Source organism: Nerophis lumbriciformis, linkage group LG26 (genome assembly GCF_033978685.3).
Source record: "Nerophis lumbriciformis linkage group LG26, RoL_Nlum_v2.1, whole genome shotgun sequence".
Lineage (NCBI taxonomy): Eukaryota > Metazoa > Chordata > Actinopteri > Syngnathiformes > Syngnathidae > Nerophis > Nerophis lumbriciformis.
The window spans coordinates 236,600-380,778 of NC_084573.2; the positions used below are offsets into that span (position 1 = coordinate 236,600).

At 40.7% G+C, this 144,179-nt stretch overlaps 5 protein-coding genes across 7 annotated transcripts in view; 1 reads left to right on the forward strand and 4 right to left on the reverse strand.

Annotated features, from left to right (window-relative positions):
* Positions 1–10,571, forward strand: part of LOC133624099 (neurexin-3a-like) — a 180,868-nt gene extending 170,297 nt beyond the window's left edge. For both annotated transcript variants that reach the window (XM_061987717.1, XM_072916154.1), the window contains one exon: positions 9,867–10,571. In XM_061987717.1, coding sequence (XP_061843701.1) covers positions 9,867–10,165 — 299 coding nt within the window. In that variant the 3' untranslated portion in view covers positions 10,166–10,571. The remainder of the gene's footprint in view (positions 1–9,866) is intronic.
* A 24,334-nt stretch (positions 10,572–34,905) lies between these two features.
* dio2 (iodothyronine deiodinase 2) lies at positions 34,906–42,042 on the reverse strand. The gene is made up of 2 exons (XM_072916130.1): positions 41,765–42,042; positions 34,906–37,155 (listed from the first exon to the last, which is right to left on the reverse strand). The coding sequence occupies exons 1-2, from the start codon at positions 42,026–42,028 to the stop codon at positions 36,514–36,516; spliced, it is 906 nt and encodes a 301-aa protein (XP_072772231.1). The 5' UTR covers positions 42,029–42,042; the 3' UTR covers positions 34,906–36,513.
* Positions 42,043–46,104: 4,062 nt separating this feature from the next.
* Positions 46,105–71,417, reverse strand: ldah (lipid droplet associated hydrolase). The gene is given in 8 exon segments (XM_061987716.1): positions 46,105–53,273; positions 58,243–58,268; positions 58,271–58,324; positions 63,641–63,881; positions 64,257–64,417; positions 65,246–65,380; positions 70,604–70,738; positions 71,164–71,417. Coding segments are annotated over 8 exon segments (1,008 nt in total). The 5' UTR covers positions 71,231–71,417; the 3' UTR covers positions 46,105–53,084.
* A 2,120-nt stretch (positions 71,418–73,537) lies between these two features.
* On the reverse strand, positions 73,538–113,746 carry LOC133623615 (serine/threonine-protein kinase VRK1-like). 2 transcript variants are annotated; one of them, XM_061986840.2, is made up of 13 exons: positions 113,471–113,746; positions 104,542–104,701; positions 102,092–102,147; positions 100,995–101,064; positions 98,026–98,113; positions 97,194–97,302; positions 92,980–93,072; positions 89,773–89,905; positions 88,707–88,827; positions 88,569–88,627; positions 80,902–81,062; positions 75,197–75,284; positions 73,538–73,851 (listed from the first exon to the last, which is right to left on the reverse strand). In XM_061986840.2, the coding sequence occupies exons 2-13, from the start codon at positions 104,699–104,701 to the stop codon at positions 73,709–73,711; spliced, it is 1,281 nt and encodes a 426-aa protein (XP_061842824.1). In that variant the 5' UTR covers positions 113,471–113,746; the 3' UTR covers positions 73,538–73,708. The 2 variants fall into 2 exon arrangements, with proteins under 2 accessions (XP_061842824.1, XP_061842825.1); XM_061986841.1 differs by lacking the exon at positions 113,471–113,746 and adding an exon at positions 107,465–107,582.
* Positions 113,747–118,785: 5,039 nt separating this feature from the next.
* Positions 118,786–144,179, reverse strand: part of LOC133624097 (adenylate kinase 7-like) — a 34,073-nt gene continuing 8,679 nt past the window's right edge. The window contains exons 5-18 of the mRNA XM_061987715.2: positions 137,476–137,586; positions 136,529–136,612; positions 136,335–136,423; positions 136,077–136,167; positions 133,878–133,955; positions 127,565–127,714; positions 126,790–126,918; positions 126,552–126,663; positions 125,675–125,803; positions 124,144–124,206; positions 123,751–123,948; positions 120,106–120,308; positions 119,205–119,366; positions 118,786–119,136 (exon numbers count right to left, since the gene is read on the reverse strand). Coding sequence (XP_061843699.1) covers positions 119,107–119,136; positions 119,205–119,366; positions 120,106–120,308; positions 123,751–123,948; positions 124,144–124,206; positions 125,675–125,803; positions 126,552–126,663; positions 126,790–126,918; positions 127,565–127,714; positions 133,878–133,955; positions 136,077–136,167; positions 136,335–136,423; positions 136,529–136,612; positions 137,476–137,586 — 1,629 coding nt within the window. The 3' untranslated portion in view covers positions 118,786–119,106. The remainder of the gene's footprint in view (positions 119,137–119,204; positions 119,367–120,105; positions 120,309–123,750; positions 123,949–124,143; positions 124,207–125,674; positions 125,804–126,551; positions 126,664–126,789; positions 126,919–127,564; positions 127,715–133,877; positions 133,956–136,076; positions 136,168–136,334; positions 136,424–136,528; positions 136,613–137,475; positions 137,587–144,179) is intronic.

Consider the following 144,179-nt stretch of genomic DNA (forward strand, 5'->3'; position numbering starts at 1 on the left):
CGCGTCCCGTCGAGGGAAATCTGAGTCCTTGTTGTTGCATTCTCATAGAAGTCTTCGAGCTGCTCTTTGTCTGATCCCTCACCTAGGACCTGTTTGTCTTGGGAGACCCTAACAGGGGGCATAGAAGCCCCCGGACAACATAGCTCCTAGGATCATTGGGACACGCAAACTCCTCTACCACGATAAGGTGGCAGCTCAGAAAACCCATTCCTCTCAAATATTGTTGACAATTCTGTGTTAGTGAGCATTTCTTCTTTGCCAAGATAATCCATCTCACCTCACAGGTGTGGCACATCAAGATGCATGATTATTGCACAGGTGTGCCTCAGGCTGCCACGATAAAATGTGCAGTTTTATCACGCAGCACAAAAAGCACAGACTGTGGCAAGTTTTGAGGAAGCGTTCAGTTGGCATGCTGACTGCAGGAATGTCCACCAGAGCTGTAGAATGTTCTTTTCTCTACCGTAAGCTCTCTCCAAAGGCATTATAGAGAATTTGGCAGCCTCACAACCGCAGACCACGTGTAACCACACCGACCCAGGACCTCCACGATCGTCTGAGACCAGCCACCCGGACAGCTGCTGCGACTATCGGTTCGCATAACCAAATCATTTCTGCGCAAACTGCGAGGAACCCTCGGAGGCTCGTCGTCTTCATCGGGGTCTCGAGCGGACTGCAGTTCATCTTCGTGGTCCACTCCAGTGGATTATCTTGGCAGAGAAGAAATGCTCACTAACACAGATTTAGCCAGAACAATATTTGAGAGGAATGGGTCTTTTGTGTTGAGTTCAACTCCTGAAAAATGGGAGCGAAAACAAAAGTGTTGCATTTCTATTTGTGTTCAGTGTAGTGAAGTATTGAGCGAAGGCTGAGAGTATTTACATACTTGGGATTTTTTGTCATTTGTTTTGTACTTTATTTGTTTTAATACATTTACAAAATAGAAAAAGAAATAAAACTTCACATTGTCATGATGGGGTATTGTGTGTAGAATTTTGAGGACAAAATGAATGTATTCCATTTTGGAATAAGTCTCCAACATAACAGAATGTGGAAAAAGTGTGACTATTTTTTTGTAGTTTTTAAGTTGGTAGCGAGTGGATTTTCCAAGTTGTACTTCCTGTACAGGTAAGATGCGAGATGTAGCACCTGTGAGCAAGGCTACTACTTCCTCTATGTTATTCTGCACGGCACGGCATGTAAACCATGTTTTTTTTTACTTGCATCGTTATGATGATAGTATATATGATAGTATATATCTGTATCATGAATCAATTTAAGTGGACCCCGACTTAAACAAGTGGAAAAACGTACTGAGGTGTTACCATTTAGTCTACTAATAAAAGTCTCAATCAATCGATCAATCAATCAGCCGCCTGGTACTAGCAGTTTTTGAATGTTTAGAAGGCACATAGAAGAGCAAGAGGTATGTTCTTGTCTCACAGAAGGATTGTGAATGACGGGCGAAATAAAACGCAATAAAAAAGTGCAGTTCCCTTGTAAGTAGATGCTCTTCCTGCTCATGTTGACATTTGCAAAGGTCCGTCCAATGAACTCATGCATATTTCCTGAAGAAAACCCCAAGAATTGCATGGCTAAAAAGTTGCAGTTTAGGGTTTGTCAGAGCTGTCAGTGTTAGACTTCTTTCTGTAGATGGGCATGTATATGCTCATTGTTTGTATATCATGGGCATGTATATGCTCATTGTTTGTATATCCCATCCCTTCCTTACAGCCAAAAGCTCTAGTGCCGCCCGACCGCCTCGTTCTGCCTTTACATGGACATGGCAACTGACTTACACACTCACCCTCATCAGCACCATTTCCTATGTAACATCTTCATAGGCCCCGCCCCTTCTTCACCTGCTCCCTCGTCTTAGAAGTCATTCTGCTCCACGGGAGTCTAGTAATAATAACACTGGAACGGGAATAGATTTGAGCTATGTCCATTTTTTCTTTTTCTTTTGTAAAAACAAGACAGAAATGATTTATCCAGAGAAATCTAAGAAGAGAAGGATGGTGTTTATTTTTCTGTTGTGTGGCGTGGATGTGTGTGCTGTTGCCTCCTGTACTGTCATGTTGATACAAGTGGATATCCATTATACAACTTTTATTTTCTATATCCTTTTCTTTCCTGACAAATTCATGCGGGCAAAATGTCGATGTAAGTTGACGACTCACCTCTCCTTCGATTGTTTGCCACTGATGCAGTTTCAAGCTCAGCCTGCGACGCTACAGGGTCTCCCTAAAGTCTTCTCCTACTAAACAATACAGCATTCTATCACATCCTCCTACTAAATAATACTGCATTCTTTCAGGGATGCAGAAATAAATGCATTCAATCAAAAAAATGTTCAAAACTTCCCTGTCTGACAGTCTGACTAGAAAATTGCATTTTTGTTCAAATATTGGCCATTTTTTTCTACTTAATTATGATTAATCCAAATTTGAAAGTGTATTCACCGATTTTCTGGACGATAAGCCACTACTTTTTTCCCACACTTTGCACCCTGCGGCTTATACAAAGGTGCAGCTTATCTGTTTATTGTTCTTCGCTAACGGCTAAATTATGAACTGAGCCGCTACTTTTTTCCCAAACTTTGAACCCTGCGGCTTATACAGAGGTGCAGCTTATCTATAAATTTTTGGGATGGAATGGATGAGGCAAAGAAATCAAACAAGTGCTAAAATGATCCACTTTCAGAGACTGTTCAACCAAGTGTTGACAAAGTAAAAGGAATAAATACTACAACATGAATACATCATTTTTCAGGGATGCAGAAATAAATGCATTCAATCAAAAACATTTGTAAAAACTTCCCTGTTTGACATTCTGACTACAAAATTGCATTTTTCTTAAAATATTGACCTTTTTTTAGCTTTATTTTTAAATTATGCAAATAAGTAATTACCTCTACTTAATTATGATTAATCCAAATTTGAAAGTGTATTTACCCATTTTCTGGACGATAAGCCGCTACTGTTTTCCCAAGCTTTGAACCCTGCGGCTTATACAGAGGTGCAGCTTATCTATGGATTTTTCTTCGCTAACGGCTAAATTATGAACTGGATGAGGCAAAGAAATCAAACAAGTGCTTAAATGATCCACTTTAAGAGACTGTTCAACCAAGTGTTGACAAAGTGCAAGGAAAAAGAGTCCTGGTAAACATCTTGAACCCAGCCGTGTTGCAGGCACCGTTTGAAAATAAATACGTAAATAAACATTTACAAAATTGCATTTCACAAATATACGATTTATATCTGCGGCTTAGAGTCCGGTGCAGGTAATATATGAATTTATTTTATTTGACTTTTGCAAAAACTTGTGGGTGCGGTCGTAGTACCGGTGCGGTTTATAGTCCGGAAAGTAGAATAATGTGATGCCATGTTCTGGTTGTATTGGATGTGACTTTTGGGACGCCCTGTACACAGAAACTTAACATGTAGAGAGGAAGTACACAGAAACTTAACATGTAGAGAGGAAGTACACAGAAACTTAACATGTAGAGAGGATGTACACAAAAAGAAAACATGTAGAGAGGATGAGTGAAACAAAGTTTTCATGTAAAACTTCCAAATGAAATGCAGAACTTGAAAAGATGTTTGGACTGAGACCTACTTAACATTTTGCTATGGTTTGCCTGCGCAAGTTTAAAGTTTATAAACTGCATCATTGACAAGTTTGTTGACATTTTCAATTGAATGATTCTTCAACAATGTTTCATTATTTGAAATGGAATAAAGTGTGACTTATAGCGTTGTGTACTTGTGAATGTATATGTGGGTGTGACCAGCACGTCTTGCAATGTCAATGGCAGTTTCAACGCTCACTTTACCCAAACCTGCTGGACAAGACCAGGCTTTGCTACACTTCCCCATTTTACGCCCATATTTGTTTGAATACGTTACAAATGTTCAGTTCCATTTCCAATGTCGCGCTTCATACTCTTGCTTTCCATGCGTCTAAACAAGAAAATTGTTTTATTTGGCCCTCTGTTTATCTTTTTTTAATGACAAAGTAAAGCCAATTCATTTTTCATATTTTAAGAGGCTCATTGACACTAATGTCCAAATGTGTCATAGCACACAAGAATACTCATCAATGAGTATTCTTTGGTCATCCAACTACGTCTAACATGCTGATTTTAACCTTCAAAAAAGACAATTTACTGGTAACGTTGACATTTGTGGGGCCATGTGGCCATGTTTACCCTTTGTGGAGACATTTGTGGGGACATGTGGCCATGTTTACCCTTTTATGAGGCCATATTTACCCTTTGATGCATTGATCAAAGTGGGGGAAACAATTGAAGACGTTTTTCTACGTACAAAGTCTGAAGTACTTTTATCAACAACAGTGAAAAACATCAATTCATGTGGGGATGCTAAATCTTGTCACATATATACAGTATAGATATACGCACTGTAGTCCAAGCCATGACAAAAAAAATTTAACTTTGAAAGTTTACATTTGCATGAATACGTTTGATAAAAAGCTGAACCCTTGGAAATGAGGACAAAGTCCAATGTTTTCATGTCCATAACTTTTTGACAACTGATTGTGAAGAGCGTGGAAAATGGTCGTCGGCACACGTGCTAACTGGTTGTCCAGGACTTGGCAAGTAAATGTTGCATTATATTAGTATGACCCGGGAGAAAATACGATTACAATGGTACCTCGGTTATAGTTGGTAGTCCGTTCAAAAAGGTGTAATTGTACAAAAAAACAAACCAATTTTCCCCATAAGAAATCATGTCAATCCAATTCATGTAAAAAGGTATAAATGAACATTAACATTTAACATCTCTTTTATTTGTATTTAAGACTTGCATTGGCGAAGACGGCAATTAGCAGAAAGGACACTTTTTGTACTACCTTTTTTTATTAAGGTGCTGGTACTTCTTTGGCCCCTATGGTGGCTTATTTTGCAGTCCTACTCAATAATAATATTTAAAAAAGCACAGAGACTGAATCAATCAATTATTTGTTTGGGTAATTAATTCCACAATTCAAAGTTACTTTTAAATTTAAAAGAAAATCATATGGCCTTTTTTTCTTGTTTTCTTCCAGCATTTATTGTTGTTTTTAACTTGCTGCTCAGTGGCCTAGTGGTTAGAGTTAGGTCGTGAGTTCAAACCCCGGCCGAGTCATACCAAAGACTCTAAAAATGGGAGCCATTACCTCCCTGCTTGGCACTCAGCATCAAGGCTTGGAATTAGGGGTTAAATCACCAAAAATGATTCCCAGGTGCGGCCACTGCTGCTGCTCACTGCTCCCCTCACCTGCTGCTCCCCTTTTTAACTTTGTTACCTCGTATAAGCAAGTTTATCTTTTAGCCAATTCCTAGAAGCTCGAACACTTTGAGATTTCTCTGGAATGTAAGTGTATTACAAAAAAAAAATATTATTATTATTATTATTATAAGCAAACAGAATGTACGATAAAAGAGATGAAATCGAGGTTTGGAAAAGTGTGGTGTCTAAAAAGCAAAGTCCCAAAGCTGACTCCCGCAAACATAAATGTTATTATCGCTCAATGCTCGGGTTAATTTGATTCATTTTGCGTATTCTAAGTGATGTTTAATGAGGAATCTGGTCTGGTGTCCTTCTGGTGAGGAATTGTTAAAAGGTGAGCTTTAAAGTGACTTTGTTCTGCCATTGACATGGTATCAACCGTTTCTTTGTTACAGAGCTGCTCTAGTCACCGTCTAGCTCATTTGGATTTGGCCACTGATTTGTTCCTCAAGCAAAAGATGACTTAGTATTTGGTGGCCAACCCCTTCTTTCTCAAAATCCCATGTCAGACCATTTTTCGTAGTTGGTCGCCAGGATTACACAAATCTTAGGAGAGATTTTGGTCCACTCATCTTTACGGAGACTCTCCAAATTCTGACACTTTTAAAGCTTTCACTTACATAAAGTTTCAGCTCCAGCCCTAGAATTTCTATGGAATGAAGTTCTGGAGACAAGGCAGGCCACTCCAGGATTCTGCAGGGATTCTTCTTGAGCCACTCCTTTGTTGCTTTGGTTCATAAAAAGCTCCTTCGGGCCAGGATGGTGTCTTTCCATCCTGCCTAAAAGTCTTCAACAAGCCTCTGGAAATGTGTGAAGTCCCATGCTGCTGTAAATGCTAATATCCCAGTCTCCATGAGATGTGACATCTCAGGACACAGTTACTCGGACATTTACGGTCATTAAGTTTTAGAAACCACCTGTTGGACCTGCAAACAAGACAAACAGGTTTCAGTGTATAATGGGGAACATGGAGAACACAAGGATCATGTTTGTGGACTTAAGCTTTCCGTTCTTCTCCTCTGAACTCCTTCAGCTCAAGTGGGTCTACAGCTTCCTAACTGAGAGTGACAAACAGGTGAGACTTGGAGAAACAACTTCACACAGTTAGCACCCAAGGATGTGTGTCGTCTCTCAAATCCTCTCCTCCTACACAAACGACTGTATCCTAGCCCAACCGGTTGTCAAGCCACTAAAGTTTATACATAAAACAACAGTCATGGTTCTCATCAAAGATGGCTAAACACGTCCCAGACAGTGGAGATGACGATGGATTCCAGGAAACATCCTCACCACTCCTACCCTTTATTGTGACCAACCACATTGTGCCAAAGGTCAAATCATTCAAGTTTCCTGGGAACTACTATTACTCAGGACCTGAAGTGGACAACAAACATCCACTCCTTGCCCTACAAGTCCCTGCAGAGGGTACACTTTCTGCGGCTTCTCCGGAAGCACAAAGAAAGGCCAATGCCGTGCTAATCTGTCATCCAACACACGTCAATGGTTTGGTGCTCCAAGAAAAAGGAGCAAACAAAGACTGTAATGTACAGTAAGGGCTGCAGATAGGATTATCAGTGCCCCCCTACTCAGGACTTGGATGGTTGAAGAACCAAGACAGGGGCAGGCAAGATCCTCTTCCAGTGTGGTGGGCGATACAGAATACTGCACTGCAACAAAAACATTACAAAAAGCTAATTTGCTCATAAACAAGCCCATGAACAGGTAACCAACATATTGTCAGCAATTTTTAGCATATAGCACACATCTCCACATTTTTCTCGGCACTCGTCAATGTAGCATTCTGGCCCCTCCGATATATAAGTTTAGCATACATAATTTTTTTATAATCATTTTCCTCACTTTTCTCAGAATCATCCATAGCTCAAGGGTGAAATCTGGTACAGCGCTCCGGAGCAGTGGTCCCCAACCATCGATCCATGATGCATTTGCTACTGGGTCGCACAGAAACATAAACAACTCAGAAACAACCACATTTTCTCCGACTTAACTTTTGTCTTTACCACTAGACACACCGATAAGCTTGTTCAACGGTACATGTGACAATAATATCAAATATAGAATGTAAATGTGCAAGATTGCAGTCAAAGGCTAATTTCCATCTGCAGTCCCCGGCAGATTGATGGTACTCTATATACCATCACATCGCAAAGCAACGAGTCCAGGGATCCCGCTAATTCAGTGTTAAGGTGAGTTATATTTTACATGCGCTTATTTTTGCTGTATTCATCTGCCACACGTGGACGGCCAGTCCGTTAAACCGGTCCCTGGTCCAAAAAAGGTAAGGGACCCCTGCTCTTGAGCGAAGCCAATGAAATGTCTTACGTTTCTTCCAAAATAGCAAGCATTCTGACCCTAACATATATTAGCCCTAACCCTTCATCAAGAAGCTTGGTGAGACTACTCTTGGAAGCATAATTACAAGATGGAAAAAATACAAGATCTCACTATTACTTAGAGGCCCAAGCTTGATTTCAGTTGTGTGGGTTAAACTTGAGTCCGGGAGAGGTGAGGGACCATCCCAGAATTACAAAGAAGAAGCTTGTTAATTTATCAATTTCAAGGGAGCTTGGACCACAGTCACCAATAAAAAATAATGATTACATACTTGTAGTCAGTGTTTGGAGGCGGAAACATTGTACTTTGGGATTGTTTCCTTGCTAAGGGCACAGGAAGACTTCCCCGCATTGAACCAGGCCATTGACTGTAGAATCTTGGACAAGATCCTGCTGGCCTCAGCCAAAACACTGATGATGGCTCTTCCAGCATGACAATGACCCAAACCATAAAGCCAAGGCTACAAAGGAGTGGCTCAAGAACAAGCACGTTGAAATCCTGGAGTGCTCTCACCAGTCTCTGGACCTTCATCCTAAAACTTTCTATATTCTATATTTGATATTATTACGAAGCAACCACGTCAAAACATGTTTCGGGAAAGAGAAGTGGCCCAAAATCCTTCTGATGTGCAACCTTTGGCAACAAGAAACCTCTGTGCCTGCCAACAAGGGTTTCTCCATCAAGAACTAGTAATGTTTTGCCTGGGGATCAAGTACTTATCTCAAATTCTCTCCGATATTCTCTCCTGTTTAAGTCAATCAAAAACGGTTTGTCTTTGCAGAGGTCATTCATTACATGCCCACACTCAAGGTTATTATTCCTGAAAACTCACACAAATGTGATCTACCAGGTCTGACAGTTCTCAGTGTTTAGAATTCATAATGTATGGAGTATTGTTAGAATACCATTCCTATAATTGTACTGTACTACTTTGTAAGTGTAGTGGTAGTATTAGGTTGATTTGGGACAATCGCACCTTCAATTCACATCCAGATACACCATGAATGAATGCAAGAATGAAATAGGCTTCAGCCTCCCTACGACCCCGGGAGGAACAAGCGCTAGAAAATGGATGGATGAATGGATGGATGGAAGTTGGACATTGACTACTCCATGTGGCCAGGTTGAGCACTGAGCAGCTTTGCTACGTTGGCATTAGGCCCGTTAATCACCAAATGACCCCTCAGCTCTGTATCAGAGAAATAGTTGTGTAACTATCTCTGTTGTATGGTGAGAAACCAGCAAGAGGTTTAAGGTCTTTGGAGAGCCATTGGATGATAAATCTGCCATGATTCATGTCTGGATCGTTTGCAGTTATTTACAATTTAATTGGAACATTTCCTACGAGACTACTTGCTGAGATTGCTAGAGCTGATTGGACATTTCACTTCTCTGGCTCGTCCTAACATTTTCTTAAGCCTTTTGAAAATTGCACCAAACTGTGGATTGAAATCTGCGGCTTGATAACATTTTGATTTGGCAGTTTTTTCAACGTGCTGTGCCAAGTTTTTTGTTTTTTTTTAGTTAGCGATTATAAGGCATCACGATAGACATGCCTCCACCTAACATTCTGGATGTCTGTGTTGAACCCAGGAGCTGACTTAGTCACCCCAGTTCTAGAGGATCCAATAGTACACCCCTTTGTCGATCCTCGTGCTCCCTTCATTCCCACTCCCTCAACCCACCAACCACTCCTCACCATTACTGAGACCACCAAAGAGGCCCTGTCCAAGGCCACTGAGGCGGGGGCACCGTGCTTGTTGGACCGAGGCAGCGATGATTGTGATGATGATGATGGCTTGGCGATGTCGGGGTATGGCTCTGGGGAAGAGTTCAAGTCTAACCAGCGCTCTACCACTGATGAAGATTTTTACAACACCTTCTCCTTGGTAACACTAAGACCTTGTCCACGTCTGGCTTTGAAGGTGGCTACTCACCCAGGACTTTTAGACATACACTTCAGTCTCCAGACGCAGTAGGACTATCACTACCGCCATACCGCAAAAAACGCCAGAGCCGCACCACCGCCACCTCTGCCTTTACCACCACCCTCCACAATGCACCCGCCGAATATCCGAATGGGAAAATGAATAATCGCTAGCTAAAACATCTGCCAGACCTAGAGTTGCTTCCATTGTCCACATCGTTTGAGGTAGACGGCACCCAGCTGAGGGGCCCATGATTAACCTCCAACCGTGTTCCGTAATATACCCACAGCACTTCCCACAGAACCAGGCGTCAGGCCGGGGCCTTCAGAAGTGGTCCGGGAATCAAGCAGCACCACCGGGATGGTCATCGGAATTGTGGCGGCCGCTGCCCTGTGCATCCTCATCCTTCTTTATGCCATGTATAAGTACAGGAACAGGGACGAAGGCTCCTACCAGGTGGACGAGAGCAGGAACTACATAACCAACTCAGCTGTACAGAGCAACGGTGCTGTCATGAAGGACAAACAGCACAGCTTGAAAGGCAGCAATAAGAAGCAGAAGAACAAGGATAAGGAGTATTACGTCTGAGAGAGAGGGAGAACTGACCAATGATGGTATTATTTGGATCCTTGGCTGTGCTGACAAGAGGAACTGATGACATGTACTATAATATTAAAGCACACTTACATACTGAGGAGGCAACTTTAGAGACCTTACTCTTCTATCTGGTCAGAGACATTAGAGGTATGTCCCTGCTCCATCTAAGAGACTTTTAGAGATCCTTGACATTCAAACACAAACCTTCTTTTGTACGGTGACAAGAAGCCTCACGAGCTCAGCATGTAAGCAAGGCGTACGTAGTGCTTATCAAGATGGGCTCAGGCATACAATAAAAAAAAAACGAATATGTATGGTTTATAAATACTAGATGTGGTGTCTTCTCTATTTTTGCTTTGAGCAAAATCAAAAGTGAGGTGAGAAAAAGAAGAAGAAAACATGCAAATGGACAGAAGTTGCAGTGAAATTTTATTCCGTACAATTATTCTGATTGTCAATCACACTTTGTCTCAAAAAGTGTTCTCTTGAGGAAAAAAAAGCAAATGATTGTAAAATGCATGTCATCCTAACTTACAGTACAACAGTGTTTCAAATGATGCCCAACGGGTCTTCGTCGGAGAACCCAGGCCCTCCCCGGTCTTTGGACGAGCCCAAATGGGATCTCTCAAATAGGTTCTAATCTTTTTGCAAAACTCTACCTTAGATCAGTGTTCTCTTTTTCTACCAAGGAGTGGGGAGGAACACAAATGCAGTACTAAAACATTGTTCACACAAGTAATGGTGAAAGTGTCAATATGTATCTATGGTCACAGTCAACTGTGTCAAAAAAAAACAAAAACAAATTTGTTTACATATTTTATTACATACTAACTGTTGTACTTTGTAGGTAGGAAATTGTACATATATCATGACAGTTTTAGTACCTCTATTGTACAGACTGAACATATTCATGACAAAGTCTATTTACTGTTAATTTACTCAGAGAAAAAGAATGTGGAGAAATGCAAATGTATGGTTAGCCTAGCGACCTCAGCAGAGATGTTTCTAAAGTTGCATGAATATTTATCTACTTGCAGTGGTTGAAGAAAAGAAGTTGCCCTTCCTTCTGTGTCACTGCTAGCCTTTCAATGCTCTCCTTCCTTTCCAAAGAAAAGTCAGGACAATGACCAATCTCATGACAATTTGAAAGAATGGAGGCTCCGTGTCGTTGTTTGTTTAATAAAATATTTGAAAAAATCCACAATTTTCTTCTCTTTTTCTCTCAGTGTGGAGTGGCTGCATTGTCTGATGGATGTCATCTTCTTACGCTTCTTTCCCCCTACGTTGAATCAGCAAGGTCAACAATGGCTTGCATGTCTGTGACGGCAAAAGTCTTATATTGAAATTGGCCACTAATTTCAGGAAAAAGTGGATATGCATGTCCTTCTACCTTTTTGGAGCGTGTGTTGTATGCATGTGGGTCATGTGGTTGTTTGTCAATGTAGCCTTCCAGCGAGCCTTTAGCGGTTACAGGAGACCACAAAGTCTGCCTCTGTTGTGTATTATTCAAGCATGTCTGTTGTGCACGTGAGAGGTTGTTATCTACTGGGGGAGGGCATTTGGTTATGTCAACAAAATGGTCTGGCGTGTAAAGTGAGGAGTTTGGCGTTGACTCATGTATTATCTGCTGTCTACTTAGGTTAGGCATATTAAGGAGGTTTTCCGCTGGGAGGCTGTCATTTTGAGGCGTAGGCACCAGAGGTGATTTACACTCAGGAGACAGCGTTAGTATTGGAGGAGGATTCAATGTTAGAGGGGCTGTCAATGTTAGAGGGGCTTTGTGAGCACCGCCCTCTCTTGGCACCGGAGAAGAGGGTGGACCAGAGAGCTTAGTTTCTGTTTCGACCACCAGGGCTCCTCCTGTGACTGTCAAAAGTGGGTATAAGGACGCTTCCGGCTTTACGTCATAGGGCGGTGGCTTAGTCAAAGTCTGGGTGGGTCGTTTGAATAGTCTCGCACATGCGCGACATGCTCGAGTCATGTCCTTATCTAATTCGCCTTGTTCCCCCCCTCCGTCTCTCCCCGCGGACTCCACCATCACCAATAGCAACACACACACACACAAGCGAGCGCACACACACACACAAGCACGCGTATGCTCTCAGCACACACACACACACACACACACACACACACACACACACACACACACAACCAGCAGCACACACACACACCCACAAGCACGTGTATGCTCTCAGCAGACACACACACAAGGAAAAAACTGCACAAAAGCTCTTTCTCTGCATTTCACTTTACCATAAAACTTCCAGTTACTTTTCTTAATTTACCAAACGTTTGAGTTCAGGACTTTTCTTTTCGAGTATTGTAAACTCCCTCTTAACCCTTTCAAGAAACGTTCTCTTTTTTTTATTTTTTTTTATTTTTTATTTTTATTTTTTTTTATTTTTAAACTCTACCTGCTAATTTCATTGTTGACATCAGTACATTCATCACACTTTCTCCCCAACCGCCATCACATTCTTATCTGTCACACTCCGTGGCCGTTTGTCTTTGTCTCAGAATTTATCGTCCCAGACGAAGGGCCTCGAACCCGTTACTTCAGAATTTATCGTACCGTACGAAGGGCCTCGAACCCGTTACTCGTTTAGGCGACGACCAATGACCCAGGGTGAGCTACACCCAACTATTAGTTTATTCGTCAATGAAACTGCCCGTCACGGTAGTCGAGACACAATGACACGAGTTGACCACTTATTTACAACTTTTTATGTAATGGCGGACAAGGCAAAAATGCAACCATTCCATCAAAATGTCCACTCTGTGTCTGGGGTACAAACAGTGTTTGACTTAAATACTTCAAGACAGACTCCTAAAGCAGATTTTAGAAAAAGGCTCTGCTTACCTTGTTTATGTTTGGCCACTAGTGAGTCTGTCCAGAAGAAAGCAAGAGGTGTCCAATTCTCAGCGTGTCGCACCGGACGAAGCCCCCAAATTGTTGCGTTTGGACCAGTTGTTCCTCCCAGGGAATTCAAGTCACAAGTCGCTCCCAAGCTCTTTACGACACTTAAAGCTGAGTTGAAAAACCACCAGAGACAGAATAGGTATTTTGTAATATATTTGCAAAGCTTTGCATATACATTCAGACCAGTCCAGCATAGAACATTCTATTGCTCCGCCAAGATGGTCTGCCCTCCCGACAAAACCCTCTCCCCTCTTAAGTCTCTCTAGTCAAAACACATGCACATTATCTCTCTTTCTTACATTCCAAAGCTTCAAGGTTAACACACACAGTTTACTTGCAGACAAACAGAAAGAGAACAAATGGAAAAACACCAGCTGTTTTCAAATATGACTATGAAATAAAAGAAGTAACACTTAAATTCGGATATATGTAAATATCTGCCTCCGACACCACCAAACACAACCAGTTACGGACGCCCCTCCCAACATTACTACATGACATATATACTTACATCATGTATATATTACATGTTATTATGAATGTTACTACATGACATATATACTTAAATCATGTACATATTACATGTTATTATGAATGTTACTACATGACATATATACTTACATCATGTATATATTACATGTTATTATGAATGTTACTACATGACATATATACTTACATCATGTATATATTACATGTTATTATGAATGTTACTACATGACATATATACTTACATCATGTATATATTACATGTTATTATGAATGTTACTACATGACATATATACTTACATCATGTATATATTACATGTTATTATGAATGTTACTACATGACATATATACTTACATCATGTATATATTACATGTTATTATGAATGTTACTACATGACATATATACTTACATCGTGTATATATTACATGTTATTATGAATGTTACTACATGACATATATACTTACATCATGTATATATTACATGTTATTATGAATGTTACTACATGACATATATACTTACATCATGTATATATTACATGTTATTATGAATGTTACTACATGACATATATACTTACATCATGTATATATTACATGTTATTATGAATGTTACTACATGACATATATACTTACATCATGTATATATTACATGTTATTATGAATGTTACTACATGACATATATACTTACATCATGTATATATTACATGTTATTATGAATGTTACTACATGACATATATACTTACATCATGTATATATTACATGTTATTATGAATGTTACTACATGACATATATACTTACATCATGTATATATTACATGTTATTATGAATGTTACTACATGACATATATACTTACATCATGTATATATTACATGTTATTATGAATGTTACTACATGACATATATACTTACATCGTGTATATATTACATGTTATTATGAATGTTACTACATGACATATATACTTACATCATGTATATATTACATGTTATTATGAATGTTACTACATGACATATATACTTACATCATGTATATATTACATGTTATTATGAATGTTACTACATGACATATATACTTACATCATGTATATATTACATGTTATTATGAATGTTACTACACGACATATATACTTACATCATGTATATATTACATGTTATTATGAATGTTACTACATGACATATATACTTACATCATGTATATATGACATGTTATTATGAATGTTACTACATGACATATATACTTACATCATGTATATATTACATGTTATTATGAATGTTACTACATGACATATATACTTACATCATGTATATATTACATGTTATTATGAATGTTACTACATGACATATATACTTACATCATGTATATATTACATTTTATTATGAATGTTACTACATGACATATATACTTACATCATGTATATATTACATGTTATTATGAATGTTACTAGATACTACATATATACTTACATCATGTATATATTACATGTTATTATGAATGTTACTACATGACATATATACTTACATCATGTATATATTACATGTTATTATGAATGTTACTACATGACATATATACTTACATCATGTATATATGACATGTTATTATGAATGTTACTACATGACATATATACTTACATCATGTATATATTACATGTTATTATGAATGTTACTACATGACATATATACTTACATCATGTATATATTACATGTTATTATGAATGTTACTACATGACATATATACTTACATCATGTATATATTACATGTTATTATGAATGTTACTACATGACATATATACTTACATCATGTATATATTACATGTTATTATGAATGTTACTACATGACATATATACTTACATCGTGTATATATTACATGTTATTATGAATGTTACTACATGACATATATACTTACATCATGTATATATTACATGTTATTATGAATGTTACTACATGACATATATACTTACATCATGTATATATTACATGTTATTATGAATGTTACTACATGACATATATACTTACATCATGTATATATTACATGTTATTATGAATGTTACTACACGACATATATACTTACATCATGTATATATTACATGTTATTATGAATGTTACTACATGACATATATACTTACATCATGTATATATGACATGTTATTATGAATGTTACTACATGACATATATACTTACATCATGTATATATTACATGTTATTATGAATGTTACTACATGACATATATACTTACATCATGTATATATTACATGTTATTATGAATGTTACTACATGACATATATACTTACATCATGTATATATTACATTTTATTATGAATGTTACTACATGACATATATACTTACATCATGTATATATTACATGTTATTATGAATGTTACTAGATACTACATATATACTTACATCATGTATATATTACATGTTATTATGAATGTTACTACATGACATATATACTTACATCATGTATATATTACATGTTATTATGAATGTTACTACATGACATATATACTTACATCATGTATATATGACATGTTATTATGAATGTTACTACATGACATATATACTTACATCATGTATATATTACATGTTATTATGAATGTTACTACATGACATATATACTTACATCATGTATATATTACATGTTATTATGAATGTTACTACATGACATATATACTTACATCATGTATATATTACATGTTATTATGAATGTTACTACATGACATATATACTTACATCATGTATATATTACATGTTATTATGAATGTTACTACATGACATATATACTTACATCGTGTATATATTACATGTTATTATGAATGTTACTACATGACATATATACTTACATCATGTATATATTACATGTTATTATGAATGTTACTACATGACATATATACTTACATCATGTATATATTACATGTTATTATGAATGTTACTACATGACATATATACTTACATCATGTATATATTACATGTTATTATGAATGTTACTACATGACATATATACTTACATCATGTATATATTACATGTTATTATGAATGTTACTACATGACATATATACTTACATCATGTATATATGACATGTTATTATGAATGTTACTACATGACATATATACTTACATCATGTATATATTACATGTTATTATGAATGTTACTACATGACATATATACTTACATCATGTATATATTACATGTTATTATGAATGTTACTACATGACATATATACTTACATCATGTATATATTACATTTTATTATGAATGTTACTACATGACATATATACTTACATCATGTATATATTACATGTTATTATGAATGTTACTAGATACTACATATATACTTACATCATGTATATATTACATGTTATAATGAATGTTACTACATGACATATATACTTACATCATGTATATATTACATGTTATTATGAATGTTACTACATGACATATATACTTACATCATGTATATATGACATGTTATTATGAATGTTACTACATGACATATATACTTACATCATGTATATATTACATGTTATTATGAATGTTACTACATGACATATATACTTACATCATGTATATATTACATGTTATTATGAATGTTACTACATGACATATATACTTACATCATGTATATATTACATGTTATTATGAATGTATATAGTATATATCATGTAGTAACTTTCATAATAACATGTAATATATATGAATCCAATCAATCCAATCCACTTTATTTATATAACACATTTAAAGAACAAAATGTTTCCAAAGTGCTGCACAACAATATTAAAAACAATATTCAAATATTATCCTTAGCTCCACCAATGACTGAATAAAAAAATCAATAAATACATATAAAACCTCTATAAAAACATGAAAGCTGACATTGTGACACCAGGAAGGTTGGAGATTTTCTGCAGTGATTTTAAACTCAGCTCTAAATGCAATGTGGCAAAAGAGGGTGTGGTGTGGCCTCACTAAGTACTCTGGATGACCCAATTATTGTCTTTGAAGTAAACCATCCAGCACTCACACACTAAGAGCTGGTCTACTCTTCTATGGTCAAAATGCCAAAGCCTTCTTTCCGGCAGTCTGGGACAGTTTTTAACCCTAAGCCTAACTCCAAGCCTAACCCTAACCCTAACCCTTTAAGGCAGTCGCCACACTATAGGGCTTGAAAGTGTGACATGGAAACACATTGCATTGTGGGTCTTGCTGGACTCTGAATAGATGATCTACATGGCTGAATAAAAGGCTCTGTGCTTAAGTTTACTTTTGTTCTTTAACAAGCTCCAAAATGTGTTGAAAAAAGGATTAGATTAGATTATATTAGATTTTTCTCTGTTCCAGCGTGAAAGCAAGGCCGAAGGAAGTCGGGTTATGAAGCTAAAAAAAAGAGACTGAAAAGGCGCCGTGAGACGATTAAACATGACTTTTAACGCCATCACCTGGTCCATGTTGGTGTGTTCATGGCATTTTCAGACTGGTCAATTTGAATCAAGCCTGTTTTATTCTGTTGCACAAACAACATTTAGTAGGATGTTAGCATTAACTAAGCTAGCTGTGGCTTACGAAAAACGTACAGTATTTGGGAAAAAAGCAATATCCCGAGTGAGAAGACTAATTATTTCCCACATGAATGAACAGAGTGTTTCAGACTTGAAATTGATGAAGTTTGAAACAAATTTCTCCAGGAGACACAAGTCCTGTTGACTTACCTCTGAAAGGACGACCGTTTTCTCTTTTTGATGTCAAATTCCGAGGTTTTTGAACACACACAAAGTTGGTTTGTCCGTGAGCCTCTACGGATTCCAAAATGTTTGGCCTGTGTAAAAGTTGAGGACTGAGATACAGGACTCGTTCAGCAGCTCACTCAAATCTCCTTTATTGGACTTGCTCACTCACTTATATAGCCCTGAATCACCAGTGTCTCAAAGGGCTGCACAAGCCACAACGACATCCTGGGCACAGATCCCACTTCAGGGCAAGGAAAATCTCAACTCATTGGGACAATGAGAAACCTCGGAGAGGACCGCAAATGTGGGGACCCCCTCCCCGGGCGACCGGTGCAATGGACGTCGAGTGGATCTAGCATAATATTGTGAGAGTCCAGTCCATTGTGGACCTAACATAATAGTGTGAGAGTCCAGTCCATAGTGGATCTAACATAATAGTGAGAGTCCAGTCCATTGTGGATCTAACATAATAGTGTGAGAGTCCAGTCCATAGTGGATCTAACATAATAGTGTGAGAGTCCAGTCCATAGTGGATCTAACATAATAGTGTGAGAGTCCAGTCCATAGTGGATTTAACATAATAGTGTGAGAGTCCAGTCCATAGTGGATCTAACATAATAGTGTGAGAGTCCAGTCCATAGTGGATCTAACATAATAGTGTGAGAGTCCAGTCCATAGTGGATCTAACATAATAGTGTGAGAGTCCAGTCCATAGTGGATTTAACATAATAGTCTGAGTCCAGTCCATAGTGGATCTAACATAATAGTGAGAGTACAGTCCATAGTGGATCTAACATAATAGTGAGAGTCCAGTCCATAGTGGATCTAACATAATAGTGAGAGTCCAGTTCATAGTGGATCTAACATAATAGTGAGAGTCCAGTCCATAGTGGATCTAACACAATAGTGAGAGTCCAGTCCATAGTGGATCTATCATAATAGTGAGAGTCCAGTCCATAGTGGATCTAACATAATTGTGTGAGAGTCCAGCCCATAGTGGATCTAACATAATAGTGAGAGAGTCCAGTCCATAGTGGATCTTACATAATAGTGAGAGTCCAGTCCATAGTGGATCTTACATAATAGTGAGAGAGTCCAGTCCATAGTAAATCTAATATAATAGTGAGAGTCCAGTCCATAGTGGATCTAACATAATAGTAAGAGTCCAGTCCATAGTGGGGCCAGCAGGAGACCATCCCGAGCGAAGACAGGTCTGCAGCACAGAGATGTCCCCAAGCGATGCACAGATGAGTGGTCCACCCACCCTGGGTCCTGACTTTGGACAGCCAGCACTTCATCCATGGCCACCGAACATGTGCCCCCCCCCCCCCCCCCCCCCCCCCCCCTCCACGAAGGAGAGGGGGGCAGAGCAGAAAAGAAACGGCAGATCAACTGGTCTAAAAGGGGGGTCTATTTAAAGGCTAGAGTATACAAATGAGTTTTAAGATGGGACTTAAATGCTTCTACTGAGGTAGCATCTCTAACTGTTACTGCTAGAACATTCCATAGTACTGGAGCCCCAATAGAAAACGCTCTATAGTCCGCAGACTTTTTTTGGGCTCTGGGAATCACTAATAAGCCGGAATTCTTACTTCTTTTTTTTAATTTATTTTTTTATTTAGCCTTTCTTTAACCAGGTAAAAATCCCATTGAGATCAAAGATCTCTTTTCCAAGGGAGACCTGGCCAAGAGGGCAGCAGCAAGGTTACATTAAAAACAGTAAACAACATATAAAACATGACATTTACAACATTAAAACTTGCTGACATGACACATGTGCATACAGACAAGGTAGACTGCAATCCTTTCACAGAAGCTTTAAACTCATTCAACGTAACTAGGGTTTGAAGTTTAATGTTCGATTGTAGGTTATTCCAAGCCTTCGCTGCTGAAAACCTAAATGCTTTCTTGCCCAGTTCAGTTCTTACTTTGGGGACGACAAATTGCAGAACATTCATTGAACGAAGATTGTGACTTCCTTGTTTCTTTGTTAAAAGACAAGACAGATAAGATGGAGTGATACCCAGAATGCTTTTGTAGATGAACACATACCAATGATTGAGGCGTCCAGCACATAAAGATGTCCAGTTAACCATTGAGTATAACACACAATGGTGAGTAAGTTAACCATTGAGTATAACACACAATGATGAGTAAGTTAACCATTGAGTATAACACACAGTGGTGAGTAAGTTAACCATTGAGTATAACACACAATGGTGAGTAAGTTAACCATTGAGTATAACACACAATGGTGAGTAAGTTAACCATTGAGTACAACACACAATGGTGAGTAAGTTAACCATTGAGTATAACACACAGTGGTGAGTAAGTTAACCATTGAGTATAACACACAATGGTGAGTAAGTTAACCATTGAGTATAACACACAATGGTGAGTAAGTTAACCATTGAGTATAACACACAATGGTGAGTAAGTTAACCATTGAGTACAACACACAATGGTGAGTAAGTTAACCATTGAATATAACACACAATGGTGAGTAAGTTAACCATTGAGTATAACACACAATGGTGAGTAAGTTAACCATTGAGTATAATACGCAATGGTGAGTAAGTTGGTGGTACACACTATCCAGCTTGTGGAGACAAGCAGCAGTAGCATTCATGTACAACACATCTCCATAGTCAATAAGAGCTAAAAAGGTTGTTTCCACCAATTTCTGTTTCACAGTAAAAGAAAAGCAAGACTAGTTTCTATAATAAAATCCCAGTAAAAGTTTCAGTTTTTTTACAACATACTGAATGTGCTCCTTAAAACTCAAGTGGTCATCAATTAAAAATCCTAAATATTTAAAAACAGATACTAACATACTTTGTTGCCCTTTTTTAAGGTGGTGAGCCTTTGGAACTGGGTCCTGTTGGCTTTGGTACAGTTTCTTGATTTCTTTTCTTTGGTACGATCCATTTAATTTTCAGTTTGTAGCTCACTCTCTCACAATACCGCTGGTTGAGTACAGCCATGTCAACAAAACCTTTGTCCAGCAACAATGGCTACCCAGCCCCCACAATGCATGCTTGCAGAACTCCAGAGTCAGATTTTACTGCCATGGGTTCCTCAAATGAGGATGCATCATTCCACTCCATTCCAAATAACCCCCCGCAGGTTCCTCAGAAATGTCCCCCTCTGAGTCGAGGGTGTCAACAATGGAGCCTACAAAAAAACTAGATTATTTTGTCGCCATGACATCATTCTGTACTACACCAGGGTTTTTCCAAATGGGAGACCCTGAAAAGACCTTGGGACAGACGGAGTAGCAGCTTAAGAACGTAAAGACGTCTGTTATGTTGAGTCCACAAACTCATGTCCGTGGTCTATGCCAGGGGCGGATTAAGAAATTTTGGCCCCCTGGGCCTGACATGGTCTTGGCCCCTCAACCCCGCGCGTGCACGCGCACACACACGCACGCACTATGCAAGAAATACTGTATACTGTGAACAGACATGCACACTGTACTGTACAGAAGAGTGCACATACTGCACACAGACTATTAGGTATACCACACAGACAAGCACAGGTTCCACACAGACACAGGTAGGGGGAGGGAATAAATGGCCTAAAAATAAAAATTTTGGAAAATGATTACGCCCACTTCAGTGATGGTGCATTGGGTCATTTGAGAGATATTATGTATTGGAAGTTGGTACCTATCATGAAATAAACCCCCCACCCCACCCAAAAAACACCCAAGACTTTCATTGAGGTCAGATGAGTATGATTCAGTGAGAATCTTGGCCTTGTGAAGGACTGAAGCATTGGACTCTGTATCCAAAGAGAAAAGGACACTGAACAAATTGTTCAGATGTTTGTAGGCCTTCAGACGGTGATTAAGGCTTGAACTCAGTTGATCAATAGAGGCAATAAATGTCTCTATTTGAAACAGTTGCCTTCCCTCAAGCACAACATCTGGGGATGCTGATTCATCAGCAAACTTTTTACGTTTCTTCGTCCGTTCAGCCCTGTAAGATGGGGTGCCACCCAACATGTTTAAGGCTTTCTGCTCAAAATGATCAAATAGATCTCTTTTGGAGAGAACAAAGGTGCGCAGAGATTCCAGCAATCTAACTGCTGTACCAAGGTCCATGTCTGCTTTTTGAAGTTGCAGACTTGTGGCCTGAAATCTGGACAGAACAGTGTCCCAAAAGCCTGCCATGAAGGCCATCTGTATTTACTGTTTTAGTCATTTCAAATTATCTCTGAGTCTGAACTGAGGGAAAGGAAACCATATTTTGAGCAGTCACTCACGAGTTCGAAGTACCAAATGAGGAGATTCTAAAAGAACAGACCGGTTTATGAAAGACTCGATGGGGGAGGGGCACAGCTAAGAATACTTGAGTGAGATTCTGTGATCCAAATTCGAGATAGAGCTTTTTGATAATGATAATTTGTCAGAGTAAGGTTGTGTAATCAAAATTTGAGAATGAGCTTTGCCAATCAATCAAGAATATTTGCATTAAGTTCTGTGATCAAAATTCAGAAACAACCTTTAATAATTGATAAAGAATATGTGAGTGAGGTTGTGTGATCCAATTTGAGAATTAGCTTTGATAATAATGATTGAGAGCCTCTGGCCCTCTGTGGATCGTGGCCGCGGGGCCAAGTTGGCCTGGCCCCTTGGGGCCTCTGACCCTCTATGGATCGGGGCCAAGTTGGCATGACCCCTCGGGGCCTCTGGCCCTCTATGGATCGTGGCCGCGGGGCCAAGTTGGCCTGACCCCTTGGGGCCTCAGGCCCTCTGTGGGTCGCGGCCGCGGGGCCAAGTTGACCTGGCCCGTTGGGGCCTCTTACCCTCTATGGATCGTGGCCGCGGGGCCAAGTTGACCTGGCCCGTTGGGGCCTCTTACCCTCTATGGATCGTGGCCGCGGGGCCAAGTTGACCTGGCCCCTTGGGGCCTCTGGCCTTCTGTGGGTCGCAGCCGCGGGGCCAAGTTGGCCTGGCCCTTTGGGGCCTATGACCCTCTGTGGGTCGTGGCCGCGGGGCCAAGTTGACCTGGCCCCTTGGGGCCTCTGACCGTCTATGGATCATGGCCGCGGGGCCATGTTGGCCTGGCCCCTTGGGGCCTCTGGCCTTCTGTGGGTCGCGGCCGCGGGGCCAAGTTGACCTGGCCCCTTGGGGCCTCTGACCCTCTATGGATCATGGCCGCGGGGCCAAGTTGGCCTGGCCCCTTGGGGCCTAAGATTATTATTTTTGCAAAAGTAGTTTTGCATGCGTCGCGGCCGCGGGGCCAAGTTGGCCTGGCCCCTTGGGGCCTCTGGCCCCCTGGGCCTGGGCCCGGTAGGCCCGTTCATTAATCCACCTATGGTCTATGCTATGTACTGATGCTCACTTCCAACTCCAGTTCGAAGTGCACGCTGTTCATATTTATATATTCTTCACTACAATTGTGTCTGTAAGTTATTAATAATGACACCACTCCTCTATGGGTGGAAAACAGCTTGTCATCAATCAGAGCATGAAGAATGTCTTCTGAGAGTGGAAGAAGAAGATGAGCAACAGTGTCATCTAGTGGCCGACTGACGTCAAGGCGCTGAAAGGCCAAGGCAGGCGGGAGTTTTCCCTTCAGAAGGTCAAGAATGTCATATTGAGCCTTCTTGAGGTGGACCAAAGCAGATAGATAATTAGTTCTTAACGGCTGTTTTTGTTGTTTGCTAAATGTGTACATGCCTTTGGAATAGGGATGTCCGATAATGGCTTTTTGCCGATATCCCGATATTGTCCAACTCTTTAATTACACATACCGATATCAAGCGATGTATACAGTGGTGGAATTAACACATTATTATGCCTAATTTGGACAACCAGGTATGGTGAAGATAAGGTACTTTTTTTTAAAAAATTATAAAATAAGATAAATAAATTAAAAACATTTTTTTGAATAAAAAAGAAAGTAAAACAATATAAAAACAGTTCCATAGAAACTAGTAATGAATGAAAATGAGTCAAATGAAGTGTTAAAGGTTAGTACTATTAGTGGAGCACAATCATGTGTGCTTACGGACTGTATCCCTGCAGACTGTATTGATATATATTGATATATAATGTAGGGACCACAATATTAATATTAATTTTTGGGTTGGTGCACTAATTGTACATTTTAACGCATTTATCGGCCGATATTATCGGACATCTCTACTTTGGAACTATGCAATAAATACAGTATGTGCTAGTCATTACAGGAGGTGTCTTAAATAAGTAAGTGTTATTTATAAAGCACTTTTCACAGATCAAATGACAAAGCGCTGTACAAAACGTGTCATGTCTGTGTAATCATGTTTTGTTTTGTTTAGTTATTGGACTCTTTAGTTTCTGGCTTTTCACTCCCTTGTCTTGTTTCCATGATTACCCATTAGTTTCACCTGTTCCACGTTTGGACTCATTGGGCACTCTTGTTTGTCACCATAGCAACCCATTAGTTTTCACCTGTCACGTCACGCACCTGTTTCACGTTTTGAGTCACGCACCTATTTTCGTTAATCATGTCGGTAGTATTTAAGTTCATTGTTTTCAGTTCGTCGTTCTGGCGAAATCCCGGATTCATACTCCTGTCCCGCATTTATGCCTCTGCACATTCCTGACACTTGTTATTCATGCTTCATGCCAAGTGTTTATTAGTTCTACGTCCATAGTTTTGCCTTTGTCCTAGTTTTTGTTTCATTAGTCAAGTTTTTGTACTTCCGCCCTTGAGCGCGCTTTTTGTTCCTTTGAGTATTATAAATAAATATGTATTTACCTTCACGCCATGACCAGTCCAGCTTTACTTGCATCTCGGGAAAACAAACACACCAAAGCCCGCGTCTTGACAAAACATAGGTGAAGTTAAACAACAATTCAAGGAAAACAACAACATCAAAAGGTAATTAAAATTGAGAGTTAAAAGGTGCATTAATTAAAAACTTTACTGAAAAGAGAATTTTCCAAATGTTTCTTAAAAGTGTCAACACAGTCAAGATCACGGAGGGACTGGTGCCAGTTGTTCCAGAGTCTGGGAGCTATAGCCTGGAATGCCAGGGTTTAAAATGAGTTTTTGGGATCATTAGACCCTGGCCTGAAGACCCTGAAGATTCGGGGCATAACAAGTCAGTGATGTACTGAGGGGCCCCACCATGCAGTCTGGACTCAAATCTTCAACTGAATGTAACTGGGAGTCAATGAAGACTGGATCAAACGGGGGTGATGTGGGCTAGTCTGGCAGCTGCATTTTGTACCATCTGAAGTCTCTCTAGTGTTGACTTGTTGAAAAGAGAATTTCAATAGTCAATACCAGATGAAATGAACATCAGTGATCATTTTTAGATCCAATTTTAACAGCAAATTTCTCACTTTAGAAATATTTCTGAGGCGATAAAATCAGTTTTATCAGAGACCCTCCAAAGACTTGGACTGATCCAACACAAGCCCAAGGTTTCTGAGGCTGCTTTGATACGGAGGAGTCTGATTGGACTATCAACCTTGTAGTCAAAGCCTCGGACATTGATCCCCCCCCCGGCCAGTTGAGTACCAAAGCATAGAGGGGATGAGTTGGTAGGGATGTTGTTCAGAGATGGGGGACGAGGGGCCAACAGTTTTCCTTCCTCTTGCGCCACTTGGGTCTCCTAACACAATTGTTGATGATTGAACACAGGATGTGGAACTCCTTCATCCAGGCCTCGTGCCAGATAGAGAAGTCCCAGCAGTCTTTGGCAGAGATCAGGACAGAAGTGGAGGTTTTCGCCAGTCTTTCCCCAGCAGGCACAAGACATTGAAACAATGTTGAAAACTTGTTGAATGAGGTCCTGACGTTCAAACACAACATTGAAACAACATGTGTTTTGACAACGTTTAATCAATGTTGGGTTCTGACGTTGATTTGACTTTGAAATGTGGTCATTTCCCAACCAATATTACACAACACAAATACAACGTTGAATTGTACTCAAGGGGGAACTTGGCTGAGTTCAGCGGTTACTGTTGAGTCATAAGCGGGAAAATAGCAAGTAGAAATGGGAAAAGAAAAGGGTACATTATTGATAAATCAGGTCCAAAGCCATGGCAAGTTGTTCTCCTGACAAGAAAGGACTATTTTTCTCAGTGGGACAACGTCACTGCGGCAAATGCCTGCTGCGTGCGTCGATCACAGGTGGGTGGACCCTGCACTCCGTCTTTACAGTTAAGGTTGTCACATTTTGTTGGTGACGAACCCCAAGATGCAGAGATGACGGCAGGCATTGAGCGAGAAAACATGATTTAATTAAACACTATGGCAAAAAAACAAAACAAAAGGGTAACAACAAAAGGCGCGCACAAGGCGGAGAACAAACTTGGCTTTGAACTAAAATAGCAAAAATGCTAACTGTGGACAAGAAACAAAAACACTTACTGTGACACGAAGGAACTATGACATGAGCAGAGTGAACAAAAGTAGACAGAGCTACAACAACAGGTAGTAGTGACGAAAAGTATTAGCGACAATGACAATGACAGGTAGGAACGACAATAATCCAGCAATGACTGGAGGAGAAGGCAGGTTTAAATAGCAGCTGGCTGATTGACACCAGGTGTGGCCAGGTGCCAATCAGCCACAGCTGAGGGGACACAGCACTCAGGGAGACAAGTAGGAAATAACCAAAATAAGAGCGCCGACAGGAAATAAAGACAAACAGAGGAAAAACTCAAAACATAACTAAACTGTCAGTGACAAACCTGACAAAGGTACAGTAATAAAAGTTAAAGTTAAATTAACAATGATTGTCACACTCACACTAGGTGTGGTGAAATGTGTTCTCTGCATTTGACCCATCCCCTTGTTCACCCCCTGGGAGGTGAGGGGAGCAGTGAGCAGCAGCAGTGGCCCCGGAATAATTTTTGGTGATTTAACCCCCAATTTCAACCCTTGATGCTGAGTGCCAAGCAGGGAGGTAATAGCTCCCATTTTTATAGTCTTTGGTATGACTCGGCCGGCGTTTGAACTCACAACTTACCGATCTCAGGTCTAACCACAAGGCCACTGAGTAGGTCACATAAAATGTAGGCTGTTACACTAACTGCTTTAGTAAGATTAGTAAGTAAGATTAGTAAACTCAACAGAAATGAAACACAGTAGGCAGGAAGTCGAAAGGGGACTTCTTTATTGCAAACTGTCGAGTCCGGCATCAAAACACCAAATCACTTTTCTGACTTCAAAATAAAAGCGCTACATTAACAAAGTAAAAATGTCTTACATCGCGATCATGCTTCGTCACAGATGTTTTGCAAGGTTATTCTGTGATATTTGCACCTAAACAAAATGCTGGTACATCAGTGAAGGACTATGGGTGGGAACTTTCTGGCTGGCTGAAATATTGTGTCAATTAATTTATAACATATTCCGGTTGAGTCCTTAATTACAAACTGATTAGCAGGCCGAAAATGATATTTGAATAATAAATAGAGAATGCTAAGGCATTGTCATGCAGGGATAGGAATACCATCAACTTGTGTTCCTGGTATCTTTGATGGGAAAGAAAATGCACCAGCTTACTTTTGTGTTTCTACTTTATTTCCATCCACAGAGCAGACAGCAGAGCATTGCAATGAAGACAAACTTGAAAAAAGGACATAGAAAGAAAGAGATGCAGTTGTTCTGTCTCAAGTGGATCAGGTGTGGTTTACAATCCAACCAGAGACTGAGTCAGAGACTCTTTGGTCGCAGGTTTTCATCAGTACACCCAAGTCCTCATGAGCAGAAGCAAGCATCTGTCCTACACCCCAAAAACACACCTTCAACGCTCAAAACAAAAAGCAAACATTCTTACAAGTTGCACAAGCCCACTTTTGCCCCGACTGAAAGTACCTTTTCAAAACTTTAAAAAGCCCCTTGAAGGTAAACATGATAGTGCAAAAACATTTGATGTGGTAATAAACCCTTCTGGTCACCAATGACCATTACCTAAATGCATGTTTCTGGTCACCAATGACCATTACCTAAATGCATGTTCTGGTCACCAATGACCATTACCTAAATGCATGTTTCTGGTCACCAATGACCATTACCTAAATGCATGTTCTGGTCACCAATGACCATTACCTAAATGCATGTTCTGGTCACCAATGACCATTACCTAAATGCATGTTCTGGTCACCAATGACCATTACCTAAATGCATGTTCTGGTCACCAATGACCATTACCTAAATGCATGTTTCTGGTCACCAATGACCATTACCTAAAATGCATGTTTCTGGACTGGGGTAACTTACGCAAACTCTGGGAGAACATAAACGCACCACACACAAATATTCCTACAGTTTGTTCCTTTTCCCCAAAATAAATCAGTTTCTGTGGATTAAATATTGATTTAATGACTTGTAAATAGTTAATAGTTGGGGTTTGGGCACCAGCTGCTAGTTTAGATCCGACCAATCGAAGTCCAAGACTAGATGTGACCAATCTAAGTCTAAGACTAGAGGTAACAATCTAAGTCTAAGACTAGATCCGACTAATCTAAGTCTAGGACTAGATGTGACCAATCTAGGTCTAAGACTGGATGTAACAATCTAGGTTTAAGAGTAGATGTGACCAATCAGACTATAAAAAAATGGGAGCCATTACCTCCCTGCTTGGCACTCAGCATCAAGGGTTGGAATTGGGAGTCAAATCACCAAAATTATTCCCGGGCGCGGCCACCGCTGCTGCCCACTGCTCTCCTCACCTCCCAGGGGGTGATCAAGGGGATGGGTCAAATGCAGAGAATAATTTCACCACACCTAGTGTGTGTGTGTGACAATCATTGGTACTTTAACTAAGTCTAAGACTAGATGTGACCAATCTAAGTCTAAGACTAGATGTGACCAATCTAAGTCTAAGACTAGATGTGACCAATCTAAGTCTAAGACTAGATGTGACCAATCTAAGTCCAAGACTAGATGTGACCAATCTAAGTCTAAGACTAGATGTGACCAATCTATGTCTAAGACTAGATGTGACAATCTAAGTCTAAGACTAGATGTGACCAATCTAAGTGTAAGACTAGATGTGACCGATCTAAGTCTAAGACTAGATGTGACCAATCTAAGTCTAAGACTAGATGTGACCAATCTAAGTCTAAGACTAGATGTGACCAATCTAAGTCTAAGACTAGATGTGACCAATCTAAGTCAATGAGCAGGAACTAGTACAAAGCAAAGAGTCCAGTGACCATGGACTAAGATGACAAAGACCTGATGAATGAGAACATTTAATGACTTGTTCAACCAGCGTACTTTTCACTAGTTTCACATTTTGTATTACCTTCTAAAAAGGTTGTTACCCACCAATACTCGATACATAAAAGATTGTTACCCACCAATACTTGATACATAAAAGGTTGTTACCACCAATACTTGATACATAAAAGGTTGTTACCCCCAATACTTGATACATAAAAGGTTGTTACCACCAATACTTGATACATAAAAGATTGTTACCACCAATACTTGATACATAAAAGGTTGTTACCACCAATACTTGATACATAAAAGGTTGTTACCACCAATACTTGATACATAAAAGGTTGTTACCACCAATACTTGATACATAAAAGGTTGCAACAACGTGCTTGTTGACCACGTTTAATCAACGTTGGCTTCTGACCTTGATTTGACATTGAAATGTGCTCCAAGGTCAACAGGGTCAATACGACTATTTTGTAAACCTTGTTCCAAAGTCACTTTTAAAGGGCAAGTACAAGTAAACACACTTCCTCTCATGGCTTCCATTAGATACAACCTACTAAATACATCATGAGTTGCCATGACAACACACTAATTATTATTATAATGATTAAGATCACAACACAACAACTACAGACCATAATGACCCCAGCAGAACCTGCCTCACCTGCTGGAAATATCAATTATTTATTATATGAAATATCAATTATTTATTCATCAAAATGACAACATCTTTAAAACTGAGCTGGCAATACAATACAACAACAATACAATGATGATACAAGACTAGCGATAACAATACAATAATGATAGAAGACTAGCAATAGCGATATAATAATGATACAAGACAAGCGATAAGGATACAATAATGATACAAGACTAGCAATAACGACACAATAATGATACAAGACAAGCGATAATACAATAATGATACAAGACTAGCAATAACAATACAAAAATGATACAAGATAGTGATAATGATACAAAAATGTATCATCAAACAATAATGACATTTGTGAAAGTGAAAGAATACAAAAAGAATGTAAGTTAATAATATTAACACAGACTCTCGTAAACGTGCTAGCATATTAGCAAATGCTAACGACGTTAGCGTCATTACATTACGACAGCAGGTAGAAAACACTCCTACTGACATCACACATGGGACGCTTTGGTACGTATGAATTGTTTTAGTTATATTGTAAAACTTACTAATGTCGCTTGGAGTTATGAATGAAGAATCCATACGAGTAGAAACGCTATGGACGGCTAGAATACATACATGCGATACAATAACGATACAATACTCGCACTAATTTAAAACCATTGCAAAGCATGATGGGAAAAATGCAAAACACTCTCCACACTTATCCATGTTTGGCACATTTTAGCTGCTTGATATTTCTGATATCACAACTTAAGGAGGCGGTCAGGGAAGTAAACAAGGTAGGAGTAAACAAACTCTTAATATCCAAGGACATTAATTATTCTTTATATATTTACAACTGTTACAATTGCTCCATAAAAACATAAAAAAGCAACAACGCTTTCCGTAACCTTCCTGTACTTTTGTAGAGAATAGACAGACACACACTGCAAGGTTGTGTTGTGTTGTGTTGTGTTGTGTTGTGTCTTCTCTTTCACCTCCAACTTCCACTTCCTGTTCCACTGCAAGTATCACAAGACCGATCAATGGCTTGGATTGATATCCTATCAGATCACACCGTATCATCACATGTGGTCATTTCACCTGATGCTGTTAAAAGTGGGGGTTTTTTTAGGGGCGGGGGGGAGAGAGACTTTCTAAAATATAATTAAATAAGAACATCAAAAAAATAAAAACATTAAAATGTAGTAATTTTACAAGAATAAATGGAAAATATTAGGAGAATAAATGATGAGACTGAGAGGCAGAATTCTATTCAATTCTATTCAAAACTAAACAATTCTTTGGAGGACTTAAGTCGTAATGTGAGCACAAACATTTTTTTATCTCAGTTTACAAGCAAAAAGTTGAAATGTTCTTTTTTTCAAAGGGAAACATAAGTGACACAACATTGATGGTGAGAGCAACATAAGTGACACAACATTGATGGTGAGAGCAACATAAGTGACACAACATTGATGGTGAGAGCAACATAAGTGACACAACATTGATGGTGAGAGCAACATAAGTGACACAACATTGATGATGAGAGCAACATAAGTGACACAACATTGATGGTGAGAGCAACATAAGTGACACAACATTGATGGTGAGAGCAACATAAGTGACACAACATTGATGGTGAGAGCAACATAAGTGACACAACATTGATGGTGAGAGCAACATAAGTGACACAACATTGATGGTGAGAGCAACATAAGTGACACAACATTGATGATGAGAGCAACATAAGTGACACAACATTGATGGTGAGAGCAACATAAGTGACACAACATAAGAGTAACATAAGTGACACAACATTGAAGGTGAGAGCAACATAAGTGACACAACATTGATGGTGAGGGCAACAAAAGTGACACAACATTGATGGTGAGAGCAACATAAGTGACACAACATTGATGGTGAGAGCAACAAAAGTGACACAACATTGATGGTGAGAGCAACATAACTGACACAACATTGATGGTGAGAGCAACATAAGTGACACAACATTGATGGTGAGAGCAACATAAGTGACACAACATTGATGGTGAGAGCAACATAAGTGACACAACATTGATGATGAGAGCAACATAAGTGACACAACATTGATGGTGAGAGCAACATAAGTGACACAACTTTGATGGTGAGAGCAACAAAAGTGACACAACATAAGAGTAACATAAGTGACACAACATTGATGATGAGAGCAACATAAGTGACACAACATTGATGGTGAGAGCAACATAATTGACACAACATTGATGGTGAGAGCAACATAAGTGACACAACATTGATGGTGAGAGCAACATAAGTGACACAACATTGATGGTGAGAGCAACATAAGTGACACAACATTGATGGTGAGAGTAACATAAGTGACACAACATTGATGGTGAAGGCAACATAAGTGACACAACATTGATGGTGAGAGCAACATAAGTGACACAACATTGATGGTGAGGGCAACATAAGTGACACAACATTGATGGTGAGAGCAACAAAGGTGACACAACATTGATGGTGAGAGCAACAAAAGTGACACAACATTGATGGTGAGAGTAACATAAGTGACACAACATTGATGGTGAAGGCAACATAAGTGACACAACATTGATGGTGAGAGCAACATAAGTGACACAACATTGATGGTGAGGGCAACATAAGTGACACAACATTGATGGTGAGAGCAACAAAGGTGACACAACATTGATGGTGAGAGCAACATAAGTGACACAACATTGATGGTGAGAGCAACAAAAGTGACACAACATTGATAATGAGAGTAACATAAGTGACACAACATTGATGGTGAGAGCAACATAAGTGACACAACATTGATGGTGAGAGCAACATAAGTGACACAACATTGATGGTGAGAGCAACAAAAGTGACACAACATTGATGGTGAGAGCAACATAAGTGACACAACATTGATGGTGAGGGAACAGCCGACATATTGGATCAGGACAGAGTGAAAAGTTCTGTTCATTTTCTAAAGAATGAATATTCCACAGATCTGACAAAACAGTTACAATAGCAGCAAGGGCTGTATTCATGCTACAACACCTGGCTTTAATAGTACTGTATTCATGCTACAACACCTGGCTTTAATAGTACTGTATTCATGCTACAACACCTGGCTTTAATAGTACTGTATTCATGCTACAACACCTGGCTTTAATAGTACTGTATTCATGCTACAACACCTGGCTTTAATAGTACTGTATTCATGCTACAACACCTGGCTTTAATAGTACTGTATTCATGCTACAACACCTGCCTTTAATAGTACTGTATTCATGCTACAACACCTGGCTTTAATAGTACTGTATTCATGCTACAACACCTGGCTTTAATAGTACTGTATTCATGCTACAACACCTGGCTTTAATAGTACTGTATTCATGTTACAACACCTGGCTTTAATAGTACTGTATTCATGCTACAACACCTGGCTTTAATAGTACTGTATTCATGCTACAACACCTGGCTTTAATAGTACTGTATTCATGCTACAACACCTGGCTTTAATAGTACTGTATTCATGCTACAACACCTGGCTTTAATAGTACTGTATTCATGCTACAACACCTGGCTTTAATAGTACTGTATTCATGCTACAACACCTGGCTTTAATAGTACTGTATTCATGCTACAACACCTGCCTTTAATAGTACTGTATTCATGCTACAACACCTGCCTTTAATAGTACTGTATTCATGCTACAACACCTGGCTTTAATAGTACTGTATTCATGCTACAACACCTGGCTTTAATAGTACTGTATTCATGCTACAACATGACCTCAGAATGTTGAGCACATCAAGTTGTAAAGCAAGAATGGCAAATAGTTTGCTTTTCAAAACTAAATGTCCTCTGCGCCAAAACGCTTGCCGCCACATGTTCTGAACAAATCCCAAAATAATACATTGGACCTAAGTCGGGGTGTCCAAACTACGGCCCGCGAGACGTCTTGAATCTTACCCACAGGGAGATTGCATTTATTTGAATAGCCTTACAATTTGGATGCTGCTTTGATGTCAACGTCTAGTGGACAACGTGAGTAATTCAGGTCAATGGCCTTTAATTATGCTCTGAATGCAAACAACCTTCCCTAATCATTGGGCAAAAAAAGTTAGGGTTAAGCCTTCCACCAATTATTTTGTTGCCCAATGCGGCACCCAAGTCAAGAGGTCTGGGCACCATCCATCCATCCATCCATCTTCTTCCGGTTATCCAAGGTCGGGTCGCAGAGGCAGCAGCCTAAGCAGGAAAGCCCAGACTTCTCTCTCCCCAGCCACTTGGTCCAGCTCCTCCCGGGGGATCCGAGGCGTTCCCAGGCCAGCCGGGAGACATAGTCTTCCCAACGTGTCCTGGGTCTTCCCCGTGGCCTCCTACCGGTCGGACGTGCCCTAAACACCTAACCCTAGGGAGGCGTTCAGGTGGCAGATGCCCGAACCACCTCATCTGGCTCCTCTCCATGTGGAGGAGCAGCGGCTTTACTTTGAGCTCCTCCCGGATGACAGAGCTTCTCACCCTATCTCTAAGGGAGAGCGGAGGAAACTCATTTGGGCCGCTTGTACCCGTGATCTTGTCCTTTCGGTCATAACCCAAAGCTCATGACCATAGGTGAGGATGGGAACGTAGATCGACCGGTAAATTGAGAGCTTTGCCTTCCGGCTCAGCTCCTTCTTCACCACAACGGATCGATACAGCGTCCACATTACTGAAGACGCCGCACCGATCCGCCTGTCCATCTCACCATCCACTCTTCCCTCACTCGTGAACAAGACTCCGAGGTACTTGAACTCCTCCACTTGGGGCAAGATCTCCTCCCCAACCCGGAGATGGCACTCCACCCTTTTCCGGGCGAGAACCATGGACTCGGAAGTCTGGGAACCCCTGACGTAAATAAATGACCTGCACATGGAGGTCAAAAAAGATTTTTGAATTTTCGAAGATCACTCGTACTCTTTCAAAGCATTGACTCTGGCACGGACAGTCGGTGACATGAAGTCCGAAGCTTAGAAGAGGTCGTAGTGTGCTACATGTAGACAGACTCATGAGGGTCAAACACAACAATAACACCATCGCTTCCTGAAGTGCAATTGTGAATTTGGGGCTGAGCTCATTTGCCAGCCCTTTGAAGGCGGCAGTCAATGGAGGTGCATGAATGGGAACAATTGGGGGAAGTTCGCAGTGACCTAATTGGACTGAGCGATACGGTGTGCCAAATGTGGCTTGGGAAGGCACGGATGCTCGGACTAAAAAATGTTTACTTTCCAGTTTAGAAAGAGAAGGTTTTGTTCACATGTTTTGGTAAAAGCAGCAGTGGGTGGACTATAAAAGCAGGGGACAAGTTGGGTATCAAGTCAATGGTAACATGTAGAGAACTGCAATGGGAATCTTAACACAGTGGAACCTGTTTCAGTTGACATCGTGTCCGTCCGTCCATAGAAGTGAAAACAGCCAATGCTTGCACATTTACTCCTGACTGAGATAAAGAACCTTTTTTCCAACATATGACAATTGACATGGTTTTCCTCCGTTTACGCAAAATTGAAATTTTGTGTTCCAAAGAACGGCTGAAGGACACATTTGGTCCCACGCCGAAGCGTTGAAGGTGAGCATCAGCTGAATGTTTGTTTTCATGGCTGGTGACATCAATACAACCTGCTTTTGCAAAAAACAAGGAATCTTTGACGTCTCGAAGATGACGTGAGCAGACTGAAAAATGTCGAACTCTGACCAAAACGGGTTCCACTGTGCAAGAAAGGGCAAAATAAAAATAAAAAAACATGGCGCAAAAATCATGGTAAACAATAGCTAAGCCTTCAAAAGCCTTCAAGTGAATGTTTCCAACCTTTGTGTCTACAATCCAAAGAGGTTCATTAGGTCTTCAAAAAAATGATGCGATTTTTCTTATTCTTATAGCCAGACCCGTGTTGAGTTCCGTAGCTGACGGTTTGGGCCACAGGTTGTCACGTGACAACCTCTGAGCAAGGCAGCAGTTGTGGGTGAAACCTTCAGGTACGGAAATAAACACAGGTCTGGCTATAAGAGTAACAACTTGTTTGTATCCTACAATACAACAAAGTTGTTGTTTTTTCTACAGCCGAGTGCCCAAAGTGCGGGGACCATTTTTTGTATGAAATATAATGAATTCATTATTAAAAATGTTACACAAATGATGTCAATTGTTTTGTTCTGCATAGTTTTAGCATCCATAATGTACAAAACATATCAAAGTGGGCCCCTTTCATTTTTGGAAACCCTCGTCCTAAAGCCTCGAAAGGAATCGTGCAACAGCAGCAAAAATTGCGTTAAGTCATACGGAAGTCTACGTACGGAAGTTAGTCAGTTAATCATTTGGAATGTCTCAAATACGTGAAATGGATATTTCCTCTTCTGAGCTTGTTGTTGTTTGCTTCGACCGTTTCCCGTAGCTTTCCTCCAGCCATTGTCGCACATCCTTCAAATTGTAAAAGAAAGGCCCCTTGCCACCGAGGTAGCTCACCTTCCTGCGGTGGACTATACACACCCGTTCATTGGACACGCCGTAAGCCACGTTGGCGTTGTTGTCCATACAGTCGGCCACCAGCTGCAGCTGCGGGGGAAGGGAGAAGTGGTCCATGAGCTCCCGCGCCGCCCCCAGCCTCTCCTCTAAACTTTGATGCTTCCGCACGTTAAAAGAGTAGGAGCCCATCGGCGGGGCCGCCCAGCCGTCGGACGGATGAGCCTCGTCGATGTACACCAAGAGGAAATCCGCGACGTCGCTGAAGTCTTCCACCAGCCGCCGGAAAGCTGGCAAGTGGCTGACGAAGGGCGGTCAGGTGGCCGAGCCAAAGTTGACCACCAGAGGGCGATCAGATGACTCGAAATCCAGGAGGCGGCATTCGTCCCATGTTCGGACCGTAGCATCGGTCTGCTCAAAAGGTATGGCGCTGACCTTGTGACGCGATGGAGGACTCTCCGGCACCTTCACCACTTTGGAGTTGGGTGCCTCACAGCCAAGTTTGACCTGACGATGTCAAAAAAAGAATTGGTTGCTTGCGATTACATTTATGTGCACACAGTACTCCAAAATAAAGTCAATATTATGAAAACTTCACACAATCTAAGGACATTTTTCTTTTATTCAAAAATACATTGTGAACCCTATAAATATAAATGGTATTAATGATAACAAACCCAGACTGTAGGGTTGTCAATAACAACTCTACCCCCAACAAACGATAACAACTGATTTGTTTACGCTTTAAACCACAACAAATTCAAACAAAATGATATATATATTCATTATTTTATTTAAACCTTTAAATAAAAATATAAAAAGCTATCTAGATGTATGCAGATGACACGTTTATTTCTACTTGGGGAAGGGACGCTGAAACGCTTCCATTAGCCATGGAGAAGGTGGCAAGATGGCTACAGGACTCTAGTCGTACATTCAACATCAAGGAAACAACAACAATGTGTTTTGTAAACAAATATAAAACGTCATCCTTTCCAAATATAAGGAAATAATACAAACTGTTAGTGAAGATCGTTACCTGGGTGCCATTTTCGAGCCAACACTTGGCTTTATAGAACATATCAAACAGATGTGCCGGAGTCTTTAGTACAACATCAACATTATTTTAAAAGTATTTGAATGCAATGATTATGTCTGTTTTTTATTGTTGTATAAGATGTTGGTCACAGGCAAGCAAAATGACACTGAGGCCATTGGAAACTTTGCTCAAAATCCTTGAGCAAAAACCACAACTTCACTGGTTAGTTCTTCAAAAATATAGATTGTTCAATTTAGCTAACATTCAAAGATTAGCATCAATACAAATGGTCCGTGGAATCCTAAATAACACTGCACCAGCGCCACTTGAGCACTTTGTCCAGTTTCCATCTGCTGTGACAAGTAGAAACACAGGAGCCTCCACCAGGGGGCAGTGTAGCGTACCCACATGTAAAACCTCTTTAGCACAATTAGCATTTTCATATGAAGCCATAAAGGAATGGAAACACCTCACAACGAACTTGACAAGTCTAACAGATGAAGTTCATTCACAATTGAAGTCAAAAAGTGGCTTTGGAGCAATCAAAGCTGCTCACACGGTCAATAAGGTGGACACTACGTCTGACACGTCAACTTAATGTGTGTTTTATTTATGTTGTTGTAAGCTGTGACTGTTAAAATCATGCTTCTTTTTACAAATAATGACAAATGTCAACAAGAGCATGTGTTGTCTAGTTAGGATGTAAAGGAGGGGTGGTTGAAATGTATAAGTATGTGTCAATGAGAGGGCATTTTATGACTTTTCTTTATTTGATTACTTCATTTTATTGTTGTAATTGTATTGTATTTTTAATTTAGGTAACCAGGGACTGCAGATGCAAATGAGCTATAATCTGGTGCAGAATATATCTGTCTTTGATTTGAAGGTCTCTGTGCATTGTCCCTTCCTATAGGCTAATCATGATTAATCACAGGTCATTACAAACTACACAAGCAGTCAAGTTGTCAGGTTGTGTAAATGGTCAATAAAAAGAGAATACAACAAATCCTTTTCAACTTATATTCAATTGAATAGACTGCAAAGACAAGATATTTCATGTTCACACTGACAAACTTTGCTATTTCCTGCAAATAATCATGAAGTTAGAATGTAATGGCAGCAACACATGGCAACAAAGGCACTTTTACCAGTGTGTTACATGGCCTTTCCTTTTAACAACACTCAGTAAAGGTTTGGGAACTGAAGAGACACATTTTTGAAGTGGAATTCTTTCCCATTCTTGCTTGATGTACAGCTTAAGTTGTTCAACAGTCTCCCTTCTCATATTTTAGCCTTCGTATTGCACGTCATTTATTAGCTAACCACTAAGCGCTTGGATGTAAACAAAGGTAGGCGGATCGATACAAATATCGACAGTAATGATACCAAGTAAATTGTCAGTATATGGTCTATACAACTAGATTGGATTGATATATTTTTATCATCAACAAAATATTTTGTCCTTTTTGTTATTGTTAACAAACTCCGGAAGTAAGTCCCTGGACACAGGAAGTAAGTCCCTGGACACAGGAAGTAAGTCCCTGGACACAGGAAGTAAGTCCCTGGACACAGGAAGTAAGTCCCTGGACACAGGAAGTAAGTCCCTGGACACAGGAAGTAAGTCCCTGGACTTTAAGGGCAAAAACAAAAGTGTTAAATCAGATATTATTGATATGGTTCCACCAACTTCCTGTCGCAGATATATATGTTGTGAAATGAATGATTGACTTGGAAATATTTTGTAAATGTTACCTTTCTTGTTTCCAAACAGTGTCTGTAACACGGCAGTAAAACTTCTTGCTCTGGTTCCCCCTTATTTGTGTTCCTTTATGTCTAGAGACTCCAGTCGCTAGGGCTTAAGGTCACAGGACATACTTAGCATGTTTGTTCCTAGAGCCTACACAAATCTTGGGGGGGGAGAAGCTGCTCCACGGTCATGGAATGACTCAGAAAAAGATCTGAGACCACCTGAGCTGATCACTTTGGGGGAATTTCAGGCCATTTTAAAGGATTTATTTCTATTGGGTATTGTACTTATTTTGAAGTTGTTTTTCCTGGAACATTTAGTTTTATGTTAATTGATGTCAATGAATTGTAATTGTGGTGTGTGACTGCTGCTGGTTTTGTTGTTCTTAAATGTATTTCTGTGACTTGGTTTTTGATGCCCCGTTGTCCGGGTCACTCTTGGAAAAGAGATTTTAAGCTCAATGAGTTTTTATCTGCTTAAATAAAGGATATTGGATTACTCTGGTGACTTTATTCCTGATCTGAGGCCATGTTTTATATGGCTCTCCATTGTATTTGTATTATTATATCCGAGTCTGTGTATTCTATTGTACAATAGACTTTCATTGGGAAATGACCTTGATGCAGTGCAGCTTTTTATATCCACTAACATATGTGAAAAACTAAAATATTGTAATAAATACTACATATTGCATACTAATATGTATATATAAAATATATTCTTTATGTATTTAAAAAAAAAAATGCTAAAAACAGATATACATGTATGAAGACAACTTTATTTAGGAATATTATTAACTATTTTTAGTTTTTCTCATTACATTCTGATTGATGTTTTTTTGCTCTTTTTTTCTTACATTTAAACTGTTGTTTTTTCAGATAAAGATGTTATTTGAAAACACAACTTGAATTGAAGCAGGTATATTTGCACAAAGTATCGCCGATATCAGCCTGAATTTCACGCGGTATCGGATCGGAAAGTAGTCCAATGGTATCGCACATCACTGACAAGTTTGTTTGGTTTTCTAATCATCATTAAAAGTGTGTTTTTGTCCGTTTGGTGTTGATGTGTTTGAAAAAACAAAGTAATTGTCCAGTCATGATAATTACAACTTGTCTGCCAAGATTTGTGACTTCATTACCAACATTGGGATTAACAGCAAATAATAATACTAAAAGCTGTATATTGCTCAGAAATATCTTTGTTTGTCGGAGTTTTGCACAATAATTCATCAACTTTGACTTAAAATTTTATTTGAAAAAGTTTGACTTGGTATCGGATCGACACCAAACATTGCAGTATCGCCAAGCCCTTTTAATCAGGACTGGATCCACAGATCCAACCAAAGAAGGTCAACGACATCAGCTGCGCACACAAGCACACAAAAGTACACACAAGTACACGAAAGTACACACAAGTACATGCAAGTACAAACAAGTAAACAAAAGTACACACAAGTACACAAAAGTTGCACAAAAGTACACACATCTACACACAAGTACACAAAAGTTGCACAAAAGTACACACGGGTACACACAAGTACACAAAAGTTGCACAAAAGTACACACGGGTACACACAAGTACACAAAAGTTGCACAAAAGTACACACGGCTACACGCAAGTACACAAAAGTAGCACAATATACATACAAGTACACACAAGTAGCACACAGGAGTACACACAAGTACACAAAAGTAGCACAATATACATGCAAGTACACACAAGTAGCACACAGGAGTACACACAAGTACACAAAAGGAGTACACAGGAGTACACAAGTACACACAAGTACACAGGACTACACACAAGTACACAGGAGTACACACAAGTACACAACAGGAGTACACAGGAGTACACAAGTACACACAAGTACACAGGACTACACACAAGTACACAGGAGTACACACAAGTACACAAAAGTAGCACACCCAAGTACACAAAAGTAGTACACACAAGTACACAGGACTACACACAAGTACACAGGAGTACACACAAGTACACAAAAGTAGCACACCCAAGTACACAAAAGTAGCACACAGGAGTACACAGAAGTACAGAGAAGTACACAGGAGTACAGAGAAGTACACAGAAGTACAGAGAAGTAGAGAGAAGTACACAGAAATACAGAGAAGTACAGAGGACAGGTGAGGGAGTCACGTGACAGACCTAACAGCATGAGGACAGGTGAGGTGGTCACGTGACAGACCTAACAGCATGAGGACAGGTGAGGGAGTCACGTGACAGACCTAACAGCATGAGGACAAGTGAGGGAGTCACGTGACAGACCTAACAGCATGAGGACAGGTGAGGGAGTCACGTGACAGACCTACCTGCTTGTAGGCGTCCAGCAGGAAACTGTTCCAGGTGGCGCGCAGTCCTGCGCTGGTCAGCATGCGGCGCCGCTCCCACTCCCAGTCCTCCCAGGTCCAGGTCCAGGTCCAAGTCCAGGTCCAGGTCCAGGTCCAGTGCCAGTGTCCGAGGATCGCCAGGACGTGGCTGAGCAGCGTGAGAGAGTCGTAGAGAGCCAGGAAGACGCAGTTGGAGAAGAAGCCCGGGAGAATCAGCAGCGTCACCAGCACGTGCTCACCCGCCATCGTCCTCCCAGCTGAGGCTCCTGACTCCTGACGTCTGGCGGACACGCGCATGCTGACTGACACCGTGCGCGCTCCGGGGGTGGAGGGAGGAGGGAGGGAGGAAGGAGGGAGAGGGAGGGGGAGGGGGAGGGGCGAGACGGCACGTTTGGCCGTGGACCTCACCTGAGACATACCTGCCACAAATAGTCCTGATGATACTAAAATTCTCTTTTCAAATAACAGGTCATCATATATATATATATATATATATATATATATATATATATATATTATTACATTATTTACAAGACATAATGGACCCTGTTACTTATATATATATATATATATATATATATAAGTAACATGGTCCATGTAAATAATGTATTTTATAATGCTTTATTATTGTTATAATTACACAAAATATGTAAATATCTGAATATTGTTGGATGTTTTGTCAAAGTGGAACCATTGTCTCGTCGTCCCTCCTACTGCAATAATGACTGTGACACATGTCTTTGTCTTTTTATGTGTGTTGGACACACCTAATTACAACTTCCATGCGACGACAGAAAATGTATTGTGATGTTAAGAACTTCAGTTCACTTTCTTCTTCTGTATTGTATTTTGTGTAAAGACTCGACGACGGAAAAAAGTTATTGACAACAAATTGATTCTGTGTTTTATCAGTAAAGTGCAGCTCAGCAATACATGATGTCACTCATCTTTCATTAAAGCCACAACACAGAGAGGAAAAGACCACCGGTTACACACACACACATATATATATATATATATATATATATATATATGTATATATATACACATATATATATATATATATATGTATATATATACACATATATATATATATATATGTATATATATACACATATATATATATATATGTATATATATACACATATATATATATATATATATATATATGTATACATATATATATATATATGTATACATATATGCAGATGACATGGCACCCCAAACCATCACCCAACCATGCAAATGTTGCATTTCCTTTGGAAATCGAGGTCCCAGAGTCTGGAGGAAGACAGGAGAGGCACAGGATCCACGTTGCCTGAAGTCTAGTGTAAAGTTTCCACCATCAGTGATGGTTTGGGGTGCCATGTCATCTGCTGGTGTCGGTCCACTCTGTTTCCTGAGATCCAGGGTCAACGCAGCCGTCTACCAGCAAGTTTTAGAGCACTTCATGCTTCCTGCTGCTGACCTGCTCTATGGAGATGGAGATTTCAAGTTCCAACAGGACTTGGCGCCTGCACACAGCGCAAAATCTACCCGTGCCTGGTTTACGGACCATGGTATTTCTGTTCTAAATTGGCCCACCAACTCCCCTGACCTTAGCCCCATAGAAAATCTGTGGGGTATTGTGAAAAGGAAGATGCAGAATGCCAGACCCAAAAACGCAGAAGAGTTGAAGGCCACTATCAGAGCAACCTGGGCTCTCATAACACCTGAGCAGTGCCAGAAACTCATCGACTCCATGCCACGCCGCATTAACGCAGTAATTGAGGCAAAAGGAGCTCCAACCAAGTATTGAGTATTGTACATGCTCATATTTTTCATTTTCATACTTTTCAGTTGGCCAACATTTCTAAAAATCCCTTCTTTGTATTAGCCTTAAGTAATATTCTAATTTTGTGACACACGGAATTTTGGATTTTCATTTGTTGCCACTTCAAATCATCAAAATTAAATGAAATAAACATTTGAATGCATCAGTCTGTGTGCAATGAATAAATATAATGTACAAGTTACACCTTTTGAATGCAATTACTGAAATAAATCAAGTTTTTCAAAATATTCTAATTTACTGGCTTTTACCTGTATATATATGTATGTGTGGGAAAAAAATCACAAGACTACTTCATCTCTACAGGCCTGCTTCATGAGGAGTTCCCTCAATCATCAGGAGATTTTAATAGAAGCATTCGCTGCGCTTGTTGAGGGATGACAGGTCTGGACGGTATATAATAAACAGTTTCTCTTTCCGTCCAGACCTGTCATCCCTCAACAAGCGCAGCGAAATTTAAATGTTCCCACACATACATATATTACACTCTACCACGGTATCGAGCACTATTTTTTGGATAATCTTATTAAGACATATACATATACATATATATATATATATATATATATATATATATATACACACATATATATATATATATATCAGTTACTTTACATGCTTTCGGCCCTCGATCACATTTTTTTTAGCCAAGTGTGGCCCCCAAGTCAAAAAGTTTGGAGTAAACTATGAAGTTAAGAAGAGGGCCAGAAAGGATGGCCCCGCAGGCCACAAATGGAAGAAAAGTGAGTGGACTAAAGTCAGCAACAAATGAAGTAGTGTACTTGTCATTGTCCGCATGCTGGTGACAAATCCACACTCTCAAAGTTATTTATGACAGGAAATGGACAGAGGGGGTCTTGTGCACGGGGCCCACAAAGAGTCCGCACAGGGTCTGAAAGCTGGCACTTGGCAAGGTGTTGTGAGACGTGGCCAACGCATCCTGTGCCAGCGTGGGAAGTAGACCACGGGTGTCACACTTCCCATGCACAGTGTCACATGAGTTCATCTTTGGCCCGTCAGAACCACGGCACACAATGGCTCCACTTGACCCACTTGCCAGCCGGAAGACCACCAGGAGAGCTGGCATGTGCGCAGACAAATGGTGTTCCCAGGTAGGCCCAGTCCCTAAACTTCAAACCCTGCCTTAAACCTTATAAAGCAGAGCTTCTCCACCTTTTTGCCCAACTTTGTCCACTACGATGAGTCCACTCCAACTGATTGGAATCAATAATTATATTTATAAGTGTTGATCACAAAGGTTGCTATCAAGGTTAGGTCAGGCTGATGAAAAATGACATTCAAACACTAAACTTTATGCACGAAGAAATGAAACAACAGCGAAGGTTGCACAGCGTGATTGTGACTCATCACAATTAAACCTCCGGTGTATTGTTATCGCTGATAACCTCTCCAGGCAGGAGAGGGGGGCAGAGCAGAAAAGAGAGACGGCAGATCAACTGGTCTAAAAAGGGGTCTATCTAAAGTATACAAATTAGTTTTAAGATGTGACTTACATTTTTGCAAGATTCACTTTTATTAGTTATTTTATTAACAGTACAGCAACAGTTTTTACTATTTTTTTTTTTTTTTACAATGGACTACACTAGAGTGGTCCTCATACCAGTATTTTAGTACCGGTACCAAAATGTATTTCTATACTTTTCTAAATAAAGGGGAGCACAAAAAAATGTCATTATTGTCTTTATTGTAAGAAAAAATCTTCAAGTACATGACACATATGTTTATTATTCTCATTTAGTCCTTCAATAAAATAGTCAACTTGGGGGGTCATGTGGTGGTCTGACCCAAGGGGTTCTTCAGCCCTACAGTCCAAGACCAGCAATACTTAGAGAGCATCAGGAAAGTATTCACAGCGCTTCACTTTGTCCACATTTTGTTTTGTAACAGCCTTTTTCCAACAAGGAATAAATACATTTTTTTTGTCCTCAAAATTCCACAGACAAATACCCCGTAATGACAACGTGAACACTTTTTATTTTGTATTTTGCAAATGAATAAAAAATGAAAAACTAAATAAAGACGTGAGGCTGGAATTGCTGCTAAAAGTGCATCAGAAAGTGTTGAGCAAGGGCTGTGAATACTTATCTACATCCATCCATTTTCTACCGCGTGTCCCTTTCAGGGTTGTGAGGGGTGCTGGAGCCTATCTTAGCTGCATTGGGGCGGAAGGCGGGGTACACCCTGGACAAATCACCACCTCATCACAGGGCCAACACAGATAGACAACATTCACACACTAGGGATCATTTAGTGTTGCCAATCAACCTATCCCCAGGTGCATGTCTTTGGAGGTGGGAGGGGCCTATCTTCCAGTCATATAATAATATATAATATTATAATATATATATATATATATATATATATATATATATATATATATATATGATATGATATATATATATATATATATTTATATATATATATATATATATATATATATATATGTTTATGGAAAATGTAAAATCCCTCAGAAAAAAGGAAATCCTAATTTCAAGTTGAGATGGATCCAGGATGTACTCGTCGACAAACGGATCCAAGTATTGATAGTATTTATCATTATTTACCAACATCCAGGGTAGGAATAGTTTCAGGTAGATACAAGCAGGAAATAGGTTTTTTAAGTCTTCTTTTTCAGATTGTTTTCACAAATAACGATTTGTTTTTGTTGATATTGTTGTATTTATATGTGGTGATCCTGTTTATTACTCTGGGAATAGTAGTTGTTGCCTTTGTGTACTTAATTCACGCAAACTGATAGTGTGTCATACAAGGGACCCTCTACCTACTTGGTATCAGACCAATGTGCAGTATTACCCACCTCAAGTGGTGTTTGTTGAACGTTTTGCCTCCAAACATTATTGCAACATTTATTGACCAAATGAAATTGTGCAAGGCTGCATGAAGACATGAATCATCGGAGTTGTGTAACGTTCCTTTAATGGACAATTCTATTCCCAACTTTGACATTGGCAAGCGGCTCTGTATTATTCACTGTATCATGTCTCTTGTCAGCGCCGCTTGAAGATTGTACTGCCAAGAGAAGGATCAATACACCAGTCTATTACCATTCCTCACCACCAGTCTATTACCATTCCTCACCACCAGTCTATTACCATTCCTCACCACCAGTCTATTACCATTCCTCACCACCAGTCTATTATCATTCCTCACCACCAGTCTATTATCATTCCTCACCACCAGTCTATTATCATTCCTCACCACCCTCCACTTGGCAAATATGTTCCAAATAAGCCTTGCAAGTAACATAACTTCATGTCATGCTAGGTAATAGGATAAGAGTGTACTACCCTGACCAGTGAAGCCGGTGGCGTTTCTGGGTGTTGTTGATAAATGGCTTTGACTTTGCATAGTAGAGTTTTAACTTGCACTTACAGATGTAGAGACCAACTGTATTTACCGACAGTGGTTTTCTGAAGTGTTCCTGAGTCCAAGTGGTGATATCCTTTGCACACTGATGTGGCTTTTTGATGCAGTAGCGCCTGAGGGATCCAAGACGTGTAATATCATGGCTTATGTGCAGTGATTTCTCCACATTAGGATGTGGAGAATTGAAGAGTGGGGAATTGGAATTGGTAGAACTGTTGTAATCTTTTCTTGTAAAACTAGTGTTTGTTCCGCCAGCATTTTGCCATCTGACGTCACTACGCAATCGTTGAAGGAACCGTTTGAAAAAATGGCAAGCGATTCCAAGGAATTGACACTTTGGGAACCTGAAGAAGAACCGGTTTTGGATTCCCATCCCGACCTGTGTGTTGAAGGCACAGCAGACAGTCGGAGCAGGTTGAGCCAGCTGGTCCTCAGGATGGATCTTATTACAAAGATGGAAGAGTCAAACAAAAAGGAGTTTCAGTTTCACCAAAGCTGTAAGTAGCATGCCACTGCTCAGCGTGGCGTTGCCTTAGAAGGCAATGACACCGTTGCTGTGCATTCAAAAACCAAAGGGAAGCGCTCTTGATTCACCAGAACATTGAAATGAAATGAAAGGAAAACAAGAAGGCATGCTGGCTATTCACGTTGTGAAAAACAGTCACGGGGATGCAACAAGATGCATTAACCAAAAAATAGAGTCCCAACTTCCGGAGTTCTGGCAGAGCCATCCATTTTCGGGGTATCAGCACATCAAGATGCTTTTTCCACTTATGAGGAATCCCCGGCGATGACTACTGGTAATACATGTTGGTAGCAGCCATCACCGGCGATGACTACTGGTAATACATGTTGGTAGCAGCCGACCACAGGTCTTGTAAGGCAGCGGCCCTCAAGCAGCTTCTGCTGCAAAGATTCACTCTGACTGACGCTGAGAGGGCAGAAACACTTCTTTCCCTGACCGCTTTGGCCGATAGAAGGGCTGTGGAACTAATAAGATGTCGCTGCTGGGCTCAGATGAGGGCGGGTTCGTTTTCCCGCACATTTTCCTGCGTTAGCTTCCACCTCCAGTCTGTGGCTCACTCCGCTTCTCTAGCCTCCGGCGACTACCGGGGCTTGGCTTCCAGACGGTTGGCCGTACAGAGTGTAGCAGTAGGTTCTCCCTGAACGACAATGGAAGACGTGGACCCGGCGGCTGTGGTGAGTCGCTACACGGAAAGAGGGCGAGGCGAGCCTGTGCTCTTCCATCATTGGTTCAGCGTCCAAGCTCGGCGATGTGTTCCTCCAGGCTCCTTCATGGCAGCAAGAAAGTGAGCTGCTCTTCATTTCTGACTCGTCATCAAGGAGACGTTTCTTGGTGGACACCAGTTCATAAGACTTCCCTTACAGACAGAGGCAAGGCGGCCAGTGGCTGCGGGTCACAGCTGAGTGCGGGTCACAGCTCATCCATCGACACTTTCGACTCCAGTTTGGTGAAGGTGTGCATCCACCGCTACCACTGTCCCCATTATTGACCAGGTGTGCTAATGGACTGCTTGTTGATGTTGCTACTTTTTGGGGGGGGACTTGGCCGGTTATCACATAATAATTATTTAGCATCTAGTGACATTTTGCAGCATTTGCTGGCTGATTTTCCATCGCCGATCACTCACACTTTTTCCACCACAGACACTAAACATGGTGATGAACATCTTATTCTTACATTGGGCTTACCAGTTTTTGCTTACACGCTTCGTCTTGACGAGGTCAAATTGGTCATTGCTAAAGAAGAGTTCGCTAGTATAGAGCGTTTAAGCATCGTGAGGCGTTGTAATAGCTCATGGGCATCGCCCTAGCAAATGGTACCCAAGGCGGGCGGTTCCTGGCGGCATTGTGGAGATTTTTGCCACCTCAACATCCCCACGCCCGACTGCTACCCTGTTCTACACACAACCTTGAGCCTGACTGTCTGTCACACGTGCTTGTGTGCCCAGTGCAGCTCAGAAAAGATTTGTTGGGAATGGCCGCTGACCAGCGACCAACACTGACCTTCGCGCATTTAAGACCGTGGGTACGGCCGTCAAGTTCGAGGAGGTGGTGGTGCAAGATGATGGTCCCACTGTCCTCTATGGCGTTTCCACTGGTCGCCCCCAGCCTGTAGTTTTGACACAATCCACTCCCTCTCACACCCTGGCGTTTGGCATCTGTCAATCTAGTTGGTGCCTTGTTTGTCTGGGGTGGCCTGAGGAACCATGTAAGAGTGGGCAACTATGTGCATGGCATGTCAGCCCGCCAAGGTCTACCCGCACAGTAAGTTCATCCTCAAACCGTTTCAGATTCTAATCAGGCGATTTGACCACGTGCACGTGGACTTGGTTGGCACCCTCTCTCCGTCGCAGGGTTTAACGCACCTACTTGCATCACCAGATGGCCAGAGGCGGTTCCCCTGTCCTCCAAAGCGTCTGTGGACGTTACCCGTGCATTTCTGTCAGGCTGGGTTGCGTGTTTTGGCACGGCGTCTGATACAACCTGAGACAGGGGAACCCAGTTTGTGTCGGAGCTCTGGTCAGCATCGACGCAGTCCTTAGGTGTGCAGGTGCATCGCACTACAGCCTACCACCCTCAAGTTGCTAAAAGCAGCGTTGCGTGCGGCACTCTAAGATGGCAGCTGGATCGACTGTTTGATTGGCAACACTAAAGTGAATTAATGTGAGTGTGAATGTTGTCCGTCTGTGTTGGTCCTTCCATGAGGTGGCGACTTGTCCAGGGTGTACCCCGCATTCCACCCGCATGCAGCTGAGATAGGCTCCAGCACCCCTCCCGACCCCGAGAGGGACAAGTGGTAGAAAATGGATGGACGGATGGATTTTGTACGTCCCGATGCCCACCGTTCTACCTTCCAACCTCCATACGATGGCCTGTTTTAGGTTTTGGAATGCGATCCTAAAAGTTTGGTGCTAAATATAGGCAGGCGCAGGGAACATGTTTCATTGGACAGGCTTAAGCCAGCACATAGTGTAGCAGGCGAGGAACTGCTGCCGGGCCAAGTCCCCCGTCATTGTTGGCATCCTAAACCTGTCAGGATTGAGCCTTCTGCCCCACAAGCTTTGCCCGCTCCTCTGATAAAAAGACATTGTAGCCGATACGGCCGGCTGGTAAAGCACCCTTGGAGGTTTTCATTTTCCCCATGAATTGCCTTCTGGGTGTCCGTGGGGGTGGGTAAGGAGCAAGGTTTCAGAGTCCATTTTGGGCACACTGTTAAAGTGTATGTTGGTTCTCATGTTTGCAATAAAAACCAGTAAAGAAACAGCAACTGTGTTTCCCATGACAGTAATAGCATGAAGTAGACACTGGAGTGAGATCCTACAGTGCCCACCAGGTCGCCCTGCTCAAGATGGCACAGGTGCACTTTGACACCCAACACCTGAATGGCCCACACAAGGCTCGGGAGAATGTTCTGTGGCCAGAAGAGACTCAAACTGAGCTCCTTGGCATCAACAAGACTTCTTATGCAAAACTATTCTTCTCCAGACGCTAGTTGGCAATAAAAGTGCGCTGATGACTCCGCCCAGTCCAGGTGTTACAGTTTTAGAAATAACACCAACAGTTTCCTATACAGCAGTTTGGCAACACAATTCTGGTTTACAACCTCCCCAGTCAGAATTGTTATATAGTCGAAGGAAGGATTTAGTCAGTAGGGCAAAATGTTATCTCCAAAGCAAATACAAAAAAGTAGGACATGGTTTTGGGATTTGTATTTACTCATTCAATAGCCTGACCTGGCATCCCACGACAGAGAACAAAGTTTAGCTGGAAGAACTCCAGGGTGTGACCGATGTTTTCTGCCAGTGGCTTTTTACCATGATTGTAAATATAGCTCTTGGGTATGGTGACATCCTGAAGGCTCTACTCAACTCACTTCATGTTGCTACTCTTCTACGTTTACACTTTTAAGAGTACAGTCCATGATTTCATTTTTTAGGTCAACACATTATTTTAATCTTGAATCCTAAACTAATTTCAGAAAATAGTTCAAAGAGTTACCGATTCAAAGAGAGCCTGTGCTGCATGTGACGTCACGTCGGGTTGCAAACTGGGCGCTAGCTCAAGTCCTTTGCCAGGAGACCAGAAGTCCAGCACTCAGCCGGACTACATCTGGGTAACGTTACAATTTTCCAAGTTAACAAAGCAAGACGAAGACACTTCTCAAAACTTGCTAGTTCGGTGCTAATTTGCATTGGATTGAGCATAAACATGCTAAGATTAGCATTACCAATTTTAGGTGGTGATTTCAACACCTCTAAGTTTGGTAATAGAAACTAGAACTAAGACAGCGGCTGAGTAACAAATACAATATTAATAGTTGAAGAAAGAAGTAGAGTTCAGTGTATGAAGTGAACAGAAACAGTATCAGTGTGTCAACCAGAGCACATCAAATTCATGTTGTTGACTCCAAAAAGAGTCATCTTGTTGTTTGCTCACAGTCTGTGCTGGCAGACAGGTCAATAGGTCAATAGGTCAATAGGTCAATAGGTCAATAGGTCAATAGGTCAACAGTCACAGTAGCAGTGTTATGTTGCAACAATGGTGTTGGTGAAAGTGCTATCGCTACTAGAAGGTTCTTCAAACAGTCCAAGTTAGCAAAAGTCTGTCAAAAAATATGTGGAATTAATTCACTATTTACTACTTAGTCACCTTTTTACACCTGCTGTACTATTGACTTCTCCTTATTGACTTCTCCTTATTGACTTCTCCTTGCTGTACTATTGACTTCTCCTTATTGACTTCTCCTTATTGACTTCTCCTTATTGACTTCTCCTTATTAACTTCTCCTTGCTGTACTATTGACTTCAACTTATTGACTTCTCATTGACTTCTCCTTATTGACTTCAACTTATTGACTTCTCCTTATTGACTTCTCCTTATTGACTTCTCCATGCTGTACTATTGACTTCAACTTATTGACTTCTCCTTATTGACTTCTCCTTATTAACTTCTCCTTGCTGTACTATTGACTTCAACTTATCGACTTCAACTTATTGACTTCTCCTTATTGACTTCTCCTTGCTGTACTATTGACTTCTCCTTATTGACTTCAACTTATTGACTTCTCCTTATTGACTTCTCCTTGCTGTACTATTGACTTCTCCTTATTGACTTCTCCTTATTGACTTCAACTTATTGACTTCTCTTTATTGACTTCTTGCTGTACTATTGACTTCAACTTATTGACTTCTCCTTATTGACTTCTCCTTATTAACTTCTCCTTGCTGTACTATTGACTTCAACTTATTGACTTCTCATTGACTTCAACTTATTGACTTCAACTTATTGACTTCTCCTTATTGACTTCTCCTTGCTGTACTATTGACTTCTCCTTATTGACTTCAACTTATTGACTTCAACTTATTGACTTCTCCTTATTGACTTCTCCTTGCTGTACTATTGACTTCAACTTATTGACTTCTCCTTATTGACTTCTCATTGACTTCTCCTTGCTGTACTATTGGCTTCTCCTCGTTGTACTATTGACTTCTCCTTATTGACTTCTCCTTGCTGTACTATTGACTTCAACTTATTGACTTCTCCTTGCTGTACTATTGACTTCTCATTGACTTCTCCTTGCTGTACTATTGACTTCTCCTAGGTGTACTATTGACTTCTCTTTATTGACTTCTCTTTGCTGTACTATTGACTTCTCCTTATTGACTTCTCCTTGCTGTACTATTGACGTCTCCTTATTGACTTCTCCTTGCTGTACTATTGACCTCTCCTTGGTGTACTATTGACTTCTCCTAGGTATACTATTGACTTCTCCTAGGTATACTATTGACTTCTCCTTGCTGTACTATTGACCTCTCCTTGGTGTACTATTGACTTCTCCTAGGTATACTATTGACTTCTCCTTGCTGTACTATTGAATTCTCCTTGCTGTACTATTGACTTTTCCTTGCTGTACTATTGACTTCTCCTAGGTGTACTATTGACTTCTCCTAATTGAATTCTCCTTGCTGTACTATTGACTTTTTCTTGCCACAGTCTCCATCATAACAGAAATGTTTATACCAAAGAAGACTCCACATGTCACGTCCTGACATCTGCCTTCATCCATCCAGCTACCATTTCAGCCACTTGGCGCCCCGCGTCCAGAACGAAGGCATGGCGGAAGCCTCTTTCACACAGTCTGAAATCTCCTGCTGGGAAGTCCGCCTTCATCTCCTGGTAGTACTGCACTGGACACCAGGGGTCTGTGGCCCCGTAGTAGAATAGAAGCTGCACATGTGAAGAGAACATGAAGGTAATATCAAGTTGATGATCAAACATGCACAGGTGTGGTCACAAGGTAGGCGTACATATCTTCTATATTTAAAGAAACAAAAGAAGAATGAGGTGCACAGTTTTGAATGTTGTGGCTTTTTTTCCCAGGTGGCATCCTATGACAGTTCCATGCTGGAAATCACTGAGAGCGGCCCATTCTTTCACAAATGTTTGTAGAAACAGTCTCCATGCCTAAGTGCGATTGTATACACCTACACAACTACTTTTGGCAATATAGTTGATATAGTATGGTAGTGTGGCCTTCATACGGTTAGTGAGCAGAAGTTGCTTTGATGGTCACGCCAAAGACATTTGCCACTTTTAAATTGGGCCTGCCTTTAATCACCGACTTGTGATTAGCTATTAGCATGTGTGATTAGCTATTAGCATGTGTGATTAGCTATTAGCATGTGTGATTAGCTATTAGCATGTGTGATTTCCACGCAACAGTTGTTTCTGAACGCCTCTCGACATCAAGATAGATAGATAGGTCTTTATTGTCATTGCACAAGTGGTATATGTACTTCACTGTGTAATCTACCGTATTTTTCAGAGTATAAGTCGCACCGGAGTATAAGTCGCACCTGCCGAAAATGCATAATAAAGAAGGAAAAAAACATAAATCACACTGGAGCCCGGCCAAACTATGAAAAAAACTGCGACTTATAGTCCGAAAAATATGGTACTAATAAAGTTTCAATCAATCAATCAACGAAACTTTGTCTTCAGCACAAACCCGTTCGAGATGAGACAAAGAAACAGTGTACAGGGTTACAGAACAGGAACGCTGATGGGTCGCCACAAGGTGCCCCGTAAAAGATGGGAAAAAGGTAAAAAGCTGGGGAAAAAGATGAGTAAAAAAGTACAATCTAGACTGGACTCCTAAGGGGGCCCGGTCTGGAGTGGGAAAACACCTCCATGCCATGCACACATAAACACGTTACATTTAATCACGACAAATTCGCAACAGAGGGGCGGGGAGTTGGAACCCTGGAGGTCGACTGCTGCTATGAAGCGCTGCCATCCGACCATCACCCCGAGGGTAAAACAAGTGGTGGTGAAGACGTGGGGAGGGGTGGGAGTGGGTGCGTGTTTGCCCAATTGTCTTGGGTGTAATGATGTAATGTTTTTTTAGACTGAGGCCGATCTGCAAAAGTTCGACTCCAGGTGTCGTTGAGGAGGGAGGGAGGGAGGTCAAAAGCGTCCATCATTGAGGTGTCCTCTGGGGTGTTTTCTCAGAACAGCCTGGTCCTGTTTCCACAGCGTCAAGGCCATTCGAGTGAGTCAAATCGTAGATTAGGATGTTTGTTTTCCGCAAGCAGACAAAACAATGACTTGTCTGTTCTATTGGTCCATGCTGGGTGCTCTGGACATCAAATGGAATGCTTTTAAATGCCATGCGAGGCAAAAAACAAAGAATGACTCAATGCTTTTTGACCACCTGCAGAATACTCTGTCTAACTTGCTTTCAAATCATGGATTACATCCATACTAGAACACAAACATTGGCTTTAAGAACTTGATAGAAAGGTGTTTTTAGTACTTTGACATCAATAAGGACATGAAACGCCTGTGATGTTATAGTCAAAACACTGGAAGAAACGCAGGCAGAGCAGAAATGAAACAGTTGGTGGAAAGACTTGAACAAAGACAATGTCAAAGATGAGTCAGATACAACAGCAACACACCCAGCACAAAGTATCAGTTGATTGTATCTTGTCAAATAATATTTGTTGAAAGGAGAGTTGTGTAACAGTTTGAATATTTGCTGACTGGTCATGTCTTGGTGCAAGGATGACATCATGGGAGGTTGAATGTGTTCACATAAAAGCAGTCACTTCAAAAGAGCACAAATTACTTTGTTTTTGTCTTTGAAATTAGTGCTTTTTTTAAACGCCCTGCACCTCGGACGCGAGTAGTAGCAGGTCAAACCACTGCACTAGAATGAGACAGTCAGAGATTACAAAGAGAAACATAACCAGGACTTGTGATCTCGCTAGAAAGATGTCCAGGCATGGAGTAATTGTCTCTGGCCCCCTGCCTGCGAGAGGCAATGATGAGATATAGCAGATTAGTCTCGCTTAACAAGTGGCTGGCTAGCTTCTGTAGACAACAGGGACTAACGTTTATTGATAATTGGCCCTCTTTCTGGGGCAAACCAGGCTTGCTGATGAGAGACGGCCTTCACCCTAACCAGGAAGGCGCCATCATCCTGACTAAAAACATAGACTACTGTTTAAGTCACATTTGACTAACTACACTAGAGCAAGCCCGGTCACAGGCAATTACAGAGCCTGCTAGTCCGGGTGAGGAGTCAGTTAAGCTAGAACTAGCCAGCGCCAGGCTGGACAATCCCTGTACGCATAGCAATTATTTTAGAATAATACACAACTCACATAATGTGTTTTCTGGTAGATATGCATTCTACTGAGGTGGCAAATCATGATGCGATCAGTCTATCGCAGCATCAAGCAAACAATCTGAAAATTCCCGTCGTATCAATTCCTAGATATGGTCGAAACTATTTAAAGTGCACTACGTATAATAAACGCAACATTATTAATATTGCTACTACGGATAATTTAAACAAAAACTCGTCAAAACAGCCCAATACTTATAATATGGGCTTTTTTGTATACTCTAGCCTTTAAATAGACCCCCCTTTTAGACTAGTTGATCTGCCGTTTCTTTTCTTTTCTCCTCTGCTCCTCTCTTCCTTGTGGAGGGGGGGGGGGGGGGGGCACAGGTCCGGTGGCATCCATTGCATTTGGTCTCCCCTAGAGGGGGGGGTTACCCACATATGCGGTCCTCTCCAAGGTTTCTCATAGTCATTCACATCGACGTCCCACTGGGGTGAGTTTTTCCTTGCCCTTATGTGGGCTTTGTACCGAGGATGTTGTTGTGGCTTGTGCAGCCCTTTGAGACACTTGTGATTTAGGGCTATATAAATAAACATTGATTGATTGATTGATTGATTGACTTCATGTTGTATTACTTCTGTGTTGAAAAACAACAGCAAACGTAGCAGGTGAATCTACTGCTTACTGTACTTTTATTCTACTGTTAAAATGTTGCTTACTGTACTTTTATTCTACTGTTAAAATGCTGCTTACTGTACTTTTATTCTACTGTTAAAATGTTGCTTACTGTACTTTTATTCTACTGTTAAAATGTTGCTTACTGTACTTTTATTCTACTGTTAAAATGTTGCTTACTGTACTTTACGGGGACGGCGTGGCGAAGTTGGGAGAGTGGCCGTGCCAGCAACCTGAGGGTTCCTGGTTCAATCCCCACCTTCTACCATCCTAGTCACGTCCGTTATGCCCTTGAGCAAGACACTTCACCCTTGCTCCTTATTCAACATTACTTGAAGACTGAAAATGAGAAGAGAAAATGTTTCCTCTTGTTGTTTCAACCTAAAGCAGGGGTCGGCAACCTTTACCAGTCAAAGAGCCATTTTGACCAGTTTCACAAATTATAGAAAACAATGGGAGCCGCAAAATGTTTTGAAATTTTAAATGAAATAACACTGCATACAAAGTTTTTTTTTTGCTTTGTGTTATGTATAAACCAGGGCTCTCAGACACGCTGCCCACACCTTTATATGGAATATTTAAGCTGGTGCTGCACGCGGGTTTCAAATGAATAGCGCTTGTCAGCGTCATGCGTGCCGTGATGGTACAGCATATAGCACACACTACAACCAGCGCGCCTGATCAGCCACACGTTGTATGGTGTTTCCGCTTGCTCACGTAGGTGACAGCAATGCATACTTGGTCAACAACCACACAGGTTACACTGACGGTGACCATATAAAACAACTTTAACACTCTTACTAATAATGTGCCACACTTTGAACCAAAACCAAACAAGAATGACAAACACATTTCGGGAGAACATCTGCACCGTAACACAACATAAACACAACAGGACAAATACCCAGAATCCCATGCAGCCCTAACTCTTCCGGGATACATTATACACCCCTGCTACCAAACCCCGCCCACCTCAACCTACGCACAGAGAGGGGGGGGGGGGGGTTGGTGGTAGTAGGGGTGTATAATGTAGCCCGGAAGAGTTAGGGCTGCATGGGATTCTGGGTGTTTGTTCTGTTGTGTTTATGTTGTGTTAAGGAGCAGATGTTCTCCCGAAATGTGTTTGTCATTCTTGTTTGGTTTTGGTTCAAAGTGTGGCGCATTATTAGTAAGAGTGTTAAAGTTGTTTTATATGGTCACCGTCAGTGTAACCTGTGTGGCTGTTGACCAAGTATGCCTTGCTGTCACGTACGTGTGCAAGCAGAAGATGTATGTTGTATAACAAGTGTTGGGCTGGCACGCTGTTAATACAGATTGTAGAGGGCGCCATGTGATGTACCATCATGGCACGCCTTTAGTATAACTATAAGGGTGAAAATCGGTGAATATTAATCTCGGGAGTTTTCTGCGAGAGACACTGAAATCCGGAAGTCTCACGGGAAAATTGGGGGGTTCAGCAAGTAAGCTGAATTGGGGGGTTCAGCAAGTAAGCTGCTGAGCCGCATCAGAGTGATCAAAGAGCCGCGGGTTGCCGACACCTGACCTAAAGTGTTGCTTGCCTGCTGCAGGGGACATTTTGCTTTTGCATAACTGATAGTTATTTTGTTTGTTTCTTTACCATTTGTACAAAGAATTGGAGCAAAAAAGGAGTGCAGAAGATGGTTCTTATGACATAGGACTATTCTTCCTATGATTCTCTTAACATCATCATTTTTTAGACCGGTCTTAGTTTTGCAAGTGTTAGTGACTAAAGCTGCAAACATGTCCTTGCAGGAGTCTGACTTTTGGCTGAACTGAGCTTGAGTGAAGTCAACTTTAGGTTTTGTGAGAAATCACTTCCTAATGATTGTGCCCTGCAGCTACATTTCAGCTTCTAGCTGTACTCTTACCTTCTCAAGGTTGTTCTCGATGGTCGGTTCTCTCTTTCCAGCACCTTCCTCATTTCCTGCCCCCCCATGTACACGGCATTAGCTACGGAGAGAACAACAACACAGCAGTTAATATTGGCTTCTTTGACACTGCAGCTAACACAAACTTCAACTCAAACAACAATGTGGCTGATATGTCAAAGATAACAAATATATTTGTTACAACTTCAAAGCGTGAAGTTATGGATCCAAATATGAGCTGAACTTTTGTAGCTGTCAAGACACGTCATTAAATATATGTTTGACCTGTTAGTTGCAAGGAGTGCCAAGGACTAAAGTGGTGTGGAGGGGTGAGGGTGGTGTAATCATTGTGTAATCCTCAGCTGATTTTGCAAGTTGACTTCTTTGCAAAGGCGTGATCTGGGTAAAAGTTTATTGGCAGCAACAGACCGTGAGAGTTTCAACAACAAACATTCTGAACAAAGGCAAAATAATCAATTTGTACTTCATCTAGCCAAATAAGTATGGTATTTTTCAGACTATAGGGCACACTTAAAATCATTTGATTTTCTCCACAATTGAGTGCGCACCTTGTAAGCCGGTGTTTCCTAATGTACGGGTTCATTCTGGTTGTGCTTACCGACCTCAAAGATGGTGTAATTATAAGTGTGACAAGTAGATGGCAGTCAAACATAAGAGATATGTGCGGACTGCCGGTTCAATAAATGAGGCTAGCAAGCACAGGTTAGTGTTGTGTCCGTGCCTTTAGAAATAGTCTTTTAAAATGACAACAACCATTGAACTGATACGTTTGGGGTTCTCACCACAACAACAACACCGTTGCACCTGAATGACGTCAGTGCTGCGCTAACACTCCAAGGGACAACAACTGTTACATTCTCTCTTTTTGATGAAATAACATTAGAGGAACTATTACAGCGTGTAAGTGGGACAAAACAAACAACATGTTTACTTGACCCACTTCCTGGGAAACTTATCAAGGAGCTTTTTGTATTATTAGGTCCATCAGTGCTAAATATTATAAACTTATCACTTTCCTCTGGCACTGTTCCCCTAGCATTCAAGAAAGCGGTTATTCATCCTCTGCTCAAAAGACCTAACCTTGATCCTGACCTCATGGTAAACTACCGACCGGTGTCCCACCAACCCTTTATTTCGAAAATCCTCGAAAAAATTGTCGCACAGCAGCTAAATGAACACTTAGTGTCTAACAATCTCTGTGAACCTTTTCAATCCGGTTTCAGGGCAAATCACTCTACGGAGACAGCCCTCGCAAAAATGACTAATGATCTACTGCTGACGATGGATTCTGATGCGTCATCTATGTTGCTGCTTCTTGATCTTAGCGCTGCTTTCGATACCGTCGATCATAATATTTTATTAGAGCGTATCAAAACACGTATTGGTATGTCAGACTTAGCCTTGTCGTGGTTTAACTCTTATCTTACTGACAGGATGCAATGCGTCTCCCATAATAATGTGACCTCGGACTATGTTAAGGTAACGTGCGGAGTCCCCCAAGGTTCGGTTCTTGGCCCTGCACTCTTTAGTATTTACATGCTGCCGCTAGGCGACATCATACGCAAATACGGTGTTAGCTTTCATTGTTATGCTGATGACAGCCAACTCTACATGCCCCTAAAGCTGACCAACACGCCGGATTGTAGTCAGCTGGAGGCGTGTCTTAATGAAATTAAACAATGGATGTCCGCTAACTTCTTGCAACTCAACGCCAAGAAAACGGAAATGCTGATTATCGGTCCTGCTAAACACCGACATTTATTTAATAATACCACCTTAACATTTGACAACCAAACAATTACACAAGGCGAATCAGTAAAGAATCTGGGTATTATCTTCCACCCAACTCTCTCCTTTGAGTCACACATTAAGAGTGTTACTAAAACAACTCTCTCCTTTGAGTCACACATTAAGAGTGTTACTAAAACAACTCTCTCCTTTGAGTCACACATTAAGAGTGTTACTAAAACAACTCTCTCCTTTGAGTCACACATTAAGAGTGTTACTAAAACAACTCTCTCCTTTGAGTCACACATTAAGAGTGTTACTAAAACAACTCTCTCCTTTGAATCACACATTAAGAGTGTTACTAAAACGGCCTTCTTTCATCTCCGTAATATCGCTAAAATTCGTTCTATTTTATCCACTAGCGACGCTGAGATCATTATTCATGCGTTCGTTACGTCTCGTCTCGACTACTGTAACGTATTATTTTGGGGTCTCCCTATGTCTAGCATTAAAAGACTACAATTGGTACAAAATGCGGCTGCTAGACTTTTGACAAGAACAAGAAAGTTTGATCATATTACGCCTATACTGTATATACCTTTATATACATATATACATATATATATACCTATACTGGCTCACCTGCACTGGCTTCCTGTGCACTTAAGATGTGACTTTAAGGTTTTACTACTTACGTATAAAATACTACACGGTCTAGCTCCGTCCTATCTTGTCGATTGCATTGTACCATATGTCCCGGCAAGAAATCTGCGTTCAAAGAACTCCGGCTTATTAGTGATTCCCAGAGCCCAAAAAAAGTCTGCGGGCTATAGAGCGTTTTCTATTCGGGCTCCAGTACTATGGAATGCCCTCCCGGTAACAATTAGAGATGCTACCTCAGTAGAAGCATTTAAGTCCCATCTTAAAACTCATTTGTATACTCTAGCCTTTAAATAGCCCCCCTGTTAGACCAGTTGATCTGCCGTTTCTTTTCTTTTCTCCTCTGCTCCCCTTTTCCTTGAGGGGGGGGGCACAGGTCCGGTGGCCATGGATGAAGTGCTGGCTGTCCAGAGTCGGGACCCGGGGTGGACCGCTCGCCTGTGCATCGGCTGGGAACATCTCTACGCTGCTGACCCGTCTCCGCTCGGGATGGTGTCCTGCTGGCCCCACTATGGACTGGACTCTTACTATTATGTTGGATCCACTATGGACTGGACTCTCACAATATTATGTCAGACCCACTCGACATCCATTGCTTTCGGTCTCCCCTAGAGGGGGGGGGTTACCCACATATGCGGTCCTCTCCAAGGTTTCTCATAGTCATTCACATCGACGTCCCACTGGGGTGAGTTTTCCTTGCCCGTATGTGGGCTTTGTACCGAGGATGTCGTTGTGGCTTGTGCAGCCCTTTGAGACACTTGTGATTTAGGGCTATATAAATAAACATTGATTGATTGATTGAGATTGACATTAGCAAGCATGCCCAAAACTTTGATGTTTCATGGAGAATATAGAACATTACACACGGCGCTCAAAAATCCATCAAAATGTTTTAGCAGGACTTTGGTAAGCCATGAAGCCACATTACAGCTACAGTAGTCAGACGTACTGTGCTTCCACATGCTGGGATTGTTATGGTGTGTGCAAAAGGATCCCCCCAAAAAAACTGTAACCAACCGGACCAAACTCACACGCATTACAAACATAGCAGCTAAAATCATCCAACATTTCAGATCTAAACCCCAGGTCCATCATTCGACTGGCAAACACAATAGTGCAGGATATCACTCACCCACTACACCAATACATCATCCCACTACCATCAGGGAGCAGGTACAGAACTATCAAATTCTGGAGGGCCCGCCTCGGGAGAAGCCTTATCCCTGCAGTTATAGCCGCCCTAAGAGTTTGACATAACGCCTAAACCAGGGGTGCTCACACTTTTTCTGCAGACGAGCTACTTTTCAATTGATCAAGTCGTGGAGATCTACCTCATTCATATATATCATTTATATTTACTTATTTATGAAATATATGTTTTTGTTAACAAGTTAAAGGTGTTTAATGATAATGCAAGCATGTTTAACACATATAGTTAATATTGTTAATACATTAAAGGTGTTTAATGATAATACAAGTATGTTTAATACATATAGTTAATATTGTTAACAACTTAAAGGTATTTAAAGATAATGCAACCATGTTTAACACATATAGTTAATATTGTTAACAAAATAAAGGTGTTTGATGATAATACAAGCATGTTTAACACAGTTAATATTGTTAATAAATTAAAGGTGTTTAATGATAATACAAGAATGTTTAATACATATAGTTAATATTGTTAACAAGTTAAAGGTGTTTAAAGATAATACAAGCATGTTTAACACATATAGTTAATATTGTTAACAAGTTAAAGGTGTTTAATGATAATACAAGGATGTTTAACACATATAGTTAATATTGTTAATAAGTTAAAGGTGTTAAAAGATAATACAAGCATGTTTAACACATATAGTTAATATTGTTAATAAGTTAAAGGTGTTTAAAGATAATACAAGCATGTTTAACACATATAGATTCCTTTCTTTCATGAAGACAAGAATATAAGTTGGTGTATTACCTGATTGTGATGACTTGCATTGATTGTAATCAGACAGTGGTGCTAAAAACGTCCGCATTTTCGAATGGAGGAGAAAAAAAGTCCGCCTTTCTGTCCAATACCACATGAAAGTGGTTGGTTTTTGGCATCTTATTTGTCCAGCTTCCGTACTCCTTTGTATACACTTTACAAGAAATACATTGTCGGCAAACTCCATAGCTTGCTAGCTTGTGCACGCCAGCTTTCTGAGACTCTTATTTTGGTAGCGCAACTGTGCAACTGTGCAGTCGGTCTTTGGAGTTTTGACGACAGGTACGGCGCCAGAGTCTGTTGAAATAAAGTGTTTCTCGCCTTCCAGTCGGTAATTTTAATGAGCTGGCAGCAGCCAGCGTCATCTCAGAAGACCCTCGGGTGCCGTGAATGTCAATCAAGTGACGAAAGTGACGTCATAGTGAAGATTTATGATCGCTCATTTTTAGGACTATTTTTTTAATGCCTGGCTGGTGATCGACTGACACACCCTCCACGATCGACCGGTAGCTCGCGATCGACGTAATGAGCACCCCTGGCCTAAACTGTCTGACAAGCCTGTAAATGTGTTGGTCATGTATGATGTCTTTTTCTTATTTTTGATGTGTAATGTCTATTGTTTAAATGTACGGCAGTGAAAATTAATTTCCCCCAACGGGGACCAATACATTTAAATCAAATCAATCAAAATAGCAGCTATTAGGAGACAATATGTGTCGTTTTGTTACGCAATATTATGGAAAAACAACGTTTCTTACCTACTGGTTCCTGCTTTTGTGTACTTGGGATCTGCAAAAGTCCCGTAAATCTGCGTACTCCCGCCATTGTAGCTCGTGCCGTAGTCAATAAGTTCATCTTTTCCTCCATCCTCTTGTCGTAATCAATCACTTACTTCCCTCAATCAATATATATATTTTTTATTCTTGAATTTGTTGTTGAAATTCTGTCTCTATTCAACCAGACCCAACCTAAAATGTATGCCATGTGTCTGTAAAGGAGGTGGGACACTGGAATTACCTGCACAGTCTCCACTGAGAAGGCCTACAGTTGCTTGGACTATGGACTGATCCCGACAGCGAAGGCCACCAAGAACCAGGTTGACCAGACTTCTTTTGAGCGCCTCAGGCAGCAGAGAGAGCAGAAAGATGGGCAGGTAGGTCATGTAGCGCAGGTGACAGAGTAAAGGTGTCATGGCCTTCCCTTGAGGAGTCAGGGCCATGCGTTCGATGGTGGGGAAAAGCATGACGGCCTTCACAACCTGGATCAAAAGAAAGAAAGAAAAAGCACAAGTTTGCATAGACTCATCAGAGGCATTATGTCAAAACTCTCACCGCTAAATGAATGATTTAAACCCTTCCTTTCACAATATACATATTAGGTTTGGGATTTACTTCATCAAAACAAGGCCCAAATGATACACATGTGTCATTTAAGACAACATGAACAAACAGGACAAAGTTTGAATGGTCAGACAAGACATAGTCTCAGCTATTTGGCCAGATTGACAGGACACCTAAGGATGCTCTACCAACTGTCAAGCAAGGCGGTGGTAGCATCATCATCTGGGCCAACCATCTGTGACACCAAAAAGTAAATATATGGGAGATCACCTATTGGACATCCAATACTATACCTGGAGACTGGGGTCTCTCTTCAAGATCTCCAAAATGATGTAGCAACCAATGGAGTGTCCCACTAGGACCAGCTTGGTGTCCTTGGGGACATACTTCCTGAGGAAAGACAGTTTGTGTTCTATCTGCCCATCAAGACCAAACACGTCTGTTGAGGAGACATCTGGAACAACAATAGATAGTATGAATACACAACATACAGGCTGTTGAGGAGACATCTGGAACAACAATAGATAGTATGAATACACAACATACAGGCTGTTGAGGAGGCATCTGGAACAACAATAGATAGTATGAATACACAACATACAGGCTGTTGAGGAGACATCTGGAACAACAATAGATAGTATGAATACACAACATACAGGCTTTGAGGAGACATCTGGAACAACAATAGATAGTATGAATACACAACATACAGGCTGTTGAGGAGGCATCTGGAACAACAATAGATAGTATGAATACACAACATACAGGCTGTTGAGGAGGCATCTGGAACAACAATAGATAGTATGAATACATACTTCATGTATTTCATTGTGATGATGCACCATGACAATATAATAGCTGCCACACCTTAAAAAATAGCATTTTTTCGGTGAAAACAAAATAATGTCATATCATGTATAAAGGTTGGACGGCAGTACCACTTACCGACTGAATTGAAAACTGTACTATACTGCCTTTATACGGTACTTTTTAGAGGCGGTATAGTACTGAATATGATTCATTAGCATCGCGGTACCGGTATACCGTAAAACCCTAATATATGGTATACTGATGTACATATATTGATGCATGGAATACACATGTTGGGCAAAAATCTCCATAACTTACGCCCTTTCTCTGTAAAGCATGTATTCCATAGATTAGGGGTATCAAACGTACGGCCCAGGTGAGTTTGGTTAAGTATACAAATGAAATAAACTGCTGTTCCAAATATGTCGCCATAGCAATTCTTTCAAGTATTGCATTTGTCCACAGGTTGTACCTTGGACCATGTCCATGGATGCGGGGGGCACACAGTGTCCGGCATGACTCACAGCCCACACAGGGTGGTGGTTGCCAAAGAGACTCCAAAGCGTTAGCAGGAAGGTTCTGTAGAAGCCAAGGACCCCAGGGTTACCTGCATGGAAGACAAATACATGAGTGGCACACAATAGAAAAGTAGTCTTTTCCACATACTTTAACATGAGGGGCTGAGGTATTGACAACAATAATACTGCAGAACATTCCATGTAATCCAGCCCTATACGTGGCGTCCCACCACAGATACATTTGGACCACTGCTAAATATTGCTGCAACATGTTGAGAATTCTATGTTTACTTGCGGCTCAAAGAGCAACCGTCTTTCTACTCAATCATATCTTTGGCTGAAAGTACTGTGTTGATATTATTTAACTACCATTTAACTACCGTCTTTCTACTTAATCATGTATTTGGCTGAAAGTACTGTGTTGATATTATTTAACTAAACCTGGCACACCGCCATGGCAAAATCTTAGCCGCCACACATTCAATATACGTTTGTTTTAAACAAATTAAAGTAATATAATGTATTGTAGCCTCCAGAAGAAGTCTAAAATTATTTTAACTTTTATTGCCAATCTTATGCTAAAAAAGGGCTCCATTCCAACATCTTTTAGCACACTTTGGTCTCCATGCAACACTTCCTCGCTCTATGCCAGTCCACTTTCAGACACAATGTCTGTGGCGTTTTGCTAGCAGGAGACATCTACCACTTTTTATGGGCTTTTAGTAGCAGTCGTGCAGTGCATCGACATTGACGCAACTTCTTTTTTGACTGCTTCACTACTGTGCTGAAGACGCAACAAATGCATACTTCAAGAAGTTGTTATCATGCAGGATATATGTTTTCTACGTGAGAAAACAACCGTCATTTAAAAAAATACTAAAAGCAATTAAATTATTTTTAATCAGCCCATAAGTCCCCTAGCAAATATGAGATTATAAAAGGATGTTGCTGAATCGAGGATGTGTCTAATATTTGTCATTTCTGACTGTCTAATTATGTTGAAACGTACACGTTAGGACATCTTTGGTATCCACTTGATTCCATTCCATTCTTGGGGGTAACTATTCAATTCAGAATCGATTCTCGATTCAAAATCAATACTTTTTCATCACATTGTGTGCCAGTTCTATGATTGACTACATTCCTCCATAGAATAGATAACAGCTCTGATTAAATTCACGCCGTGAGTTTCCCACCTAGGCCTTCAGTGATGTCTGACTTCAATGATGACCTCTCAAAATAGCATCACTGATGTCACCACATGACCATTGCTGGATAAATACTATACAGGAACACCTTTTATGCAAAACTGGTTATTTTCTGGCGCATTTAAAAATCAATTAAAAAGGCATTAGTAATTAAAACATATACCTTAAATTTCTCTGCTTGACTTATGCAACTTCCGGTCAATAAAGTTTGATTGAAAGTACACACTTCTTAAAGATGCATTACCTGCCCTGACCACATGATGGCGACAAATACACATGTAACAATGTTCATTAACTGACAAGCACTTTAACAACAAGAGTTTACTACTTCTCGTTGTAACAGAACAGCTACTGTCAACAACTTGTGATCTGATTGGCTATCACAACTGTCTATCAACTGTATGTGCCTGTTCACTTACAGTGCACACACATTGTTGATTCTGAAGGCAGATTTGGTACAGCATGGCAACATAAGCTAGCTGAATTCTGATTGGATAGGGTTAGGGCAGTGGTTCTTAACCTGGGTTGGATGGAACCCTAGGGGTTCGGCGGAGGTCAAAACACACCCGACTCATGGTGTAAATAAAAACTTCTCCCTATCGGCGTATTACGGATACGGCAACAGCAGAAGTCAGACTGATTTGCAGGTGTTTAATTTGTTGTGAGTTTATGTTGGTTTTGTTGTTTGAACAAGGTGATGTTCATGCACGCTTCATTTTGTGCACCAGTAAAAAAACATGGTAACACTTTAGTATGGGGAACATATTCACCATTAATTAGTTGCTTATTAACATGCAAATTAGTAACATATTGGCTCTAAACTAGTCATTATTAAGTACTTATTAATGCCTTATTCGGCATGGCCTTATTATAACCCTAACCCTCTAACCCTAACCAAATAACTCTAAATTAAGTCTGTGTTACTTAGAATATGTTCCCCCAGTGTCCAAATAACTCTAAATTAAGTCTTTATTACTTAGAATATGTTCCTCTAGTGTCCAAATAACTCTAAATTAAGTCTGTGTTACTTAGAATATGTTCCCCATACTAAAGTGTTACCAAAAACATATAACTTTGTCTTGAATTTGAAGAAATACATTTTATTTTTCACTAAAGAAGGGTTGGGTGAATGCGCATATGAAACTGGTGGGGTTCGCTACCTCCAACAAGGTTAAGAACCACTGGGTTAGGGTTATTGGCAGCACCAGGAAAGAAGGTGATGATTGGCAGCACCAAGAAAGAAGGTGATGATTGGCAGCACCAAGAAAGAAGGTGATGATGATTGGCAGCACCAAGAAAGAAGGTGATGATGATTGGCAGCACCAAGAAAGAAGGTGATTGGCAGCACCAAGAAAGAAGGTGATGATTGGCAGCACCAAGAAAGAAGGTGATTGGCAGCACCAAGAAAGAAGGTGATGATTGGCAGCACCAGGAAAGAAGGTGATGATTGGCAGCACCAAGAAAGAAGGTGATGATTGGCAGCACCAAGAAAGAAGGTGATGATTGGCAGCACCAGGAAAGAAGGTGATGATTGGCAGCACCAAGAAAGAAGGTGATGATTGGCAGTACCAAGAAAGAAGGTGATGATTGGCAGCACCAAGAAAGAAGGTGATGATTGGCAGCACCAAGAAAGAAGGTGATGATTGGCAGCACCAAGAAAGAAGGTGATGATTGGCAGCACCAAGAAAGAAGGTGATGATTGGCAGTACCAAGAAAGAAGGTGATGATTGGCAGTACCAAGAAAGAAGGTGATGATTGGCAGTACCAAGAAAGAAGGTGATGATTGGCAGTACCAAGAAAGGTGATGATTGGCAGTACCAAGAAAGAAGGTGATGATTGGCAGCACCAAGAAAGAAGGTGATGATTGGCAGCACCAAGAAAGAAGGTGATGATTGGCAGCACCAGGAAAGAAGGTGATGATTGGCAGCACCAGGAAAGAAGGTGATGATTGGCAGCACCAAGAAAGAAGGTGATGATTGGCAGCACCAGAAAAGAAGGTGATGATTGGCAGCACCAAGAAAGAAGGTGATGATTGCCAGCACCAAGAAAGAAGGTGATGATTGGCAGTACCAAGAAAGAAGGTGATGATTGGCAGCACCAAGAAAGAAGGTGATGATTGGCAGCACCAAGAAAGAAGGTGATGATTGGCAGCACCAAGAAAGAAGGTGATGATTGGCAGCACCAGGAAAGAAGGTGATGATTGGCAGCACCAGGAAAGAAGGTGATGATTGGCAGCACCAAGAAAGAAGGTGATGATGATTGGCAGCACCAAGAAAGAAGGTGATGATTGGCAGCACCAAGAAAGAAGGTGATGATTGGCAGCACCAAGAAAGAAGGTGATGATTGGCAGCACCAGGAAAGAAGGTGATGATTGGCAGCACCAGGAAAGAAGGTGATGATTGGCAGCACCAAGAAAGAAGGTGATGATTGGCAGCACCAGAAAAGAAGGTGATGATTGGCAGCACCAAGAAAGAAGGTGATGATTGCCAGCACCAAGAAAGAAGGTGATGATTGGCAGTACCAAGAAAGAAGGTGATGATTGGCAGCACCAAGAAAGAAGGTGATGATTGGCAGCACCAAGAAAGAAGGTGATGATTGGCAGCACCAAGAAAGAAGGTGATGATTGGCAGCACCAGGAAAGAAGGTGATGATTGGCAGCACCAGGAAAGAAGGTGATGATTGGCAGCACCAAGAAAGAAGGTGATGATGATTGGCAGCACCAAGAAAGAAGGTGATGATTGGCAGCACCAAGAAAGAAGGTGATGATTGGCAGCACCAAGAAAGAAGGTGATGATTGGCAGCACCAGGAAAGAAGGTGATGATTGGCAGCACCAGGAAAGAAGGTGATGATTGGCAGCACCAAGAAAGAAGGTGATGATTGGCAGCACCAGAAAAGAAGGTGATGATTGGCAGCACCAAGAAAGAAGGTGATGATTGCCAGCACCAAGAAAGAAGGTGATGATTGGCAGTACCAAGAAAGAAGGTGATGATTGGCAGCACCAAGAAAGAAGGTGATGATTGGCAGTACCAAGAAAGAAGGTGATGATTGGCAGCACCAAGAAAGAAGGTGATGATTGGCAGCACCAAGAAAGAAGGTGATGATTGGCAGCACCAAGAAAGAAGGTGATGATTGGCAGCACCAGGAAAGAAGGTGATGATTGGCAGCACCAGGAAAGAAGGTGATGATTGGCAGCACCAAGAAAGAAGGTGATGATGATTGGCAGCACCAAGAAAGAAGGTGATGATTGGCAGCACCAAGAAAGAAGGTGATGATTGGCAGCACCAAGAAAGAAGGTGATGATTGGCAGCACCAGGAAAGAAGGTGATGATTGGCAGCACCAGGAAAGAAGGTGATGATTGGCAGCACCAAGAAAGAAGGTGATGATTGGCAGCACCAGAAAAGAAGGTGATGATTGGCAGCACCAAGAAAGAAGGTGATGATTGCCAGCACCAAGAAAGAAGGTGATGATTGGCAGTACCAAGAAAGAAGGTGATGATTGGCAGCACCAAGAAAGAAGGTGATGATTGGCAGCACCAAGAAAGAAGGTGATGATTGGCAGCACCAAGAAAGAAGGTGATGATTGGCAGCACCAGGAAAGAAGGTGATGATTGGCAGCACCAGGAAAGAAGGTGATGATTGGCAGCACCAAGAAAGAAGGTGATGATGATTGGCAGCACCAAGAAAGAAGGTGATGATTGGCAGCACCAAGAAAGAAGGTGATGATTGGCAGCACCAAGAAAGAAGGTGATGATTGGCAGCACCAGGAAAGAAGGTGATGATTGGCAGCACCAGGAAAGAAGGTGATGATTGGCAGCACCAAGAAAGAAGGTGATGATTGGCAGCACCAGAAAAGAAGGTGATGATTGGCAGCACCAAGAAAGAAGGTGATGATTGCCAGCACCAAGAAAGAAGGTGATGATTGGCAGTACCAAGAAAGAAGGTGATGATTGGCAGTACCAAGAAAGAAGGTGATGATTGGCAGTACCAAGAAAGAAGGTGATGATTGGCAGGACCAAGAAAGAAGATGATGATTGGCAGCACCAAGAAAGAAGGTGATGATTGGCAGCACCAGGAAAGAAGGTGATGATTGGCAACTAACTCACCAGGAATAATAAGAACCAGCAGTTTGTGTTGAGAGTTGAGATGTTTAGGACCACATCGTAGAAGTTCAGTGATGGCTCCGCAGCAGTAGATGAAGTCTGTCTGGGCAACATCGCTCATGTTTGCCAGCACAGCACCTGAGAAAAGGGAAACACGGTATAAAGTCCTTGGCAAGATTGTCAACACATGTCACGTGACAGTGGGTCCAAAGTGGCTCCACGTCACGAGTACATAGTGACACAATCTTCATAAGATTGTTTAAAAATGAGTATATAGTATATGAGTATATAGTATATGAGTATATGAGTGTATAGTATATGAGTATATAGTATATAGTGACACACTTTTCATAAGATGGTTTAAAAAAGATTGTTTATACCGAACTTGACGCTTAATTCTGCGTTTATTCGCTAATATTTCATTAGCTTGACGTCACCGTCGTGACTAATAATGATGAAATACCAATAATATTCCACATAACTTCTAACGCTAGTTTGAAAGCGTCCAACTTGATATTTGTCACATTTAAATGATAAAGATGAAGTTTATTCCTTCAATTTACCGCCGGCGGCTGCTGGGACGTCCATTGATGACTTCCTGTTTACTTCTGGGGCGGAAGTGGAGGACATTTTCTTCTTCGTGGATTGGCCGAAAGTCACTCTGATGAAAGACTTGCTGCCATCTAGCGGATTACAGTGGTACTGACACTTTGCAGGGGGAGGAAGCACAAGGCCTAGTTAAAAAAGAATGTATTTTACATTTTTATTCTGACAGAGTTTACAAAATGTAAACTTCAATTGTATATATATTTTTAAGCAAAAAAAAATAAAAAGCATTTTTGTGGTCGAGGTGTACTTGGATGAACAACATATACTCCACAGGGGTGAAAGCTACTTCACTGACAAAAGTTCAAGAGTGAGAGCATGACACCATCTCTCTCTCTCTCTCTCTCACACACACACACACACACACACACACACACACACACACACACACACACACACACACACACACACACACACACACACACACACACACACACACACACACACACACACACACACACACACACACACACACACACACACACACACACACACACACACACACACACACACACACACACACACACACACACACACACACACACACACACACACACACACACACACACACACACACACACACACACACACACACACACACACACACACACACACACACACACACACACAAATAATAATTTAGATTGAGAGTCAGAGCATGACACCGTCACTCACACACACAAATAAGAACTCAACAGACTCAAGAACAGTTTTTTTCCTAAAGCCATAACCACGGTGAACTCTCATAGGCACTGATTTTAGTTCAGCACCGCTCTGTGTGCAATTTTTACTTTCCACCCACAGTCTGAATGCTTCTGTATATAGTATAATATTTATTCCTGTAAACACATTCAGAACATTCCTTCTCAGGACTGGACTGTGCAACTTACCTTTTTTCTCTTTCTTCCTATGTTTTGCATATTTGTAGATTGTCACACTGATACTGGAGTTGCTTTTAATGTCATTGTACCTGTGTATAGTGACATTGTATTCTATTCATGTATTCAGTATTGTATTTTGTATCCCGAGGCGCTGGAAAACTTGATGTTTCTGTTTTATATTCTGTGATCTATTCAACTCTAGGAAAGTTCTCGTGCTGGTCCTTGTCATCTCAGGGCGTTCAATTGATCGCAACCGGACTGTTTGGTTTGTTTTGGAAGACGTTTCTCAGATTGTTCACAACTAGACCCAATCTAATCTAAGTCTATGAGCACGAACCGATGAAGCCAACTCGGATGAAACGTCTTTCGAGCCATTGAACGCCCTGAGAGAGCAACTATTTTGTCTTGATTATGGTCTGATTGAAGCAGTATTGTGTTGGCACTGAGTGGTTCCACATGAAACTCAAAGCTATAGTTTGTTTACCAGAGTTCTTCATACAGTCGGTGTATAATGTACTCCCAAGCCCGTCCACAGACTCCACTTTGCTCTCTCTGCCAGAAAGCTGGATGGCTGGAGCACAGCTGGAGCTGCTGCCCGTGGGCCTTTGGAGACGGGCGCTATCGCTGGTGCCATGACCGAGTGCTGCGGGTCATTGCAGAGGTCATCAGCACAGGGATCTCCACCAGCAAACACCAACAACCAGCAAGGCAGTCCATCACCTTTGTTAGACTTGGGAAGAAGCCACAACAGCACCGGAGTCAAGCAAGGAGGCTGCTGGCAACATCTCGGGACTGGCAGCTGAAGGTTGACCTAGGGAGATAGCTCAAGTTCCCAGAGAACATGGCGGTGACCACACTCAGGCCTGACATAGTCCTGGTGTCTGAAACAACGAGGTTCAAGTTCCCAGAGAACATGGCGGTGACCACAGTCAGGCCTGACATAGTCCTGGTGTCTGAAACAACAAGGTTCAAGTTCACAGAGAACATGGCGGTGACCACACTCAGGCCTGACATAGTCCTGGTGTCTGAAACAACGAGGTTCAAGTCCCAGAGAACATGGCGGTGACTTCACTCAGGCCTGACATAGTCCTGGTATCTGAAACAACGAGGTTCAAGTTCCCAGAGAACATGGCGGTGACCACACTCAGGCCTGACATAGTCCTGGTGTCTTAAACAACGAGGTTCAAGTCCCAGAGAACATGGCGGTGACCCTACTCAGGCCTGACATAGTACTGGTGTCTGAAACAACGAGGTTCAAGTTCCCAGAGAACATGGCGGTGACCACACTCAGGCCTGACATAGTCCTGGTGTCTGAAACAACGAGGTTCAAGTCCCAGAGAACATGGCAGTGACCACACTCAGGCCTGACATAGTCCTGGTGTCTGAAACGAGGCGAGTGGTCCTTCAGTCACTGTAAACAAGTCCTCCACAACAATTAGGACAAGTGCCATTAAAGCAAAACGTCTTTATTACTAAAAATTCTGTTTGATCCCACAAAGAAAGAAGTCGAATATTCTAATGCCACCTGCAGATCTTCAGCAAATACAATCAAGCAAAGAGATTGAAGGAAAGAAAAGAAGAATACATTGATGTGCATGGCGGCTTTAAGAAAATGTTGCAGTTAGGAGATTTTCCTGGGCCTGCCTCGAGGTTTTTTAATGAGTACAGGTGAGCCCTTCAAGGTTTCAGAGTCATCCTGCAATCCAGTGCTTGGAGCCTTCTTGGATGTTTGGGGCCTTGCAGGACTCTTCACACCACTCACGTCTGCATCAAAACAAAACAATGCTCTTTATATTAAAGACTGTCCTAATACTACTTTTTCACTACCCATGTTGGAGCCTTGAGTGCTGGCCAACACTGATACTATTCAAATACAATATGAGCAGGAATCTTAGTACATCATTTACTACTGTATTTTACAGACTATAGAGCACACCGGTATTTAAGCCACACCTACTACATTTTAGAAGAAAAAACTGTGTTCCATATATTAGCCACACCGGACTATAAACTGCAGATATATATACATATAGAAATATATATATATATATATAGAAATATATATATATATATATATATATATATATATATAGAAATATATATATATATATATATATATATATATATATATATATATATATATGTTGTGAAATGACTTATTTACACAGAAATATTATGTAAATGCTTATTTACATACCTTACTTGTTTCCAAACTGTGTCTGTAACACGGCAGTAAAACGGTCAACATTAAAAATAAGTTTCTTACAAGTAGCATTATCACTGGAGGACGAGGAATAGCTAAATATGCTTCACTACACACCGTGGGAGGATACAATAGCTCACCGCTAGCAACAAGCTAGCACTCCTGAATGTAAACAAATGCCATGGGTGGATCTACACCTGACATCCACTGTAATGATACCAAGTACAAGAGCGTATCTAGTCGATACTACTATGATTAAATCTATATTTTTTATCATTTTTATAAAATTCATATAATGTTTATAAAGTCAGTAAATATGTCCCTGGACACATGAGGACTTTGAATATGACCAATGTATGATCCTGTAACTACTTGGTATCACATCCATACCTAAATGTGTGGTATCATCCAAAACTAATGTTAAGTATCAAAGAAGAGAAGAATAAGTGATTATTACATTTGAACAGAAGTGTAGATAGAACATGTTAAAAGAGAAAATAAGCAGATATTAACAGTAAATGAACAAGTAGATGAATAATTCATTTTTACAGTTTGTCCCTCATAATGTGTATAAAATAATAGGTGTATAAATGACACAATATGTTACTGCATACGACTAATTAGGAGTCTTTGTTTGTTTACTTACTACTAAAAGACAAGTTGTCACTATTTTATTGAAGGACTAAATGACAATAATAAACATGTTTCATGTACACTAACATTTTTGTTACAATAAAGATAATAATGACATTTTTTGTGCTCCCCTTTATTTAGAATAGTATCAAAATAATTTTAGTAGCGGTAGCAAAATATTGGTATGGTTCCAACAGTAATATAGATTTTGTGATAGTTTGCCTTATCAATATATCGTCACACTCAGATTTAGGAGGGAAAACAACACATTACCTATGTTCTTGAAGACTTTTCTCCTTTTTGTTGGCGCTCTATCAGTGTCTTGACTCATCTCTGCCGCGTTCTTTCTCTTCATCACCCCCTAGAGGAAGAAGACATGGCACTTTTTAACAACCATCAACTACATTTGTCCTGGAGATGCTATTGTAAATATTAGGGCTGCCAAATGACCACAATTTGAATTCATAATCCTCACAGTCTACAATTTAATTCATCATCATTAGTCACCACTTGCAACCATGTCTACAATATTCACTTTTCCACTGCATTACACCGAGTGAAAGGTAGATGATAGTTCTACATAGTAATGGTGTAACGGTACACACTAATTTGGGTTCGGTACGTACCTCGGTTTAGAGGTCATGGTTCGGTTCATTTTCGGTACAGTAAGAAAACAACAAAATATACATTTTTGGGTTATTTATTTACCAAATTTGTAAAATCTTCCACCAAAAATATTTTTCTTAGTGTAATATTTGATGTGAAGTCATGGGAACCTTGCATAGGTCAATAATTCATAATAACATTGATTTTGATTCAATATTATGTTTTGAGCAATGACAGTTTTGAAAGAAAAAAAAAAACAGCTTTGTTTTATTAGTCAACATTGCAACTTTTTCTAAATGACATTTAACCTTTAAGCTTTTTTATTTCACTTTTGTAATGTTTTTGTTTATTTGAATAGTATTTTTAGAATGTGCCGTGGGCATACTTGCCAACCTTGAGACCTCCGATTTCGGGAGGTGGGGGCGTGGTCGGGGGGCGTGGTTAAGATATATATATATATAAGAAATACTCGACTTTCAGTAAATTCTAGCTATCCATCCATCCATCCATCCATTTTCTACCGCTTATTCCCTTTGGGGTCGCGGGGGGCGCCGGAGCCTATCTCAGCTACAATCGGGCGGAAGGCGGGGTACACCCTGGACAAGTCGCCACCTCATCGCAGCTATATATATATATATATATATTTTATTACACACATTATTTCAGAACACACACATTATACAAATGTACATTATAAAATCAATAAGAAAACGGGAGCTCTAATTTGGGAGTCTGAATTAGGATCAGAAGTTCCTATATAAACATTGCGCACTCACGTTGCCTTTTTGTATTGATTACTGCAGCTGTGCACTGGATTCATTCACAAATACAAACAACAACTCACAAACACTTTAGAGTTAGGCTCCACCATCAGAATGTGTACTTAAACTTATAAAGATCACATGGATATTATTCAGTGAGTTGATTCACCAAAACTAACCTGTTATACAGGAGGAAAAAGCACACAGGACGTTTCAATTGTTCACAGACTGGTGGCGCTCATCAGAATGACAAGACACTTCCGAACTGCAGGTGATAGCATTCAATTGGGAAGAAACGCCCTACTGCCCCCTACTGACCAATGTGAATACTGATAAATGTGTAATGACAGCTCCAAAAACCAATTCAAACCACAAAATAAAATAAATAAATCAACACAAAAATGTGACACATTATGGGTGGGTCACATATGCATGTACAGTAGATGGCAGTATTGTCCTGTTTAAAAGTGTCACAACATTGCTGTTTACGGCAGACCAACTGCTTTACGGTAAACGAAGACTTGACTGCTGTTGTTGTGTGTTGTTACCGCGCTGGGAGGACGTTAATGAAACTGCCTAACAATAAACACACATAAGAAACCAAGAACTCGCCCTCCATCATTCTACAGTTATAACGTGATTGGGCAGGCAGGCTGTTTACATTGTGGGAAAGCGGACGTGAGAACAGGCTGTCAACACGTCACTCAGGTCCGCATAGAGCTGGAGGGGGCGTGGCCTCCAGTTTCGCCTGAATTTCGGGAGATTTTCGGGAGAAAATTTGTCCCGGGAGGTTTTCGGGAGAGGCGCTGAATTTCGGGAGTCTCCCGGAAAATCCGGGAGGGTTGGCAAGTATGGCCATGGGCCTTTAAAACATTAGCTGTGGGCCGCAAATGGCCTCCGGGGCACACTTTTGACACCCCTGCTATAGATAATAAAACATTAAATGTGATAAACCTATGGATAAAAAGCAGAGCCTGGCGACGTATGCGTGTTTATCATAACTCTCTCTCTCTCTCTCTGTCTCTGCCCCTCCCTCACCAATGCTGCTGTTTGTTTTGTTTTCTTCTTAACCCTGAACGTACATTGAAAATACACACAACCTTAACTCAAAATGCCGGACATTTGAGGCATTTAAGAAACTCCGCCCTGACAGCTCCGCAAAAGAGGACATGTCCGGTGAAAAGAGGATGTATGGTCAGTCTATCCTAGCACGTTAGCTGCTAGCATGCCGTGTGTTGTGTCTCGGTGTGCATTGTTTACACAACGTGCGTTACGCTACTTATTATGTCCGTGTGGAAACTCGTTCGGTACACCTCCGAACCGAACCAGAACCCCCGTACCGAAACGGTTCAATACAAATACACGTACCGTTACACCCTTACTACATAGTGAACATACTGTTTGTTGTTTATTACAGCGCCAGAAGAAATGAACACATTCTACAAAACAACATATAATAAAGTTGTAGACTTTCATTTGTGCACTGGTGACAAAGTTGTGTGCACAGTTTAAGTTGAGCTGCATGTATATACTGTGTGTGTTATGGACCACCTTGTCATTCTGGATTGGAACTTCTGCTCAATGCTTTATTGACCAAGTTTGTCTGCTTTATACTCGGCTATGCACATTCTTTGGGCGGATTTCAACGAGGCGCTAGCAGGGAACTCCCTTGGTGTTGCAATAAAGACTTTCCTGTAGCATCTGCAAAGACTGCTGGCCCCCTGCCACGTTTCTCCAGCGTACCGTGACACTCGGCTTTGGCATGGTACTTACAGCTTTGGTCAAACTGAAGCTACTTCTTGCAAATCACTTTGTTTGTTGACTCTGGGATCATTGATGAAATCTATGGATAACTTGTCCGATATGTTTCCATCAGCATCATGACATGCACTTGCATTAATGACATCACACAATTAATATAATGTTATATACTTTTGATACTAGTTTTCTGGCTTTTTGACAGCTCTAGTAAATACAAAAAGAATACATTTGATTTGTTATGGTTTGTCAGTGTTAATGACTCATTATAACAAGTCACTAGTCACAAGTGCATCTCTATCCTCCTTCAAAACCACACTAAAAGAACACCTCCAGGCAACTTCAACCCTAAACTAACACCCTCCCCCTTCCACATCCCACCTCCCCGGTTTGTAAAAAACCAAAGGTAATTAATCAAATGTATATACTGGTTCTTATGCTATCTGAACTCACTATGTTCTCTACTCACTGTACATATCCTACCAAGTCACACCTACACTGTTTCAATGTCCATTTCTCTGACGATGCAATTGTTGATGACTGAAGTGTTGATATCAACCAAACCCTCCTCATCCCACCCCCCACATTGTCCATCCATCCATCCATCTTCTTCCGCTTATCCGAGGTCGGGTCGCGGGGGCAGCAGCCTAAGCAGGGAAGCCCAGACTTCCCTCTCCCCAGCCACTTTGTCCAGCTCCTCCCGGGGGATCCCGAGGCGTTCTCAGGCCAGCCGGGAGACATAGTCTTCCCAACGTGTCCTGGGTCTTCCCCGTGGCCTCCTACCGGTCGGACGTGCCCTAAACACCTCCCTAGGGAGGCGTTCGCGTGGCATCCTGACCAGATGCCCGAACCACCTCATCTGGCTCCTCTCCATGTGGAGGAGCAGCGGCTTTACTTTGAGCTCCCCCCGGATGACAGAGCTTCTCACCCTATCTCTAAGGGAGAGAAGGGAGAGACCCGCCACCCGGCGGAGGAAACTCCTTTGGGCCGCTTGTACCCGTGATCTTGTCCTTTCGGTCATAACCCAAAGCTCATGACCATAGGTGAGGATGGGAACGTAGATCGACCGGTAAATTGAGAGCTTTGCCTTCCGGCTCAGCTCCTTCTTCACCACAACGGATCGATACAGCGTCCACATTACTGAAGACGCCGCACCGATCCGCCTGTCGATCTCACGATCCACTCTTTCCTCACTCGTGAACAAGACTCCGAGGTACTTGAACTCCTCCACTTGGGGCAAGATCTCCTCCCCAACCCGGAGATGGCACTCCACCCTTTTCCGGGCGAGAACCATGGACTCGGACTTGGAGGTGCTGATTCTCATCCCAGTCGCTTCATACTCAGCTGCGAACCGATCCAGTGAGAGCTGAAGATCCTGGCCAGATGAAGCCATCAGGACCACATCATCTGCAAAAAGCAGAGACCTAATCCTGCAGCCACCAAACCAGATCCCCTCAACGCCTTGACTGCGCCTAGAAATTCTGTCCATAAAAGTTATGAACAGAATGGGTGACAAAGGGCAGCCTTGGCAGAGTCCAACCCTCACTGGAAACGTGTCCGACTTACTGCCGGCAATGCGGACCAAGCTCTGGCACTGATCGTACAGGGAGCGGACTGCCACAATCAGACAGTCCGATACCCCATACTCTCTGAGCACTCCCCACAGGACTTCCCGGGGTACACGGTCGAATGCCTTCTCCAAGTCCACAAAACACATGTAGACTGGTTGGGCAAACTCCCATGCACCCTCAAGGATCCTGCCCAGAGTATAGAGCTGGTCCACAGTTCCACGACCAGGACGAAAACCACACTGTTCCTCCTGAATCCGAGGTCGGACTATCCGGCGTAGCCTCCTCTCCAGTACACCTGAATAGACCTTACCGGGAAGGCTGAGGAGTGTGATCCCACGATAGTTAGAACACACCCTCCGGTTCCCCTTCTTAAAGAGAGGAACCACCACCCCATTGAAAGTCAATTTGTGAAAATAGGGAGCAGATAACTTATTTCTGCTCCTTTTCATTCATAATTTACTTCAATGTTATGTTGATTTATTTGTAGTTTTATTCCTTGGTTTGATTTTTGTGAAGGAAATAAAACACTGAACTGAACAAACTGTCTGACCCATACAAAAGGGCAATGTGCACATGAACTACATCAATGAGGTCTTTACTATTCCTAATCTCAACTCAGTATGTGGATAAAGACACACAAGACCAGGGACCACAAGAACAAGACCAGGGACGGCCACAAAACTGGATTGGGTTTAAGTACTATCAGCAAGAAGTCGTCCATTGCAATGCTGTTCAACTATCTTTTAACCATATTTATTAGGATCAATTCACATCCGAATCGCGATTCTTATCCATCGAAATAGATTCATACATTTAAAAAAATCAATTAAAAAAGTTAAATCTAATTAGTTTTATTTCTGGAGGAAACAGTTGAACAATAAATGTTTAGGCCATGTCCATGCAACCAAAAGGAGCTACTGTCATCTGTATCCTGTTTAGAAAAAGTGGAATTGTATTTACTATAGCAAATAACACATTGCCAGAATGAGTTAGAGTTGAATGGTCATCCCAGGAAGCAGCTGGAATGGTTAGGTGGTTAACAAGGTTAACTAACATGAGTTAGAGTTGAATGGTCATCCCAGGAAGCGGCTGGAATGGTTAGGTGGTTAACAAGGTTAACTAACATGAGTTAGAGTTGAATGGTTAGGTGGTTAACAAGGTTAACTAACATCCCTAATACTTGTGCAGGCAAGTTTGGGGTGTTTAGTAGACCGTGGTCAAACTTGGATCACTTCAAAATACATCAAAGTAAAGAAATGTAAAACATTTTCTGTGAACTCACTTTGCCAGATGATTGCGTTCCTGCGGTGAAGTCAAGGTTTCCGTCATCTACCGCCCGGATGCTCGTCAGTCCAGCCTGGAGGATGCTGCGCAACTTATCATATCTAGGTGTGTCCTGGTAGCCTAGAGACTTCACTTCCTCCATGAACTTCTGCAGCTCGTCTACAACACACAACAATAATCACTTTCTTTCCAATCCTGAGACATGTGACCCTCTATTCTGTGTCTTTATTGTGGGTGTGGCAGATGGTGAAGGAAACTGCATGTATGCTAAACTGTGACCAGACATCTGCGGTCATAAGAAATGTGTAAGTGTTGAATCTGGCCACATGTTGATCAGCTAGGAAGTCAGTGTTTAGTTCTTAGGAACAAGAGATGCACGTGTGATACCACATTAGAGCAGTTTATTAAATAGCTTTGTGGAATAAAGACAGGAGACTATTTACTTAAGATGTGACTTTAAGGTTTTACTACTTAGGTATAAAATACTAAAGGGTCTATCTTGCTGATTGTAGTGTACCATATGTCCCGGCAAGAAATCTGCCTTTTAAGAACTCCAACTTACTACAGACTCCCAGAGCCCCCAAAAAAGTCTATAGAGTGCTTTCTGTTGGGGCTCCAGTACTATGGAATGTTCTAGCAGTAACAGTGAGAGATGCTACCTCAGTAGAAGCATTTAAGTCCCATCTTAAAACTCATTTGTATACTCTAGCCTATAAATGGACCCCCCTTTTAGACCAGTTGATCTGCTGTCTATCTTCTCTGCTCTGCCCCCCTCTCCTTCATGGAGAGGTTATCAGGTGACCACAGATGATGCGCTAGCTGTTCCTAGTCGGGACCCAGGGTGGACCACTCATCTGTGCATCAGTTGATGATGTCTGTGCTGCTGACCTGTCTCCACTCAAGATGATCTCCTGCTGGACCCACTATGGACTGGACTCTCACTATTATGTTAGATCCACTATGGACTGTACTCTCACTATTATGTTAGATCCACTATGGACTGGACTCTCACACTATTATGTTAGATCCACTATGGACTGGACTCTCACTATTATGTTAGATCCACTATGGACTGGACTCTCACTATTATGTTAGATCCACTATGGACTGGACTCTCACACTATTATGTTAGATCCACTATGGACTGGACTCTCACTATTATGTTAGATCCACTATGGACTGGACTCTCACTATTATGTTAGATCCACTATGGACTGGACTCTCACTATTATGTTAGATCCACTATGGACTGTACTCTCACTATTATGTTAGATCCACTATGGACTGTACTCTCACTATTACATTAGATCCACTATGGACTGGACTCTCACACTATTATGTTAGATCCACTATGGACTGGACTCTCACTATTATGTTAGATCCACTATGGACTGGACTCTCACACTATTATGTTAGATCCACTATGGACTGGACTCTCACACTATTATGTTAGATCCACTATGGACTGGACTCTCACTATTATGTTAGATCCACTATGGACTGGACTCTCACACTATTATGTTAGATCCACTATGGACTGGACTCTCACTATTATGTTAGATCCACTATGGACTGTACTCTCACTATTACGTTAGATCCACTATGGACTGGACTCTCACTATTATGTTAGATCCACTATGGACTGGACTCTCACTATTATGTTAGATCCACTATGGACTGGACTCTCACACTATTATGTTAGATCCACTATGGACTGGACTCTCACACTATTATGTTAGATCCACTATGGACTGGACTCTCACTATTATGTTAGATCCACTATGGACTGGACTCTCACTATTATGTTAGATCCACTATGGACTGGACTCTCACTATTATGTTAGATCCACTATGGACTGGACTCTCACTATTATGTTAGATCCACTATGGACTGGACTCTCACACTATTATGATATATCCACTATGGACTGGACTCTCACTATTATGTTAGATCCACTATGGACTGGACTCTCACTATTATGTTAGATCCACCATGGACTGGACTCTCACACTATTATGTTAGATCCACTATGGACTGGACTCTCACTATTATGTTAGATCCACTATGGGCTGGACTCTCACACTATCAACTACATCCACTATGGACTGGACTCTCACACTATTAACTAGATCCACTATGGACTGGACTCTCACACTATCAACTACATCCACTATGGACTGGACTCTCACACTATCAACTACATCCACTATGGACTGGACTCTCAAACTATTAACTAGATCCACTATGGGCTGGATTCTCACTCTATTAACTAGATCCACTATGGACTGGACTCTCACACTATTAACTAGATCCACTATGGACTGGACTCTCACACTATTAACTAGATCCACTATGGACTGGACTCTCACACTATTAACTAGATCCACTATGGACTGGACTCTCACACTATTAACTAGATACACTATGGACTGGACTCTCACACTAACAACTAGATCCAGTATGGACTGGACTCTCACACTATTAACTAGATCCACTATGGACTGGACTCTCAAACTATTAATTAGATCCACTATGGGCTGTACTCTCACTCTATTAACTTGATCCACTATGGACTCTCACACTATCAACTAGATCCACTATGGACTGGACTCTCACACTATTAACTAGATCCACTATGGACTGGACTCTCACTATCATGTTAGATCCACTATGGACTGGACTCTCACTATTATGTTAGATCCACTATGGACTGGACTCTCACTATTATGTTAGATCCACTATGGACTGGACTCTCACTATTATGTTAGATCCACTATGGACTGGACTCTCACTATTATGTTAGATCCACTATGGACTGGACTCTCACACTATTATGTTAGATCCACTATGGACTGGACTCTCACACTATTATGTTAGATCCACTATGGACTGGACTCTCACTATTATGTTAGATCCACTATGGACTGGACTCTCACACTATTATGTTAGATCCACTATGGACTGGACTCTCACTATTATGTTAGATCCACTATGGACTGTACTCTCACTATTACGTTAGATCCACTATGGACTGGACTCTCACTATTATGTTAGATCCACTATGGACTGGACTCTCACTATTATGTTAGATCCACTATGGACTGGACTCTCACACTATTATGTTAGATCCACTATGGACTGGACTCTCACACTATTATGTTAGATCCACTATGGACTGGACTCTCACTATTATGTTAGATCCACTATGGACTGGACTCTCACTATTATGTTAGATCCACTATGGACTGGACTCTCACTATTATGTTAGATCCACTATGGACTGGACTCTCACACTATTATGATAGATCCACTATGGACTGGACTCTCACTATTATGTTAGATCCACTATGGACTGGACTCTCACTATTATGTTAGATCCACCATGGACTGGACTCTCACACTATTATGTTAGATCCACTATGGACTGGACTCTCACTATTATGTTAGATCCACTATGGACTGGACTCTCACACTATTATGTTAGATCCACTATGGACTGGACTCTCACTATTATGTTAGATCCTCTATGGACTGGACTCTCACACTATTATGTTAGATCCACTATGGACTGGGCTCTCACACTATTATGTTAGATCCACTATGGACTGGACTCTCACACTATTATGCTAGATCCACTATGGACTGGACTCTCACTATTATGTTAGATCCACTATGGACTGGACTCTCACTATTATGTTAGATCCACTATGGACTGGACTCTCACACTATTATGTTAGATCTACTATGGACTGGACTCTCACTATTATGTAAGATCCACTATGGACTGGACTCTCACTATTATGTTAGATCCACTATGGACTGTACTCTCACTATTATGTTAGATCCACTATGGACTGGACTCTCACACTATTATGCTAGATCCACTATGGACTGGACTCTCACACTATTATGCTAGATCCACTATGGACTGGACTCTCACTATTATGTTAGATCCACTATGGACTGGACTCTCACTATTATGTTAGATCCACCATGGACTGGACTCTCACACTATTATGTTAGATCCACTATGGACTGGACTCTCACTATTATGTTAGATCCACTATGGGCTGGACTCTCACACTATCAACTACATCCACTATGGACTGGACTCTCACACTATTAACTAGATCCACTATGGACTGGACTCTCACACTATCAACTACATCCACTATGGACTGGACTCTCACACTATCAACTACATCCACTATGGACTGGACTCTCAAACTATTAACTAGATCCACTATGGGCTGGATTCTCACTCTATTAACTAGATCCACTATGGACTGGACTCTCACACTATTAACTAGATCCACTATGGACTGGACTCTCACACTATTAACTAGATCCACTATGGACTGGACTCTCACACTATTAACTAGATCCACTATGGACTGGACTCTCACACTATTAACTAGATACACTATGGACTGGACTCTCACACTAACAACTAGATCCAGTATGGACTGGACTCTCACACTATTAACTAGATCCACTATGGACTGGACTCTCAAACTATTAATTAGATCCACTATGGGCTGTACTCTCACTCTATTAACTTGATCCACTATGGACTCTCACACTATCAACTAGATCCACTATGGACTGGACTCTCACACTATTAACTAGATCCACTATGGACTGGACTCTCACTATCATGTTAGATCCACTATGGACTGGACTCTCACTATTATGTTAGATCCACTATGGACTGGACTCTCACTATTATGTTAGATCCACTATGGACTGGACTCTCACTATTATGTTAGATCCACTATGGACTGGACTCTCACTATTATGTTAGATCCACTATGGACTGGACTCTCACACTATTATGTTAGATCCACTATGGACTGGACTCTCACACTATTATGTTAGATCCACTATGGACTGGACTCTCACTATTATGTTAGATCCACTATGGACTGGACTCTCACACTATTATGTTAGATCCACTATGGACTGGACTCTCACTATTATGTTAGATCCACTATGGACTGTACTCTCACTATTACGTTAGATCCACTATGGACTGGACTCTCACTATTATGTTAGATCCACTATGGACTGGACTCTCACTATTATGTTAGATCCACTATGGACTGGACTCTCACACTATTATGTTAGATCCACTATGGACTGGACTCTCACACTATTATGTTAGATCCACTATGGACTGGACTCTCACTATTATGTTAGATCCACTATGGACTGGACTCTCACTATTATGTTAGATCCACTATGGACTGGACTCTCACTATTATGTTAGATCCACTATGGACTGGACTCTCACACTATTATGATAGATCCACTATGGACTGGACTCTCACTATTATGTTAGATCCACTATGGACTGGACTCTCACTATTATGTTAGATCCACCATGGACTGGACTCTCACACTATTATGTTAGATCCACTATGGACTGGACTCTCACTATTATGTTAGATCCACTATGGACTGGACTCTCACACTATTATGTTAGATCCACTATGGACTGGACTCTCACTATTATGTTAGATCCTCTATGGACTGGACTCTCACACTATTATGTTAGATCCACTATGGACTGGGCTCTCACACTATTATGTTAGATCCACTATGGACTGGACTCTCACACTATTATGCTAGATCCACTATGGACTGGACTCTCACTATTATGTTAGATCCACTATGGACTGGACTCTCACTATTATGTTAGATCCACTATGGACTGGACTCTCACACTATTATGTTAGATCTACTATGGACTGGACTCTCACTATTATGTAAGATCCACTATGGACTGGACTCTCACTATTATGTTAGATCCACTATGGACTGTACTCTCACTATTATGTTAGATCCACTATGGACTGGACTCTCACACTATTATGCTAGATCCACTATGGACTGGACTCTCACACTATTATGCTAGATCCACTATGGACTGGACTCTCACACTATTATGTTAGATCCACTATGGACTGGACTCTCACTATTATGTTAGATCCACTATGGACTGGACTCTCACATTATTATGCTAGATCCACTATGGACTGGACTCTCACTATTATGTTAGATCCACTATGGACTGGACTCTCACTATTATGTTAGATCCACTATGGACTGGACTCTCACACTAATATGCTAGATCCACTATGGACTGGACTCTCACTATTATGTTAGATCCACTATGGACTGGACTCTCACATTATTATGCTAGATCCACTATGGACTGGACTCTCACTATTATGTTAGATCCACTATGAACTGGACTCTCACGATTATGTTAGATCCACTATGGACTGGACTCTCACACTATTATGTTAGATCCACTATGGACTGGACTCTCACACTATTATGTTAGATCCACTATGGACTGGACTCTTACTATTATGTTAGATCCACTATGGACTGGACTCTCACTATTATGTTAGATCCACTATGGACTGGACTCTCACACTATTATGTTAGATCCACTATGGACTGGACTCTCACACTATTATGTTAGATCCACTATGGACTGGACTCTTACTATTATGCTAGATCCACTATGGACTGGACTCTCACTATTATGTTAGATCCACTATGGACTGGACTCTCACTATTATGTTAGATCCACTATGGACTGGACTCTCACACTATTATGTTAGATCCACTATGGACTGTACTCTCACTATTATGTTAGATCCACTATGGACTGGACTCTCACACTATTATGTTGGATCCACTATGGACTGTACTCTCACTATTATGTTAGATCCACTATGGACTGGACTCTCACTATTATGTTAGATCCACTATGGACTGGACTCTCACTATTATGTTAGATCCACTATGGACTGGACTCTCACACTATTATGTTAGATCCACTATGGACTGGACTCTCACACTATTATGTTAGATCCACTATGGACTGGACTCTCACTATTATGTTAGATCCACTATGGACTGGACTCTCACTATTATGTTAGATCCACTATGGACTGGACTCTCACACTATCAACTAGATCCACTATGGACTGGACTCTCACACTATTAACTAGATCCACTATGGACTGGACTCTCACACTATTAACTAGATCCCCTATGGACTGGACTCTCACACTATTAACTAGATCCACTATGGACTGGACTCTCACACTATTAACTAGATCCACTATGGACTGGACTCTCACACTATTAACTAGATCCACTATGGACTGGACTCTCACACTAATAACTAGATCCACTATGGACTGGACTCTCACACTATTAACTAGATCCACTATGGACTGGACTCTCACACTATTAACTAGATCCACTCCACGTCCATTGCACCGGTCACCCAGAGGGGGGACTGGAGGGTGTCCCCACATCTGCGGTCCCTTCCAAGGTTTCTCATTGTATCCCATTGGGTTGAGTTTTTGCTTGCCCTGATGTGGGATCTGAGTTGTGGCTTGTGCAGCCCTTTGAGACACTTGTGGTTAAGGGCTATACAAATAGTTTTTAATCGATGATTGACTATTTCCTAGACGGTTGACATGTGTATGCATTATTTCTTCTACAACAATGACCACACCACACAGACTGTTCAAGGTCACGTCCTTGCAGGTCTCCGTCAGCGAGTGCTAGTTCATGTTAGTGCCTTGAGATAACTTACCTTCCTTTTTTGAAACCAGCGTCATTTCCTTTTAACTTACCCGGTCTGTCTTGGGAGGGGAAACATTTGGTCATGAACTCAGAGGTGCTTTTTTGACTCCTAGAGACCAAAAGTAGTATGTTTTACAATTTGTAGTTCCAGCATCCATCAACAGTTTGTGTGTTGGCAATTGACTTACTGGATCTTATAGTCTCTGACATAAAGTGGGTCCTGAAGCTTGTCCTCCCAGGGAAGAGAACCGCAGAGCCACTGAACCATGCAGTAACCCAGTATTTCCAGGTCACCCCGCCTTGAAGCAGCTGCTTGTCACATGTCAGAAGATATGTTGACAAATGTGAAGTGAATGCAAGGACATGTCAGAAGATATGTTGACAAAAGTGAAGTGAATGCAAGGACATGTCAGAAGATATGTTGACAAATGTGAAGTGAATGCAAGGACATGTCAGAAGATATGTTGACAAAAGTGAAGTGAATGCAAGGACATGTCAGAAGATATGTTGACAAAAGTGAAGTGAATGCAAGGACATGTCAGAAGATATGTTGACAAAAGTGAAGTGAATGCAAGGACATGTCAGAAGATATGTTGACAAAAGTGAAGTGAATGCAAGGACATGTCAGAAGATATGTTGACAAAAGTGAAGTGAATGCAAGGACATGTCAGAAGATATGTTGACAAATGTGAAGTGAATGCAAGGACATGTCAGAAGATATGTTGACAAATGTGAAGTGAATGCAAGGACATGTCAGAAGATATGTTGACAAAAGTGAAGTGAATGCAAGGACATGTCAGAAGATATGTTGACAAAAGTGAAGTGAATGCAAGGACATGTCAGAAGATATGTTGACAAATGTGAAGTGAATGCAAGGACATGTCAGAAGATATGTTGACAAATGTGAAGTGAATGCAAGGACATGTCAGAAGATATGTTGACAAATGTGAAGTGAATGCAAGGACATGTCAGAAGATATGTTGACAAAAGTGAAGTGAATGCAAAGACATGTCAGAAGATATGTTGACAAAAGTGAAGTCAGATTAAATTAACAGACATATTTTTAGAAGGTGGGAGGAAGCCAGGGACAACATGCAAACTCCACAAACATTTGGAGTTATTTCCACATGTGCATAATGGTTCAAGACATTTTTGTTTTAAAGCAGGATTGATAACAGAGTTAAAGAATACAATAAAGACTAAAAACACATTTCTGCACAGGGTAATAAAACATATCATTGTTACGGCACCTACCCACTCCTTTGTGAGCATCAATGCTGGTGAACTCGATAGTTCCGTCATGACACCTCTTTGGATTTTCCTTGTAGTCTTTTACAGAACCATCCGGTGCGTACCTATATGCCAGCCCATAATCCACTAGATAAACCTACAATTGACAAATGCAGCGATTCAGAAAAGCTCAAATCCAGCAGATACAAAAAGTCCACACATCACTGTTAACATGACAACTTTTTGTGATATAAAACAATTGAGATCAAGATGAATCATTTCAGAACTTTGAACAACTTTGTTGCACAGCCAGTCTTCCTCGCAGGGAATAAAACACACTGGTCAATCCCACATTCTTTTGGATGACATATATGCTGAGTAAAAAGGACCCCAGAGACAGAATGATACTATACCAAGTTTTACTAAAGCTTTAGGAGACCAGCCCTAGTTATATTTTGATAAACAATCATAAATGAATATTTCAGCACATACACGATGTTGACATCTATAGTTATATTTTGATAAACAATCAAATGAATCTTTCAGCACATACACAATGTTGACATCTATAGTTATATTTTGATAAACAATCATAAATGAATCTTTCAGCACATACACAATGTTGACATCTATAGTTATATTTTGATAAACAATCATAAATGAATCTTTCAGCACATACACAATGTTGACATCTATAGTTATATTTTGATAAACAATCATAAATGAATCTTTCAGCACATACACAATGTTGACATCTATAGTTATATTTTGATAAACAATCATAAATTAATCTTTCAGCACATACACGATGTTGACATCTATAGTTATATTTTGATAAACAATCATAAATTAATATTTTAGCACGTACACAATGTTGACATCTATAGTTATATTTTGATAAACAATCAAATGAATCTTTCAGCACGTACACAATGTTGACATCTATAGTTATATTTTGATAAACAATCATAAATTAATATTTCAGCACATACACAATGTTGACATCTATAGTTATATTTTGATAAACAATCATAAATTAATATTTTAGCACGTACACAATGTTGACATCTATAGTTATATTTTGATAAACAATCAAATGAATCTTTCAGCACGTACACAATGTTGACATCTATAGTTATATTTTGATAAACAATCATAAATTAATATTTCAGCACATACACAATGTTGACATCTATAGTTATATTTTGATAAACAATCATAAATGAATCTTTCAGCACGTACACAATGTTGACATCTATAGTTATATTTTGATAAACAATCATAAATTAATATTTCAGCACATACACAATGTTGACATCTATAGTTATATTTTGATAAACAATCATAAATTAATATTTTAGCACGTACACAATGTTGACATCTATAGTTATATTTTGATAAACAATCAAATGAATCTTTCAGCACGTACACTATGTTGACATCTATAGTTATATTTTGATAAACAATCATAAATTAATATTTCAGCACATACACAATGTTGACATCTATAGTTATATTTTGATAAACAATTATAAATTAATATTTTAGCACGTACACAATGTTGACATCTATAGTTATATTTTGATAAACAATCAAATGAATCTTTCAGCACGTACACAATGTTGACATCTATAGTTATATTTTGATAAACAATCATAAATGAATCTTTCAGCACGTACACAATGTTGACATCTATTGTTATATTTTGATAAACAATCATAAATGAAGCTTTCACTACATACACAATGTTGACATTTATAGTTATATTTTGATAAACAATCATAAATGAATCTTTCAGCACGTACACAATGTTGACATCTATAGTTATATTTTGATAAAGACAGGGAAAAACTCATAAAGGGTGCGTGCAACAACAACAACAACAACAACAACAAACATGGCAGTAGACGCCAAGTTAAATCATGAAATACAACTTTACCCCAGCAAAAACCATACATATTTATCCGGGAGAGTTTTGATACTAATTTCTTTGACCCACACACACACAAATAAGTTGTAGACCTCCAAGTTTTCATCTGTTTGGTCATGTAGAATGATGTCTGGAGCACAAGATCATTCAACATGTCTGGGAACTCCACTGACAGATAATCCTCGACAAATCTTTTTTGACAAAGTATAAGGGATGGATTCCATTTTTAGTTAGATTTTTGTTCTCCCATCTACCTTTTGCAGAAAGATCTAGGCCCCTTGTGTACTCAGATAGTTTGCGCACTGCTTCCTGCACAACAGCAAACTAGGCTTTGTTTTGTCGGGATACAAACAATTTGTTGGACTGAGCTTGTAACTCAAAAGACTGGTATCTTAAAGGGGAACTGCACTTTGCCTATCGTTCACAATCACTATAAAAGACATGACCATGGATGTTATTTGTTGCATTATAAATATTCAATAAATGCCATCAAGAGTTCCAAGTTTTCATCTGTTTTGCGATGTAGAATGACGTCATAAGAACCAGATAGTTGGAAATGTCTGGGAACACGATAGAAGAACAACCCTTGGGATCACTCCACAAATCTTTTTTTCATTATCAAGTATAGGGATAGGTTTTATTGCATAGTTAGATGTTTTGCCCATATCTGCTTCTAGTGGTAAGATCCAGCTAGGCCCCTTGCATACTCAGTTAGTTTGTACTGTTTGCTGCACAGTCGCCATGTTGGTTTGGCGACCCACCACTTTGTTTACTTCCGTTCAAAAGTCATGTGACGGAATACAACCTATTCCTGGGCAAATCACTGTTTTTCCTCATCACACTGATGTTTACAGCGATAAAACACCATGTCAGCCTGCAGTTATCACTGTATCCTAGAATGTATTGAGCAAGTTTTGGTATTGAAAAACAAACGCCAAAAAATCTTTGTAATGATACTGTGAAATGTCAAATTACAAATAAAACAGACATTCAAAAAACAATTTTTGTATTGTTTTTCAATTACCGGTACTACTTAGATTTTTTTTATATTGTTATTTATTTTTAAGTGATACAGGTTCGATTTACAACTTTCCTTTTTTTAAATTCTGTTTTTCCCCCACCCATTTTTAACTGGTCTTTTTTACATGACAAGACCCTGCCATACTTGGTCATACCAAAGTGTCTGAGCTATAAGACAGACTCAAAAGCTGTTATTGACTTCATGTTAATATCGGGTTAACTTAGTATGTAACAAACCAAATGCCAGGGAAAAAGACTTAAGTTATGATGCTGCTACTGACCTGGTTGGGATCACTGTAGCCCAACATGAGGTTGGATGCTTTAATGTCTGCATGCACATACTCGTGATTATGGATGTATTCCAGGATGTCCAGCTGTATATAGAGAAAAAAAAGACAATGATCATTGTTTTGTGAAAATACATTTCTGAGTAACTAAATTTCAAGGCATTCCATCATTTTACAAACATCGGCCTTTATTCTGAAATGCAACCTGCAATTTTCCTCAATGAAATGTCATTGTGCTTGTGCAATGACAATAAAGAGCTGCTTCTTCTATTATTGTGTTTCTTATTACGCAGATTGTTGGTCCTTAAGGGGGTGTTCAGTCAAAATGAGCTAGTTTGTCAAAAAAAAGCTACTGGTTGTTATTCCTGTGATTGAAAAGGTAAATGTAGGCTACCATTGCTTAATGGTCAGAAGACAAAATGAAATAAATATAATTTCAATGTAGCGCGAGTGACAAAGTTTACACAATGTGGTTCATTTTGATTGTAATTTGTTTCAGGAAAACTTTAGCGTTGATGCACATGCTCTGTAGCTCTTTTTGAATTTTGCCTATCATTCACAATCCTTATGCAAAACAAGCACACGTATCCAGTAAATAAATGCCAGCAAAAATCATCTTAAAAGGGCCCATGGGAGTCGCTCTAGTCTGCCTATAAAGCGCATAAAAAAAAGTCTAATATATACATGCTGTAAGTATATATGTCAAGTAGCAACCGGCACATTCATAACAGCATGTAATATTTACACATTTTCATCTTTTCAAGCATACGGTGGTGTATGAATTTAAAAAAGGCATCACAATGTTCACCCTTTCTTTCCAATACATCACTGATTACTACTACTCACTGATTACTACTACTCACTGATAACTACTACTACTACTCACTGCACACTGATTACTACTACTACTCACTGCACACTGATTACTACTACTCACTGCACACTGATTTCTACTACTCACTGAACACTGATTTCTACTACTCACTGAACACTGATTTCTACTACTCACTGAACACTGATTACTACTACTCACTGCACACTGATTACTACTACTCACTGCACACTGATTACTACTACTCACTGCACACTGGTTACTACCGTACTACTCACTGCACAATGAATTCTAAACAACAAACTTCATTAGTGTACAACAGGGGTCCTCAAGTACAAATCTTGAAGGTCCACAAATGTTTTTTTGAAACAGGCTGGGTCCGTTTATTATCGGTCAAGCTTATATAGTAGCAGGAGGTAGGTAGTAGTTTAACATTTTCTTAAAATTAACAAAAATAAAATAAATATCCAATAAAATACATGAAAGATTTTCTTTGAAACAAAAATAAATAAGAACTTAAATAAAACTTTCAGTTTTAACAAAAAATAAATACTTTTAAACACAACCCTCCTATCCCTGGTAAACAAATGACCTCAACAGATCTCATTCATGTGCAAATATAACTATTGTACAGTGCATCCCCATTGTGTAAAACACAGCTGCTCAATGGGAGAATTGGGCTCTTGGGGTTGAAACCAAGACTTTGAACTTTGGCACAAAACATTTGATGATCATTGCCACTGAATAAATCCAGGCCAGTGTCATTAAGTACACTTCTCTAAAATCATGAGAAGTGTACTCATGATATCAGAGTACACTTCTCCAAGACTTGCACAAAGGACAGACTGGTGGATTATGCAGTGATAAGATATCAGGCCAGGGTGGTGTTCTCTCAGACGCGGAACCAGTCCCTTCTCTCTCCCCAACATGGCTGGAGCTCCATCAGTAGCAATGGACACAACTTTCTTCAGATCTATCCCTTTTTCATTCAGCATTTCTGATATTGTTTTATAGATGTCTTCTCCCCTTGTTTGTCCACTGAGGTTTGCCAGGCTCAAAACATATTCAATAAACTCCCCCTTTTCCTCATCATAATACCTCACAAACACCAACAACTGAGCATTTTGTCAGTGGTGTCAGTGGACGTATCCAGTGCTAGGGATATGCACTCTGCGTTTTTTATTCCATCAGAGCTGCTTGGACAAATCACCAGCCAGTATTTCAGTACGTCTGGTAGCTGTGGCATCAGAGTGTGGGATTTGATTTATTTTAGCTGTCATTTCCTCCTTTTCTTTGCCTTCAAACATGGCACCATCACTTCAGTCAAGCATTATTTAATTATTTCTGCATCAGAGAATGGCTTCTTGTGTTTACCCAAAACCCATGCCACTCTGAGTGAGCACTCTGTTGCTATTTGTTGTTGTGTCATATATTTAACAAAAATCTTGCTTGATGTTTCATATGACTTTTTCAGCCTCGTGATTTCTTTTTTTCTTAGCTCTGAATCATGAGGAAATGTCTCTTCAAATTCGCGGTGCTCTTTCAGATAGTGACGTTTCAGATTTTCACTTTTCACCAGAGCAACAGTACTGTTGCATATTAGACACATTGGTCTGGTACTTGCAGTAGGTAGGATGAAACATTGCTCTGTCCATTCTTCATTGAAACGCCGGTTTTCCCTGTCCACCTTTCTTTTACCAGCCTGAGCCAACTTGGAGCATGCCATTGTGATTTGATTCACATTCAGTGACTGACGAGTGAACAGTTAGCGAAGTAGCGATACGAGACAACTGTGTGCCTGCAGCGGAGGGTTCCATGCACTGTGCACATGTGTATGACCCAGGTGGTAACAGCCTATCAGCGCGTCATTGTGATCGAGATGACAACCCATACCCCGGAATCAGCCAATCAGAGTGGCGTTCTCTCGCTCTCACTCCGTCTCTCTCTCTTTCTCTATCTGAGAGAGAGAGAGAGAGACGGAGTGAGTGAGACACGGAGAAGTGTAAACGAAACATGGAGATATTTGACTAAAAACAACAAAGAACGTTGACTTGCGCTAGCGATAACTCAAAGATAAATACAATTATAATATTTTTTTATAATAATTATAATTATAATAATTTTTTTTTCTTTTCTTTTTTTTCTTTTTTCTATAATTCGTGCTGGGTCTGGACGGACACGTCGCTGGGTCCGGACATGGACCGCGGTCCGCCTGTTGAGGATCCCTGGTGTACAATGTCTGCTCTCACTGGGATGCCGACTGTTAAGATGTGGATATATATTCCTGTTTGGATGAGGAATGACTCACAATCCTTGCAAAGGAAAAAAGGCAGTGGAACAAAGTCTTTTCAGGTCTTTTTTTTTACCATTCCCGGATCTAAGTTGGCTGTCAAAATGTACCAACTTCTCAATGTATGTCCACATTTTCTTGCTATCAAGATGAGAGGCATGATTCATGATCTAGAATGAACTTTTGACGAGCTCACCAGCTGATGATGTCACTCCAGCAGCATAAGGAGGTTACCTCTCTGTGACAATGCCCTGCTAAAGGTAGGTCCTTAGGGTTAGCACTTACAATACAAATACTGCTAATTATTCAAATTCAGGTCACAGAATGTAAATGGAGTATTGTTGGCGCTTTTTGGATGGTTATTTATTGGGTTTTATGGTTGGTAATGACGTGGCATTTTTGCTAATGTTCTCTTAATGTTAGATCTTTAGAATATATATAACAGATAAAATACTAAGACAAACACTTTCAGTGAAGATGCAAAATAGCGGCTTTTCTAAAAGTGTGTCTATTTTAGTTATGTTTTGAAAAAACTATTTGGTCAAAAGATTTCAGTGTGTAAAAAGTACTTTTTGAACCCTTTCGACAACACCGAGATAATTATGACAACCTTCAATAATGTTGGTCAAAATAACTGATATGACGTTTTCATATGGTTCCTGTGCCTGAAGGAAGTAATCAATCAATAAAAGCACAATAAGATAACACTCTAAAAGAAAGGTGTGTTTGAGGTCTCCACAGGAAAGGATGTAAACACCATTTTCCCAGATGAATGTTCCTTCTCCTTACCATGACAGTATTTCAGTCACGTTACATAAATTCTGCAACGTTCCGCGTTTCATAATTGACTCTTTATGTTGGCCAACTGTGATTTTGTCAGTTAAGGCAGAAATGATCTGCATAAGGGTGTGAGTGGTGCCAAACCACAATGTTCTTTCTCTACAGCCAGACATTTTTCATGCAAAAAAGCATCTTTACATCTAGACAATTTCTTTATAATCAAAAAGATTCCTTTCACATGTGAAACAAATCATGATGTGGGTCAGATGAAAACATTCTTATTTTCTGTCATTTAAAGAAACCCACCAGTCGTAGACCAATTTGCAGAACCACTTTTCTGGGGAACCTTTTTCCATTTTCCTCCAACTTGCGCTGAAGATCTGTGCCAAGCCTGTCAATGACCATGAACCTGTACCTGCCAGGAGTGTTGGACAGGTTCACCTTTTGCATACACAACTTCAAATTCACAGCATTATCAATAAGATATTAGTAGGATTACACATATTCAATGACGCTGCCCTCAAAAGTCTTCTGAAAACAATAGTGCATAGTTTTAAAAGTGCTCTGACACTTATCTAGTTTGGATTGGACAGTTGGCTGAACACGGAGTGCCTCTACATTGTAAAGGTTAGGTAATAGGTGGTCTTTGTCATTTCAGCTATGAATGCAATACTGCAGATATTTGCACAGGACTACACACCTTGATGGCATCAATTGCAGCTTACTTCTATGTTATATACAACAAGATACAGATATTTGTAGATCTCATATCATGGGGTTATTGCATGGTTTGTAAGTAGTTATTTGTAATGTATCTTGTGGGATGTTGAACATGGTCAAATATTGAGGAGCAGAATGTTCCAAGCACTGTATCTATTAAACAATATATATTGATCAACCTCATTGCCCAGGTAAGTGATTAGTGCAAAACTGTCCAATGTTACTTTGCTGTCATGTGTTGCCATAAACCCAATCATAGCATACAAGTCTGTTACAAATAACATTCAAAGGCTTTAATATTTGTTCTAGATAACCATTATAGGCTCGCAAAAACATTTGTAATACTTACTTGCAATAAATATCTTTGCGAGTACCCAATGGTAAAAAGGTATGGTATTGATCCAGTATTAGGTCTTACCTTTTCTCTCCTTTCTCGTGCATACCTGAGCCCCAGTACCTGGGTACGCCCAGACTCTTCAAACTATGGCTGCTCATCCAGCTCTTAACTGCAAAGGCAAGACAAAAGAAATGTCAGCTTGAAAGCACAAAGTAGGCTTTGTTTACTGCAAGTGAACACAAACTGTCACACTTAAATGAAATTAACCACCAAAGCATAGACGGAGACATTTCATCCCAAAGGACGTCTCTCTGATTATTTATTTATCCATCCATCCATCCATCCATTTTCTACCGGTTATTCCCTTCGGGGCCGCTGGAGCCTATCTCAGCTACAATCAGGCGGAAGGCGGGTACAACCTGGACAAGTCACCACCTCATCACAGGGCCAACACAGATAGACAGACAACTAGGGATGATACTCGAAACCGGTTTTCCCGGTTGTTCGATAAGAAAAGAACCGAGTCCTCCGACTCGAATCCCTTTTTGAGAACCGGTACCCGTTATCGAGACCACTATAGTAAAGAAAAAGAGTTGGTTCTTTATTCGAATCCCTGGGACCAATCCCGTCCCGACCAGAAATGCCCCGTGAGACATCACAAGAAATGACGTCACGTAGCTCAGTCATTAGGCACAGATAGCGAAAGCAGGAAAAACAATGGACCGGAAAAAGCGCTCCAGGGTGTAATAAAGTTCAAAACAAAAAGGTATAATCCAATGAATAAGTTTACTGAGAGATTTGAGCAGGGTACAAACACATGACCAACACTTTTACGACCAAGCGGAAACATAGCAACCAGGCTAGCAACGCACCTCCTTTACGGCAGCTGTCGCAACCTTCTTAAAGCAACCGCAGCACATACATATATGACATCTCCCTTTTTTAACTTTTCTTTTTCTTTACTCCTAAACAAAACAAAATCACACTGTATATGTGTTGTCTGTCTAATTATAAATAATGCAGACGTTGGCTGAGTTCTTGATGTTTACTTTCACAGCGTGCTCATAACCTCATTCTTAGCTGCCGGCTGGCGACATGCAACAACACTTTTCGGGGCTACCGCGCATGCTTGTCACTCCCGTTGCATGCTGGGTAGTGTAGTTGTTATATTAACATCACATATTTCCCCCTATAAAGAAATAATGTTAACTCAATAAAGTGTATTTCTTTTTTTAGCTTTAACTTTTCATTTGTTAGCATTGTAACCACATTTGCAAACAACTTTTCTCTTCATAGAATGTTCTTTCAATAAAGAAATAAAGTGCAACAATGTCAAAGCATCATAACAAACAGTTATGTTCCAATAGCAGCAGAAGTGCACTTTTTGGAGAGCTGTATTATTTTCAGATTTGTGCCCAAGGGACTGACTTTATTTAACACTATATTATTATTTATACACCTATAGTGATCACAGAGACAGGTTGTTTTTGTGTCACTGTATATATTTGTTTTCCTTAAAGTCCCACTTAATATACTTTGGGTAACAACAATCAATATTCATTTATTTTGTTTTATTTTTTTAGGGGGGTAAAAGTCAATATTTATTTATTTATTAGATTTTATTATTTTCTTATATAATAAAAGTGAGCTTTTGTTAAACCAAATATTGTGTGTTTTTTTCCATATACAACAACCTATCTGGACTCCATAAGAGAACCGATAAGGAATCGGTTCGATAAGAGGATTCGATAATAGGCTCGAACTCGATCATTTCTTATCAAACATCATCCCTACAGACAACATTCACACACTAGGGACCATTTAGTGTTGCCAATCAACCTATCCCCAGGTGCATGTCTTTGGAGGTGGGAGGGGCCTATCCCCAGGTGCATGTCTTTGGAGGGGGGCGGGGCCTATCCCCAGGTGCATGTCTTTGGAAGTGGGAGGAAGCCGGAGTACCCAGAGGGAACCCACGCAGTCTTAAATGGTCCCTAGTGTGTGAATGTATTATTGGCAAATAGATGAAGGTTTTTTAGTTATTTATGCATTAATTATTACATCACCATGACTGTTGACAAAAACAATGAAAACAATGCATCATTGTTGTTTCTATTACATAGGCTAGATAAAACATGTATTGGCCAAAAAATCAACATGGCCACAAATTCCAAATGGCTGCTGTCAGAGGCAGATAATTACATATATCCGTATTTAAGTGTTACTTCTTTAATTTCATAATCATATTACAAAACAGCTAGTGTTTTTCTTCCAATTGTGGTCTTTTGGTTGTCTGCAAATACTGTGTGCTAACCTTGAGTGTGGAATGTAAGAAAGAGAGATACTCCTTTCTCTTATCTATCCTTATGTCCAGGTGCGGAGGACAATGGGCATGTGTTTGGGCTGGAGGGACATGACTGCGAGGGTGGGAGGGAGAGAGACTTGATAGGGGAGAGGGTTTTTCATTGGAGGGGGGCAGACCATCTTAGCGGCGCGATTGAATGTTCTATGCTGGACTGGTCTCAGTATATTTACAAAGCTTTGCCAATATATTACAAAATACCTATTCTGTCTCTGGTGGTTCTTCTATGGTGGTTCTTCTACTCAGCTTTAAGTGTCGTAAAGAGCTTGGGAGCGAACAGCGACTTGAAATCCCTGGGAGGAACAACTGGTCCAAACGCAACACTGCCAATCTGTATATAGGGGCCACCCTTACTGTTTCCCTTGAGGTTTGACTATTTCTATTCTATATCCATGTGTGCTTCTTCTATTAATAAATGCCAGAAGGAAATATACCCTTCCTACATATGACACAATACTCAGGTTTGCCAAGTTCTGACCAGCCAACTTAGCGGCTCCTTTGGCCAAGCATGTACAACAAGCATGTTGGGTACTGCAGTGGAATGTAAACACACAATTGGCCAAGCATGTACAACAAGCATGTTGGGTACTGCAGTGGAATGTAAACACACAATTGGCCAAGCATGTACAACAAGCATGTTGGGTACTGCAGTGGAATGTAGACACACAATCTCATTTCTGAGCTGGCTCACTTGATTCAGGTTTAGCTGCTCTCATGTAGAACTTGAGCTCAGAGAAAAGTGGTCCACTGTCAATCGGCTCCTGTGGAGAAACAAAGTACATGTTCAGTTTCGTTTTGGGGTGGATCTGTTTGGGACGTCTCTTGTACCTTTGGCAGCAATTACAGCCTCAAATCTTTTGGAATACAAGCTTGGCACACCTATATATGGACACTTTCAACCATTCCTCTTTACAGCACCTCTCAAGCTCCATCAGGTTGGATGGGAAGTGTTGTTTTTCATCCAGGATGTCTCTGTACATTGCTGCATTCATCTTCCCCTCTACCCTGACTAGTCTCCCAGTGCCTGCCGCTGAAAAAACATCCCCACAGCATGATGCTGCCACCCGCACACAATCATGGGTACTTTAACTTTAACCAAACATGAGGCCTGGCATTCACACCAAATACTTCAATCTTTGTCTCACCAGACCAGAGAATTTAGTTTCTCAAGGTCTGAGAGTCTTTCAGGTGCATTTTGGCAAACGTTTTACTAAGAAATGGCTTTGGTCTGGCCACTCTACCATACAAGTCTGATTGGTGGATTGCTGCAGAGATGGTAGCCTTTCTAGAAGCTTCAGAGGAATGGTGTAACTGTGACACAGTGATCATCAGGTTCTTGGTCACCTCCCTGACTAGACTAAGATGAATGCAACGTTGCAGCAATCGCCAGGCCAATAACATCCCTACAGTGAAACATAGTGGTGGCAGCATCATGCTGTGGGGGTGGTTTTCAGCGGCAGGACCTGGGAGTCCCATTAGCAGGACTCACGGCGAGCCATCATACTAAATAGGAGCCTGGAGACACTTTTCTCCGTCAGTGCCAACAACAGCAAAAAGTGCTCCGGAATGACAACATTTTGTAGTTCATCACCACTTGAAAAAAGCTATTCTAAAATGTAATCATGGCATCAATGTTAGCTTGTATTGCATTTCGGCAAACAATGAGTGTAGCCAGTACGTACATAATAAATGAGCGTAAGTACAACGTTTGATGGACACCTGATGCAATCCCAGTTCAAAAATAGAGACAGTTCACTTTACAATAATGTCAAGAAAGTTGAGTCTTACCACTTTGATGACAAAGCGAGCATCACCACCAACAGGTTTTGGAGAATCCTCATCAGCTAGAAAGAGAAACAAATCAAAAATTCTAGTAATTTATACGACAAAAGTCAGGGCATCATTGTAGAGTTTTTACTTATTTGATTTTGTTCATTCAAAGTTGGTCTTTTTGAGTCTTTTGGGAGCCAACGTCAGACAGCAAGATCATCAAATGCATTCAAACTTACAATGTTTTACTTGGTTTTGTTTTCAGCTAAAACTAAAATTAAAAATGGAATATTACTTTTTGTTTTTTGACCCTAGATCAGTGGTTCTTAACCTGGGTTCGATCAAACCTTAGGGGTTCGGTGAGTCGGCCTCAGGGGTTCGGCAGAGCCTCCGCCGCAGCGGTCAAGACACACCAGACTCATGAATTGATTAACGTGGACCCCGACTTAAAACAAGTTGAAAAACTTATTTGGGTGCTACCATTTAGTGGTCAATTGTACGGAATATGTACTGTACTGTGCAATCTACTAATACAAGTTTTATTCAATCAATCAATCGTGTAAATCACAACTTCTCCCTATCGGCGTATCTGTACTGTAAAGTTAACATTTAAATGACAATAAAAAGGAAGTCTAAGTATTATGGATACCCCCAAACAATGTTCCCTCTAATTTTCCATTTGATTTGCAGGTGTGTAATTTGTTGTGAGTTCATGCACTGTGTTGGTTTTGTTCTTTGAAAAAGGTGATGTTCATGCACGCTTCATTTTGTGCACTAGTAAAAAAACATAACTTTGTCTTGAATTTGAACAAAAAAAAATTAAACATTTTATTTTTCACTAAAGAGGGGTTCGGTGAATGTGCAAATGAAACTGGTGGGGTTGGGTACCTCCAACAAGGTTAAGAACCACTGCCCTGGATGGTGTTGGCCAAACTAATTGAACTAACAGAGCAAACAGACTAGTTCATTGTAACTGTACATAGACAATGGATGCATGTCATGACCACTCCCCTATTAGCTCACCTTTCCAGCCCTCACACCTGTGCTCTAAAGCTACTGAGAGTTTCCCACACGTTCATTTAGTGCTACTTTTATATTTGACACTTCTCAGGACATTTAATCCATCGCAACTGGACTGTTTGGTTTGTCTTATAGGAAGTTTGGCCTCTCATCCAAGTGGGTAAAATATGCTAAATCTTCCACCAAAAATATTTTTCTTAATGTAATATTTGATGTGAAGTAATGGGAACCTTGGATAGGTCAATAATTCATAATAACATTGATTTTGATTCAATATTATGTTTTGGGCAATGACAGCTTTATTTTATTAGTCAACATTGCATTTCACCTGTAAGCTTTTGTATTCCACCTTTGTTATGTTTTTGTTTATTTGAATAGTATTTTTAGAATGTGCCTTTAAAACATTAGCTGTGGGCCACACTTTTGACAGCCCTGCTGTAGATAATAAAACATTAGATGTGATAAGTCTATCTAAAGTTGATCATAACGCAGTCAGCATCTCTGCTTCAGTAAACAATGATGTCACTTGCTAACTTGTCAGCCAGAATCCTTTTCAACACTCCTCGCACTTGAACACTTTAAAAGGCACATATTTGTTGACCTGCAAACTATGTTTTTGGTCTGGTCGGGTGCTGCTTACCTTGAAGCTAACAGCTAGCCTGTCTCCATCCTGGAACGATGTCGCTTCAGCGGGAGATAAAAGTGAAGTGTCCATGGACTCACAAAGACTAAAACAAGTCATTTACTGGAGCCATGGCACAGGATGAAGTTAAACCTTAGTGTTTACCATCAACTCTTTCTTTTGACAGCCCCTCACGCTAAACTTGTCCCAGTGCAAACTGAGGCAGTATTTGTCATTGATAAAACTTCTGGCCAATCAAAATTTAAGAAATTGTACCAGAAAGTTCATTACTTTGAAGACAACCAATAAAAAGGCAATAAACGGGGACGGAAATTTGACCTGGAAAATATAAACAAAACACCGACAGAAAGCGACCATCGATAAAAAAAAACAAGTAAACTGGACTTTTGACCCGGAGAAGGTAGGGTCTGTAAAAATAAATAAATAAATAAATAAATACAAAATCTGCGTCCCGGGGACCCGCGGATTTCCGGAAATGTCCCTTCTGATTTCAATGCGTAAAAAGACACAAAAAGTGCATTAGCGCCAACACTGTCACTACTTCATTCACTGATGTTATGAAACATAACTTTGTATTTTAAGTCCATTATTTATTCAAATGTCATATTACTCTGTGTAACACTTTTGTCTTGCCCAAGTCTGACTTTTATGTGTTCATTAAATGATTAATAGTGAAGAAAATGTACATTAAACATAATGTAGGAGGGTTTTAACTTTCATATGAACCATTTCTAAAACCAAAGGATGAATTAAAAGTCAGGTTTTAAGCTGTTGCTACAAAACGAATACGTGAGATCAACTTTACCCAAATATATGAGGCCAAATCCTCCCTGGCCAATGGGAGCACCAAGCTTCCACAGGTTCTTTCTAGTATCTGTGAGTACTTCTCCTGGTGGAAACTCCTCTGCCAGCTTCCGCTTGGCCGGAGCTCTTCCTTTTCCTGCCGTCGGAGCTTTGCGGGGCATCTGCAAAAGACAAGTAGATGTTGTGTCATTATTCTCTACCAGGGAAAATACACTTATTTAATAAACACTCAAATAATATGGCTTTAAAAGAACCTAGAATACGTTCTGTATATTCCAGACTGGAAGACGCTACAGTTTGGACCCTGCAACTTATAAATTGGGGCAGCTAATTTATGGATGTTTCCTCGCTGACGGCCATAAGACAAATAGTAAAAAAAAAAAAAAAAGCAAATGCAAAGAAAAGGTGTGTTATTGTTTGTGACATGGCGCCATCTTTTAGACTAGTATGCTCACTGCAAGTGCTGCAGTGTCCTTCCATTTAGTGCTTTCCTCTTCTTGCCGTCTACAGTGTTTCTACTCGTATGGATTCGTCATTCAAGCAACGTTTGTAAGATTCACAATATAACTAAAACTGTATATGCTTCCTAATCCATAGCATGTGTGATTTTCATGCATCAAACATCGACAGTGAGTAAGCTGTCACATTAGAATCCCTATTCTAAGTTCTACATTTTTCTGTGAGTCTGCCAAATATCTTTTAAACTGTTAGAATAATTATGTATAAGTTATCACACAACTCTTATGCTTAAAGGCCGTTGCTATAGTTGTTATCAATTTTGCTAAAGTTGTACTTTTCTATCTGTGCAAAGGCACAACTTGTAATCTTCCACTGCGAGTTGTCTCGCAGCAGCAGTTTGTTTCCAGACCCTGCCTGCTGACAGCCGAGGACAGACATCGAGTACCTCAACGCAGATAAAACAGAGACAGGGCGAAATCACGAGCGTCAGCAAATTTGCATTCTGAATAATCAAATATTGTGTCTACTGGGCACCCTCCCTTCAGAAGCAGCCTCTGATGTTAACTAGGGACTAGGGCTGCAACAACTAATCGATTAAATAGATTATAAAAATAGTTGCCGATTAATTTAGTCATCGATTCGTTGGATCTATGCTATGCGCAGAGGCTACTTTTTATTTTATTTTTTTATAAACCTTTGTTTATAAACTGCAATATTTACAAACAGCTGAGAAACAATAATCAAAATAAGTATGGTGCCAGTATGCTGTTTTTTTTTCAATAAAATACTGGAAAGGATAGAAATGTAGTTCGTCTATTTTATCCGATTATTAATCAATTAATCAAAGTAATAATCGACAGATTAATCAATTATCAAATTAGTTGTTAGTTGCAGCCCTACTAGGGACCTCCCGAATAAATAGAGGAGCATGTGGGACTGTACCTTAGAGCATAGTGTGAAACTAACTGAGTGTACAGCCCAATACGTCTCTCCTCATGAGCAAAATTAGACTGTCTCTGCCTGATTCCTTCTTCTTGTCTTGAATAAATAGATAGTTTGGTGTTTGAACCTGACACGCGCACACTGATTTTTTTGGGACTCGCCGATTTCCTGGTCGTTCTGATGTGACTCCCAAGTCTAGTCATGTTTACGCAAACTTTCTTACACTTTCAATGCTCATTTTGTGAATTAAATCAACTAAAAATACACTATAACTGTGAAACCGCTTTATTCCCGGGTCGTGTGTTCGGATCACTTCGTTTCTGGTAAATATAAGGAACAAAAATCCACCTTCTTAACCACAACTTGGCTATACCGTCCATGCTAATGTTGAACCCGTTGAATTTTTACTGAATAACGTTCGACAGCTGAAGTTGTTGTTGTTGCACAACAATAACATACGGTATAAAGGCTATTTCCAGTAATTCAGCAAATAATAAATCATAATACTGAACTGAATTTGAATGAGCTCTCTACAGATATAATAAATATACAGATACTGGTAGCCACCATGTCATCCTTATTATCATTTATCAACATACCTTGGGTGATTTAACAATTTGTATGTGATTTATTCGTTATATAACAACCGAAGCTAACAACCGACCTGGTGCGCTTGTGAGGTAGACATAAAGATTTCCAAATTCCATGTCCGGCCATTGTGTAGGATTATCAGTCCACGCATCTGCTGGAAGGCGGTAAGGGCAGTCGTTTAATCCAACTACAGAACATTTTAACTCGTATCTTAACCTAGCCTCACTGGAAAGACTATTTACATAATCATACGCCATTTAGAACAGTTTAAAATGCCGTGAAACCTCGTTAAATGCCTTTTCTGTCAATGCTGTGTTCGCTGTGAGCTGGTTTGTTTTCAACGAATTCAATATGGCGACCGGTTGCTAGGGGATTGGCAGGCGGAAGTGACGTAGGTCCGCCCTCGCCTATTAGAAATTAGCGCTTTTTTTTAACCGGTTCTTAAAATGAATCACAGAAAAATGATTCTTGTATCACGGGAATCGTCTTTATACTGGTTTCACGTAAATCAATTGTTTGTTTGTTTTAATTCTTACACACATACTTGCATAATAAATGTGAACTTTGTGTCAACAGGCACACTATTATAGTCGTTTTGAGTGCAACATCCGGGTACTGGCACTAGCAGTCGTGCACTTCCGGGGTGAACGCACTTATTTTAAGCCTGAAAATAGCAAGTAGGGAAATGAATATTCATTAAATGTCATTTTAAAACAAGCTTCCATCAAACTACATAGGCATGTCCTCAAAAGCAAGCAAACACGTCAAAAAAGTAACATGTTGCCAAGTTGTGTCGGGAGCTACCTTACTAGCTACCTCTTGGACGAGCATCGGACTTAGTTATGACATTTGGCCTTCATTTAGTTGAGCATCAAAGTGTGAAAAGTAATATTATCAACATTAGGCGAGAAGAAGATGAATTGTACACGAACCGTAAATAGATCCAAGCTGCGGTGACTAGCGGCAAACTTCCCGCTATTGACTTATCAGGAAATGACGTCACCTTGACCTATTCTTCTTCGGCTACTGACCTAACCGGACGTGACGTCAGTCAATTGACCTTCTTCAGCTTTCTGTTTTTCCGGATTGGTTTTGGTTCATGTTCGCCACCGTCTGGTACGGAGGTTGCATAAAAGCCTATAAACAATAGACGTACCCGCAAAAATGAAACAAAACATAGATCATTATTATTATTGAAACGCTTTTGTGTGACATACATCTTTTTGAAAACTGTCTCCCAAAGTCTTTACACTTTACAACTCGAGTAGGGATGTAGACTATATTGGCAGAAGTATTTGGCCACCCATCCAAATGATGAGAATGGTGGTGTGTTGGTGGTGTGTTGTCCTGAAAGTAGACGCAGCATTGGCTGCTATGACGCGAGATTTTGGGCCGCCATCTTGAAGTGGTGATGAAGAGCCGGCAAGCAGCCTAAACTGACAGTTGACAGGTAGAAAACAAATATGCTAAACTGACAGTTGACAGGTAGAAAACAAAGATGCCAAACTGACAGTTGACAGGTAGAAAACAAATATGCTAAACTGACAGTTGACAGGTAGAAAACAAAGATGCTAAACTGACAGTTGACAGGTAGAAAACAAAGATGCCAAACTGACAGTTGACAGGTAGAAAACAAAGATGCCAAACTGACAGTTGACAGGTAGAAAACAAAGATGCTAAACTGACAGTTGACAGGTAGAAAACAAAGATGTTAAACCGACAGTTGACAGGTAGAAAACAAAGATGCCAAACTGACAGTTGACAGGTAGAAAACAAAGATGCTCAACTGACAGTTGACAGGTAGAAAACAAAGATGCTAAACTGACAATTGACAGGTAGAAAACAAAGATGCTAAACTGACAGTTGACAGGTAGAAAACAAAGATGCTAAACTGACAGTTGACAGGTAGAAAACAAAGATGCCAAACTGACAGTTGACAGGTAGAAAACAAAGATGCTGAACTGACTGTTGACAGGTAGAAAACAAAGATGCTAAACTGACTGTTGACAGGTAGAAAACAAAGATGCTAAACTGACAGTTGACAGGTAGAAAACAAAGATGCTGAATGACAGTTGACAGGTAGAAAACAAAGATACTCAACTGACAGTTGACAGGTAGAAAACAAATATGCTAAACTGACAGTTGACAGGTAGAAAACAAAGATGCTGAATTGACAGTTGACAGGTAGAAAACAAAGATGCTGAATTGACAGTTGACAGGTAGAAAACAAAGATGCTTAACTGACAGTTGACAGGTAGAAAACAAAGATGCTCAACTGACAGTTGACAGGTAGAAAACAAAGATGCTAAACTGACAGTTGACAGGTAGAAAACAAAGATGCTCAACTGACAGTTGACAGGTAGAAAACAAAGATGCTAAACTGACAGATGACAGGTAGAAAACAAAGATGCCAAACTGACAGTTGACAGGTAGAAAACAGAGATGCTGAATGACAGTTGACAGGTAGAAAACAAAGATACTAAACTGACAGTTGACAGGTAGAAAACAAATATGCTAAACTGACAGTTGACAGGTAGAAAACAAAGATGCTGAATTGACAGTTGACAGGTAGAAAACAAAGATGCTGAATTGACAGTTGACAGGTAGAAAACAAAGATGCTTAACTGACAGTTGACAGGTAGAAAACAAAGATGCTCAACTGACAGTTGACAGGTAGAAAACAAAGATGCCAAACTGACAGTTGACAGGTAGAAAACAAAGATGCTAAACTGACAGTTGACAGGTAGAAAACAAAGATGCTAAACTGACAGATGACAGGTAGAAAACAAAGATGCCAAACTGACAGTTGACAGGTAGAAAACAGAGATCCTGAACTGACAGTTGACAGGTAGAAAACAAAGATGCTAAACTGACAGTTGACAGGAAGAAAACAAAGATGCTAAACTGACAGTTGACAGGTAGAAAACAAAGATGCTGAACTGACAGTTGACAGGTAGAAAACAAAGATGCTAAACTGACAGTTGACAGGTAGAAAACAAAGATGCTAAACTGACAGTTGACAGGTAGAAAACAAAGATGCTGAATTGACAGTTGACAGGTAGAAAACAAAGATGCTGAATTGACAGTTGACAGGTAGAAAACAAAGATGCTTAACTGACAGTTGACAGGTAGAAAACAAAGATGCTCAACTGACAGTTGACAGGTAGAAAACAAAGATGCCAAACTGACAGTTGACAGGTAGAAAACAAAGATGCTAAACTGACAGTTGACAGGTAGAAAACAAAGATGCTAAACTGACAGATGACAGGTAGAAAACAAAGATGCCAAACTGACAGTTGACAGGTAGAAAACAGAGATCCTGAACTGACAGTTGACAGGTAGAAAACAAAGATGCTAAACTGACAGTTGACAGGAAGAAAACAAAGATGCTAAACTGACAGTTGACAGGTAGAAAACAAAGATGCTGAACTGACAGTTGACAGGTAGAAAACAAAGATGCTAAACTGACAGTTGACAGGTAGAAAACAAAGATGCTAAACTGACAGTTGACAGGTAGAAAAAAAAGATGGTGTTCAGCGTTTTCCTGCTCAAATGTTGAAAATAGGAATCGGGGGATTACTTTTCACGAGTAAGATTTAACATTAACGTACTATTGGTAGTATTTTGTGAAAAGAATATTATCACAGAGTTGAGAAGGAGCAAATATCTTCAATAGTACTGAAATCCTAGCCGCTAGCAAACAAGACTATGACCATAATAGAATTGCTTGTCAATGAAATTAATTCCATTTAAAAATGTCATACTTGAATAACATAAAGTTGAAATAATTGATGAAGATAAAGATTGTAAGACAGAATTTGCTTTTATTCTGAATCCAGTGAAACAGATTGGTGGTTTTAGCTGATATAAAGACTTTCAGGTGTTTATATATGTTTATGTTGAAGTATTTAGCAGGCGCTTTTATCCAAAGTGATATACATCAAAAATACATATGAAACAATCACTGTAAACATGATCATTTAAGGGAAGAATGTAATAGAAAATATCAATACAAAGTGTCAAGACAGAATAAACTCTCTGCTGCTGCAGCAACAGAGATACAGTCTATAGATATATAGATATCTAATGTATTCATGCATTGTTTATGTAGCATGTATATATAACATCATCATATTGTTTCTTCAACTTAAAAATAGCTGACCGTTTTTTCCCCCTTCTCTGGGATTATATTCCCAGTTTTGATCTGGTCACTTCTAGCATTTAAGAATATTCTATTACTGTTAAGCAAACTATGAATAATAAAACATGTGTCCTTTATCATAGCTACACGTATGACAAAAAAGGGGGTGAAAATCAGTGGTATTCAGTGAGGTAAGATGAATTAAATGTCATTGCTCCTGCCAAACGAATTGCACTGAGTGGAGCGGATCACCACTCCAAGATGGCGGCCCCGCGTCTTGTCAGCGCCAGTAAGCAGTAGCGCTCCATGCTGCGTACCCTTAGAACATGTCTATGGTCCTGAAGTCACTTGTTAATATTCTTTACATAATTAATTGATAATACTCTTGTATTGTTTATACAATGTGCAAAGACATTCATAGTGACTACAATGCTTTAATTTGGAGCTAAAGTTGTTTTTATTTCTTAATAATTGGTAAACGGCAGTTAGATGATGTCACTTCCGCTAAATTACTTCCTGTTGTTGACTTCCGGTATTCGTACATGTTGCTGCCCTCTGTAGTCATCCTACACAAAGTAGCGAAGGAGCAATTCTGTAAGTTGTCTTTAACAAGTTAACAACATGTCAGACACGTTAAAAAAAGTGTAATAGTGCCGATATGTTGAATAGAATTGTCGAATTAGATACAACGTGTTCAAGTCATTCAGGCAGACGGGAGTCTCCCTCTGCTGGACATTGTGGGACATTACAGTTACATTTGAATGTCATAGTAGACAAACATGTACAGAGGCCAGAAGTGTGTTTGTGTCTCTTTGTTCACTTTTTCACCATCTTGTCCATGAAGAAATGTCAAAAGTAAACAATCAAGCTTACAACAACGTTCTCTTCATTGACTCCGGTTTGGCTTGGTGTTGAGTCGGCATTTCGACACGTCTCACGAGAACACTAAAAGTGTCTTAATCAATAAATGTAAATAAATCACTTGGTGTATCAAATCAAGCTCTTAGGCATTTCTACAAACATTTGTGAAAGAATGGGCCGCTCTCAGTGATTTCCAGCGTGGAACTGTCATAGGATGCCACCTGTGCAACAAATCCGGTCCTGACATTTCTGATGGACCAGTCTGGGTTTGGAGGTTGCCAGGAGAACGCTACATTTTGGACTGCATTGTGCCAAGTGTGAAACTAACTAAACTAAGGATGGGTTACACATTTTGTTGACATTCTATAGTACATCAATGAAGCACTAAGTAAGAACATAATGTAGCAATACATCAGAGTTGACACGCCTTCAAGTAGAAGAAAGCGTACGCGAAGATGCATCAGTTATTATTCCAAGTTATTATTGTCCAATGAAAAAGCTCCTAGCGTTAGCAGTAGTAGCACGCTTGGTTTTCTGCACTGCTTTTGCACGACAAGTTGTCATCAAATTAGAAAAAAACTAACAAAAACACACCAGCAGACACGTAGAAGTCATTTGGGAACTGTTGTGCTCCGTATTTTGGACTTAGTTAGGTAGTTTGAGGTGGCCCTGTGTAGCAGAGCGATCGATCAATCAATCAATCAATGTTTACTTATATAGCCCTAAATCATCAGTGTCTCAAAGGGCTGCACAAGTCACAACATCCTCGGCTCAGATCCCACATCAGGGCAACGAAAAACTCAACCCAATGGGATAACAATGAGAAACATTGGAGGGGACCGCAGATGTCTGGTAGCAAGAACACCAGCACCCGAGTGTGTTGGCAAGAACACCGGCACCCAAGTCTGGTAGCAAGAACACCGGCACCCAAGTCTTGTAGCAAGAACACCAGCACCCGAGTCTGGTAGCAAGAACACCGGCACCCGAGTCTGGTAGCAAGAACACCAGCACCCGAGTCTGGTAGCAAGTACATCGGCACCTGAGTCTGGTAGCAAGAACACTGGCACCCGAGTCTGGTAGCAAGAACACCAAGTCTGGTAGCAAGAACACCAGCACCCAAGTCTGGTAGCACGAACACCAGCACCCAAGTCTGGTAGCAAGAACACCAGCACCCAAGTCTGATAGCAAGAACACCAGCACCCAAGTCTGGTAGCAAGAACACCAGCACCCAAGTCTGGTAGCAAGAACACCAGCACCCAAGTCTGGTAGAAAGAACACCGGCACCCAAGTCTGGTAGCAAGAACACCGGCACCCAAGTCTGGTAGCAAGAACATCAGCACCCAAGTCTGATAGCAAGAACACCAGCACCCAAGTCTGGTAGCAAGAACACCAGCACCCAAGTCTGGTAGCAAGAACACCAGCACCCAAGTCTGGTAGCAAGAACACCAGCACCCAAGTCTGGTAGCAAGAACACCGGCACCCAAGTCTGGTAGCAAGAACACCGGCACCCAAGTCTGGTAGCAAGAACACCAGCACCCAAGTCTGGTAGCAAGAACACCAGCACCCAAGTCTGGTAGGAAGAACACCGGCACCCAAGTCTGGTAGCAATAACACCAGCACCCAAGTCTGGTAGCAAGAACACCAGCACCCAAGTCTGGTAGCAAGAACACCAGCACCCAAGTCTGGTAGCAAGAACACCAGCACCCAAGTCTGGTAGCAAGAACACCAGCACCCAAGTCTGGTAGCAAGAACACCAGCACCCAAGTCTGGTCGCAAGAACACCAGCACCCAAGTCTGGTAGCAAGAACACCAGCACACGTCACAAAGATGTTGTGGCAGACAAGCAGAAAGGAACAAACCTTCACAAGTGTATTTCCTTGAATCATTTTCTGGAGTAAAAATCAGTGAAGGTGCTAATGAAAATGTGGTGAGAAACCTTGAGATGAAGTTGTGTGGAGCCTCCACTGTGCAGCCCAGTCCACCTTCTCAGTGTGCAGTCCTTCACCAACCAGTCCACCTTCTCAATGTGCAGTCCTTCACCAACCAGTCCACCTTCTCAATGTGCAATCCTTCACCAACCAGTCCACCTTCTCAATGTGCAATCCTTCACCAACCAGTCCACATTCTCAGTGTGCAGTCCTTCACCAACCAGTCCACATTCTTAGTGTGCAGTCCTTCACCAACCAGTCCCCCTTCTCAGTGGGCATTCCTTCACCAAGCAGCCCACCTTCTCAGTGTGCAGTCCTTCACCAACCACCCATGTCATGTTGGCTAAAACATGTATTTCCACATCATGACTTTGGACAGCTTTGTATGTCTTTGATGAAAGCGTGACATCATTCCTGCTCATCGCTCAACAAACTGCAAAAAGAAGGCGATGCCATCTTTCTACAGAGAAGAAACGTGCAACGAAAAAAAAATGAGGTGGACTTTTATCCCAAATAATAATGAAACATTTCAGAAGATGAACAAGCCTTACTGTATTATCCACCCATCCATCTTCTTCCGCTTATCCGAGGTCGGGTCGCAGAGGCAGCAGCCTAATCAGAGAAGCCCAGACTTCCCTCTCCCCAGCCACTTCGTCCAGCTCTTCCTGTGGGACCCCGAGGCGTTCCCAGGCCAGCCGGGAGACATAGTCTTCCCAACGTGTCCTGGGTCTTCCCCGTGGCCTCCTACCGGTCGGACGTGCCCTAAACACCTCCCTAGGGAAGCATTCGGGTGGCATCCTGACCAGATGCCCGAACCACCTCATCTGGCTCCTCTCCATGTGGAGGAGCAGCGGCTTTACTTTGAGTTCCTCCCGGATGACAGAGCTTCTCACCCTATCTCTAAGGGAGAGCCTCGCCACCTGATGAAGGAAACTCATTTGGGTCGCTTGTATCCGTGATCTTGTCCTTTTGGTCATAACCCAAAGCTCATGACCATAGGTCATAGATCGACCGGTAAATTGAGAGCTTTGCCTTCCGGCTCAGCTCCTTCTTCAGCACAACGGATCGATACAGCGTCCGCATTACTGAAGACACCGCACCGATCCGCCTGTCGGTCTCACCATCCACTCTTCCCTCACTCGTGAACAAGACTACAAGGTAATTGAACTCCTCCACTTTGGGCAGAGTCTCCTCCCCAACCCGGAGATGGCACTCCACCCTTTTCCAGGCGAGAACCATGGACTCGGACTTGGAGGTGCTGATTCTCATCCCAGTCGCTTCACACTCGGCTGCGAACCGATCCAGTGAGAGCTGAAGATCCTGGCCGGATCCCCTCAACGCCCTGACTGCACCTCGAAATTCTGTCCATAAAAGTTTTGAACAGTATCAATTAGCTCTGATTTCATCTTTTTTTTTCATTGATCATTTTATCTGACCAGGTAAAAGATGTAGACAGGCCCAGTTTGACGTGTTGCTATCTTCAGTTTTGATTGTCTCTTCACTATTTATCATGTACTTCTTATCTGGTCCTGCATGTAGAGAAGTTGTAGTTTACTTACGGCTGTCAAAGTTAACGCCGTCACTAAAAGTTACGCGTCCTGAATCTTCTTTGACCGCTACATTTCTACAGGGTCCGTATCTCTCCAATGCTAAGACCTGGACATATCCGTGTGTACATTGGCAGTAAAATGCTTTTCTATTCTATAGGATGTTAAAACTTTCACTGCTGTTGCTTTGAACACTCGCAGACAACGGAGGCTCAGCCGGCTGCAGTAAAGTAAGACACTTTTTACTAACTGCTCTGTTGCGAAACACAGTAGACACCAATCTAATTAAAAGTAGTTCTTCAGAAAATCCTTCTTTATTTTGTCGGTGGACGGTGACACTATTGTCGTACATTGGGGGCAGCATGGTGTGCTGGGTAGAGCGGCCGTGCCAGAAACCTGAGGGTTGCAGGTTCGCTCCCCGCCTCTTGACATCCAACTCGCTGCCGTTGTGTCCTTGGGCAGGATACTTCACCTTTGCCCCCGATGCCGCTCACACCGGTGAATGAATGATGAATGAATGATAGGTGGTGGTCAGAGGGGCCGTAGGCGCAAACTGGCAGCCACACTTCCGTCAGTCTACCCCAGGGCAGCTGTGGCTATAAAAGTAGCTTACCACCACCAGGTGTGAATGAATGATGAAAGTAGCTTACCACCACCAGGTGTGAATGAATGATGAAAGTAGCTTACCACCACCAGGTGTGACTGAATGACGGCTTCTCACTTTTCTGTGAAGCGCTTTGGGTGTCTAGAAAGGCGCTATATAAATATAATCCATTATTATTATTATTACTACATTAGAAGGCTAAGCTAGCTACACAACAACTCGAGCGAACATTGCTAACGTATCCTTCACACATTTCCCAACTACTGTTATTACTTACCATTTTCTTGTCTCTGTTGCAATAAATAGTAGTCACCGACTGCACCATAGGGAGTAGATTTTCCAAAAATCCACCTTTTTGTGAAAATGTGTGGGAAGCAGGACTCTTCTTCGCATACACCCGGAGCGACTTCTTCCGAGTTGAAGGTGCATTGCCACGAATCACAAGAGTTAAAGGTAAGGCACTAAAAGTTTGTAGACTTGTGCTGGTTGAAACTACAACAGAGCATTTTCGCTCTTCCTGTCATACCTATTTTGGACTACAATGATAAATAAAATGGCAGATTCACTTAGGTTGTCCAAAAATTTATTAAGAGCTTTTAACTTAAATCATGCTTGCAATTTAAAGCGTAACAAAAAGCCGAGAGACACCTTGTATCTCAAAATACTCAAGTTAAGGTAAATTAAGGTACTCGTAAATTGAGGTAACACTGAAACTCCGAAAATCTGATTTATTTTGTTTATGTGTTGTACTTCCTGTCCTGCTAATTCCCTTGTGTTTAGTTTGGGACTTCTGGAATCCGTCCCTTATGGGGGGTCCTATTATGATCTCTTGCACCAGATTATATTCTTAGTTTTTGTTATAGCATTCCCTTGTGTTTGGTGTTTAATTTAGTTTCTAGCGCCACAACTTTCTGTTGCTAGAAGAACTTGCTACTCACCTGTCCTCATTTTATGAGTAGTGTTAGCACCTGTTGTGAAAGTCGTTATTTCTACTGGTCTTGCCAAGCCGTACTGTTGGTCCATTGTTGGCTACAAGCGACTGTTATGTTGGGTTATGACTGTTATGTTGGGTTATGACTCTTATGTTGGGTTATGGGTTACCGGCTACGTTTATGGTTACATGTTGTGTGTAGAGTGGTGAGCGGGCTACACTTCACAGGCACAAGTAAGCGAAGCATGTCTTGTTGCGGTGATCTCACCTGCATCATTGGAATGGTAGACGCCACAACATGCCGCCTTGCATATTAAGACCTATCGATCATATTCAGACCTATGGATCGTATTAAAGGCCTACTGAAATGCGATTGTCTTATTTAAACGGGGATAGCAGGTCCATTCTGTGTGTCAAACTTGATCATTTCGCGATATTGCCATATTTTTGCTGAAAGGATTTAGTAGAGAACCATCCATCCATCCATCTTCCGCTTATCCGAGGTCGGGTCGCGGGGGCAGCAGCCTAAGCAGGGAAGCCCAGACTTCCCTCTCCCCAGCCACTTCGTCCAGCTCTTCCTGTGGGACCCCGAGGCGTTCCCAGGCCAGCCGGGAGACATAGTCTTCCCAACGTGTCCTGGGTCTTACCCGCGGCCTCCTACCGGTCGGACGTGCCCTAAACACCTCCCTAGGGAGGCGTTCTGGTGGGATCCTGACCAGATGCCCGAACCACCTCATCTGGCTCCTCTCCATGTGGAGGAGCAGCGGCTTTACTTTGAGCTCCTCCCGGATGGCAGAGCTTCTCACCCTATCTCTAAGGGAGAGCCCCGCCACTCATTTCGGCCGCTTGTACCCGTGATCTTGTCCTTTCAATCATAACCCAAAGCTCATGACCATAGGTGAGGATGGGAACGTAGATCGACCGGTAAATTGAGAGCTTTGCCTTCCGGCTCAGCTCCTTCTTCACCACAACGGATCGATACAGCGTCCACATTACTGAAGACGCCGCACCGATCCGCCTGTCGATCTCACCATCCACTCTTCCCTCACTCGTGAACAAGACTCCGAGGTACTTGAACTCCTCCACTTGGGGCAAGATCTCCTCCCCAACCCGGAGATGGCACTCCACCCTTTTCCGGGCGAGAACCATGGACTCGGACTTGAAGGTGCTGATTCTCATCCCAGTCGCTTCACACTCGGCTGCGAACCGATCCAGTGAGAACTGAAGATCCTGGCCAGATGAAGCCATCGGGACCACATCATCTGCAAAAAGCAGAGACCTAATCCTGCAGCCACCAAACCAGATCCCCTCAACGCCTTGACTGCGCCTAGAAATTATGTCCATAAAAGTTATGAACAGAATCGGTGAATCAGAATCTCTTTAGTAGAGAACATCGACGATAAAGTTGGCAACTTTTGGTGTCTGATAAAAAAGCCTTGCCTGTATCGGAAGTAGCAGACGAGTAGCGTGATGTCACAGGTTGTGGAGCTCCTCACATCCAAACATTGTTTACAATCATGGCCACCAGCAGCCAGAGCCATTCGGACCGAGAAAGCGACGATTTCCCCATTAATTTGAGCCAGGATGAAAGATTGATGGATGAGGAAAGTGAGAGTGAAGGACTAGAGGGCAGTGGGAGCCATTCAGATAGGGAAGATGCTGTGAGACCTGATATTCAGCTGGGAATGACTAAAACAGTAAATAAACACAATATACTCTATTAGCCACAACACAACCAGGCTTATATTCAATATGCCACAAATTAATCCCGCATAACAAACACCTCCCCCCTCCCGTCCATATAACCCGCCAATACAACTCAAACACCTGCACAACACACTCAATCCCACAGCCCAAAGTACCCTTCACCTCCCCAAAATTCATACAGCACATATATTTCCCCAAAGTTACGTACGTGACATGCACATAGCGGCACGCACGTACGGGCAAGCCATCAAATGTTTGGAAGCCGCAGCTGCATGCGTACTCAGGTACCGCGTCTGCGCATCCAACTCAAAGTCCTCCTGGTATGGATCATAACAAAACCTATGGATCGTATTAAGACCTATGGATCATATTAAAACCTATGGATCGTATTAAGACCTATCGGTCATATTAAGACCTATGGATCGTATTAAGACCTATGGATCATATTAAGACCTATGGATCATGTTGAGTACTACAACCAGTGTAGAGCATGTTTAAGTAGACAAGAGGGGCTCTAACAAACAAGTAGAAGAGTTTTGGTAGGAACAACTTTAGAAGATCATTTTTTATTACTCCTTCTAAGGCCATCACTTGGAATATTAGTTTTCTTGACATCATTTCTATTGTCAAAAAAAGGGAATGAAGTCTTCCAGGGTTAAAATGATGACTCAGCCCCCTAACCCTTATCCCATTCCCCACACTAACCCTGCTAGTCCGCATGAGCAGCCAGCTGAAGTGGTCAGGGAGTGAGGTCCAGCCACATACACCTGGTGTAACACGTACACCTGGTGTAAGGTGGCAAACATCATTAGTCAGCAATATTTGGCCACACCTTCCCTATGAAGCCAAAAGGTGTCAGGGGTTGTTCTTCATCAAATATTCAGCCTGCAATGAGAAGGAACATGAAGTCAATCAAGGATGCCTGTCGTCAATTGAAGCCATCAAGTTCTTACCAGGAAGTCTACCGGGTCGTCTGGCCACGCTGCGCCGCAGGCTATCAAGCCCTGAGAAATAGTGGCCATGATGTTGGTGTCGATCAAGTACTTCTTCATCGGGACAGTCAGGACTTCCAACTGCTGCACTTCCCACTGGCTCTTCTCCTCAAAGGCCTTGGACTGACACAAACACACAGGACCATCACATCCAACTCAAACACATACACACACTTCATTCTAGCCTCATTCAGGAGTTGGGTGGGGCCCTGGAGGTCGACTGCTGCTATGAAGCGCTGCCATCCGACCATCACCCCGAGGGGAAACAAGCGGTGAAGGCGTAGGGGAGGGGGGGTGCGTGTGTGCGTGTGTGCCCATTGTCTTGGGTGTGATGATGTAATGTTTTTTTAGACTGAGGCCGATCTGCAAAAGTTCGACTCCAGGTGTCGTTGAGGAGGGAGGGAGGTCAAAAGCGTCCATCATTGAGGTGTCCTCGGGGGTGTCTTTCAGAACAGCCTGGTCCTGTTTCCACAGCGTCAAGGCCATTCGAGGGAGTCGAATCGTAGATTAGGATGTTTGTTTTCCGCGAGCAGACAAAACAATGACTTGTCTGTTCTATTCGTCCATTCGTCATTGTCCCATTTAAAGCAGCAGTTCCATTGGCAGCAAAACAGGCCCAGAGCATAATACTACCACCACCATGCTTGACAGTAGGAATGGTGTTCCTGGGATTAAAGGCCTCACCTTTTCTCCTCCAAACATATTGCTGGGTATTGTGGCCAAACAGCTCCATTTTTGTTTCATCTGACCACAGAACTTTCCTCCAGAAGGTCTTATATTTGTATACATATATATATATGTATGTATATATGTGTGTGTGTGTATATAGTGATTTAAAGAGTTACCAAATAAAGCCTCTTACCCACTTCTCCCAACGTTCAGACCTCTTCCTTGCATCCTCCACCTCCTTCCTCCCAAGGTCTTCTTCTTCTTCTTCATCTTCATCTTCATCCTGGCTGTCTGCATGCATGGCGCCCTCCTCCTGCACCTCCATGCTGTCATAGTTCCTGGGCTGGCCCACTCCGTCACAGATCTGATCCATCGCTGTTTCCACACTGCTCACATCTGTGGACATCAACATCTGGATCTACTGCACAAGTACTGTCCTACACCCTTCAGCGAGAAGGACTCGAAGCCGCTACTTTTTTCCCTACACTTTGCACCCTGCGGCTAGTAAGACGGTGCGGCTAATTTGTGGAATTTTCTTTGCCGACGGCCATAATGAAAATGGTTCAAACAAAAGAAGCAAATACACTGAGAAGGTGTTTTATTGTTTGTGCTATGGCGCCACTGCAGTGTCCTTCCATTTAGTGCGTTCAATCACAATTACAGTGCCCCCCCCCCTTCTAGCGTTTTTACTCGCACTGATTATTCCTAACTCCAAGCAAGGTTTGTAAGTTTTACAATATAACTAAAACTGTTTAACAATTCCATTGAGAAGTGATTTACCATTCAAAATGAATACTTCTTTAAATAGAATTGGGTGCCAGTTCTACGTTATACTATATTTCTCCATAAAATAGGACAGATTAAAATGCTTTTAAATTGATTTTATTTATTTCCGATTTTTTTAAAGTCGATTAAGAATCGTTACAAGTGAGAATCACGATTCATTCAAAATCTTTTTTTTTTTTTTACACCTCTACTGTTTATACTTACTAAAGTGTTCCCTGTGTGATGTTTGTGTTTGCATGCAGATTTCATGTAAATACTCTAATTAGCTAATATGCTAACACGTTTACGAGTGTCTGTGTTGGTGTTATTAACTATTCTTTTTGTATTGTTTCAAATTCCTTTAGTAATTTCCCCCAAAACGTCAGCGTGGAGTTATTGAGTCTGTTTAGCTGATTGGAGAGCTAGCTTGCGCAGCTAGTCGGTCCAAGACCATGACTTCTGTTTTGTTTGATCGGCCGTTTTACTGCCATGTTACAGACACCGTTTGGCAACAATTAAAATACATAACCATTTACAGAATATTTCTGTGTAAATAAGTCATTTCACAACGTATATATCTGTGACTTATCGTCTGTTGTGGCTAATATATGGATTTGTCTTTGTTAATGGCCATGATGCAAAATGTTTATTAGTCATCTGTTAGTAAGCACATGCCTAAAATAACTTAGAAGTCAATGGAAAAATTAGAGCCATTAAATATGTGAATGCGGTATTATCCGATTAATCGTTAAGATAATCGTTGACTAATCATTACAATATAAATAAATATTTATGAATGAGTCATCTTTGTTAGTAAGCACAAGCTTAAAATAACTTAGAAGTCGATGAAAAAATTAGAGCCATTAAATATACGTTAGCGTTATAATCCGGTTAATCGACTAATGGTTAAGATAATAATTGACTAATCATTACAGTATGAATAAATATTTATGAATTAGTCATCTTTGTTAGTAAGCACAAGCCTAAAATAACTTAGAAGTCGATGGAAAAACTAGAGCCATTAAATATGTATACGTGGTATTAATCGAATAATCGACTAATGTATAAGATAATCATTGACTAATCGTTACAGTATAAAATAGATATTTATGAATGAGTCATCTTTGTTAGAAAGCACAAGCCTAAAATAACTTAGAAGTCATTGGAAAAATTAGAGCCATTAAATATATGTTAGCGTTATATTACGATTAATCGACGAATCATTAAGATAATCGTTGACTAATCGTTACAGCATAAATAAAAATGTATGAATGAGTCATCTTTGTTAGTAAGCACAAGTCTAAAATAACTTAGAAGTTGATGGAAAAATTAGAGCCATTAAATATGTGAATGCGGTATTATCCGAATAATCGTTAAGATAATCGTTGACTAATCGTTACAGTATAAATAAAAATGTATGAATGAGTCATCTTTGTTAGTAAGCACAAGCCTAAAATAACTTAGAAGTCGATGGAAAAATTAGAGCCATTAAATATATGTTAGCGTTATAATCCGGTTAATCGACTAATGGTTAAGATAATAGTTGACAAATCGTTACAGTATGAATAAATATTTATGAATGAGTCATCTTTGTTAGTAAGCACAAGCCTAAAATAACTTAGAAGTCGATGGAAACATTAGAGCCATTAAATATGTGAATGCGGTATTATCCAATTAATCATTAGGGTAATCGTTGACTAATCATTACAGGATAAATAAATATTTATGACTTAGTCATCTTTGTTAGTAAGCACAAGCCTAAAATAACTTAGAAGTCGATGGAAAAATTAGAGCCATTAAATATATGTTAGCGTTATAATCCGGTTAATCGACTAATGGTTAAGATAATAATTGACTAATCGTTACAGTATGAATAAATATTTATGAATTAGTCATCTTTGTTAGTAAGCACAAGCCTAAAATAACTTAAAAGTCGATGTAAAAATTAGAGCCATTAAATATGTGAATGCGGTATTATCCGATTAATCGTTATGATAATCGTTGACTAATCGTTACAGTATAAATAAAAATGTATGAATGAGTCATCTTTGTTAGTAAGCACAAGCCTAAAATAACTTAGAAGTCGATGGAAAATTAGAGCCATTAAATATATGTTAGCGTTATAGTACGATTAATCGACAAATCATTAAGATAATCGTTGACTAATCGTTACAGTATAAATAAATATTTATGAATGAGTCATCTTTGTTAGTAAGCACAAGCCTAAAATAACTTAGAAGTCGATGGAAAAATTAGAGCCATTAAATATATATTAAAGTTATAGTCCGGTTAATCGACTAATGGTTAAGATAATAATTGACTAATAATTACAGTATGAATAAATATTTATGAATTAGTCATCTTTGTTAGTAAGCACAAGCCTAAAATAACTTAAAAGTCGATGTAAAAATTAGAGCCATTAAATATGTGAATGCGGTATTATCCGATTAATCGTTAAAATAATCATTGACTAATCGTTACAGTATAAATAAATATTTATGAATGAGTCATCTTTGTTAGAAAGCGCAAGCCTAAAATAACTTAAAAGTCGTTGGAAAAATTAGAGCCATTAAATATATGTTAGCGTTATATTCCGATTAATCGACGAATCGTTAAGATAATCGTTGACTAATCGTTACAGTATAAATAAAAATGTATGAATGAGTCATCTTTGTTAGTAAGCACAAGCCTAAAATAACTTAGAAGTCGATGGAAGAGCCATTAAATATGTGAATGCGGTATTATCCGATTAATCGTTAAGATAATCATTGACTAATCATTACAGTATAAATAAAAATGTATGAATTAGTCATCTTTGTTAGTAAGCACAAGTCTAAAATAACTTAGAAGTCGATGGAAAAATTAGAGCCATTAAATATGTATACGCGGTATTATGTGATTAATGGACTAATGGTTAAGATAATCATTGACTAATAAATAATGGTTAAGATAATCATTGACTAATAAATAATGGTTAAGATAATCATTGACTAATAAATATTGGTTAAGATAATGGGTGACTATCTGAATAATGGTTAGTTAGGAGAAAGAAGAAAGCAGTTGGAAGAGTTACCAATGAGGATGCAGGTGATGTCCATCTCTTCAAAGTATTTCAGGAGAGTTTCTTCCTCCATGTTGGTCTCTCTGTACTTAGTCAAGTTCTTCAGAAAGTTCTCCTGCTCGTACTTGTGCTCCTGCACCAACTTCTCAGGGAGTTTGATCACCAAGTCCTTCAGGAAGTCATCCGGGGCGTCCAGGAACACAACAAACTCTGCAAGCAAAGGGTCAGGCCAGTAAATACTTTGCCGGACAAGAAATAAGAAATGGTATTTTTACTCTATTAGCTAGTTTGACTTGAGGAGATGTTTGTTATCGGCTGGCAAAAAGGACGACAATCTAAACACTTCAAAGGACTCAATGCATCGAACGGTACTAAGGCCACTCTTTTTTAAACATTAGTTAGTACCTGGCATTATCTTCTTGTACAAGGAAACCATTGAAGGTCTGTCCTCGGACTCCGGTTCCTCAACTAAGACAAAAAAGACATACTTTACATATATACTGTACATACATATATACATATATAATATATATATTATTACAGTCCTAATATGACACAGTCTGACAATGAAGTACGGTAGGTACCAAACCAGGATCATTACAGTCCTAATATGACACAGTCTGACAATGAAGTACTGTAGGTACCAAACCAGGATCATTACAGTCCTAATATGACACAGTCTGACAATGAAGTACTGTAGGTACCAAACCAGGATCATTACAGTCCTAATATGACACAGTCTGACAATGAAGTACTGTAGGTACCAAACCAGGATCATTACAGTCCTAATATGACACAGTCTGACAATGAAGTACTGTAGGTACCAAACCAGGATCATTACAGTCCTAATATGACAGTCTGACAATGAAGTACTGTAGGTACCAAACCAGGATCATTACAGTCCTAATATGACAGTCTGACAATGAAGTACTGTAGGTACCAAACCAGGATCAGTACAGTCCTAATATGACAGTCTGACAATGAAGTACTGTAGGTACCAAACCAGGATCAGTACAGTCCTAATATGACACAGTCTGACAATGAAGTACTGTAGGTACCAAACCAGGATCATTAGTCCTAATATGACACAGTCTGATAATGAAGTACTCTAGGTACCAAACCAGGATCATTACAGTCCTAATATGACAGTCTGACAATGAAGTACTGTAGGTACCAAACCAGGATCAGTACAGTCCTAATATGACACAGTCTGATAATGAAGTACTGTAGGTACCAAACCAGGATCAGTACAGTCCTAATATGACACAGTCTGACAATGAAGTACTGTAGGTACCAAACCAGGATCATTACAGTCCTAATATGACACAGTCTGACAATGAAGTACTGTAGGTACCAAACCAGGATCATTACAGTCCTAATATGACAGTCTGACAATGAAGTACTGTAGGTACCAAACCAGGATCAGTACAGTCCTAATATGACACAGTCTGATAATGAAGTACTGTAGGTACCAAACCAGGATCAGTACAGTCCTAATATGACACAGTCTGACAATGAAGTACTGTAGGTACCAAACCAGGATCATTACAGTCCTAATATGACAGTCTGACAATGAAGTACTGTAGGTACCAAACCAGGATCAGTACAGTCCTAATATGACACAGTCTGATAATGAAGTACTGTAGGTACCAAACCAGGATCATTACAGTCCTAATATGACACAGTCTGATAATGAAGTACTGTAGGTACCAAACCAGGATCATTAGTCCTAATATGACACAGTCTGACAATGAAGTACTGTAGGTACCAAACCAGGATCATTACAGTCCTAATATGACACAGTCTGACAATGAAGTACTGTAGGTACCAAACCAGGATCAGTACAGTCCTAATATGACACAGTCTGATAATGAAGTACTGTAGGTACCAAACCAGGATCATTAGTCCTAGTACAGCATTAATACGTGTTAGTTACCATGGAGGAGCTCTTTTGCTTGTTCATATGTCTTTGGAAATCCATCCAGAACATAACCCTGGTTCTTACAGGGGTTGGACATCATCTTGTCTACCATCACCTTCACCAACAGGTGGTCATCCAACGTACCTGATGGGCAAAAAAAGGTGGTTTACCACCTGAAAGTCAAAACATTTAGAGAAGGCTTCAACTGGAAGACGAAAACGCAAACAAACTTGAAACTTAGCTCCAGCTGCATGATGAATAGCAAACAAACTTGAAAGTTAGCTCCAGCTGCATGATGAATAGCAAACAAACTTGAAACTTAGCTCCAGCTGCATGATGAATAGCAAACAAAGCATTGACTCACACAACAAAAAGATTCTGAGCACTCACAGACAAGCAACCGCTAACCACTCTAACTCCACAGATAGCTGCAATTGTGTCTGTGTTTCCATATTATAAAGCAGCTGAAAGTCAAACATGGATAAGTGTGGAAAGAGTGTTTTGCATGTTTCCCATCATGCCTTGTAATGGATTTAAATGGGTGTAACTTTGAACTTTTTGTGGTGATGGGACGTTTTTTTTCAATAATTTCCACAAAGTCCAGGAAGCAGGTTGTGTTATGTGTGACCGTGTAGCGTTGACTTTTTGTGCAGGTTGATTTTTTTTTTTCTGCACCATGACTAGGAAAGGTTGTTTGGATTGGGTTGTATAAGTCAATGCTGCGCTTGATGTCCAGAAAGTACACATCATGGTCACTGACCTGAGTTTCTTACATGGCCTACAAGATGGTGACTATTAGCCACCTGTCAGACTGAATCAGCCAATCACTATTTTACAGTCTGAAGTCAAGAAAAGTGTGAAAGTTGACGTAGTGAAGACCATCAGTCTCTACCTCCATTCTGCTCCATATTGTCCTTCAAACTATTCAGGAGTTCCTGAGTTTCTGTGGCTGCTGTGGACTCCTCGTTCTCTGCATCTGAATTCATGTTCCTCACCGTATACTCCTGGAGACGGACACACAATGTGAGGGACAAACAGGAAGTCTACAAAATAAGATGTTTGCTCAGTCGGTATCATGTCGGGTGAAGCTGCTTTTTTCAAGGGATTCAGTTTGGGGAAGGGAGTCTAACCAGGTGTGAGATGGTCTCTGCCACGGTCTCACTCAGCCGGATGTGATGGAGCTTGTAGTGACCACAGATCTGTTGACACACACTGCTCTTCCCCACTGCCGGAGGACCCAGGACGCAGATCCGAATGGGCTGCGAGGAGAACAGGATGGTTTAGGATCTGTTGCTCCTTGGACAGACCAAATGATTCTAAGTTCACGTACATTGAAGTCTGTTTGCATACCAAGTGGTACCTCGGCCTACAAATGTCCAACCTTGGGCATTTATTGAGATATGACCCAAAATGTGGGTTACCAACCAGCCCCAGATACATCCCCACCGCCAGTTGGCGTAGCGTAGCCAACCCCTTTAGATCCACTCAACATCCGGCGTCTCACTCGTTAGCATTAGCATATAGTCTCAAGACAAAAGTGTTTTTCCAACTTGGTGTGAAGAAAGTGAAAGAAGGACAGTGCTGAGAAGAATGCTCTGTGGAGAAGGATAGTCTTGGTCGCCATGCTACGCCCACGTCCTACAAGCAAAACCTCAACGCTTCCTAATGTACAGTCCTTCTTCAAAGTCTTGGTGGATCCAATAAGTGCTGTTGAACACACCCTTGTGTTGACTGAGTGTCTTTTTAAACACCATTGTTGATGTACAGTAAGTTGCGCAATCATTTGGCACTGACAAAAACAAATGGTTTCAATCCTCAATAACCCAAAATGAGTATCATTTTCAGGATGAGTGTACAAAAAAGCAGTACAGTATGTGTGTTTGATATGTTCCGACCAGTACTTACCACCAGTCCCCTGATCTGTCGGTACTCTTCCACTACCAGCTCTATATTCTCCACAAGACCAGACTCACATAACCAGCGGATGGAGACCAGTTCCTTGAGATGTGTGGCCTCCATGAGAAGGTTGATGCGCATTAAATCAATTTCCATGAGCTGTTGAAAAGTGAGAAGCAACATCAGTAAACATCCTACTAGTCTACTTATATTAGAGGACCTCATCCTACTAGTCTACTCACATTGGAGGACCTCATCCTACTAGTCTACTCATATTAGAGGACCTCATCCTACTAGTCTACTCATCTTGGAGGACCTCATCCTACTAGTCTACTCATCTTGGAGGACCTCATCCTACTAGTCTACTCACATTGGAGGACCTCATCCTACTAGTCTACTTATATTAGAGGACCTCATCCTACTAGTCTACTCACATTGGAGGACCTCATCCTACTAGTCTACTCACATTGGAGGACCTCATCCTACTAGTTTACTCATATTGGAGGACCTCATCCTACTAGTCTACTCACATTGGAGGACCTCATCCTACTAGTCTACTTATATTAGAGGACCTCATCCTACTAGTCTACTCATATTGGAGGACCTCATCCTACTAGTCTACTCACATTGGAGGACCTCATCCAACTAGTCTACTTATATTAGAGGACCTCATCCTACTAGTCTACTCATATTGGAGGACCTCATCCTACTAGTCTACTTATATTGGAGGACCTCATCCTACTAGTCTACTTATATTGGAGGACCTCATCCTACTAGTCTACTAACATAGGAGGACCTCATCCTACTAGTCTACTTATATTGGAGGACCTCATCCTACTAGTCTACTTATATTGGAGGACCTCATCCTACTAGTCTACTCATATTGGAGGACCTCATCCTACTAGTCTACTCATATTGGAGGACCTCATCCTACTAGTCTACTCATATTGGAGGACCTCATCCTACTAGTCTACTCATATTGGAGGACCTCATCCTACTAGTCTACTCATATTGGAGGACCTCATCCTACTAGTCTACTCACATTGGAGGACCTCATCCTACTAGTCTACTTATATTGGAGGACCTCATCCTACTAGTCTACTCATATTGGAGGACCTCATCCTACTAGTCTACTCATATTGGAGGACCTCATCCTACTAGTCTACTCATATTGAAGGACCTCATCCTACTAGTCTACTCATATTGGAGGACCTCATCCTACTAGTCTACTTATATTGGAGGACCTCATCCTACTAGTCTACTCATATTGAAGGACCTCATCCTACTAGTCTACTCACATTGGAGGACCTCATCCTACTAGTCTTTTTATATTGGAGGACCTCATCCTACTAGTCTACTTATATTGGAGGACCTCATCCTACTAGTCTACTCATATTGGAGGACCTCATCCTACTAGTCTACTTATATTGGAGGACCTCATCCTACTAGTCTACTCATATTGAAGGACCTCATCCTACTAGTCTACTCACATTGGAGGACCTCATCCTACTAGTCTTTTTATATTGGAGGGCCTCATCCTACTAGTCTACTCATATTGGAGGACCTCATCCTACTAGTCTACTTATATTGGAGGACCTCATCCTACTAGTCTACTCATATTGAAGGACCTCATCCTACTAGTCTACTCACATTGGAGGACCTCATCCTACTAGTCTTTTTATATTGGAGGGCCTCATCCTACTAGTCTACTTATATTGGAGGACCTCATCCTACTAGTCTACTCATATTGGAGGACCTCATCCTACTAGTCTACTCATATTGGAGGACCTCATCCTACTAGTCCACTCATATTGAAGGACCTCATCCTACTAGTCTACTCATATTGGAGGACCTCATCCTACTAGTCTACTTATATTGGAGGACCTCATCCTACTAGTCTACTCATATTGAAGGACCTCATCCTACTAGTCTACTCAGATTGGAGGACCTCATCCTACTAGTCTACTCATATTGGAGGACCTCATCCTACTAGTCTACTTATATTGGAGGACCTCATCCTACTAGTCTACTTATATTGGAGGACCTCATCCTACTAGTCTACTTATATTGGAGGACCTCATCCTACTAGTCTACTTATATTGGAGGACCTCATCCTACTAGTCTACTCACATTGGAAGACCTCATCCTACTAGTCTACTCACATTGGAGGACCTCATCCTACTAGTCTACTCACATTGGAGGACCTCATCTTACTAGTCTACTCATATTGGAGGACCTCATCCTACTAGTCTACTTATATTGGAGGACCTCATCCTACTAGTCTACTCACATTGGAGGACCTCATCCTACTAGTCTACTCATATTGGAGGACGTCATCCTACTAGTCTACTCATATTGGAGGACCTCATCCTACTAGTCTACTCATATTGAAGGACCTCATCCTACTAGTCTACTCATATTGGAGGACCTCATCCTACTAGTCTACTTATATTGGAGGACCTCATCCTACTAGTCTACTCATATTGAAGGACCTCATCCTACTAGTCTACTCACATTGGAGGACCTCATCCTACTAGTCTTTTTATATTGGAGGGCCTCATCCTACTAGTCTACTTATATTGGAGGACCTCATCCTACTAGTCTACTCATATTGGAGGACCTCATCCTACTAGTCTACTCATATTGGAGGACCTCATCCTACTAGTCTACTCATATTGAAGGACCTCATCCTACTAGTCTACTCATATTGGAGGACCTCATCCTACTAGTCTACTTATATTGGAGGACCTCATCCTACTAGTCTACTCATATTGAAGGACCTCATCCTACTAGTCTACTCAGATTGGAGGACCTCATCCTACTAGTCTACTCATATTGGAGGACCTCATCCTACTAGTCTACTTATATTGGAGGACCTCATCCTACTAGTCTACTTATATTGGAGGACCTCATCCTACTAGTCTACTTATATTGGAGGACCTCATCCTACTAGTCTACTTATATTGGAGGACCTCATCCTACTAGTCTACTCACATTAGAAGACCTCATCCTACTAGTCTACTCACATTGGAGGACCTCATCCTACTAGTCTACTCACATTGGAGGACCTCATCTTACTAGTCTACTCATATTGAAGGACCTCATCCTACTAGTCTACTCAGATTGGAGGACCTCATCCTACTAGTCTACTCATATTGGAGGACCTCATCCTACTAGTCTACTTATATTGGAGGACCTCATCCTACTAGTCTACTTATATTGGAGGACCTCATCCTACTAGTCTACTTATATTGGAGGACCTCATCCTACTAGTCTACTTATATTGGAGGACCTCATCCTACTAGTCTACTCACATTGGAAGACCTCATCCTACTAGTCTACTCACATTGGAGGACCTCATCCTACTAGTCTACTCACATTGGAGGACCTCATCTTACTAGTCTACTCATATTGGAGGACCTCATCCTACTAGTCTACTTATATTGGAGGACCTCATCCTACTAGTCTACTCACATTGGAGGACCTCATCCTACTAGTCTACTCATATTGGAGGACGTCATCCTACTAGTCTACTCATATTGGAGGACCTCATCCTACTAGTCTACTCATATTGGAGGACCTCATCCTACTAGTCTACTTATATTGGAGGACCTCATCCTACTAGTCTACTCATATTGAAGGACCTCATCCTACTAGTCTACTCACATTGGAGGACCTCATCCTACTAGTCTTTTTATATTGGAGGGCCTCATCCTACTAGTCTACTTATATTGGAGGACCTCATCCTACTAGTCTACTCATATTGGAGGACCTCATCCTACTAGTCTACTCATATTGGAGGACCTCATCCTACTAGTCTACTCATATTGGAGGACCTCATCCTACTAGTCTACTCACATTGGAGGACCTCATCCTACTAGTCTACTTATATTGGAGGACCTCATCCTACTAGTCTACTTATATTGGAGGACCTCATCCTACTAGTCTACTCACATTGGAGGACTTCATCCTACTAGTCTACTCATATTGGAGGACCTCATCCTACTAGTCTACTCATATTGGAGGACCTCATCCTACTAGTCTACTCATATTGGAGGACCTCATCCTACTAGTCTACTCATATTGGAGGACCTCATCCTACTAGTCTACTCATATTGGAGGACCTCATCCTACTAGTCTACTCACATTGGAGGACCTCATCCTACTAGTCTACTCACATTGGAGGACCTCATCCTACTAGTCTACTTATATTGGAGGACCTCATCCTACTAGTCTACTCATATTGGAGGACCTCATCCTACTAGTCTACTCACATTGGAGGACCTCATCCTACTAGTCTACTCACATTGGAGGACCTCATCCTACTAGTCTACTTATATTGGAGGACCTCATCCTACTAGTCTACTTATATTGGAGGACCTCATCCTACTAGTCTACTCATATTGGAGGACCTCATCCTACTAGTCTACTCATATTGGAGGACCTCATCCTACTAGTCTACTTATATTGGAGGACCTCATCCTACTAGTCTACTCATATTGAAGGACCTCATCCTACTAGTCTACTCACATTGGAGGACCTCATCCTACTAGTCTTTTTATATTGGAGGGCCTCATCCTACTAGTCTACTTATATTGGAGGACCTCATCCTACTAGTCTACTCATATTGGAGGACCTCATCCTACTAGTCTACTCATATTGGAGGACCTCATCCTACTAGTCTACTCATATTGGAGGACCTCATCCTACTAGTCTACTCACATTGGAGGACCTCATCCTACTAGTCTACTTATATTGGAGGACCTCATCCTACTAGTCTACTTATATTGGAGGACCTCATCCTACTAGTCTACTCACATTGGAGGACTTCATCCTACTAGTCTACTCATATTGGAGGACCTCATCCTACTAGTCTACTCATATTGGAGGACCTCATCCTACTAGTCTACTCATATTGGAGGACCTCATCCTACTAGTCTACTCATATTGGAGGACCTCATCCTACTAGTCTACTCATATTGGAGGACCTCATCCTACTAGTCTACTCACATTGGAGGACCTCATCCTACTAGTCTACTCACATTGGAGGACCTCATCCTACTAGTCTACTTATATTGGAGGACCTCATCCTACTAGTCTACTCATATTGGAGGACCTCATCCTACTAGTCTACTCACATTGGAGGACTTCATCCTACTAGTCTACTCATATTGGAGGACCTCATCCTACTAGTCTACTCACATTGGAGGACCTCATCCTACTAGTCTACTTATATTGGAGGACCTCATCCTACTAGTCTACTTATATTGGAGGACCTCATCCTACTAGTCTACTTATATTGGAGGACCTCATCCTACTAGTCTACTCATATTGGAGGACCTCATCCTACTAGTCTACTCACATTGGAGGACTTCATCCTACTAGTCTACTCATATTGGAGGACCTCATCCTACTAGTCTACTCATATTGGAGGACCTCATCCTACTAGTCTACTCATATTGGAGGACCTCATCCTACTAGTCTACTCACATTGGAGGACCTCATCCTACTAGTCTACTTATATTGGAGGACCTCATCCTACTAGTCTACTTATATTGGAGGACCTCATCCTACTAGTCTACTCACATTGGAGGACTTCATCCTACTAGTCTACTCATATTGGAGGACCTCATCCTACTAGTCTACTCATATTGGAGGACCTCATCCTACTAGTCTACTCACATTGGAGGACTTCATCCTACTAGTCTACTCATATTGGAGGACCTCATCCTACTAGTCTACTCATATTGGAGGACCTCATCCTACTAGTCTACTCATATTGGAGGACCTCATCCTACTAGTCTACTCACATTGGAGGACCTCATCCTACTAGTCTACTTATATTGGAGGACCTCATCCTACTAGTCTACTTATATTGGAGGACCTCATCCTACTAGTCTACTCACATTGGAGGACTTCATCCTACTAGTCTACTCATATTGGAGGACCTCATCCTACTAGTCTACTCACATTGGAGGACCTCATCCTACTAGTCTACTTATATTGGAGGACCTCATCCTACTAGTCTACTTATATTGGAGGACCTCATCCTACTAGTCTACTTATATTGGAGGACCTCATCCTACTAGTCTACTCATATTGGAGGACCTCATCCTACTAGTCTACTCACATTGGAGGACTTCATCCTACTAGTCTACTCATATTGGAGGACCTCATCCTACTAGTCTACTCATAATGGTTCTGTATCGACCTAAATATGAGACGAGCTCTTGTTTTGAAGAAATACCAGAGGAGCAAGAATGTAGTTCATCCCCTGCCTTTGAAGGTTACTGAAAATGCTGGAATGTTGGTCATGACCTACATTCAAGTCCTGCTCTAGGAAGGCCTCTTCAAATGGCTTCTTCTGGATCGTCCCGGGTCCAAGTGCTACGGCAATGGCCTGATCAAAAAACAACAATTCAATCGTATTGTAACGACCAGCCTGAAGGTTGCAATCACATCTCAAGATAATATTATACTCAACAATGTGTCAAACTATTTCATTCTCTTGAAAAGGACGTTAGAGAAGGAAGACTCAGGTCATGGACCGTGAGTAAGAGCATCATCCAAATGCCAGTGAGTCCTGAGCCATGGTCTGCCGCAGGGCTCTAACAATCCCTTCCATCCGTGGGTGCCCAACTGGTTGTGACCAGATATCAAACACCTGCCAGTCGGATCATGCCACACAGCGGCACCTTAGTACCTTATCCGTGTAGAACTGTGGCTGAGTTGGTAAAAAAGAAAGAATGACAATGATGATGGCCTCACAGAACATCTCAAAGGTGGGTTGACTCTGCGGTCCAGTATTTTCTGTTGGATACCACAAGTTCCTACACATCTGCACACAACTAGTGGTGTTGGATTCAGTTCTGCATTAGCTGTGCTAAGACGATCTAGTAGATCTTCTATCACTGACAAGAGCTTTGACAAACCCCTCACTGGGTTTAAAACCCCAACCCCTGGACAAACAGTCAGAAGTGTTACCCACTGAGCTAGCAAACATGATCACTGGCCCACAAAGAATCATGTTATTTAATGGATGAGATCAATACTCTTGAGTAAGTCATACCAGCACAAAGTCATCAGAATGACTCGGGAAACAATCCAAAAAGTCAAGGAAATTGCAGTAATAAGGCAGAATAAATGGAATGGGACAGGCAAAGGTCAAAGGGAGTACTATACACACCTTAATGTCCTCCATGGTGTTTGCCAATATTACTATACACACCTTAACAATGTCCTCCATGGTGTTTGCCAATATTACTATACACACCTTAACAATGTCCTCCATGGTGTTTGCCAATATTACTATACACACCTTAACAATGTCCTCCATGGTGTTTGCCAATATTACTATACACACCTTAATGTCCTCCATGGTGTTTGCCAATATTACTATACGCACCTTAACAATGTCCTCCATGGTGTTTGCCAATATTACTATACACACCTTAACAATGTCCTCCATGGTGTTTGCCAATATTACTATACACACCTTAACAATGTCCTCCATGGTGTTTGCCAATATTACTATACACACCTTAACAATGTCCTCCATGGTGTTTGCCAATATTACTATACACACCTTAACAATGTCCTCCATGGTGTTTGCCAATATTACTATACACACCTTAATGTCCTCCATGGTGTTTGCCAATATTACTATACGCACCTTAACAATGTCCTCCATGGTGTTTGCCAATATTACTATACACACCTTAACAATGTCCTCCATGGTGTTTGCCAATATTACTATACGCACCTTAACAATGTCCTCCATGGTGTTTGCCAATATTACTATACACACCTTAATGTCCTCCATGGTGTTTGCCAATATTACTATACGCACCTTAACAATGTCCTCCATGGTGTTTGCCAATATTACTATACACACCTTAACAATGTCCTCCATGGTGTTTGCCAATATTACTATACACACCTTAACAATGTCCTCCATGGTGTTTGCCAATATTACTATACACACCTTAACAATGTCCTCCATGGTGTTTGCCAATATTACTATACACACCTTAACAATGTCCTCCATGGTGTTTGCCAATATTACTATACACACCTTAATGTCCTCCATGGTGTTTGCCAATATTACTATACGCACCTTAACAATGTCCTCCATGGTGTTTGCCAATATTACTATACACACCTTAACAATGTCCTCCATGGTGTTTGCCAATATTACTATACGCACCTTAACAATGTCCTCCATGGTGTTTGCCAATATTACTATACGCACCTTAACAATGTCCTCCATGGTGTTTGCCAATATTACTATACACACCTTAACAATGTCCTCCATGGTGTTTGCCAATATTACTATACACACCTTAACAATGTCCTCCATGGTGTTTGCCAATATTACTATACACACCTTAACAATGTCCTCCATGGTGTTTGCCAATATTACTATACACACCTTAACAATGTCCTCCATGGTGTTTGCCAATATTACTATACACACCTTAACAATGTCCTCCATGGTGTTTGCCAATATTACTATACACACCTTAACAATGTCCTCCATGGTGTTGTTGGAACAGTCCACAGCCAGCAGGTAGTAAGGCTTGGGCCGAAGCTCAATTATTTTTTGAATCACACTTTATTGAAAACAACAAAACAAAAAACAATGACATACAGTAAATACATACACATATAAATATATACATATATACATACATACATACAAATATAAAATGTAGATACGCACTGTCTGGCTACAGAAAAGTCAGTATTGAAGATTTGTGAAAGTGTTTTTGTGTCCAACCTTGCAAGGTCATTGATGTGAATAGTGGGAACAATGTTGGTGCCGTCTCCAAAGACTGGTATTGTGTTTCCTTGTCCCAGCCATGACGTCTAGGAGAACAACATCCATATTGACGTACAATCACACACAACATGATAATAAAACATTCACGGAAGAACATGGAAGAAGAAAATATCATTGTTGCAAAGTGTCACCTTGAAGAAGAGATGGAAGACATTCTCTCCCATTCCATACTGAAGTCCTGAGGCCACAACATACGTAGCAAACAATCTTCTGTCCTGGAAGCAAAGTCCATTGTTAGGGAACTCATGCATTGGACCAGTCTTGTCCCCATACCAATATGTTGCTACTGCTACCAGTCTTGTCCCCATACCAATATGTTGCTACTGCTACCAGTCTTGTCCCCATACCAATATGTTGCTACTGCTACCAGTCTTGTCCCCATACCAATATGTTGCTACTGCTACCAGTCTTGTCCCCATACCAATATGTTGCTACTGCTACCAGTCTTGTCCCCATACCAATATGTTGCTACTGCTACCAGTCTTGTCCCCATACCAATATGTTGCTACTGCTACCAGTCTTGTCCCCATACCAATATGTTGCTACTGCTACCAGTCTTGTCCCCATACCAATATGTTGCTACTGCTACCAGTCTTGTCCCCATACCAATATGTTGCTACTGCTACCAGTCTTGTCCCCATACCAATTACCAACAACAAATACTGTGTGTGGTCACATGACAACAACAAATACTGTGTGTGGTCACATGACGACAACAAATACTGTGTGTGGTCACATGACAACAACAAATACTGTGTGTGGTCACGTGACAACAACAAATACTGTGTGTGGTCACATGACAACAACAAATACTGTGTGTGGTCACATGACAACAACAAATACTGTGTGTGGTCACATGACAACAACAAATACTGTGTGTGGTCACATGACAACAACAAATAGTGTGTGTGGTCACATGACAACAACAAATACTGTGTGTGGTCACATGACAACAACAAATACTGTGTGTGGTCACATGACAACAACAAATACTGTGTGTGGTCACATGACAACAACAAATACTGTGTGTGGTCACATGACAACAACAAATAGTGTATGAAGGGAAGAGGAAACTTACACTTCTGCCCAGTTTGGCCACTTTTTTTTCCAGTTGAAGATGTTCCTGGAAGTTTGGGTGTGCTATTCTTCTTCTAAAGTCATCGTCGGTGAAAGGGAGCTGCTGGTCATCCTATGACAGAAAAAGGTGGAACATGACAGGACCTGTCCTAGAACATGTAGACCCTTTATTAGTACTACCATTTTAGTCCACAACTTTCTGAAGTTTTACACAAAAGATCAACTTGTGACTGTGAAATCCATAAGTTTGTGAAAAGTGTCAATATGTTGTTAGATGATTACAGTTAATATGCAGGTCTCGGCATGTAAATGGAGCATTGTTGGCCAACACCCAACACCCAACACCGCTTACTATTTACTACGCACAAAAAAGAGAAAGAGGTGTGTTTTTGTCTCAATGTGGATTGTGAATAACGTTTTGAATCAAATCCAACACTTGCCATATGACCCCAAACTTAAAGGCCTACTGAATGTGATGTTCTTATTTAAACGGGGATAGCAGGTCCATTCTATGTGTCATACTTCATCATTTGGCGATATTGCCATATTTTTGCTGAAAGGATTTAGTAGAGAACATCGAGGATAAAGTTGTCAACTTTTGGTGTCTGATAAAAAAGCCTTGCCTGTAGCGGAAGTAGCAGACGAGTAGCGTGACGTCACAGGTTGTGGAGCTCCTCACATCCAAACATTGTTTACAATCATGGCCACCAGCAGCCAGAGCTATTCGGACCGAGAAAGCGACCATTTCCCCATTAATTTGAGCCAGGATGAAAGATTTGTGGATGAGGAAAGTGAGAGTGAAGGACTAGAGGTCAGTGGGAGCCATTCAGATAGGGAAGATGCTGTGAGACCTGATATTCAGCTGGGAATGACTAAAACAGTAAATAAACACAATATACTCTATTAGCCACAACACAACCAGGCTTATATTTAATATGCCACAAATTAATCCCGCATAACAAACACCTCCCCCCTCCCGCCAATACAAGTCAAACACCTGCACAACACACTCAATCCCACAGCCCAAAGTACCGATCACCTCCCCAAAGTTCATACAGCACATATATTTCCCCAAAGTTACGTACGTGACATGCACATAGCGGCACGCACGTACGGGCAAGCCATCAAATGTTTGGAAGCGTACTCACGGTACCGCGTCTGCGCATCCAACTCAAAGTCCTCCTGGTAAGAGTCTCTGTTGTCCCAGTTCTCCACAGGCCAATGGTAAAGCTTGACTGTCATCTTCCGGGAATGTAAACAATGAAACACCGGCTGTGTTTGTGTTTGTGTTGCTGCAGTCGGCCGCAATACACCGCTTCCCACCTACAGCTTTCTTCTTTGCTGTCTACATTGTTCATTGAACAAATTGCAAAAGATTCACCAACACAGATGTCCAGAATACTGTGGAATTTTGCCATGAAAACAGACGACTTAATAGCTGGCCACCATGCTGTCCCAAAATGTCCTCCACAATCCGCGACGTCACGCGCTGATGTCATCATACCGAGACGTTTTCAGCAGGATATGTCACGCGGAATTTAAAATTGCACTTTAGTAAGCTAACCCGGCCGTATTGGCATGTGTTGCAATGTTAACATTTCATCATTGATATATAAACTATCAGACTGCGTGGTCGGTAGTAGTGGCTTTCAGTAGGCCTTTAAAGGAGCCATATGTAATAATGTGGCCAGAAATGGTACTGCAATCACGGTCAAAACTCTGTAGTCCCCTCCCCCTCTTCCTGACTGAGGTTGCCAGACACGCAGCCGAACCCAGCCGGATGGACTGGACTACTCCAAGGAACTTCAAACTTCCACTGCCTCTGGCTAGGGGTTGAGGTCTGGGACCATAATAGCTGAATAGACAAGTGTGTTGTCAATAACACATCTCTAACCATCCCACAGGTGAACAGGCAAATTGGGAACAGGTGGGTGCCATGATTGGGGATAAAAACAGCTTCCCAAAAACTGCTCAGTCTTTCACAAGAAAGGATGGGGCGAGGTACACCCCTTTGTCCACAACTGCGTGAGCAAATAGTCAAACAGTTTAAGAACAACGTTTCTCAAAGTGACATTGCAAGAAATGTAGGGATTTCAACATCTACGCTCCATAATATCATCAAAAGGTTCAGAGAATGTGGAGAAATCACTGCACGTAAGCGGCATGGCCGGAAACCAACATTGAATGACCGTGACCTTCCATCCCTCAGACGGCACTGTATCAAAAACCCACATCAATCTCTAAAGGATATCACCACATGGGCTCAGGAACACTTCAGAAACCCACTGTCACTAAATACAGTTGGTCACTACATCTGTAAGTGCAAGTTAAAGCTCTACTATGCAAAGCCAAAGCCATTTATCAACAACACCCAGAAACGCCGCCGGCTTCTCTGGGCCCGAGATCATCTAAGATGGACTCATGCAAAGTGGAAAAGTGTTCTGTGGTCTGACGAGTCCACATTTCAAATTGTTTTTGGAAATATTCGACATCGTGTCATCCGGACCAAAGGGGAAGCGAACCATCCAGACTGTTATCGACGCAAAGTTGAAAAGCTAGCATGTCTGATGGTATGGGGGTGCATTAGTGGCCAAGACATGGGTAACTTACACATCTGTGAAGGCACCATTAATGCTGAAAGGTAAATACAGGTTTTGGAACAACATGTGCTGCCATCTAAGCGCCGTCTTTTTCATGGACGCCCCTGCTTATTTCAGCAAGACAATGCCAAGCCACGTTCAGCACGTGTTACAACAGCGTGGCTTCGTAAAAAAAAAGAGTGCGGGTACTTTCCTGGCCCGCCTGCAGTCCAGACCTGTCTCCCATGGAAAATGTGTGGCGCATTATGAAGCGTAAAATACGACAGCGGAGACCCCGGACTGTTGAAGGACTGAAGCTCTACATAAAACAAGAATGGGAAAGAATTCCACTTTCAAAGCTTCAACAATTAGTTTCCTCAGTTCCCAATCGTTTATTGAGTGTTGTTAAAAGGAAAGGCCATGTAACACAGTGGTGAACATGCCCTTTACCAACTACTTTGTCATGTGTTGCAGCCATGAAATTCTAAGTTAATGATTATTTGCAAAAAAAAAATAAAGTTTGAACATCAAATATGTTGTCTTTGTAGCATATTCAACTGAATATGGCTTGAAAAGGATTTGCAAATCATTGTATTCCGTTTATATTTACATCTAACACCATTTCACAACTCATATGGAAACGGGGTTTGTACTTACAGAGGTGATTGACACTTGATATTAGAGTGTAAATGAGTACTAAGTACTTACAGAGGTGATTGACACTTGATATTAGAGTAGAACTGAGTACTAAGTACTTACAGAGGTGATTGACACTTGATATTAGAGTAGAAGTGAGTACTAAGTACTTACAGAGGTGATTGACACTTGATATTAGAGTAGAACTGAGTACTCAGTACTTAGAGAGGTGATTGACACTTGATATTAGAGTAGAAGTGAGTACTAAGTACTTACAGAGGTGATTGACACTTGATATTAGAGTGTAACTGAGTACTAAGTACTTACAGAGGTGATTGACACTTGATATTAGAGTAGAAGTGAGTACTAAGTACTTACAGAGGTGATTGACACTTGATATTAGAGTAGAAGTGAGTACTAAGTACTTACAGAGGTGATTGACACTTGATATTAAAGTAGAACTGAGTACTAAGTACTTACAGAGGTGATTGACACTTGATATTAGAGTAGAAGTGAGTACTAAGTACTTACAGAGGTGATTGACACTTGATATTAGAGTGTAACTGAGTACTAAGTACTTAGAGAGGTGATTGACACTTGATATTAGAGTAGAAGTGAGTACTAAGTACTTACAGAGGTGATTGACACTTGATATTAGAGTAGAAGTGAGTACTAAGTACTTACAGAGGTGATTGACACTTGATATTAGAGTAGAACTGAGTACTCAGTACTTAGAGAGGTGATTGACACTTGATATTAGAGTAGAAGTGAGTACTAAGTACTTAGAGAGGTGATTGACACTTGATATTAGAGTAGAACTGAGTACTAAGTACTTACAGAGGTGATTGACACTTGATATTAGAGTGTAACTGAGTACTAAGTACTTACAGAGGTGATTGACACTTGATATTAGAGTAGAAGTGAGTACTAAGTACTTACAGAGGTGATTGACACTTGATATTAGAGTGTAACTGAGTACTAAGTACTTAGAGAGGTGATTGACACTTGATATTAGAGTAGAAGTGAGTACTAAGTACTTAGAGATGTGATTGACACTTGATATTAGAGTGTAACTGAGTACTAAGTACTTACAGAGGTGATTGACACTTGATATTAGAGTGTAACTGAGTACTAAGTACTTACAGAGGTGATTGACACTTGATATTAGAGTAGAAGTGAGTACTAAGTACTTACAGAGGTGATTGACACTTGATATTAGAGTAGAAGTGAGTACTAAGTACTTACAGAGGTGATTGACACTTGATATTAAAGTAGAACTGAGTACTAAGTACTTACAGAGGTGATTGACACTTGATATTAGAGTAGAAGTGAGTACTAAGTACTTACAGAGGTGATTGACACTTGATATTAGAGTGTAACTGAGTACTAAGTACTTACAGAGGTGATTGACACTTGATATTAGAGTAGAACTGAGTACTCAGTACTTAGAGAGGTGATTGACACTTGATATTAGAGTAGAAGTGAGTACTAAGTACTTAGAGAGGTGATTGACACTTGATATTAGAGTAGAACTGAGTACTAAGTACTTACAGAGGTGATTGACACTTGATATTAGAGTGTAACTGAGTACTAAGTACTTACAGAGGTGATTGACACTTGATATTAGAGTAGAAGTGAGTACTAAGTACTTACAGAGGTGATTGACACTTGATATTAGAGTGTAACTGAGTACTAAGTACTTAGAGAGGTGATTGACACTTGATATTAGAGTAGAAGTGAGTACTAAGTACTTAGAGATGTGATTGACACTTGATATTAGAGTGTAACTGAGTACTAAGTACTTACAGAGGTGATTGACACTTGATATTAGAGTGTAACTGAGTACTAAGTACTTACAGAGGTGATTGACACTTGATATTAGAGTAGAAGTGAGTACTAAGTACTTACAGAGGTGATTGACACTTGATATTAGAGTAGAAGTGAGTACTAAGTACTTACAGAGGTGATTGACACTTGATATTAGAGTAGAAGTGAGTACTAAGTACTTACAGAGGTGATTGACACTTGATATTAAAGTAGAACTGAGTACTAAGTACTTACAGAGGTGATTGACACTTGATATTAGAGTAGAAGTGAGTACTAAGTACTTACAGAGGTGATTGACACTTGATATTAGAGTGTAACTGAGTACTAAGTACTTACAGAGGTGATTGACACTTGATATTAGAGTAGAAGTGAGTACTAAGTACTTACAGAGGTGATTGACACTTGATATTAGAGTAGAAGTGAGTACTAAGTACTTACAGAGGTGATTGACACTTGATATTAGAGTAGAACTGAGTACTCAGTACTTAGAGAGGTGATTGACACTTGATATTAGAGTAGAAGTGAGTACTAAGTACTTAGAGAGGTGATTGACACTTGATATTAGAGTAGAACTGAGTACTAAGTACTTACAGAGGTGATTGACACTTGATATTAGAGTGTAACTGAGTACTAAGTACTTACAGAGGTGATTGACACTTGATATTAGAGTAGAAGTGAGTACTAAGTACTTACAGAGGTGATTGACACTTGATATTAGAGTGTAACTGAGTACTAAGTACTTACAGAGGTGATTGACACTTGATATTAGAGTAGAAGTGAGTACTAAGTACTTACAGAGGTGATTGACACTTGATATTAGAGTAGAAGTGAGTACTAAGTACTTACAGAGGTGATTGACACTTGATATTAGAGTAGAACTGAGTACTCAGTACTTAGAGAGGTGATTGACACTTGATATTAGAGTAGAAGTGAGTACTAAGTACTTACAGAGGTGATTGACACTTGATATTAGAGTAGAAGTGAGTACTAAGTACTTACAGAGGTGATTGACACTTGATATTAGAGTGTAACTGAGTACTAAGTACTTAGAGAGGTGATTGACACTTGATATTAGAGTAGAAGTGAGTACTAAGTACTTAGAGATGTGATTGACACTTGATATTAGAGTGTAACTGAGTACTAAGTACTTACAGAGGTGATTGACACTTGATATTAGAGTGTAACTGAGTACTAAGTACTTACAGAGGTGATTGACACTTGATATTAGAGTAGAAGTGAGTACTAAGTACTTACAGAGGTGATTGACACTTGATATTAGTGTAGAAGTGAGTACTAAGTACTTACAGAGGTGATTGACACTTGATATTAGAGTGGAAGTGAGTACTAAGTACTTACAGAGGTGATTGACACTTGATATTAGAGTAGAAGTGAGTACCAAGTACTTACAGAGGTGATTGACACTTGATATTAGAGTGTAACTGAGTACTGAGTACTTACTTAGGTGATTGACACTTGATATTAGAGTAGAACTGAGTACTAAGTACATACAGAGGTGATTGACACTTGATATTAGAGTGTAACTGAGTACTAAGTACTTACAGAGGTGATTGACACTTGATATTAGAGTAGAACTGAGTACTAAGTACTTACAGAGGTGATTGACACTTGATATTAGAGTAGAAGTGAGTACTAAGTACTTACA

Coding starts and splice junctions, on each gene's coding strand:
- LOC133623615 (XM_061986840.2), bottom strand. CDS start 104,701: ATGCCCCGCAAAGCTCCGACGGCAGGAAAAGGAAGAGCTCCGGCCAAG. Junction 98,114..100,994: donor AGCAGCTAAACCTGAATCAA/GTGAGCCAGCTC, acceptor TTGCCTTTGCAG/TTAAGAGCTGGATGAGCAGC. Junction 93,073..97,193: donor TGCAAATTGGTCTACGACTG/GTGGGTTTCTTT, acceptor CTCTATATACAG/CTGGACATCCTGGAATACAT.